Raw genomic sequence first — 105,107 nt, forward strand, 5'->3', positions numbered from 1 at the left:
TGGTAAAGAACCCACCTGCCAATACAGGAGACATAAGAGATGTGGTTTCGATCCCTGGGTTGGGAAGATGCCCTGGGGGAGGAAATGGCAACCCACTCCAATATTCTTGCCTGGAAAATCCCATGAACAGAGGAACCTGGCAGGCTACAGTCCTTAGGATCACAAAGAGTCAGACACAACTGAAGCAACTTAACATGCACAGCACAACGAATCCACAGCTAACATTATTCTCAATGCTGAAAAATTGAAAGCATTTCCTTTAAGAGCAGGAACAAGGCATGGGTGCCCACTCTTGCCACTATCATTCAACATAATTTTGGAAGTCTTAGCCACAGTAATCAGGGAAGAAAAAGAAATAAAAGTAATCCAGATTGGAAAAGAAGAAGTAAAACTCACACTGTTTGCACATGGCGTGTTTCTTTATATAGAAACCCTAAAGATTCCACCAGAAAATTAGTAGTGCTAACCAATGAAAATAGTAGTCACAGGATATAAAATTAATACACAGAACTCCTTTGTATTCCTATACACTATCAATGAAAAATCAGAAGAGAAATTAAGGAAACAATCCCATTCACCATTGCAGCGAAATGAATAAAATACTTAGGAGTAACACACCTAAAGAGACAAAAGACCTGTTTGCAGAAAACTGTAAGATGCTTATGAAAGAAATTAATTAACAGATGGAGAGATATACATTGTTCTTGGATTGGAAGAATCAATATTGTGAAAATGATTATACTACTCAAAGCAATCTATAGATTCAATGCAATCCCTATCAAACTACCAATGATATTTTTCACAGAAGTAGAACAAATAATTCCACAGTTTGTATGGAAACACAAAAGACCCCGAATAGCTAAAGCAATCTTGAGAAGGAAGAATGGAGCTGGAAGAATCAACCTCCCTGACTTCAGGCTTTACTGTAAAGCTACAGTCATCAAGGCAGCATGGTACTGGCACAAAAATAGAAACATAGAAAAATGGAACAAAATAGAAAGACTGGAGACAAATCCACCCACCTATGGGCAATTTATCTTTGACAAAGTAGGCAAAAATGTACAATGGAAAAAAAGACAGTCTCTTCAAGAAGTGGTGCTGGGAAAACTGGGCAGTTCCAGTTCCAGTTTAGTTGCTCAGTCATGTCCGACTCTTTGCAACCCTATGAATCGCAGCACGCCAGGCCTCCCTGTCCATCACCAACTCCTGGAATTTACTCAAACTCATGTCCAAGGAGTCGGTGATGCCATTTAGCCATCTCATCCTCTGTCGTCCCCTTCTCCTCCTGCCCCTAATCCCTCCTAGCATCAGGGTCTTTTCCAATGAGTCAACTCTTCACATGAGGTGGCCAAAGTAGTGGAGTTTCAGCTTTAGTGTCAGTCCTTCCAATGAACACCCAGGACTGATCTCCTTCAGAATGGACTGGTTGGATCTCCTTGCAGTCCAAGGGACTCTCAAGAGTCTTCTCCAACACCACAGTTCAAAAGCATCAATTCTTTGGCACTCAGCTTTTTTCACAGTCTAACTCTCACATCCATACATGACTACTGGAAAAACCATAGCCTTGACTAGACGGACCTTTGTTGGCAAAGTAATGTCTCTGCTTTTTAATATGCTATCTAGGTTGGTCATAACCTTCCTTTCAAGGAGTAAGCGTCTTTTAATTTCATGGCAGCAAACACCATATGCAGTGATTTTGGAGCCCAGAAAAATAAAGTCTGACCCTGTTTCCCCATCTATTTCCCATGAAGTGATGGGACCATATGCCATGATCTTCATTTTCTGAATGTTGAGCTTTAAGCCAACTTTTTCACTCTCCTCTTTCACTTTCATCAAGAGTCTCTTTAGTTCCTCTTCACTTTTCTGCCACAAAGGTGGTATCATCTGCATATCTGAGGTTATTGATATTTCTCCCAGCAATCTTGATTCCAGCTTGTGATTCATCCAGCCTAGCATTTTGCATGATGTACTCTGCATATAAGTTAAGTAAGCAGGGTGATGATATATAGCCTCGATGTACTCCTTTCCCAATTTGGAACCAGTCTGTTCCATATCCAGTTCTAAAAGTTGCTTCTTGACCTGCATAGATTTCTCAGGAGGTAGGTCAGGTGGTCTGGTATTCCCATTTGTTTTGATCCACACAGTCACAGTATTTGGCATAGTCAATGAAGAAGAACAGTCACAGTATTTGGCATAGTCAATAAAGAAGAAGTAGATGTTTTTCTGGAATTTTCTTGCCTTTTTTATGGTCCAATGGAAGTTGGCAGTTTGATCTCTGGTTCCTTTGCCTTTTCTAAATCCAACTTGAACATCTGGATGTTCATGGTTCACGTACTGTTGAAGCCTGGCTTGGAGAATTTTGAGCATTACTTTGCTAGCGTGTGAGATGAGTACTATTGTGCAGTAGTTTGACCTTTTTTTGGTATTGCCTTTCTTTGGGATTAGAATGAAAACTGATTTATTCTAGTCTTGTGGCCACTGCTGAGTTTTCCAAATTTGCTGGCATATTGAGTGCAGCACTTTCACAGCATCATCTTTAAGGATTTGAAATAGCTCAGGTGGAATTTCATCACCTCCAGTAGCTTTGTTCATAGGATTGCTTCCTAAGGCCCACTTGACTTCACATTCCAGGATGTCTGGCTCTAGGTGAGTGATCACACCATCGTGGTTTCTTGGGTCATTAAGATCTTTTTCGTATAGTTCTTCTGTGTATTCTTGCCACCTCTTCTTAATACCTTCTTTTCTGTTAGGGCCATACCATTTCTGTCCTTTATTGAGCCCATCTTTGCATGAAATGTTCCCTTGGTATCTCTAATTTTCTTGAAGAGATCTCTAGTTTTTCCCATTCTATTGTTTTCCTCTATTTCTTTGCACTGATCACTGAGGAAGGCTTTCTCATCTCTCCTTGCTATTCTCTGGTACTCTGCATTCAAATGGGTAATCTTTCATTTTCTTTTGCCTCAGCTATTTGTAAGTCCTCCTCAGAAAACCATTTTCCTTTTTGCATTTCTTTTTCTTGGGAATGGTTTTGATCACGGCCTCTAGTCCAGTGTTACAAACCTCTGCCCATAGTTCTTCAGGCACTTTATCAGATCTAATCCCTTGAATCTACTTGCCACTCCCACTGTATAATCATAAGGGATTTGATTTAGGTCATACCTGAATGATCTAGTGGTTTTCCCTATTTTATTCAATTTAAGTCTGAATTTTGCAATAATTAATGATCTGAGCCACAGTCAGCTCCCAGTCTTGTTTTTGCTGACTGTATAGCGCTTCTCCATCTTCAGCTTCAAAGAATATGATCAATCTGATTTTGGTATTGACCATCTGGTGATGTCCATATGTAGAGTTGTCTCTTGGGTTGTTGGAAGAGGGTGTTTGCTATAACCAGCATGTTCTCTTGGAAAAACTCTGTTAGCTTTTGCCCTGCTTCATTTTATACTCCATGCCAAACTTGCCTGTTACCCTAGATATCCCTAGACTCCTACTTTTGCATTTCAGTCCCCTAGGATGAAAATGACATACTAATACCATACTCAAAAAATCTCAAAATGGACTAAAGATGTAAATGTAAGACCAGGAGCTATAAATGTCTTAGAGGGAAACATAGACAGAACACTCTTTGGCGTAAACCACTAGATCCTCTCTGACCCACCTCCTAAAGTATTGGAAATAATAACAGAAATAAACAAATGGATCTAATTAAACTTAAAAGCTTTTGCACAGCAAAGGAAACAATAAATAAGAATAAAAGACAACCTTCAGGGAGAGGACATATGTATACCTATTGCTGATTCATGTTGATGTTTGGCAGAAACCAGCAAATACTGTAAAGCAATTATTCTTCAATTAAAAATGAATAAATAAAAAAAGATACAGCCCTCAGAATGGGAGAAAATAATAGCAAAAGAAACAACTGACAACCAATCCCCATAATATACAACCAGTTCGTTCAGGTCAATACCAGAAAAACAAACAACCCTATCAAAAAGTGGGCAGAAGATTTAAGCAGGCATTTCTCCAAGGATGAGACATTTCTCCATACAGATGGCTAATAAACATATGAAACGATACTCAACATCAATCATTATTAGAGAAATGCAAATCAAAACTACAATGAGGTATCATCTCACACTGGGTCAGAATGGCCATCATCAAAAAGTCTACAAACAATAAATGCTGAAGAGAATGTGGAAAAAAGGGAAACCTCTTCCACTGTTGGTGGGAATGCAAACTGATACACCCACTACGGAGAACAGTATGGAGATTCCTTATAAAAAACTAGGAATAAAGCTACCGTAAGAGCCAGAAATCCCACTACTGGGCAAATACTCTGAGGAAATCATAACTGAAAAAGACACATGTACCCTAGTGTTCATTGCAGAACTATTCACAATAGCCAGGACATGGAAGCAACTTAGATGTCCATCGACAGATGAATGGATAAAGAAGTTGTGGTACATATACACAATGGAATATTATTCAGCTATAAAAAGGAATTAAAAAAGGTTCTAACGAACTGGACAAATCTAAAGCCTGTTATACAAAATGAAGTAAGTCAGAAAGAGAAAGACAAATATCATATATTAATGCATATACACGGAACCTAGAAAGATGGTACTGATGAACCTATCTACAGGGCAGCAATAGAGATGCAGACATAGAGAACGGATTTTTGGACACAGTCGGGGAGAGAGAAGGTGGGATTGTTTGAAAGAGTAGCAATGAAACAAATATATTATCATATGTAAATTAGAAAGCCAATAGGAATTTGCTGTATGACACAGGGAACCTAAAACTGGTGCTCCAGGACAACCTAGAGGGGTGGGCTGGGGAGGGAGTTGTGAGGGAGGTACAACAATACAAACAACAGTGTAGCTGAATCTCAAGAACATTATGCCCAGCAAAAGAAGCCCAGATACAAAAAACTGTGTAATTTCATTTATGTGAAACTCTAAAACAGGTGAAGTTAATCTAGACTTCCCTGGTGGTCCAGTGGTCAAGAATTCACTTGCCAGTGCAGGGAACACAGGTTCGATCCCTGGTCTGGGAAGATTCCACATGCCTCGGGGTGACTAAGCCCACGTGCTGCAACTATTGAGCCCTTGCTCTAGAGCCCACATGACACAACTACTGAAGCCTGAGAGCTCTAGAGCCCATGCTCTGCTACAAGAGAAGCCATAGTAAAGAGGAGTCCGCACACCACAGCTAGAGAAAAGCCCACCTGCAGCAATGAACACCAGCACAGCCAAAAACCAAACAAAACACTTAAGACAATTGTTGAAGGAACACCCTGACCATCCAGTGGTTAAGATTACATGCTTTCACTGCCAAGGGATGGGATTCAATCCGTAGTTGGGGAACTAAAATCTCACAAGCCAGGCTTCCCTGGTGGCTCAGTAGTAAAGAATCTGCCTGTGAATGCAGGAGACATGGGTTCAATCTGGGAAGATCCCACATGCCGTGGAGCGACTAAGCCCCTGTGCCACAACAGCTGAGCCTGTGCTCTAGAGTCAGTTCAGTTCAGTTCAGTCGCTCAGTCGTGTCCGACTCTTTGCGACCCCATGAATTGCAGCACACCAGGCCTCCCTGTCCATCACCAACCCCCGGAGTTCACTCAGACTCACATCCATCGAGTCAGTGATGCCATCCAGCCATCTCATCCTCTGTCGTCCCCTTCTCCTCCTGCCCCCAATCCCTCCCAGCATCAGAGTCCCGCAACTACTGAAGCCCACATGCCCTAGAGCCCATGCTTCACAACAAGAGAAGTTACTGCAATGAGAAGCCAGCGCACCGCAACTCGAGAGTAGCTCATACAGCAACGAAGACGCAGGAAAGCCAAAAACAAATTTAAAAAGTAATGAAAAAAAAAAAAAGATTTCACAAGCCACACACCACGGCCAAACAAAAAACAAAACAGTAGAAGTTGGTCGAGTGTGTATGAAAGGTCGTCAAAATAGGGGAAAGCAGTCGGAGTGGAAGTCACGCCAGGAAGGAACAATAGGGCGTTGTCAGAGGGCTCCAGTGAAGTGCTGATAACTTCACTTCCTTCTCAAAGGATCACTTTAGCTCTTTTGTTGTTAATAGATCACCGGGAGAAGACGGCAGAAATCTAGGGGCTGGTTCAGAGACTGTCACAATAATCACCTGACACTGGGTGTACTGGAGGGAAGCACTGCAGGTGGTGAAGAGAGCTCAGAGTCTAGTAAATTTTGAAGGAAAAGCCTACGGATTTCCTGATGGGTTAGTTGTGGAGTGTGTGTGCGTGTGTTTGTGTGAGACAGAGATAGAATCATGAGTGATACCCATTCTTTCATAAATTTTAGGCCTTCACTTTAATCAGCGATAAGTATTTCTGTTGCATCGTACAACTAAACATGTATACCAGTGTCTGGTCAAATTGTGGTTGAGAATCTTGTGTATTATTTTAAAATTTTTACCATTTTTGCTCGGAGACACCTACATTACCACTAGATGGCACTATGGATTTAGTTGGTTGAGGATTTCACATCTCTGTGGGCCCACAATCTTTTTTTATAACAGACTGGTCTTAAAGGGCCAGATGTCAGGATTTTTAGGCAAGATTCAGTGACAGGTGTTCAACATTTGTCTAGAGATTGCCCTGGTGGTCCAGTGGTTAAGACTCTGTGCCCCTATTGCAAGGGGTATAGGTTTGATCCCTGATCAAGGAAATAAGATCTCATGCGCTGTGAGGTGCAGCCAAAAAAATAAAATTAAATAAATAAAAGCTTGCCAAGTGACGAACTGAAGACTGCAAATGCAGATAAGGAACTGAGAAAAGGAAGCCTAAAAAAGACATGGTGCTATAGACTTTTTGCAAGGGCAGTTTGAGGGAGAAAAGAGGAAGCCAAAGCTCTAGAAAATCCAAAACCTCAAACTTAATTTAAAGTCTGGCAAGAAACACATTCTGGGATGGCAGAGGCAAATCACACTTTCCTAAGTACAATTTATCTGTTGTTCATATCTCAAGGCTGATTGAAGTAAATATTTTATTAGAAATATATTTACAAGCATTTACCTGATGGTCCAGTGGTTAAGAATCTACCTGCCAATGCAGGGGACACAGGTTTGATCCCTGGTCAGGGAAGATCCCACGCTGGGGAGTAACTAAATACTGAGCCTGCACTCAAGAGCCTGTGCTCCGCAACAAGAGAAGCCACAGCAATGAGAAGTCCGTGCATTGCAAACCCCACCTCACAACTACTAGAGAAAGCCCACGCACGGCAACAAAGACCCAGTGCAGCCAACACTAAGTAAATACATAAAATAATTTTAAAATAGCTATATTTACAAATTTATTTAGAATCAGTATTTATAAACATCTGCCAATTGTGTTATATTTATAAATAAATTATCTGAAAAAGGTTATTTTTCTCTCATAATTCCAGATAATTCCACTAGCTTTATTGAACTATTCTTCCAGCACTGAGGAAAAACATAGATAAAAAAATGCCTATTTTAAATGTGCCCAAATTATGAAAGATCAGAAAAATAATGCAACAATTTGGATGCTGAGACACTGTTAGTCTTTGAGGAAATGCAAATTAAAACCATGATGAACTAGCACTTCATGCCTCCTAGGATGTCTATAATCAGAAAGAAAGAAGTGTAGATGAGGATGTGGAATGTGTTGAGAAGCCAGAGCTTGTGTACTGAGTTAAGTATATATAGAGGGCTTCCCTGTTGGCCCAGTAATAAAGAATCTGGTGCCAATATAGGAAACACAGGTTCTATCCCTGGTCCAGGAAGATTTCACATGCTACAGAGCAACTGGGTCTGTGCACCACAATTATTAAGTGTGTACACTGTTGCCTGGGAGCCACAACTACTGAGCCTGTTTGCCCTAGAGCCTGTGCTCTGCAATAAGAAAAGCCACCACTGTGAGAAGCCTGTGCACCAAAACTAGAGAATAGTGCCCACTTGCAGCAGATAGAGAAAAGTCCATACAGCAACAAAGACCAAGTGCAGCTAAAAGTAAATTATATGTATATATAAGAATGGGCTTCTATGGTGGCTCAGTCAGTAAAGAATCCACCTGCAATGCAGGAGACCTAGGCTTGATCCCTGGGTTGGGAAGATCCCCTGGAGGAGCGCATGGCAACCCACTGCAGTATTCTTGCCTGGAGAATCCCCATGGACAGAGGAGCCTGGTGGGCTGCAGTCCATTGGGTCACAAAGAGTTGGACATGACTGAGTGACTAAGCACACATGCACATATATAAGAATATGTAAATTATGACCTGAATAATGAAGAGGCAAAAGTCACTCAGGGTCAGTATGTAGCTCCCTCAGCAAATAAGCTCCCAGTTTGGGGAATTGAAGCCCATGGGTCATGTTAAGTGAAGATGCAGTTTCAGTATACCCACACAAAGGAAGTAGAATCACAAGATTTATTATTACTTCCAGATCCCAGAAGCAAGGAGGGTACGTTGAGCTGTGGAAAAGGAGAGCTAGGTAAGTAGGAAGTGGAGAGCAGGGTAGCAAGCACCTGTTACTCCAGGTGGTTGGGCAGAGGTTGCTAACTTTAATCAGGCTTTCCTCTAAGTTGTTATTTTAAAAGGTGCCCTGCAGAAAGCAAAGCAGGAACTTACTGTGGGTATCATCAACTCAAGTTTTTTCTAAATGTTCAGACTCTTGGTGTGAGTGGTGTTTTCATATTGTAAAACGAATAGGTAGCAACACTTTGGCCACCTGATGTGAAGAGTTGACTCATTTGAAAAGACCCCGATGCTTGGAAAGATTGAAGGCGAGAGGAGAAGGGGATGACAGAGGATGAGATGGTTGGATGGCATCACTGACTCAATGGACATGAGTTTGAGTAAACTCCGGGAATTGGTGATGGACAGGGAGGCCTGGAGTGCTGCAGTCATGGGGTTGCAAAGAGTTGGATATGACTGAGCAACTGAACTGAACTGAAGCAACCCAGAAAAATGAAATTATTTTTCTCATCTCTTTGAAAGACCGGGGTTTTCATTCGCTGATGATTGAAATGTAAAATGACAACCCTTTTGGAAGAGGTTTGCAGTTAATCACACCACCGTGTGACTTAGCCGTTTCACTCCTAAGTATTTGCCCAATGAAAAAAAGAGCATATGTCTATAAAAGACTTGGGGCTCTGAAGGTGATGCTAGTGGTAAAGAACCCAGCTGCCAGTGCAGGAGATATAAGAGACGCAAGTTTGATCCCTGGGTCAGGAAGATCCCCTGGAGAAGGAAATGGCAACCCACTCCAGTATTCTCGCCTGGAGAATCCCATGGATTCTATGGGGTTGCATGAAGTCAGACATGACTGAAGCGACTGAGCACATACAAAGACTAGTGCTCAAGAGTTTGCAGCAGTTTTGTTTGTAATAGTAAATAAACAAAATCCCCCAGATTGTTCATCAACAGATAAATGAATAAACACATATTATACATACATACTAGCTTTTCCAGTAGTCATGTAGGATGTAAGAGTTGGACCATAAAGAATGCTGAGCACTGAAGTATTGATGCTTTGAATTGTGCTGGAGAAGACTCTTGAGAATTCCTTGAACTCAGTCAATCCTAAAGGAAATCAACCCTGAATCTTCATCAGAAGGATGGATGCTGAAGCTGAATCTCCAATACTTTGGCCACCTGATGGGAATAACTGACTCATTGGAAAAGACCCTGATGCTGGGAAAGATTGAGGGCAGGAGAATAAGGGGGAGACAGAGGATGAGATGGTTGAATGGCATCACCAACTCAATGGACATGAGTCTGAGCAAACTCTGGGAGATAGTCAAGGACAGGGAAGCTCAGTGTGCTGTAGTCCGTGGGGCTGAAAAGAGTTGAATACAACTTAGCAACTGAACAACACAGCAACAACAATATATACATGCAATAGAAAATTACTTTGCAATGAAAAGGAATGAATAACTGATGCATGAAATAGCATAGATGAATCTCAAAATAATTATGATGAGTGAAAAAAAAAAGAAAAAAAAAAGAGTACATACTGTAAAACTGCATTTACATAAATATCTAGAAAATGCAAACTATACTGACAGAAAGCAGATCAGAGGCTACTGGGGATGGAGAGGATGTACGGAAGGGCAAGAGGGAGGGATAACAGAGGGCACTGAAGATGTTCAGTCTCTTGATTTTGGGGACAATTTCATAGCAAGACATTAAAGTGTACACTTGAAATTTGTGAAATTTATTGTATGTCAATTCTACCTCAAAAAAGCTGTTAAAAATAAAATTTGGAAATGAGATACTGATATGTAATATTTGCTAATTTCCTTCTTTATTTGGTTTTTCTTTCACTTAACTGAATTTATTGAATGTCTTAACTGTGGCAGAAGATAAAAGAGGAATGAAATGGTCTTCCTCTAAGTCCAGTAGAGGAGCCAGACAATGACAGTTTGCATGGTATTCTTGCTGGATATGCCCATAGGAAGCTAATGAAATGTCAAGATCAGTGTGTGTGTTGGGAATGGTTTCTGAGGGCTTTAACTCTGAGCTGCATTCTGAAAAATGAGGAGGTGGTTAGGGACAGTGAGGAGGGGATGTATGTGTGGTAGGCCCGGTAACTTTGTTGGAAGCAAGGCATGAAGTGAGAGGACAAGGGCTTGTTACAAGAAAACAAAGTGTAGGAGAGAAAGGGTTTTCTAAAGGCAAGATGGGTAAGCAGGGACTGATTACCAAGAGCTTAGGAAGCTGTGATCAGGAATTTGGCTCTGATATTGACTGCTTGGGAAGTCAGACAGGATTTCAAGCAGGGAAGAATGAGATCAAATAGCATGGTGATTAAGAGCCCAGGTCAAGCTGATAAAGAAAAAAATGACATCTTGCCCTTGTATTGTCTATCATTATGGTTAAGCATAGCTAGCTTAACCATGGTGGCTCTGACGGTAAAGAATCTGCCTGCAATGAGGGAGGCCTGGGTTCGATCCCTGGGTTGGGAATATCCCCTGGAGAAGGGAATGGCAACCCACTTTAGTATCTTTCCTGGAGAATCCCATGGACAGAGGAGCCTGGCGGGGTGCAGTCCATGGGGTCACAAAGTCGGACACCACTGAGTGACTAAGCACATGCACTCACATGGTTAAGCAAGCATATTTAATTGGTCTCCAAGTCCTGCCAATGGCTTTTGCTGAGTCACACTCAAATGTGTCCATTTCTTCCCATGCCTTCATTAATTCTTCTTTGGGTTACCACCAGGTTCTTCAACTGATGTCTCCTTCAGTCCAACCTCTCTCTTTGATACCCACAGTTTAAAACTGTTTTCTAAAACTCAAATCTGATCCCGTCGCTCTTCACTGAAAACCCGATCTTCATCTTCCAGTCTTGTTTCTTATTAATACCAACACTAACTCCATAGTTTCAACAATGATAATCACACTGTTCAGATATGTCAGCAACTGTGCCAAGCACTTTATTTTCTATCTCATTAAATCCTCTCAATACATTGTTATTATCATCATTATTTTACAGATGAGAAAACTGATACTTAGTGTAGGGGAGGTAAAGCTTTTCTTTACCTTCTTATGTTCACTGTCTGGGATTTGTAAGTTAAACTCACAAAAGACAGATTAACAGGAGAAAAAAAAAAACTCAAGTTTATATATGCAACACATACCATACACACAGGAGAATTCAGTGATGACTAGCTCATAGGGAGTGGTTAAATTTTTGTGTTTATATATCTAACTCAGTTGGTGTTGATGAAAAATTAATAGTAAATCTAAAGAAGAAATAGAGGGTTTTTTTTTTTTTCCCTAGCCAACCTGAAGGCTATAACACTAGAGACAGTCAGATAACTCTGCAGACTGTTCCCCTTGGTTAGAAGTCAAAAGCACATTTATATATTTTTAAGACAAAGGATCATTCATCAAACTGGTACACTGACATTTTACAGTTCAGCAGAGACATGAAGTCCAGACCTACATGTAGGAAGGGAGCAGCAGGTCACCATGACCCCTTACAGGATTAGGAAAGGAATGTTATCTTCTAAGGAGTCACATTGCTGGCGTCAGAAGAAGGGAAAAACGAACTTTATGGTTGAGCAGACATTTCTGTTTGAGGAGGTCTGGTTAATGTATAATGAAGAAGCACATTGCAGATTAGGGAGAGCCCTGTCCAGGAGGGCATGTGTTATGCTTAAATTTTCTTGTCCTGCCTTAAAAAACATACATTTTATTCCATCATAGGTGATAGGGAAAGAGAGCTTATAGGAATGACATTTTGGAAAGATAAGTGGTTTACTAGGAGAATAGATAAGAGATATGATAATCTTGAGACAATGTCTGTTTGGGTGTGGTGTCCACTTTTCAAGTCCAAGAAGATTAAGGGTGTTTTCAAGGAGGGCTTTTATGACAATTGAGTTCTTTGGGGAGAGTCTGCTTTAGGCAGATAAGAGATTTCAGAAACTCAAATCTCTTTCACTCAAAACAATTCCTGTGCTACAGTGGCATATCCTGATCCCCATTCATTAGGAAGGTTTAATAATGTGCCCAAGGTCACACAGCTAATAAGTATACTTAAATAACTTGTTCAAAAAAAACTTTAAAGACAAATTTGAGTATGAGATTTATTTTTTTTAACTTGCAAGAGTGTCCAGTTATTAGGGAATTGGAACGTGTACAGAGATGTAGGCAGATATTTAAAGGCAAAAATCACAAGGTCAGATAGATAGCTCAGTTGTTACCAAACAATTGACAGGTCTGCTTGGTTGCATTTGGGTCAGTTTTGATAAAAGAGAGACAATTCTTTCTCTCAATTAAAAAGAACAAAAGGGACTTCCCTGGCTGTCCTGTGGTTAAGACTCCAGGCTTCCACTGCAGGGAGCACAGGTTCAATCCCTTATCAAGGAACTAAGATTTTTGCCCTGTGACAAAAATAAATAAATAAAAATAAAAAATCAACAGCAAACAATAGAAAAGAATGTCCAGGTTTGCTTCTCAGGGCTTACAGTCTGTTTCTCTTGGCTTATCTGCTTAGCTTATCTTGTAGGAATCCTTTTTTTTTGGACTATGGAATGAAAGTTTCAGAAAAAAACATTTAAATTGCACAATAGTGAATGGGATATAAAAGGCAGGATTGCAGAGAAACCAGTTGCAGGAATTCAGGCAAGCAATCATAAGGCAGATCTAAGGGCAAGGCAAGAGGAATGGAAAGAAGATCAATTTGAAAACTGTCTCTATGATAGAATACATTAGCTGGTTAAACACTAAAATCCTGAGACAAACCGATCTGGATTTTTTTTTTTTTTTTGCCACACCGTGTGGCATGTGGGATCTTAGTTTTCAGACAACGGATCATGCCCCCTGCATTGGGATAATGAGAGTCTTAACCACTGGATTGCCAGGGAAGTCCCTAGATCTTGAATATCTATTAGGAATTATTACTAACAATAGAATCAGTGAGCGTTAATTGAAATGACAAGTTACAATTAAAGAAACAAAAAAGATTGTACGTGTATGAAAATTATTATAATCAGGACATATTATGATTTAATCTCAGCTGAATGTGTCATTAAGGATTTCTGCTGTGTCTATTTGGCTCACCACCCTATGCCCAGTACCTAGAAGTGTGATGGGCACAAAGCAGATGCTCCACGGCTTCAGAGCGTATTTTTTAGAAATCAGTATTTGACATTCCCTTATTTTCCAAGCGAGGTCAGGGCACCCTCTGGTTTCACACTTCTGTCCCTTTAAGAAGCCCGGGTGAAGGGAGAGAGCGCTGCCGGGAAGGAAGGCGGAGCAGGAGGTCGGGGCAGGGGCGGGGCCAGGGGTGCTGTAGCCGGCGACGCCGGGAATTCTGGATCCCGAGAGCAGTTGTAAAGAAAGCGCCAAAAGAGGCGCAAAGGCAAAGTGACTGACTTGCCCTATGCTTTGCTCCCCAGGGTGGTGTTAGCACAGACAGGTAAGGAGAAAAGGAAGACTGTGCCTGCCCCTTTAAGGCTGACTCCCTTCCTCCTCGGAGGAAAATAAGGTGCTAACGCTTTTGGAGCTTGCAAAAGCTCCAAACCTGTCTTGCTGCTACCTGGGGAGCTGGCCAAGCACGCCGCGTCCGAGGGCACTAAGGCTGTCACCAAGTATACCAGCTCCAAGTAAATATAATATGCCTAGCCGCTGTTAACGGAGAAGGCAATGGCACCCCACTCCAGTACTCTTGCCTGGAAAATCCCATGGACGGAGGGCCTGGTGGGATGTAGTCCATGGGGTCGCTAAGAGTCGGACACGACTGAGCGACTTCACTCACTTTCACTTTCTTACTAATTAATCCAAATACCCAGTGTTCCCCCCTTAATCACATATTCATAACAGATGCTTCATTGGTGCTTGGCGTGGGAGGGGGCGGCATCGGTTTGGATGACACTATGTCCAAAATAGTCTCCTATTTGCTCTGCTTTCTTTTTAAACCTTAGACTCAAGGGCTGACCCAATCCTTCCTACGCAATGAGTCCAATGAGGTCAGGCTGTTAAGAGAGCCTGTGATTACAAGGGCATAAATGTGGGCTGACACCCACTTAAAATCTATCCCGAGTTCACAGACTAGTGGCCTGACAGGCATTTTGACCCTCCTTCTGTGTTGACATTTTAATTAATTCCTGCGTTTAAAAGTGGGATTTTTTTTTTTTTTTTTCGGGTGGGGACTTGCAGCAGATGGGATCTTAATTCCAGGAGCAGGGATTGTGCTCCCTTTATTGGGAGTCTTAGCCACTGGACTGCCGGGGAAGTCTGTGGATTATTTTGAAAAATGAAAAGATCTGGCCATATGTCCCAGGACAGGCTGCAGCTTGCTGGCTCCGTTGGACTGTTTTGAAACACCTTCTAGTTTGCCACAGCCTCTCTGTTATCAGCAACCAGCCTGCATCACTCATTTATCACCAGTCTGGCCCCAGGTAGGCATTTGAGTTTGGGGCCCCTACCCTTGGACAGCAAGATCAAACCAGTCAATCCTGAAGGAAATCAAACCTGAATATTCATTGGAAGGACTCATGCTGATGCTGAAGCTGAAGTTTCAGTACTTTGGCCACCTGATGGGGAGAGCTGACTTACTGGAAAAAACCCTGATGTTGGGAAAGATTGAGGGCAGGAGGAGAAGGGGGTGACAGAGGATGAGATGGTTGGATGGCATCACTGACTCAAGGGTCATGAATTTGAGCAAACTCTGGAGGACAGGGAAGCCTGGAAGTGCTGCAGTTCATGGTGTTGCAAGAGTTGGACTTGACTTAGCAACTGAACAACTCTAAATATTTGGGTGAATTTAAGACTATTTAAAATATTTATGCAGAACAGGCCAAAGGTTCCAAACAACTTGGTGTATAATTTGTGTTTAAACTTCTCTTCCTCATTCCTACTTATTCTTAATCAAAATGTCTTTCTATTAAGTCCAGGTTTGGTGAAAATGACTCATCAGAGGTATTTACAGAAAGTGATTTGATATTCTTTTATTACGATTAAATCCATAGTATTTTTTGTTTGTTTTAGGAAAAAACAATCTTAATTACATTGATGTTTTATACTAGGGCTATTTTTTTTTTGGTTGGGCTGGGTCTTTGTTGCAGTGGGCAGGCTTCTCTAGCTGTGGTGCACGGACTGTACAGCATGAGGACTCAGTAGTTGTGACAAGCGGTCTTAGTCCCAGACCGGGGATTGAATCTGTTGCATTGAAAGGTGGATTCTTAACCACTGGACCACCAGGAAAGTCCCCATATGCTAGGCTTATCTTTATTGACCAGTCAGTATAATTTATATGTCTCTAACCATAGTTACAGTTTGATAATCTGCATAACTCTTGGCTAGACTCCATAAAAGCAAGAACTGTGTTTGCCCTGATGACCTGCTCTATTCCATCACTAGAATCTAAGTTTCCTGAAGATAGGGGCTTTTGTTTATTTTGTTCACGGTTATCAAGAACAGTGTCTGCTTAAAGGAAAATGATTTATTAAATGAATGAAAGAATGTTAAGGGTATACCTTATTTTATCTAACAGGAATGTTCCTGAGGATTCTATCAAAATCAAATGCTTATATATTTGGTTTTCTAAATTATTAAAAGGATTCTGTTGTTCACAAAGAATGAAAAGGCATGTTTTAGAAGATTGGATTTTCCTAAATTAACACAAAAAAACTTTCATCTAAAGTGACCTTGCACTTGTGCATCATCTGCTACAGAGGTACACTAATATTTTCTTACTATGTGATAGGATTTGGAAATGTTAGAGTTTTCATTATTATTATGTTTTTAGAGGTCTAGTGACTCCAGCTGAGATCAGTTTGGCAACCAAACTCTTTCCCCAGGAGAAGCAGCTCTTATCAAGAGCAACACCAGCATACCTGTGCTTTGGGACCAGACTGATGGCTTTGAGCCCAGGGTGGAGAGTGTTTGCATCATTTCCCATGAACCGCTATGTTGTCCTCTGGAAGGCTGTGAGAAGCAGTGGCTTCCCCTTGTTTCCCTGGGGTCACTGCCCCTGGAGAGGAACTGGAAGCCTTTTGGACCCTAAGATGAAAGCTTTCCTGGAAGAGAACACTGAAGTCACCAGCAATGGCAGCCTCACCCCTGAAATCCGGTTGCGGCTTTTGACCCCCAGATGCAAGTTCTGGTGGGAGAGAGCTGACTTGTGGCCCCTCAGGGATCCTTACTGGGCAATCTACTGGCCAGGGGGCCAAGCCCTGTCTAGGTATGTATGGCCTTAAGTGAAGCAGGAACCTTTACGGCTCCTCACCACCTCTCTCTTTTCTGTCCCTTCCAACTCCACATTCTCCCTGTTCCTCAAAAACAAAACAAAACAAAAAAACGAAACCATATTCTTTTATTAGAGTTTAGGAACAGTTCTGGGTTGCTTTGTTGCATGGTTTTCCCTTCTATTCCAAGCTTACCAAGGTGTTTCCCCATATATAGTTCTCTCCCCAAGAGAAATCCTAGGTTAGCTGTCAAGACCCTAGGTAACTGGTAATGATCCAGAAATCTCACACTGTTCTCAGGTTCATGGTTTGTGATGCCCATGAAGATCCTTGGTGGAACTTAAAGCCCCCCCACTCCTCCTGGTTTAATTCTGTAAATGTTGCTCCTCCACCACTGCCTTTTCCCAAGCACCCAAAGAATGAGGGATATGAGTGATTGGGACATCACTCTGGTGGACTTGAATCTGCATTTTTAAGTTTCCCCCTTTCAACTCCCCATACTGCAAAGGTCTTCTTTAGGACATTTTCTCACATATACACACAATGCTTTTTATTATAACAGTCGCTGAAACAAATGCAAGAACTTTCAGCATTTTAATCTAGTCTTTGCTCTTAGATTGGTAAATGATTTAATTTTTTAATGCCTTGATGTTTCAAGGAACATCAAGGAAATGTATAAGGAACTTCTCTTTCACAGGAATGGTATGGTCTAGCAGAACTCAGATTGTATTTAGTTTTTTAAATTTATTTATTTGCCCACGCTATGTGGCGTGTGGGGTCTTAGTTCCCTGACCAGGAATTGAACCTGCATCCCCTGTACTGGAAGCATGGAGTTTTAACCACTGGACTGCCAGGGAAGTCCAGTTTGTATATAGTTTTAAATGCAAAATGAATAAATGCAAACATAGAATTTTTTGGAAAATCCTGAGTTCTGGAAAACTTTCCAGGTGGTATCAATTCCAATTTTCTGGTTGTTGTGTTGCCAAATTTTCCTATATTTACTTGTATCATTTAAAAAAATAAGTGATATCTTTGCAAGTGATACCTATGCAAATTGTGTGTCAACTCCAAATATAAGGGCAATCAGATTCCTTAAGAGACTGAATCAGAGGTCACAAATTGGTGATCCACAGATGTGTTTTCTGTTTTAAAAAAATGGATATGTTTTTGTAAACTTGTTTTACTTATAAACTTTTAAACAATCAGTTGCTATCATTTAAAACTTGAAGCATGTAAAAATTTACTTCAATTGAAAAATAAGAATCTCTGGGGAGTTACTTGGCACTTTCACTGCCTGGTCCAACTTCAATCCCTATTCAGGGAACTAAGATCCTGCAAGCCAAAACACATGGCCAAAAAAAAAAAAAAAAAAAAAAAAAAGAAAAGATCTCTGCTAACATCAGATTCAAATCTCTGCTAACACCTAATTCCTGTTGTGGCAACTGTTACCTCCAGATGGGTAACAGCTGTCCCTTTAGATGGGGCACTACACCCCTGCCTTGCCATTGTTCCTTAGTCTTTTTTTGGATCGCAGGATCTCAGGGATAGGCCCTTGGCAGTGAAAATGTGGAGTCCTAACCACTGGACCACCAGGGAATTTCCTCTGCTCTTTATTTTTCCAGTAGTGAGGTCAGGTGTCAGTTGACATTTATCATTTCACTGTTTGCCCATTCGTCTTCACTTGTTTGGTAACTGCTTAGCCCAGGTCCACATTCTTTGGTTGAACTGGACTTTGATGGTACCTTTCCAGAGAGGTCATTTTTATATAGTTTAAGCTGTAGGTAAAACCACTTTCTGATGAACAATGAAAAGGAGACAGTGAATTTTGGATCTAGCTTACTGAGTCCTGATTATAACAGTATTTTGTCAGTCTGTATTTTTGGTGGTTGGTGGTTTCTGGTTCGTAGTAAATGCTCAATACTTTAAAAAGTTGACTTTAAAAGCATGATTAGTCAGTTGTATGGAACTGCTCTTCGCACTTGGTAAAGTAACAGACCAAAATGACTAGGTCCTCTCTCTGCCATCTCTGCCCAGCTCTTAAAACTGACATTTTTTTCTCACTCTATTCAGGCCAAACTTGCCAATGTTGGACTGAATTCTTCTGCTAAGGTTCACTATTTCCTTGTCTAATCAATCCAAAGAAAAAATATTGGACACCTCTTACTGGCCTCCCATCTGTCTTAGATTATATTTTCCCTTTTCTAATTTAGGTATCTTTTGGATAATCCTGATCTTGTCAGAGGAAAATCTGTGTTAGATATTGGGAGTGGATGTGGAGCTACAGCCATTGCTGCTAAGATGAGTGGAGCCTTAAGGATCTTGGCCAATGACATAGACCCTAGTAAGTGTCATATTTTTGAATATTTTGAGCTCATCTTTTTTTTTTTCCTCCAGGATAAATATCTACAGTTGCTCCAACACCATAAGCCATTTCCATGTTGTATTTCATAATCTAATATGGTGAACTCAGTGGGACATTGTCTGTGGGAACCCTGTAAGGCCTGAGTTAATGGTGCATTTTTGACAGGAGGACTTGTATTTGTGTCTGGCAGATATCCCAAAGTGATACCAACCTGGGAACAATTACTGTTGGTCATCTCTGGGCTAGGGATTTCCTGAAATATGTAGGTAGTGTTTATTTGACCAAAACCCAAGTGAAGATAGACCTGGGCATTTGAGGGAGATTTTATTCCATTCGAATCCAAGTTGAGACAGGTAAGTGTTAATTTTACCTGATTTTCTCTAGTCTTCCCTTTCATTGAGGATCTAGCCCTTGAGGAGCCTTATATATAGGACTCTCAGTTCCAAGTTGTCATCCTGCTCAAACATAAGCCTTGTTTTCCTGTCTCTTATACAGCCATGACAGACCAAAAGTCTTCATTGTTGTCCAACTCTTTGTGACCCAATGGACTGCAGCCCGCCAGGCTCCCCTGTCCTTCATTGTCTCCCAGACAATGAAGTTATGGCCGTTGAGTCGGTGATGCTGTCTAACCATCTCATCCTCTGCTGCCCCTTCTCCTTTTGCCTTCAATCTTTCCCAGCACCAGGGTCTTTTCCAATGAGTTGGCTCTTCCTATCAGGTGGCCAAAATATTGGGGCTTCACCATCAGTACTTCCAATGAATATTCAGGGTTGATTTCCTTTAGGATGGACTGGTTTGATCTCCTTGCAGTCCAAGGGACTCTCAAGATTCTTCTCCAACACCACAGTTCAAAATCATCAATTCTTCAGTGCTCAGCCTTCTTTAAAGTCCAACTCTCAAATCCATACATGACTACTGGAAAAACCATACCTTTGACTATATGGACCTTTGTTGCTTTGTGATGTCTCTGCTTTTTAATACACTGTCTAGGTTTGTTATAGCTTTCCTTCCAAGGAGTAAGCATTTTTAAAAAATTCATGGCTGCAGTCTCCATCAGCAGTGACCTTGGAGCCCAGGAAAATAAAACCTGTCACTGCTTCCACTTTTCACCCTCTGTTTGACATGAAGTGATGGGACCAGATGCTATGATCTTTTCTGAATGTTGAGTTTTAAGCCAGTATTTTTAACTGTCTTCTTTCATCCTTATCAGGAGGCTTTTCAGTTCTTCTTTACTTTCTGCCATTAGAGTGGTCAGTCAGTCAGTTCAGTTGCTCAGTCATGTCCAACTCTTTGCAACCCCATGAATCACAGCACGCCAGGCCTCCCTGTCCATCACCAACTCCCAGAGTTTAGTCAAACTCATGTCCATCGAGTTGGTGATGCCATCTAGCCATCTCATCCTGTCGTCACCTTCTCCTCCTGCCCCCAGTGCCTCCCAGCATCAGAGTCTTTTCCAGTGAGTCAACTCTTTGCATCAGGTGGCCAAAGTATTGGAGTTTCAGCTTTAGCATCAGTCCTTCCAATGAACACCCAGGACTGATCTCCTTTAGAATGGACTGGTTGGATCTCCTTGCAGTCCAAGGGACTCTTATGAGTCTTCTCCAACACCACAGTTTGAAAGCATCAATTCTGCGGTGCTCAGCTTTCTTCATGGTCCAACTCTCACATCCATACATGGAGAAGAACCATAGCCTTGACTAGACAGACCTTTGTTGGCAAAGTAATGTCTCTGCTTTTTAATATGCTATCTAGGTTGGTCATAACTTTCCTTCCAAAGAGTAAGCGTCTTTTAATTTCATGGCTGCAATCACCATCTGCAGTGATTCTGGAGCCCCAAAAATAAAGTCTGACCCTGTTTCCACTGTTTCCCCACCTATTTCCCATGAAATGATGGGACCAGATGCCATGATCTTCGTTTTCTGAATGTTGAGCTTTAAGCCAACTTTTTCACTCTCATCTTTCACTTTCATCAAGAGGCTTTTTAGTTCCTCTTCACTTTCTGCCATAAGGGTGGTGTCATCTGCATATCTGGTTATTGATATTTCTCCTGGCAATCTTGATTCCAGCTTGTGCTTCTTCCAGCCCAGCGTTTCTCATGATGTACTCTGCATATAAGTTAAATAAGCAGGGTGACAATATATAGCCTTGACTTATTCCTTTTCCTATTTGGAATCAGTCTGTTGTTCCGTGTCCAGTTCTAACTGTTGCTTCCTGGCCTGCATATAGGTTTCTTAAGAGGCAGGTCAGGTGGTCTGGTATTCCCATCTCTTGAAGAATTTTCCACAGTTTATTGTGATGCACACAGTCAAAGGCTTTGGCATAGTCAATAAAGCAGAAATAGATGTTTTTCTGGAACTCTCTTGCTTTTTCCATGATCCAGCAGATGTTGGAAATTGATCTCTGGTTCCTCTGCCTTTTCTAAAACCAGCTTGAACATCTGAAAGTTCATGGTTGACGTATTGCTGAAGCCTGGCTTGGAGAATTTTGAGCATTACTTTACTAGCATGTGAGATGAGTGCAATTGTGCGGTAATTTGAGCATTCTTTGGCATTGCTTTTCTTTGGGATTGGAATGAAAACTGACCTTTTCCAGTCCTGTGGCCACTGCTGAGTTTCCAAATTTGCTGGCATATTGAGTGCAGCACTTTAACAGCCTCATCTTTCAGGATTTTAAATAGCTCAACTGGAATTCCATCACCTCCACTAGCTTTGTTCTGAGGTTATTGATATTTCCCCCAGTAATCTTGATTCCAGCTTGTGCTTCATCCAGCCCAGCATTTCACAAGATGTACCCTGCATAGAAGTTACATAAGCAAGGTGATAATATACAGCTTTGGTGTACTCCTTTCCCAATTTTGAACCAGTCCATTGTTCCATGTCCAGTTGTAACTACTGCTTCTTGACCCACATACAGGTTTCTCAGGAGACAGGGAAGATGGTTTGGTATTCCCATTTCTTTAAGAATTTTCCATAGTTTGTTGTGATCCACAGAGTTTAAAGCTTTAGCATAGCCAATAAAGCAGAAGTAAATGTTCTGGAATTCCCTTGCTTTCTCTATGACCCAACGGATGTTGGAAATTTGATCTCTAATTCCCCTGCCTTTTGAAATCCAGCTTGTACATCTAGAAGTTTTCCATTCAGTGACTGCTGAAGCCTAGCTTGAAGGATTTTGAACATAATCTTATTAGCATGTGAAATGAGTGCAATTGTACAGTAGTTTGAATATTCTTTGACATTGCCCTTCTTTGGGATTGGAATGAAAACTGACCTTTTCCAGTCCTGAGACCACTGCTGAGTTTTTTAAATTTGCTGACACATTGAATGCAGCACTTTAACAGCATTATCTTTTAGGATTTGAAATAGCTCAGCTGGAATTCTATCACCTCCACTAGCTTTGTTCATAGTGATGTTTCCTAAGGCCCACTTGACTCACACTCTAAGATGTCTGGCTCTAGGTGAGTGACCACACCATTGTCATTATTCGAGTCATTTGGACCTTTATTGTATAGTTCTTTGGTGTATTCTTGCCACCTCTTCTTAATCTCTTCAGCTTTTGTTAGGTCCTTACCATTTCTGTCCTTTATCATGCCGATCCTTGCATGAAATGTTCCCTTAATGTCTCAAATTTTTTGGGATCTCCAGTCTTTCTATTCTGTTGTTTCCCTCTATTTGCATTGTTCATTTAAGAAGACTTTCCTATCTCTCTTGGCTATTCTCTGGAACTCTGTGTTCGGTTGGGTTTATCATTCCCTTTCTCCCTTGCCTTTTGCTTCTCTTCTTTCCTCAACCTTTTGTAACACCTTCTCAGACAACCACTTTGCTTTCTTGCATTTCTTTTGCTTTTGGTCACTTCCTCCTGTACAATGTTTCAAACTTCTGTCTGTAGTTCTTCAGGTACTCTGTCTACCAGATCTAATCTCTTGAATCTATTCATCACCTCCACTATATAATTATAAGGGATTTGACTTAGGTCATACCTGAATGACCCAGTGGTTTTCCCTACTTTTTCAATTTAAGCCTGAATTTTGCAATAAGGAGCTCATGGTCTGAGCCACAGTCAGATTCAGGTCTTGATTTTGCTGACTGTATAGAGCTTCTCAGTCTTCAGCTGCAAAGAATATAATCAATCTGATTTTGGTATTGGTGATGATGATGATGATCTGGTGATATCCATGTGTAGAGTTGTCTCTTGTGTTGTTGGAAAAGGGTGTTTGTTATGACCAGTGTGTTCTCTTGACAAAACTCTATTAGCCTCTGCCTTGCTTCATTTTGTACTCCAAGGCCATACTTGCCTGTTACTCCAGGTATTTCTTGACTTCTAGTTTTACATTTCACCCCACTAGGTTGACAAGGACATCTTTTTTTGATGTTAGTTCTAAATGGTCTTGTTGAGATAAGCAAATATTCCTTAAAACCTCTCCTTTTCCAGGTGTGTGGTATTGTTTGGTTTTCAGAATAGTCATATATTTGAGCATTGTAGGAAATAGCCTATAGTTTAGGCTTCTTTACCTAAAAAAACAGCTTTCAACAGAAAAGGGAAAAAAAACCTATTGGATATTCTCTAAAATTATTTAATCAGTAGGAAATGAAAATAACCTAGCATATACCAATTCACCATGTCCTTTTTTTTTAAAGTTGCAGGAATGGCTATTACACTAAATTGTGAGTTGAACCAACTGAATCCTTTTCCCATTTTAATCAAAAACATTTTGGATTTGGAACAAGATAAGTGGGACATTGTTGTCCTTGGAGATATGTTTTATGATGAAGACCTTGCAGACAGTCTGCTTCAATGGCTGAAGAACTGCTTTGAGACCCACAGAACTCAAGTACTGATTGGTGACCCTGGGCGACCCCAATTCACTGGACATAGCATTCAGCATCAACTGCACAAAGTAGCAGAATATTCACTTCCAGAGCCTACAAGGCAGGATAACAATGGACTGACAATAAGCACGGTGTGGCAGTTTCAGCCTTGAGCTGTTGAAGTTCCTCCAATAGGGGATATAGCTATGTTTGGGTTTAACCTGAAAAGACTGTCTGGTTCAATTTGTGTTAAATGGTAAATCTTGCTTCGAAATATGAGGTTAAAATTTTGTCAGCCTTTGCCATATAACTTGTTCTACAGTAAGCCAAATGCAAAAATCTCTATCTGTGTTTTTTTTTTTTCTAGTTTTACTGCTGTGCTTAGTTGTTCTGTCATGTTGAACTCTTTGCAATCCATGGACTGTAGCCCACCAGGCTCTTCTGTCCGTAGGGATTCTCCAGGCAAGAATACTGGAACGGGTTGCCATGCCCTCATCCTGCTATAGGAATATAATTATACAAGGCAGTCAGAAAACGAAGATCATAGCATCCGGTCCCATCACTTCATGGCAAACAGATGGGGAAACAGTGGAAACAGTGTCAGACTTTATTTTTCTGGGCTCCAAAATCACTGCAGATGGTGACTGCAGCCATGAAATTAAAAGACGCTTACTCCTTGGAAGGAAAGTTATGACCAACCTAGATAGCATATTCAAAAGCAGAGACACTACTTTGTCAACAAAGGTCCGTCGAGTCAAGGCTATGGTTTTTCCAGTGGTCATGTGTGGATGTGAGAGTTGGACTGTGAAGAAAGCTGAGCACCGAAGAATTGATGCTTTTGAACTGTGATGTTGGAGAAGACTCTTGGGAGTCCCTTGGACTGCAAGGAGATCCAATCAGTCCATTCTAAAGGAGATCAGTCCTGGGTGTTCATTGGAAGGACTGATGCTGAAGCTGAAACTCCAATACTTTGGCCACCTCATGCGAAGAGTTGACCCATTGGAAAAGACTCTGATGTTGGGAGGGATTGGGGGCAGGAGGAGAAGGGGACGACAGAGGATGAGATGGCTGGATGGCATTACCGACTCGATGGACATGAGTTTTGGTGAACTCCAGGAGCTGGTGATGGACAGGGAGGCCTGGCGTGCTGCAGTTCACAGGGTCGCAAAGAGTCGGACATGACTGAGGGACTGAACTGAACTGAGGCATCAATGGTATGTGAACCAAGACATTCCAGATATACAAGCTGTATTTAGAAAAGACAGAGGAACCAGAGATCAAATTGCCAACATCCACTGAATAATAGAAAAAGCAAGAGAATTCAAGAAAACCATCTGCTTCTGCTTTATTGACTATGCTAAAGCCTTTGTGTGTATCACAACAAACTGGAAAATTCTTCAAGAGATAGGAATACCAGATCACCTTACCTGCCTCCTGAGAAACCTGTATACAGGTCAAAAAAAGCAAGTTACAACCAGACATGGAGCAATGGACTGGTTAAAAATTGGGAAAGGAGTACCCCAAAGCTGTATATTATCACCTTGCTTATTTTAACTTCTATGCAGGGTACATCATGGGAAATGCTGGGCTGGAAGAATCAGAAGCTGGAATCAAGATTTCTGGGAGAAATATCAATAACCTCAGATATGCAGATGACACCACCCTAATGGCAGAAAGCAAAGAGGAAATAAAGAGCCTCTTGATGAAAGTGTAAGAGGAGAGTGAAAAAAACTGCCTTAAAACTCAACATTCAAAAATGAATATCATGGAATCTGGTCCCATCACGTCATGGCAAATAGATGGAGAAACAAAGGAAACAGTGACAGACTTTATTTTCTTGGGCTCCAAAATCACTGCGGATGATGACTGCAGCCATGAAGTTAAAAGACAGTTGCTCCTGGAAGAAAAGTTATGACCAACCTAGACAGCATATTCAAAAGCAGAGACATTACTCTGTCGACAAAGGTCCGTGTAGTCAAAGCTATGGCTTTTCCAGTAGTAATGTACAGATGTTTTGAGAGTTGGAGCATAAAGAAGGCTGAGCGCCGAAGAACTGATGCTTTCGAGTTGTGGTGTTGGAGAAGACACTTGAGAGCCTCTTGGACTGCAAGCAGATCAAACCAGTCAATCCTAAAGAAATCAACCCTGAATATTCATTGGAAGGGCTGATACTGAAGCTGAAGCTCCAATATTTTGGTCACCTGGTGGGAAGATGTGAGTCATTAGAAAAGACCATGATGCTGGGAAAGATTGAGGGCAGGAGGAGAAGGGGACGATAGAGAATAAGATGGTTGGATAGCATCACTGACTCAATGGATGTGAGCTTGAGCAAGCTCTGGGAATTGGGGAAGGACAGGGTAGGCTAATGTACTGCAGTTCATGGGGTCTCAAAAAGAGTCGGACAGGACTGAGTGACTCAACAACAACAACATACTCAGTACTGTGATACCTTATGATGCATTTTTATGGTTTATTAAGGTCATTTCCTGGAGAAGGAAATGGCAACCCATTCTAGTATTCTTGCCTGGAGAATCCCATGGACGGAGGAGCTTGGTGGGCTACAGTCCACGGGGTTGCAAAGAGTCGGACACGACTGAGCGACTTCATTTCAAGATCAGTAACAGTTTGTTATACCACAAATATCCCAAGTTGTCAGGATCTTATATATCAATAAGAATGTTGGGACATAAACGAGAAACAATGTGAAGGATTATATGTACAGTATACCACTATTTATGACAAAAAAAAAAAAAAGATGTGTATGTACCTACATATGAATGTATGTGTAAAGCATATATATTTATTTGCAGTAGACATATTATGCCTTCAGAAAGGTAAGTTAAGAAACTGGTCAGAGTGGTTGTGTTCTGAAAGGGTACCAGATGGCTGATGGATGAGGGTGGGAGGAAGACCTAGTTTTTACTTTTGGGTCTTGTAATTTTGTACTGATTTTATGTACTATATTTCCTGTTCTTCAATTTAAAACAAAACATGACCACAATACATATTACAAGTGAAGTATAAAATGCAACTTTGTATACATGTGGGGGTTAGGGTGCTGACAATCGCCAACCACCCTCTTAGAATTCAAAATCTACATATAACTTTACATTACAAATCCAAGTTTCTGCATCCGAGGATGGACTGCATAATACTGAAGTATTTATTGAAGACCAACCAAACAAAAACACATAAAGTGCAGTTCACACCCATGTTGTTCAAGGGTCAACTGTACTCTTGTTCTTACATACTACTTAGGAATTGGTTATGACACTTGCATTATATGCTTTCTAATAATACACACATGCCAATGGGATTAGGATACCAGGAGATGTGATCATAGTTACAGTTATTCAACAGAAATGTAGAGAAAGCAGTTAGGAGAAAGTTGTTGCTTAGATAGGAAAACAGGATCATTACATGGGAGTTTTGGAGCTGAGGTCAACAGAGGATCCTCTGATTTCTGAATTTAGAAGTCAGAGATTATTATAACCCAATAAATCAATTCTTGTATCCAATTTCCATTGATCTACTGGGGGTCAATTATAAACTCAAAAGTTTGATTCCGCATTGGTAAACATTAATGGAAATTATAGGCTACAGTGGTATTGGATGGTATTTGAGGAGAAAGAGTTTTGTTGACATATTCTTGGAAAATTCAGGATATTCTGCTGGGTAATGTCTTTCTCGGCAGGAAAAGAAGGAGAAAATTAAAGGGAATTATACTCTGGAGCACTGTTGGACATTGACTTGAAGAGGCCAAGAGTAGGTTTAATTTTAAATATCTACAACCCTGTTTCTGTTATCTTCTCTTAATTATTTATGAGGTGGGTACAAGAAGGTGTTTGAGATATTCAAATATTACTTAAAATATTTAAAATCTCCCATATATATATAACAGTGATCCTTGAAATGACTTAATAGCTAACAAACAGGTTGTATTAAGACTGTTCACATATGCACTTCCCTGGTGGTGCAGTTGTTGAGAATCTGAGAGTCAATTCCTAGGTAGGTTGATAAGAAGTCCAGGGTCCCCGAGAAGACGATAGGAGTCTGGAGTTGTCAAGGAGGATAAAGGACAAATGTTTTTTCTTTAAATCAAGACCTGATGATTGCACAACAAAACAACTCATCTTGCTCAAGGATATGTTTTTCCTTAAACTCTGTACCACGACTATATAACAACAATGTATCCTGCTCAAGGACATATTTCTCCTTCCTAAGAACCTTCTGAATAATCCTTAGAAGAAATGTAGTAGCCTCATAGTCAACAAAAGAGTCCGAAATGCAGTACTTAGTTGCAATCTAAAAAATGATAGAATTATCTCTGTTTGTTTCCAAGGCAAACCATTCAGTATCACGGTAATTAAAGTCTATGCCCTGACCAGTAATATTGAAGAAGCTGAAGTTGAACGGTTCTATGAAGACCTACAAGACCTTCTAGAACTAACACCCCCCAAAGATGTCCTTTTCATCATAGGGGACTGGAATGCAAAAGCAGGAAGTCAAGAAACACCTGGAGTAACAGGCAAATTTGGCCTTGGAGTACAGAATGAAGCAGGGCAAAGGCTAATAGAGTCTTGCCAAGAGAATGCACTGGTCATAGCAAACACCCTCTTCCAACAACACAAAAGAAGACTCTACACATGGACATCACCAGATGGTCAATACCAAAATCAGATTGATTATATTCTTTGCATCCAAAGATGGAGACGCTCCATATAGTCGGCAAGAACAAGACCAGGAGCTGACTGTGGCTCAGATCATGAACTCCTTATTGCCAAATTCAGACTTAAATTGAAGAAAGTGGGGAAAACCACTAGAACATTCAGGTATGACCTAAATCAAATCCCTTATGATTATACAGTGGAAGTGAGAAAATAGATTTAAGGGATTAGATTTGACTGTGCCTGATGAACTATGGATGGAGGTTCATGACATTGTACAGGAGACAGCGATCAAGATCATCCCCAAGAAAAAGAAATGCAAGAAAGCAAAATGGCTGTCTGAGGAAGCCTTATAAATAGCTGTGAAATAAAGAGAAGTGAAAAACAAAGGAGGAAAGGAAAGATATACCCATTTGAATGCAGAGTTCAAAAGAATAGCAAGGAGAGATAAGAAAGCCTTCCTCAGTGATCAGTGCAAAGAAATAGAGGAAAACAGTAGAATGGGAAAGACTGGAGATCTCTTCAAGAAAATTAGAGATACCAAGGGAACATTTCATGCAAAGATGGGCTCAATAAAGGACAGAAATGGTATGAACCTAACAGAACCAGACGGTATTAAGAATAGGTGGCAAGAATACACAGAAGAACTATACAAAAGAGATCTTCACAACCCAGATAATCACAATGGTATGATCACTCACCTAGAGCCAGATATCCTGGAATGTGAAGTCAAGTGGGCCTTAGGAAGCATCACTACAAAAAAAGCTAGTGGAGGTGATCCAGTTGAGCTATTTCAAATCCTAAAAGATGATGCTGTGAACATGCTGAACTCAACATGCCAGCAAATTTGGGAAACTCAGCAGTGGCCACAGGATGGGAAAAGGTCAGTTTTCATTCCAATCCTAAAGAAAGGCAATGCCAAAGAATGCTCAAACTACCACACAATTGTACTCATCTCACACGCTAGTCAAATAATGCCCAAAATTCTCCAAGCCAGGCTTCAACAGTATGTAAACCATGAACTTTCAGATGTTCAAGCTGGTTTTAGAAAAGGCAGAGGAACCAGAGATCAAATTGCCAACATCTGTTGGGTCATGGAAAAAGCAAGAGAGTTCTAGAAAAACATCTACTTCTGCTTTATTGACTATGCCAAAGCCTTTGACTGTGTGGATCACAATAAACTGTGGAAAATTCTTCAAGAGATGGGAATACTAGACCACCTGACCTGCCTCTTGAGAAACCTGTATGCAGGTCAGGAAGCAACAGTTAGAACTGGACATGGAACAACAGACTGGTTCCAAATAGGAAAAGGAGTACGTCAAGGCTGTATATTGTCACCCTGCTTATTTAACTTATATGCATCATGAGAAACACTGGGCTGGAAGAAGCACAAGCTGGAGTCAAGACTGCCGGGAGAAATATCAATAACCTCAGATATGCAGATGACACCACCCTTATGGCAGAAAGTGAAGAAGAACTAAAAAGCCTCTTGATGAAAGTGAAAGTGGAGAGTGAAAAAGTTGGCTTAAAGCTCAAAATTCAGAAAACTAAGATCATAGCATCCGTCCCATCACCTTATGGCAAATAGATGGGGAAACATTGGAAACAAATGGCTAACTTTATTTTTTTGGGCTCCAAAATCACTGCAGATGGTGATTGCAGCCATGAAATTAAAAGATGCTTACTCCTTGGAAGGAAAGTTATGACCAACCTAGACAGCATATTAAAAAACCGAGACATTACTTTGTCAACAAAGGTCCATCTAGTCAAGGCTGTGGTTTTTCCAGTAGTCCTGTATGGATGTGAGAGTTGGGACTATAAAGATAGCTGAGCGCCAAAGAATTGATGCTTTTGAACTGTGGTGTTGCAGAAGACTCTTGAGAGTCCCTTGGACTGCAAGGAGATCCAACCAATCTATCCTAAAGGAGATCAGTCCTGGGTATTCATTGGAAGGACTGATGTTGAAGCTGAAACTCCAGTAGTTCCACCACCTGATGCGAGAGCTGACTCATTTGAAAAGACCCTGATGCTGGGAAAGATTGAGGGCACTGACTCAATGGACATGAGTTTGGGTAAACTCAGGCACTGGTGATGGACAGGGAGGCCTGGTGTGCTGCAGTTCATGGGGTTGCAAAGAGTCGGACACGACTGAGCAACTGAACAGAAGTGTCATCTGAAAATGTAAATTATGGGACTGGATCTAGTAAGATCTTTGTAACCTTGAGACATTCTTTTGATTTATTGTTATACCCAATTAAAAAGTATATAGCTCCCTTGCTAAGACTAGCAAGTGGGGTGCTATCCGTTCCCCTTGTGATGTCTATGTTAGAAGATTTCTTTGTCCCCTCTTATACTTTAATAAAACTGTGCTACACAAAAGCTCTTGAGTGATCAAGCCTGGTCCCTGGTCCCGAAGCTAAATCTTCTTCAGAGTTCTTGCCAATGCAGGAGAAACTGTTTCGATCCCTGCTCTGGGAAGAACGCAGAGCAACTAAATTTGTGTGATGCAACAATAAGCCTGCGCTCTAGAGTGCACTTGCTGCAACTACTGAAGCTCAAGTGACTAGAGCCTGTGCTCTGCAACATAGTAGCCTGAACACCCTATCAGAGTCGCTGGCACTCATCACAACTAGAGAAAAGCCTGCATGCAGCAACAAAGGCCCACCCCAGCCAAAAGCTTAAATAAATAAATCTTTTAACAAATAGATTGTTCACATTTAAACATTTAAAGACATTATTGATATAGTTGGATTAATTTCTACCATCCTTATAGCTGTTTCCTATTCCTTGCCGTTGTTCTTTTTTGTGTTCTACTTTTTCTTCCTTATTTTATCTTTTTTTGTGGGGTTGGGGTGGGGGTGGGGCTGCATTGCAAGTCTTGTGGGATCTTAGTTCCTGGACCAGGAATAGAACCCAGGCTCCACTCCAGTACTCTTGCCTGGAAAATCCCATGGACGGAGGAGCCTGGTAGGCTGCAGTCCATGGGGTTGCTAGGAGTCGGACACGACTGAGTGACTTCACTTTCACTTTTCACTTTCATGCACTGGAGAAGGAAATGGCAACCCACTCCAGTGTTCTTGCCTGGAGAATCCCAGGAACGGGGGAGCCTGGTGGGCTGCCATCTCTGGGGTCGCACAGAGTCGGACACGACTGAAGCGACTTAGCAGCAGCAGCAGCTTGTCAGTGAAAGTGCAGGGTCTTTAGCCACTGGACCACTGGGGAATTCTCCTTTATCTTTTTTTGTTTTTTGGCTGTGCTGGGTCTTTGTTGCTGCTTAGGCTTTCTCTAGCTGTGGTGTGTGGGCTCCTCACTGCCGTGACTTCTCTTCTTGTGGAGCATGGGCTCAAGGGTGCATCAGCTTCCATAGTTGCGGCTCTTAGACTCCTGAGCACAGACTCAATAGTCGAGGCGCACTGACTTAGCTGCTCCACGGCATGTGAGATCTTCCCAGACCAGAGATCAAGCTCGTGTCTCCTGCATTGGCAGGCGGATTCTTTACCACTGAGCCAGCAGGGAAGCCCCCTTTTCTGGTAATTGAGCATTTTATATGGTTTCATCTCCCCTCCCTTAGGATGTCAATCATATTTATTAAAATTTATTTTACCGGTTGCCCTAGAGTTTGCAGTGTACATCTACAACTAACACAACTTTACTTTCAAACAATGCTGTACTGCTTCATGATTTTCAGTTTGTTCAGCTTTTATCTTGTGGGAGTGATGACTTCCAATCTCTGTACATGTCACAGACCAGAAACTTGAAGTATGGGTATTACTTTTATTTATTTTCTTGTCTATTTATTCAACAAATATTTGGGTGCTTATTAGATACCAGACACTGTTCTAGGTACTGGAGATACAGCAGTGAAAAAAGAGAAATAATGTCTGTCTTCATGAAGCTTATATACTAGGGTGGGCAGATAGATAATAAATAAAAAATAAGATGTCAGATGGTAAAAGATGGATAGGGGAAAAACAGAGTTCAGAATGACAGGTAAGGGTGAAGTTATAGGTAGGATAGGGATGGGAGACCAGACTTTTAAGCAGGGTGCTGAAAAATAGTTGATATAACCAGTAATATAAAAAAGATCAAGCCACAAGCTGCTTTAGGATGATAGTCCTTTATAGACCTTAAAAATCTCACACTTTAGATCTTGAAACTAGTTTCTTCAAAAGGGGAAAAAGGTAGTGACTTGGTTAGGTGTTCAATATTAAATCTTACTGAATTTGTCTTTAAAGAAATTTCACAGCTGGAACAGGCCTTACCCATTTTATACATACACGCATGTGTACCACCTTTGCAGTGGCAATACACTATATTGTACACTATACACTATAAACATAGCACATTTATAAAGTAGTTAATAGTAAGGAGAAGAAGTAGAGTTGAATATGTAAACCTGTCCCTCTACGTATGTCCAAGTAATCTACCATACCATACTTTCCCTGTTATTCACTGTATCACAGTTCAAATAGGAAGTCTTTAAGAAGGTCCCACTGACAAAGGCTTTTGGCATAGGGAATATGGTGAATTTGGGGGTAGTTTAAACATGGTATGTTTTAGAGAATTTTGTGATTATAGATAGTAATATATTGCATTTGAAAACTAAGATCTCTGCTGTTTATTTTACAATGTGAAACCAGTAGAGCTTCAGGATACAACCTCTGTGATGCTATTTCATATTGACTCATTCTTACACATTCTTGAATGCAGTTTTTAAGGAAGAAAGTTTGTAGATGAATAGCATGTATTGGGGGAAAGTAGCCATAAAAACCAATGTAATAAGTGGCCGGGCAAAGGCCTCAGTATCACTCATATGCTAAATGGCTAAGGTATGATATCTGAGATTATGATATTAAACTATTACATTTCTTTGTTTCATTGAAATAATAATTTTTGTGAAGAATATACAGGCATGATATTCAGCTTTGCTTTTTGGCCAGTGGACATTTAAATACTTTGGAAGGCAGTAGCCAGAAAACAGCTAGGAAGGTAACTATGCTTTTAGAAATAACTTAGAATTCTCCTGTTTATCCACAGTGATAAATATCTCTTATAGTAGCTCAAATATCTAGTTAGGAGAAGGAAATTCCCAGCGGAAATAGGTAACTAAAAACGTTCTTATTTAAGAAGAAAACAGTACCCTTCCCCAATATATCAGAGGGCATGCTATAACTGCCATTTCAAGAACACTCACTCATCAGCAAACTTATATATAGAAATAAAAGCACTATTAAAATGTTTAAAAGCCAGGTTAACTTCAAAGCATAAATCATACTATTGGAAAGCCAATCTCTGAGACCATTGTTTCCAGGGCAAGTAGTATGAAGATTATAGATCTGATAAGCTTCAGTGAGCATCAATACACAGTCCACGTCACTTGCTTTAGTTTGTTCGGGCCTACTAATTGCTCCAAGACTTCTCGTGAATGATCTACAAAAGAAAACAATAACAATATGTTAATACACAGTAATCAGCGATATTGAATGTATCCTCATGTATAAACTGGGGATGATGACTGTTATACATCATAGGGTTAAAAGACTGAGATGATATACAAAGCATAGTATAAACTAAAAATACGTTTAATTAATGGTAGCCATCACTATTATTGGACTTCCCTGCTGGTAGTTCAGATGGTAAAGAATATGGCTGCAATGTAGGAGACCTGGGTTTGATCCCTGGGCTGGGGAGATCTCCTAGAGGAGGGCATGGCAATCCACTCCAGTATTCTTGCCTGAAATATTCCATGGACAGAGAAGCCTGGTGGGTTATAGTCCGTGGGGTTGCAAAGAGTTGGACATGACTGAAAGACTAACACAGCTGCAGTAAACATAGTAATACTTTGAAAAAAAAAACAGGCATTTCTTGTTTTCTCAGTAATCTCATCTTTTTTTTTTTTTTTGGTTGTGCTGGGTCTTCATTGTTGCTCAGAGGCTTTCTCTCATTGTGGTGAATGGGGGGTACTCTTCTTTGCAGTGAGGGAGCTTCTCCTTGTGGCAGCTTCTCTTGTATAGCACGGGCTCTAGGCACAAGGCCTCACAGGGTCTCAAGCATGGGCTCAGTAGTTGTGGTACATGGGCTTAGTTGCTCTGCAGCATCTGGGATCTTCCCTAACCAGGATTTGAACCATGTCCCCTGCTTTGGCAGCTGGATTCCTATCCACTAGACCACCACGGAAGTCCTGTAATTTTATCTTAATTACATCAAACAGACAGTAACAGGGTTAAACTTTCTCAGGGTCCTGCCAGGAATTAGATGACACACTAAAGTAGCATGTTTGAACAGTGGTTAATGAAGTGACTGTTTACAAAGGAGTGATTAAAGAAAGCCAGCAGGTATGGTAAAACACCTTGGGAAGCTGCAACATGCTGAAAGAAGTCAGGGGAGAGAGTAGTTACTAGAACAGGACAACTTAACCAATTGTTGAACATGTTCCATGTCATATACTTACAAAACATGATTTTAAATAGATAACTATTACATGAATTCCTTGTAATTTAACCAATGTATATGACTAGACATTTAGATGGTTTTCAGTTATTCACAATATATAGGAGTGATTTTAATATGGTTTATGTTTACAAAGTCAGTTTTATAATATCTTCTAATGTAAAAATACTGCTAAAAGTTTATTACTTTAAAAATTATTTCAAGATAAATGCTGGAGAGGATGTGGAGAAAAGGGAACCCTCTTACACTGTTGGTGGGAATGCAAACTAGTACAGCCACTATGGAGAATAGTGTGGAGATTCCTTAAAAAACTGGAAATAGAACTGCCATACGACCCAGCAATCCCACAGCTGGGCGTACACAATGAGGAAATCAGAATTGAAAGAGACACGTTGGGATCTCCCCAAGAGAACATTGGGGTCAATGTTCATCACACTACTGTTTACAATAGCTAGGACATGGAGGCAATCTAGATGTCTACTGGCAGACGAATGGATAAGAAAGCTGTGGTATATATACACAATGGAATATTACTCAGCTATTAAAAATAATGCATTTGAATCAGTTCTAATGAGATGGATGAAACTGGAGCCTATTATACAATGAAGTAAGTCAGAAAGGAAAACACCAATATAGTATATTAACGCGTATATATGGACTTTAGAAAGATGGTAATGATGACCCTATAGGCGAGACAGCAAAAGATACACCAGTGTAAAGAACAAACTTTTGGACTCTGTGGGAGAAGGCAAGGGTGTGATAATTTGAGAGAATAGCATTGAAACATGTATATTACCATATGTGAAATAGATGACCAGTCCAAGTTCGATGCATGAAACAGGCCACTGAAAGCCAGTGCACTGGGACAACCTTGAGGGATGGGATGGGGAGGAAGGTGGGAGAGGGGTTCAGGATGGGGGACACAAGTACACCCATGGCTGATTTCATGTCAATGTATGGCAAAAACCACTATAATATTGTAAAGTAGTTAGCCTCCAATTAAATTAATTAATTTTAAAAAAATTCAGGAGTTTCAGCTATAAAAAGGAACGAATTTGGTCGGTTCTAGTGAGGTCGATGAACTTAGAGTCTGTAAGTAAGTCAGACAAATATCATGTATTATCACATATATATGGAATCTAGAAAAATGATACTGATGAACCTATTTGCAGGGGAGCAATAGAGACACAGACATAGAGAATAGACTTGTGGACACAGCGGGGGAAGGAGAAGGTGGGACAAATTGAGAGAGTAGCATTGAAACATACATTGCCATAGCCAGTGGGAATTTGCTGTATGACATAGGTAGCTCAAGCAGTGCTCTGTGACAACCCAGAGGAGTGGGATAGGGTGGGAGGTGTGAGGGAGGTTAAAGAGGGAGGGGACATATGTAAACCTATGGCTGGTTGACTGGATGTTTGGCAGAAACCAACAAAACATTGTAAAGCAATTAACAATCTATGTTGTATGTATAACATATCTCTAACCTAGTCTTAGTGGTTCTCAGACTTAAAGAGACTATGCTAAACCCTTTGACTGTGTGGATCACAGCAAGCTGTGGAAAATTCTTAAAGACATGGGAATACCAGACCACCTTACTTGCCTCCTGGGAAACCTGTATGTGGGTCAAGAAGCACCAGTTAGAACCAGACATGGACTGGTTCAAAATTGGTAAAGGAGTACGTCAAGGCTGTATACTGTCACCATGTTTATTTAATTTATATGCAGAGTACACCATGCGAAATGCTGGGCTGGATGAAGCACAAGCTGGAATCAAGACCGCAGAGAGAAGTATCAATAACCTCAGATATGCAGATGACACCACCCTAATGGCAGAAAGCGAAGAGGAACTAAAGAGCCTCTTGATGAAGGTGAAAGAGGAGAGTGAAAAAGCTGGTTTGAAACTTAACATTGAAAAAACTAAGACCATGGTATCTGGTCCCATAACTTCAGGGCAAACAGAAGGGGGAAAAATGTAAACAGTGGCTGACTTTATTTTTGGGGGGCTCCAAAATCACTGCAGAAAGTGACTACAGCCATGAAATGAAAAGACACTTGCTCCTTGAAAGAAAAGCTATGACAAACCTAGACAGCATATTAAAAAGCAGAGACATCACTTTGCCAACAAAGGTCCGTATAGTCAAAGCTATGGTTTTTCCAGTAGTCACATTTGGATCATAAAGAAGAAGGCTGAGTGCCAAAGAATTGATATTTTTGAACTATGGTGTTGGAGAAGACTCTTGAGAATCTCTTGGACTGCAAGGAGATCAAACCAGTCCATCCTAAAGGAAAGCAACCCTGAATACTCATTGGAAGGACACATGCTGAAGCTGAAGCTCCCAATACTTTGGTCATTTGATGCAAAGAGCCAACTCACTGGAAAAGACCTTGATGCAGGGAAAGATTGAGGGCAGGAGGAGAAGGGGGCAACAGAGGATGAGATGGTTAGATGGCATCACTGACACAATGGACATGAGTTTGAGTAAATTCTGGGAGATAGTGAAGGACAGGGAAGACTGGCGTGCTGCAGTCCATGGGGTCGCTGAATCAGACATGACTAACCAACAGCAATAAGAAAGAAAAAAAAGAGGGCCCAACATATGTTTACTAGATTTTATTTTAAGTAAAACAAAAATAAGTCAAACATTAAGATTTAGTATAAGAAAGAGAACCATAGAGTGTCTGGAAACAAGAAATTATAGTTGTGAAATCAAGGTTTACATTGGCAGCTAATTTTGTTAAGTGCCCAAAAATACAACAAATGGGGTTTTCATTGTTTTAAAAGTATCATTAATTATTACACAGGAAGTCTATTATTACAGGAAATTTAGATTAATGGCAGATTTCAAATAGGTTGAAAGTAAAAGGATGGATAAAGACAGCAACTATAACAAAACTATGTATAGAAGTTTATACCCCATCTATGAGAGGGAGGAACACTTTCTAGTTTATTTTATGAGGACAGTATTACCTTTACACAAAAGCCAGACAAAGACATTACACGCACAGGGAAAAAGAACAACAGGTCAATGTTTTTTATGAATATATATTCAAAGATCCTCAGTAAGACAAGAGCGAACCAAATCTAGCAACAGAGAAAAAGGATTTATCTTAGGAATGTAAGGTTAGCTTAACATTTGGGAATTAATTAATGTAGTACACTATTTTCCCCTTCATGGACAGTCTTGTTGTGGTGACAGGACACATTAATTGTCACATTAAAAAACTTATTATAATGGCAAATTCGTAAAGACAGAAGATAGAACAGACGTTGCCAGAGGCTGGGGGAAAGGATAATGGGGAGTTATTGTTTAAAGGGCAAAGAGTTTCTATTTCGGATGAGGAAAAATTTCTGGGGATAGTTAATGGTGATGGCTGCACAATGATGTGAATGTACTTAAATCCACTGAATTGTACCCTAATACTGGTTAAAATAGTAAGTTTTATGTATATTTGCCAATATCTATTTTTTTCAACAATTCTGAAAGTAAGATTCATCTTATTAATAATTGATATGTGAAGAGGAACTCAAAAGCCTCTTGATGAAAGTGAAAGTGGAGAGTGAAAAAGTTGGCTTAAAGCTCAACATTCAGAAAACGAAGATCATGGCATCCGGTCCCACCACTTCATGGGAAATATATGGGGAAACAGTGGAAACAGTGTCAGTCTTTATTTTTCTGGGCTCCAAAATCACTGCAGATGGTGACTGCAGCCATGAAATTAAAAGACGCTTACTCCTTGGAAGGAAAGTTATGACCAACCTAGTAATGTCAAAAGCAGAGACATTACTTTGCCAACAAAGGTCCGTCTAGTCAAGGCTATGGTTTTTCCCGTGGTCATGTATGGATGTGAGAGTTGGACTGTGAAGAAAGCTGAGCACCAAGATTGATGCTTTTGAACTGTGGTGTTGGAGAAGACTTGAGAGTCCCTTGGACTACAAGGAGATCCAATCAGTCCATTCTAAAGGAGATCAGCCCTGGGATTTCTTTGGAAGGTGTGATGCTAAAGCTGAAACTCCAATACTTTGGCCACCTCATGCGAAGAGTTGACTCATTGGAAAAGACTCTGATGCTGGGAGGGATTGGGGGCAGGAGGAGAAGGGGACGACAGAGGATGAGATGGCTGGATGGCATCACTGACTCGATGGACGTGAGTCTGAGTGAACTCCGGGGGTTGGTGATGGACAGGGAGGCCTGGTGTGCTGCAATTCATGGGGTCGCAAAGAGTCGGACATGACTGAGCGACTGAACTGAACTGAACTGAAACTGATGGCAGTAGTTTTCTTTTCTATTGAAAAGTTGATATTATGTTGGTGTACATATTATTATAATTAATAATATCTTAAAGGAAACTTGAATATATTGAAAATTAATGAAAACTGAGGTGAAAACATCATATATTTTACATTGGACAAGGCATTCTATCATATGAATTGGCAAAGTGACAGACAATGAACCCCTTCATGGATCACAGCCTTGTTGTGGGGCAGATCAGATCAGTCGCACAGTCGTGTCCGACTCTTTGTGACCCCATGAATCACAGCACACCAGGCCTTCCTGTCCATTACCAACTACCGGAGTTCACTCAGACTCACGTCCATCGAGTCGGTGATGCCATCCAGCCATCTCATCCTCTGTCGTCCCCTTCTCCTCCTGCCCTCAATCCCTCCCAGCATCAGAGTCTTTTCCAATGAGTCAACTCTTCGCATGAGGTGGCCAAAGTATTGGAGTTTCAGCTTTAGCATCATACCTTCCAAAGAAATCCCAGGGCTGATCTCCTTTAGAATGGACTGGTTGGATCTCCTTGTAGTCCAAGGGACTCTCAAGAGTCTTCTCCAACACCACAGTTCAAAAGCATCAATTCTTCGGTGCTCAGCTTTCTTCACAGTCCAACTCTCACATCCATACATGACCACGGGAAAAACCATAGCCTTGACTAGACGGACCTTTGTTGGCAAAGTAATGTCTCTGCTTTTGACATTACTAGGTTGGTCATAACTTTCCTTCCAAGGAGTAAGCGTCTTTTAATTTCATGGCTGCAGTCACCATCTGCAGTGATTTTGGAGCCCAGAAAAATAAAGACTGACACTGTTTCCACTGTTTCCCCATATATTTCCCATGAAGTGGTGGGACCGGATGCCATGATCTTCGTTTTCTGAATGTTGAGCTTTAAGCCAACTTTTTCACTCTCCACTTTCACTTTCATTTTCATCAAGAGGCTTTTGAGTTCCTCTTCACTTTCTGCCATAAGGGTGGTATCATCTGCATATCTGAGGTTACTGATATTTCTCCTGGCAATCTTGATTCCAGCTTGTGTTTCTTCCAGTCCAGCATTTCTCATGATGTACTCTGCATATAAGTTAAATAAACAGGGTGACAATATACAGCCTTGACATATTTATTTGGAACCAGTCTGTTGTTCCATGTCCAGTTCTAACTGTTGCTTCCTGACCTGCATACAGATTTCTCAAGAGGCAGATCACGTGGTCTGGTATTCCCATCTCTTTCAGAATTTTCCACAGTTTATTGTGATCCACACAGTCAAAGGCTTTGGTATAGTCAATAAAGCAGAAATAGATGTTTTTCTGGAACTCTCTTGCTTTTTCCATGATCCAGCGGATGTTGGCAATTTGATCTCTGGTTCCTCTGCCTTTTCTAAAACCAGCTTGAACATCTGAAAGTTCACGGTTCACATATTGCTGAAGCCTGGCTTGGAGAATTTTGAGCATTACTTTACTAGCGTGTGAGATGAGTCCAATTGTGCAGTAGTTTGAGCATTCTTTGGCATTGCCTTTCTTTGGGATTGGAATGAAAACTGACCTTTTCCAGTCCTGTGGCCACTGCTGAGTTTTCCAAATTTGCTGGCATATTGAGTGCAGCACTTTCACAAATCATCTTCCAGGATTTGGAATAGCTCAACTGGAATTCTATCACCTCCACTAGCTTTGTTCGTAGTGATGCTTTCTAAGGCCCACTTGACTTCACATTCCAGGATGTTTGGCTCTAGGTCAGTGATCACACCATCGTGATTATCTGGGTCATGAAGATCTTTTTTGTAGAGTTCTTCTGTGTATTCTTGCCATCTCTTCTTAATATCTTCTGCTTCTCTTAGGTCCATACCATTTCTGTCCTTTATCGAGCCCCTCTTTGCATGAAATGTTCCTTTGGTATCTCTGATTTTCTTGAAGAGATCTCTAGTCTTTCCCATTCTGTTGTTTCCCTCTATTTCTTTGCATTGATTGCTGAAGAAGGCTTTCTTATCTCTTCTTGCTATTCTTTGGAACTCTGCATTCAGATGTTTATATCTTTCCTTTTCTCCTTTGCTTTTCACTTCTCTTCTTTTCACAGCTATTTGTAAGGCCTCCCCAGACAGTCATTTTGCTTTTTTGCATTTCTTTTCCATGGGGATGGTCTTGATTCCTGTCTCCTGTACAATGTCACAAACCTCATTCCATAGTTCATCAGGCACTCTATCTATCAGATCTAGGCCCTTAAATCTGTTTCTCACTTCCACTGTATAATCATAAGGGTTTGATTTAGGTCATACCTGAATGCTTTAGTGGTTTTCCCTACTGTCTTCAATTTAAGTCTGAATTTGGCAATAAGGAGTTCATGATCTGAGCCACAGTCAGCTCCTGGTCTTGTTTTTGCTGACTGTATAGAGCTTCTTCATCTTTGGCTGCAAAGAATATAATCAGATTTTGGTATTGACCATCTGGTGATGTCCATGTATAGAGTCTCCTCTTTGTGTTTTTGGAAGAGGGTGTTTGTTATGACCAGTGCATTTTCTTGGCAAAACTCTATTAGTCTTTGCCCTGCTTCATTCCGTATTCCAAGGCCAAATTTGCCTGTTACTCCAGGTGTTTCTTGATTTCCTACTTTTGCATTCCAGTCCCCTATAATGAAAAGGACGTCTTTTTTGGGTGTTAGTTCTAAAAGGTCTTGTAGGTCTTCATAGAACCGTTCAACTTCAGCTTCTTCAGTGTTACTGTTTGGGGCATAGACTTGGATTACCATAATATTGAATGGTTTGCCTTGGAAACGAACAGAGGTCATTCTGTCGTTTTTGAGATTGCATCCAAGTACTGCATTTCAGAAACTTTTGTTGACTATGATGGCTATTCCATTTCTTCTGAGGGATTCCTGCCCGCAGTAGTAGATATAATGGTCATCTGAGTTAAATTCACCCATTCCAGTCCATTTGAGTTTGCTGATTCCTAGAATGTCGATATTCACTCTTGCCATCTCTTGTTTGACCACTTTCAATTTGCCTTGATTTATGGACCTAACATTCCAGGTTCCTATGCAATATTGCTCTTTACAGCATCGGACCTTGCTTCTATTACCAGACACATCCACAGCTGGGTATGCTTTTTGCTTTAGCTCCATCCCTTTATTCTTTCTGGAGTTATTTCTCCACTGATCTCCAGTAGCATATTGGGCACCTACTGACCTAGGGAGTTTGTCTTTCAGTATCCTATCATTTTGCCTTTTCATACTGTTCATGGCGTTCTCAAGGCAAGAATACTGAAGTGGTTTGCCATTCCCTTCTCCAGTGGACCACATTCTGTCAGATCTCTCCACCATGAGCCGCCCGTCTTGGGTTGCCCCACGGGCATGGCTTAGTTTCAATGAGTTAGACAAGTCTGTGGTCCTAGTGTGATTAGATTGACTAGTTTTCTCTGAGTATGGTTTCAGTGTGTCTGCCCTCTGATGCCCTCTTGCAACACCTACCATCTTACTTGGGCAGGGGCTTGCATAAGTCATTCAATCTGTGAGCCATGCCATGCAGGGCCAACCAACAGATGGGTCTAACTGAAGAGTTCTGACAAAATGTGGTCCACAGGAGGAGGAGTTGGCAACCCACTCCAATATTCTTGCCCGGAGAACCCAATGGACAGTATGAAAAGGCAAAAAGATATGACACCAGAAGATGAGCCCCCCCCCAGGTAGGAAGGTGTCCAATATGCTATTGGGGAAGAGTGGAGGGCAATTATGAATAGCTCCAGAAAGAATGAAGCGGCTGGGTCAAAGGGAGAACAACACTCACCTGTGGAGGTATCTGGTGGTGAAAGTAAAGTCTGACGATATAAAAAACAATGCTGCATAAGAACCTGGAATGTAAGGTCCATGAATCAAGGTAAATTAGATGTGGACAAGAAGGAGATGGCAAGAGTGAACATTGACATCTTAGGAATCAGTGAACTAAAATGGATGGGAATGGGCAAATTTAATTCAGATAACTATAATGTCTACTACTGTGGGCAAGACTCCCTTAGAAGAAGTGGAGTAGCTCTCACAGTCAATAAAAGAGTCCACAATGCAGTACCTGGGTGCATCCTCAAAAATGATAGAAAGATCCTGGTTCATTTCCAAGGCAAACCATTCAATATCAGAGTAATCCAAGTCTATGCCCAAACACTGATGCTGAAGAAACTGAAGTTGACCGGTTCTATGAAGACCTACAACACCTTCTAGAGCTAACACCAAAAAAGATGTCCTTTTCATCCTTGGGGATTGAAATACAAAAGTAGGAAGTCAAGAGATACCTGGAGTAACAGGCAAGTTTGGCTTTGGAGTACAAAATGAAGCAGGATAGAAGCTAACAGAGTTTGCCAAGAAAACACACTGATCATAGCAAACACCCTTTTCCAACAACACAAGAGATGACTCTATACATGGACATCACCAGGTGGTCAATACTGAAATTGATTACGTTCTTTGAAGCCACAGATGGAGAAGCTCTATATAGTCAGTAAAAACAAGACCTGGAGCTGATTGTGGCTCATATCATGAGCTCCTTATTGAAAACTTCATGCTTAAATTGAAGAAAGTAGGGAAAACCACTAGGCAATTCAGGTATGACCCAAATCAAATCCCTTATACAGTGATGTGACAGATAGATTCAAGGGGTTAGATCTGATAGACAGAGTGCCTGAAGAACTATGGACAGAAGTTTGTAACACTGAACTGGAGGCAGTGACCAAAACCATCTCAAAGGAAAAGAAATCCAAGAAAGCAAAGTGGTTGTTTGAGGAGGCTTTACAAATAGCTGAGGAAAGAAGAGAAGTGAAAGGTAAGGAAGAAAAGGGAAAATATACCCAACTGAATGCAGAATTCCAGAGAATAGCGAGGAAGAATTAAGAAGGCCTTCTTAAATGAATAATGCAAAGAAATAGAGGAAAATAATAGAACGAGAAAGACTAGAGATCTCTTCAAGAAAATTGGAGATATCAAGGGAATATTTCATGCAAGTATGGGCATGAAAAGGACAGAAATGGTAAGGACCTAACAGAAGAAGAAGAGATTAAGAAGAGGTGGCAAGAATACACAGAAGAACTGTATAAGAAAGGTCTTAAAGACCCAGATAACCACAATGGTGTGGGCACCCAGCTAGAGCCAGACATTCTGGAGTGTGAAATCAAGTGGGCATTAGGAAGCATTGGAAGTCTCACCCATGGAGCAGATGTGCTGCCTGGGACCCTTTCCCAGTTGGGACTCCAGATGTGCTGTGGCACGGGACTTTCCAGTTTAAGTCCGGATGTTGGTCAAAACCCAATTTGGTGATGTACTCTCTGCTCTTTTTATTTCTCTTTTATTTTAATGTTATTATATTGAAAGTAAGGTAGATAGTTCTCTAATAAATATCTATTATTTATCTGTATATAATAAGTGGCTTATTTTGTTAACAAATCCTTTGAACCTCAGATGAAAGTGAAAACTTTCCACAAAACATTAATTGGTGCTGTGAGCAGGATCTGTGAGACAAAATGCCACTCAGAAAAGAAAGAGATTAAGGTTGATGAAGTTGATGAAGTTTTTATTCCTAGATGGGAAGATTCACCCTATTGCTCGTTAGCTAGTGAATGGAATGTATTCACTGGATTATGTGAGAATTGGAACCTTAAATTAAAGCAGGCAAAACCTTTAGAGGGCTTCTCTGGTAGCTCAACTGGTAAAGAATCCACCTGCAATGCAGGAAACCCTGGTTTGATTCCTGGGTTGGGACAATTGGCCAGAGAAGGGATAGGCTACCCACTCCAGTATTCTTGGGCTTCCCTGTGGCTCAGCTGATAAAAAAATCCACCTGCAATGCAGGAAACCTGCCTTCAATCCCTGGGTTGGGAAGATTCCCCAGAGAAGGGAAAGGCTGCCCACTCCAGTATTCTGGCCTGGAGAATCCCATGGACTGTATAGTCCACGGGGTTGCAAAGAGTTAGACACAACTGAGCAACTTTCACTAGGAATCATTACTGTTAATATGAACAAAGATAGTGAAAGTGATGGAATTCCAGCTGAACTATTTAAAATCCTAAAAGATGATGCTGTTAAAGCACTGCACTCAATATGTCAGCAAGTTTGGAAAAATCAGCAGGGGCCAGAGAAATTGGAACAGGTCAGTTTTCATTCCAATATCAAAGAAGGGCAATGCCAAAGAATGTTCAAACTACCACACAATTGCACTCATTTCACATCCTAGCAAGGTTATGCTCAAAATCTGTCAAGCTAGGCTTCAGTAGTACATGAACTGAGAATTGTTAGATATACAAGCTGGGTTTAGAAAAGGCAGAGGAACCAGAGATCAAATTGGCAACATTCGTTGGATCATGGAGAAAACAAGGGAATTCCAGAAAAGACATCTACTTCTGCTTCATTGACTATGCTAAAGTCTTTGGTTGTGTGGATCACAACAAACTGTGGAAAATTCTCAAAGACACTGGAATACCAACTCACCTTACCTGCCTCCTGTGAAACCTGTATGAGTCAAGAAGCCACAGTTAGAACTAACATCGAATAATTGACTGGTTAAAAATTGGGAAAGTGGTATGCCAAAGTTGTATATTGTCTCCTTGCTTATTTAACTTCTATGCAAAGTACCTCATGTAAAATGCTGGAATCAAGCTTGCTGGGGGAAATATCAATAACCTCAGATATGCAGATGATACCACTTTAATGTCAGAAAATGAAGAATAACTATGGTGCCTCTTGGACATGAAAGAGAAGAGTGAAAAAGCTGGCTTGAAACTCAACATTGAAAAAAACTAAGATCATGGCATCACTTCATAGCAAATAGAAGGGGAAAAGTGGAAGCAGTGGCAGATTTTACTTTCTCAGGCTCCAAAATCATTGTGGACGGTGACTGCAGCCATGACATTAAAAGACACTTGCTCCATGGAAGGAAAGCGATGACAAACCTAGACAGCACATGAAAAACCAGAGACATCACTGCCAACAAAGGTCCATATAGTCAAAGCTATGGTTTTTCCAGGAGTCATGTATGGATGTGAGAGGTGGACTATAAAGAAGGCTGATCACCAAAGAATTGATGCTTTCAAACTGTGGTGCTGGAGAAGACTCTTGAGAGTCTCTTGGACTGCAAGGAGATCAAACCAGTCATTCTTGAAGAAAATCAACCTTGAATTGGAAGGACTGATGCTGAAGCTAAAGCTCCAGTACTTTGGCCACCTGATGGGAAGAGTCAACTCACTAGAAAAGACCCTGATTCTGGGAAAGACTGAGGGCAGGAGAAGAAGAGGACGACAGAGGATGAGATGGTTGGATGGCATCACCAACTCAATGGACATGAATCTGAGCAAACTCTGGGAGACAGTGAAAGACAGGGAGGCCTGACATGCTATAGTCCATGGGGTTGCAAAGAGTTGGATATGACTGAGTGACTGAAAAACAACATGTATGGTTGTGAGAGTTGGACCATAAAGAGAGCTGATTGCCGAAGATTCGTTGCTTTCAAATTGTGGTGCTAGAAAAGACTCCTGAGAGTCCCTTGGACAGCAAGAGAGATCAAACCAGTCAATCCTATAGGAAATCAATCCTGAATATTCATTGGAAGGATTGAGGCTGAAGCCAAAGCTCCAATACTCTGGCCACATGATAGGAGGAGCTGACCCATTGGGAAAGATCCTGATGCTGGGAAAGATTGAGGGCGGGAGGAAAAGGGGATGACAGAGGACCAGATGGTTTGATGGCATCACCAACTCAATGGACATGAATTTGAGTAAACTCCGGGAGATAGTGAAGGACAGGGAATTTGGTGTGCTGCAGTCCATGGCATGGCAAAGAGTTGGACATGACTTAGCAACTGAAGAACAATGACTGTATTGGGCTGACCTGGATAACTCAGGATCATCTTCCTATTGTAAGGTCAGTATATTTGTAGGTTCTAACCATTATAACATGGATGTATTTGAGTGGGGGCATTATTTTGCTTATGGCTATACCATGTTAATAGAATAAAGGATAAAAATGACATAATCATTTCAAAAGACACAGAAAAGACATTTGATAAAGTCCAACATTCATGATAAAAACATTTAGCATACTAGAAACAGAAAGGAACTTCTTCAACCTGATAAAGGGCATCTATGAAAAAGCTGCCACTAACGTCATCCTTCCTGGTGAGAGACTAACTACTTTCCCCCTAAGATCAGGGAACAAATACAAGGATTTCTGCTTTTGCCATTTCTATACTACGGTACACTGGAGGTTCTAACTATGGAAATTAGGGAAGAAAAAGAAAAATCATTCATGTTGGAAAGGAAAAAGTAAAACTTTTTAAAATTGTAGTTAAATAATACAGTTTATAGAATTTTCTAAGGAATCTACTAAAAATTAGAATAAATCAGTTCAGAAACATTGCAGTGCATAAGATCAATATACAAAAATAAATTTATTTCTAAACAATGAGCAATCCAAAAATTGCAAGTAGTTCTTTGTCCCTTTCATGTTTGCCCATTTCTTCTCCCCTCTAATCATAAAAGAACTAATTGAAATGAAATCAGTAAGCAATTGAAATGAATACCTGACTTATGCTCTCCTGAGTGCACATTGTGCCTTATCTAACCTGTTGATTCTTTTCCTGGATAAAAAAGAAGTCAGAGTAAAGAATTAAGTAGTTTAAAAAATGACTGGTTCTTTAACCCCAGAAGTCCCCTTAGCAATCCTGCAGGCAGATCATGCTGGCAAGGTTTTCTTCTCTCTGAAGAAAGAGTCAGCCAGTCTGCACTCTATGGAGAATGATGTAAAACCCATCCCCCTACCTTGATGTGTCACTAAGATTCTTTCTCCCATCTTTCCCTTTAAAAACTATCATTGCTGAGCAGAATCCTTGGAGTTGGTCTCTGGACATGAGTCCACCATCTTCCTCGATTGCCACCTTTTGCTTTCTTTCTTCTTCTCCTTCATTCAGTTCAGTTGCTCAGTCTTGTCCAACTCTGCAATCCCATGAACTGCAGCACGCCAGGCCTCCCTGTCCATCACCAACTCCCAGAGTCCACTCAAACCTATGTCCATTGAGTCGGTGATGTCATCCAACCATCTCATCCTCTGTTGTCCCCTTCTCTTCCTGCCCTCAATCTTTCCCAGCATCAGGTTCTTTTCAAATGAGTCGGCTCTTCGCATCAGGTGGCCAAAGTATTGGAGTTTGAGCTTCAACATCAGTCCTTCCAATGAAAACCCAGGACTGATCTCCTTTAGGATGGACTGGTTGGATCTCCTTGCACTCCAAGGGACTCTCAAGAGTCTTCTCTAACACCACAGTGCAAAAGCATCAATTTTTCGGCACTCAGCTTTCTTTATAGTCCAACTCTCACATCCATACATGACCACTGGAAAAACCATAGCCTTGACTAGACGGGCCTTTTGCAAAGTAATATCTCTGCTTTTTAATATGCCATCTAGGTTGGTCATAACTTTTCTTCCAAGGAGTAAGCGTCTTTTAGTTTCATGGCTGAAACCACCATCTGCAGTGATTTTGGAGCCCAGAAAAATAAAGTCAGCCATTGTTTCCACTGTTTCCCCATCTATTTGTCATGAAGTGATGGGACCAGATGCCATGATCTTCGTTTTCTGAATGTTGAGCTTTAAGCCAACTTTTTCACTCTCCTCTTTTCACTCTCATCAAGAGACTCTTTAGTTCTTCTTCACATGTGGTCCACTGGAGAAGGGAATGACAAACCACTTCAGTATTCTTGCCTTGAGAACCCCATCAACAGTATGAAAAGGCAAAAAGATAGGATACTGAAAGATGAACTCCTCAGGTCGGTAGGTGCCCAATATGCTACTGGAGATCAGTGGAGAAATAACTTCAGAAAGAATAAAGGGATGAAGTGAAAGCAAAAAACAACACCCAGTTGTGGATGGGACTGGTGATAGAAGTAAGGTTCGATGCTGTAAAGAGCAGTATTGCATAGGAACCTGGAATGTTAGGTCCATGAATCAAGGCAAACTGGAAGTGGTCAAACAGGAGATGACAAGAGTGAACATCAACATTCTAGGAATCAGTGAACTAAGATGGACTGGAATGGGTGAATTTAACTCAGATGACGAAGCGTTTACTTTGAAAAAATTAGAGTGTTCAAAGCAGGCCCGAGCCGCCTGGATACCGCAGCTAGGAATAATGGAATAGGACCGCGGTTCTATTTTGTTGGTTTTCGGAACTGAGGCCATGATTAAGAGGGACGGCCGGGGGCATTCGTATTGCGCCGCTAGAGGTGAAATTCTTGGACCGGCGCAAGACGGACCAGAGCGAAAGCATTTGCCAAGAATGTTTTCATTAATCAAGAACGAAAGTCGGAGGTTCGAAGACGATCAGATACCGTCGTAGTTCCGACCATAAACGATGCCGACTGGCGATGTGGCGGCGTTATTCCCATAGTAGGAAAAAAGATGCTTCTGATGATCTAGATGATTTGAATTTCTTTTATCAGAAGAAAAAGAAGAAAAAATCAAAAAAGATATTTGATATTGATGAAGCTGAAGAAGGTATAAAGGACCTTAAGATTGAAAGTGATGTTCAGGAACCAGCTGAACCAGAGGAAGATCTTGACATTATGCTTGGCAATAAAAAGAAGAAAAAGAAGGTTGTCAAGTTCCCTGATGAGGATGAAGTACTAGAGAAAGATGAAGCTTTAGAAGATGAAGACAGCAAAAAAGATGATGGTATCTCATTCAGTAACCAGACAGGCCCTGCTTGGGCAGGCTCAGAAAGAGACTACACATATGAAGAGCTACTGAATCGAGTGTTCAACATCATGAGGGAAAAGAATCCAGATATGGTAGCTGGAGAGAAGAGGAAATTTGTCATGAAACCACCACAGGTTGTTCGAGTAGGAACCAAGAAAACTTCTTTTGTCAACTTTACAGACATCTGTAAACTATTACATCGTCAGCCTAAACATCTCCTTGCATTTTTATTGGCTGAATTGGGTACAAGTGGTTCTATAGATGGTAATAATCAACTTGTAATTAAAGGAAGATTCCAACAGAAACAGATAGAAAATGTTTTGAGAAGATATATCAAGGAATACGTCACCTGTCACACGTGCCGATCACCAGACACAATCCTGCAAAAGGACACCCGACTCTATTTCTTACAGTGCGAAACTTGTCATTCTCGATGCTCTGTTGCCAGCATCAAAACTGGCTTCCAGGCTGTCACAGGCAAGCGAGCACAGCTCCGTGCCAAAGCTAACTAATTTGCTAATCACCACTGATTTTGCAAAGTGTGTTGTGGAGATTTGGCTGGACAGGTTTACCATCAGAGTGGATATACCACTGTATTAAAAACAAGATAGAAAAGCTGCCAAGTTCTTTGGCGTGTGGCTGGTTGGTCTGAAATTCTTGCAAGATGCCGTTGCTGAAGCTGTTGACATACTCATTGCCTACTTTAACAACTGTCAGAGAAACATGATGGGGTAAGGTGGTGCTTTTTTAAAATCGTTCATAGACTTCTGTAAAATGCAAGATAAATTAAAGTTATTATAACAGTGAAAAAAAAAAAATAACTCAGATGACCATTTTATCTACTACTGTGGGCATGAATCCCTTAGAAGAAATGGAGTAGCCATCACAGTCAACTAAAGAGTCTGAAATGCAGTACTTGGATGCAATCTCAAAAACGACAGAATGATCTCTGTTCGTTTCTAAGGCAAACCATTCAATATTATGGTAATCCAAGTCTATGCCCCGACCAGTAACTCTGAAGAAGCTGAAGTTGAACAGTTCTATGAAGACCTTCAAGACCTTCTAGAACTAACACCCCCAAAAGACGTCCTTTTCATTATAGGGGACTGGAATGCAAAAGTAGGAAGTTAAGAAACACCTGGAATAACAGGCAAATTTGGTCTTAGAGTACAGAATGAAGCAGGGCAAAGGCTAATAGAGTTCTGCCAAGAGAACGCACTGGTCGTAGCAAACACCCTCTTCCAACAACAAAAGAGAAGACTCTCCTTCATTATTATTATATTATTTTGGCCATACCAGGCGGCTTGCAGGATCTTAGTTATCCCACCAGGGATCAAACCCAGGCCCTTGGCAGTGAAAGCATGGAGTCCTAACCTCTGGAATGCCAGGGAATTCCTCCAAGCTTTCTGATTAAAGCACTTTCTTTTCTAATGACACTTGCCTCCTGAGTTACTGGCATGTGAGAGGCAAGCAGCCAAACCTGGGTTTGGTTACAAAATGAAATTAAGAAAATAATTTCATTTATATTACCATCAAAAAGAATACTTAGGAATAAGTTTAACAAAATAAGTGAAAACTTATACTTAGCTCAGCGCCAAAGAATTGATGCTTTTGAACTGTGGTGTTGGAGAAGACTCTTGAGAGTCCCTTGGACTGCAAGGAGATCCAACCAGTCCATTTTAAAGGAGATCAGTCCTGGGTGTTCTTTGGAAGGACTGATGCTAAAGCTGAAACTCCAATACTTTGGCCACCTCATGCCAAGAGCTGACTCATTGGAAAAGACTCTGATGCTGGGAGGGATTGGGGGCAGGAGGAGAAGGGGACGACAGAGGATGAGATGGCTGGATGGCATCACTGACTCGAAGGACATGAGTTTGAGTGAACTCTGGGAGTTGGTGATGGACAGGGAGGCCTGGCATGCTCCAATTCATGGGGTTGCAAAGAGTCGGACATGACTAAGTGACTGAACTGAGCTGATATTCTGAAAACTACAAAAGACTGTTGAAAGAAATGAAAGTAGGTCTAATAAATGTGAAGATGTCCATTTATTCAAAGATCAGAATAAATGATTCATGTATCATTATCCATTTTTTCATAGATCAGAAGAGTTTTCGTTAAGATGGCAGTACTCCCCAAACTGATCTACAGATTCAATGCCATCCTTAGCAAAATGCCACCTAATTTTTAAAAAAGAAATTGACAAAACAATCCTAGTATTTACACAGGAATTTAAAGGAATCAGAACAGTCAATACGGTTTTGAAAAAGAACAAAATGGGAAACATATACTTCCTGATATACTTTAGTTGGTGTTTCTAAGACTATTTTGGCATATTTACTAATTATGAATTTATTATCAAATATATGTAAATATTTAACTTCTGATTATATATTTCTGTCATTCTTCTGTAGGAATCTACTATTACACATATATATATATAGAAAAACACTTTTCCCTCTAGCTCTGAGTATACAGTGTATATTAATGTAATTACAAATTTTGATGCTAGAGGGCAGTTGCCTAATTGTGTCTGACTCTTTGCAACCCCATGGACTATAGCATGCCAGGCCTCCCTGTCCCTCACCATCTCTTGGAGTCTGCCTAAGTTCATGTCCATTGCATTGCTTATGCCATCCAGCCATCTCATCCTCTGATGCCCTCATCTCTTTCTGCCCTTAATCTTTTCCAGTGTTACATTACTCAGTCTATTCAGGCAGCTTTTCCTCATAAATATATAGAGTACTCAGGGCAGTGAGTTAATAGTAGGAATATTTGATGCCTGTAAGTTTCTTATGCTATAGGGAGAAACTGTGGCGTCTCTAAGTATTTCATGGTCTCTTGCCAGAGTATTTTGTAGAAACTGTGGAAGAGGAAAAAAAATTCTTTACCCTTCTGAGCTCTTGGCTGAGATCCCCTTGTAACCAAAGATGAATTAACAAAAGAAAAACAAACAGAAGTTTATCAACAAGAATACTTCATGTATATATGGGAGATAAATCAGGAAAAATGAGTAAACTCCTTGAGATGGCCCAAGTTACCACCATTTTCAGCAAAAGACAATTGAGAGATGTTGGGATTGTTGGGAAACTGGTTATGGAAAGTTACCAGTAAAAGTACAATTAACAGGGTAATGAAACCAAACTCTGCCAGGCCCTCCTAGGTACAAGTCCCTCCTTGTCTCCCACTTCTTATTTATAGAAAAACTTTGTGTCTATTAGGCCTTCCTTGAGTTCCAAAGAATAGACTTAAACAGTTAATGATTAGAGAAATAGAAAATGCAGAAACAAAGAAAGCAATCAAGCAAGAAAAGTAATAATAGCTTGAACAATAGAGTCACAGGACTCCTAGTTCCTCCTGAAGGGATACAGATAACAATCTGATGCATATCTTTGAGTTTTTCTGCAGAAACTAACACCCCTTTCACCAAGTGGAAGATGTTGACTACATGATGACCACCAGCATTCTGGCTGATCCCAGACTGGCTGAAACCAGGAGATTGATGATTGAGATTCCCAAAACATCAACCTGCTATTTCACCACCAACCAATCAGAAAAACATGCATGAGTTGATCATGCACCCTGTGACCCTCATCACTTATGTTGCCTTTAATAACCCTTGGCTGAAAGCTATCAGGGAGTTCCTGCCTTTTGAGAATCAGCTGTCCATGCTTCTTGCTTGGCACCCTGCACCTTCCCTCACTACAACCTGGTGTCAGGATTGGCTTTGCAGCACATGGGGTGAAGAGACCCGATTTCAGTTTGGTAACAGTAAGATTCACTATGAAGATTTAAAGTGCCTTATCCACTGAATATGATTCTGATTTAGAGTCACCCCTCTCTTCTCACTTTTACTCTCCTCTTGGTACAGAGAGGGAGACAAGGAGGGAGACATTTTACAAATGAAGATTTTCTTTAAAAATGTAAACTCTCTTCACAAAAGGATAACTTCTCTTTTCAGAGCTCCTCCAGTGTCTGCTGATTCTCAGGGAAAATGGCTTAAAATAATCCTTATGCCAAAGAGGCATATTTGGGGTGGCTTATTCTGCTACTTGGGCTTCTCTGGTGGCTCAGTGTAAAGAACACACCTGCCAATGCAGGAGACCTGGGTTCGATCCCAGGGTCTGAAAGATCCCCCAGAGAAGAAAATGGCAACCCACTGCAGCATTCTTGCTGGGAAATCCCATGGATAGAGGAGCCTGGCAGTCAGACTTGACTAAGCAACTAAATAACAACAATTCTGCTACTCAACAAAACCAGACTCAGGACTGAAAAAGACTCTAAAGGTCATTTATACCAAATCACATTACTGATGCTTGATGTCACTCTCCTACTTCCTTCCCTCTCTACTAGTAGTTAAGCCACTTGACACCAAAGGCTTAGGAAATTGCTCTATTGGAAAAAGAAGTAGAGATTGTGGATTAGGTGATTTAGGTTTTTTACTTCCAGTTCTATTAGTACCTATTTCTAATATTTGGGACAAGCCACCTAAATTCACTAAACTGTGTAGATGACTTCTGAGGAATCTTTTACTTTACCATCTTTTAAAAAACCTATGACTAATGTAGATGGAGACCACTTTTTGAAAGAGATTCACTATGGTAGCTGTTGAAGCCCCAAGAAAAAGAAGAAACTATGGGAATATAAATTAACAAACTAAGTTTTTCAAATTATCAAGGGAATGTAATTAACACATTTTAATAAAATACACAGGTAAATAAGTGAGGCTGTGCACATTTTTTCTAATATGCCATTACAGTGTGTGGCATAAAGAAGTTCTGTCATGCTGGATTAGTAATAGATGACTAAAGAATGATGAAGAAACAGAATAATATAGGATATAGAAAATGAAATACATGAAATTTAAAAAGTGTCCTTGAAGCAAGGAATCAGCTTTAATTATAGGAAACTCTGAAACAAACCACTTGGCTCAATGTGGTAAATCTTGACATATTTATTATCCAGAAATCTAAAGAACTTGCTTGTAAAGTAATCAAGCTGAAACAAATCCTCAGATATCACTAAAATTTGAGTCAAGTCAACCAAAAGTGGCAGATTTCCTGTTGGGTTTTCCTGCCTTTCAATATAAACATAGGATGTTTGTGCTAATTGCTTTATTGCCCTTCTAAAATCTAAGCCTAGGTGGCTGTGAATACTGTGAAACATGTTTAGACAAGGTTAGAAATAGAAATGCATGTCCAATTAAGGAGATTAACAAAACTGTATGAGTTGATATTACTGAAAATCATAGCAGACATAACTGAATTTAAAATAATACATTTTAAAATTATTTTCCTGTTTTCCATAATGTCTATGATTTACAGTATTTTAAACAGCAGCTTTTTTGTCTTTTCTGCAGATATAAAATCAGAATGCTTCTAATAGTTTCAATACCTAATTTATAATGTATAGTTTTCCTTACAGTCTGATTGTAATGTTAAGAAATTTTATAAAAACTTAGAAACACGGAGGAGAAGATAAACTTATTAATTCAGGGAATCAGATGAGTAACTGCCAATTTGGGGTTCAGGTTGCTTTGAGGATAACGTAATACTAGAATTGCACAAACATATGTATATACATACATTCTTTTTTTAAAGTGGACAATTTTTAAAGTCTTTATTGAATTTGTTACAATATTACTTCTGTTGCATGTTTTAGTTTTTTGTCCTAGAAGCATGTGGGATCTTAGCTCCCTGAGGAGGAAGAGGAGGTTTAGTTCCTAGTTCAGTTCAGTTCAGTTCAGTCGCTCAGTCGTGTCCGACTCTTTGCGACCCCATGAATCGCAGCAGGCCAGGGCTCCCTATCCATCACCAACTCCCGGAGTTCACCCAAACTCATGTGAATCGAGTCAGTGATGCTATCCAGCCATCTCATCCTCTGTCGTCCCCTTCTCCTCCTGCCCCCCAATCCCTCCCAGCATCAGAGTCTTTTCCAATGAGTCAACTCTTTGCATGAGGTGGCCGAAGTACTGGAGTTTCAGCTTTAGCATCATTCCTTCCAAAGAAATCCCAGGGCTGATCTCCTTCAGAATGGACTGGATGGATCTCCTTGCAGTCCAAGGGACTCTCAAGAGTCTTCTCCAACACCACAATTGTGTCCAACTCTTGCGACCCCATGGACCGTAGCCTGCCAGGCTCCTCTGTCTATGGGATTCTCCAGGCAAGAATACTGGAGTGTGTTGCCATTTCCTTGTCCAGGGGATCTTCCTGACCCAGAAATTGAACCTAGGTCTCTTGCATTGCAGGCAGATTCTTTACCAACTGAGCTACAAGGAAACCCCCACCAGGGATCAAACCCACACCCCTCTGCATTGGAAGGTGAAGTCTTAACCACTGGACTGCCAGGGAAGTCCCGTACATACCTTCTTTTTACAGAATATAAATCATATTGTTTTATCTACTCATATGTGACAAATCACATGAATATAAAAGACGATGCACATACAGTGTTAGGATAGGAAAGAAGAAAGAACTTTCATTTATCAGGTTAAAAATAAAGCATTTGTCTTCTTTGGAGAAAAAAGAAATTAATAAACATAAGGTGAATATATTAACTCATTTTATTTTTATTGAACTATGGTGTTGGAGAAGACTCTTGAGAGTCCCTTGGACTGCAAGGAGATCCAACCAGTCCATCCTAAAGGAAATCTGTCCTGAATATTCATTGGAAAGACTGATGCTGAAGCTGAAACTCCAATATTTTGGCCACATAATGCGAAGAACTGACTCACTAGAAAAGACCCTGATGCTGGGAAAGGTTGAAGGAGGGAGAAGAAGGGGATGACAGAGGATGAGATGGTTGGATGGCATCACCAACTTAATGGACATGAGTTTGAGTCAACTCTGGGTGTTGGTTATGGACAGGGAGGCCTGGTGTGCTGCAGTCCATGGGGTCAAAAAGAGTTGGACACAATGAGTGACTGAACTGATTTATTTTTATCAATGATGGTAGCAAATTTCTAGGAATCAGCGAACTAAAATGGACTGGAAAGGGTGAATTTAACTCAGATGACCATTATATCTACTACTGCGGGCAGGAATCCCTCAGAAGAAATGGAATAGCCATCATGGTCAACAAAAGAGTCCAAAATGCAGTACTTGGATGCAATCTCAAAAACGACAGAGTGATCTCTGTTCGTTTCCAAGGCAAACCACTCGATATCACAGTAATCCAAGTCTATGCCCCAACCAGTAACACTGAAGAAGCTGAAGTTGAACGGTTCTATGAAGACCTACAAGACTTTTTAGAATTAACACCCCAAAAAGACGTCCTTTTCATTATAGGGGACTGGAATGCAAAAGTAGGAAGTCAAGAAACACCTGGAGTAACAAGCAAATTTGGCCTTGGAATATGGAATGAAGCAGGGCAAAGACTAATAGAGTTTTGCCAAGAAAATGCACTGGTCATAGCAAACACCCTCTTCCAACAACACAAGAGAAGACTCTACACATGGACATCACCAGATGGTCAACACTGAAATCAGACTGATTATATTCTTTGCAGCCAAAGATGGAGAAGCTCTATACAGTCAGCAAAAACAAGACCAGGAGCTGACTGTGGCTCAGACCATGAACTCCTTATTGCCAAATTCAGACTTAAATTGAAGAAAGTAGGGAAAACCACTAGACCATTCAGCTATGACCTAAATCAAATCCCTTATGATTATACAGTGGAAGTGAGAAATAGATTTAAGGGCCTAGATCTGATAGAGTGCCTGATGAACTATGGAGGGAGGTTTGTGACATTGTACGGGAGACAGGGATCAAGACCATCCCCATGGAAAAGAAATGCAAAAAAGCAAAATGGCTGTCTGAGGAGGCCTTACAAATAGCTGTGAAAAGAAGAGAAGTGAAAAGCAAAGGAGAAAAGGAAAGATATAAACATCTGAATGCAGAGTTCCAAAGTCTAGCAAGAATAAATAAGAAAGCCTTCCTCAGCGATCAATGCAAAGAAATAGAGGAAAACAACAGAATGGGAAAGACTAGAGATTTCTTCAAGAAAATTAGAGATACCAAAGGAACATTTCATACAAAGATGGGCTCGATAAAGGACAGAAATGGTATGGACCTAACAGAAGCAGAGATATTAAGAAGAGGTGGAAGGAATACACAGAAGAACTGTACAAAAAAGACCTTCACAACCCAGATAATCACGATGGTGTGATCACTGACCTAGAGCCAGACATCCTGGAATGTGAAGTCAAGTGGGCCTTAGAAAGCATCACTACGAACAAAGCTAGTGGAGGTGATGGAATTCCAGTGGAGCTATTTCAAATCCTGAAAGATGATGCTGTGAAAGTGCTGCACTCAATATGCCAGCACATTTGGAAAACTCATTAGTGGCCACAGGATGGAAAAAGGTCAGTTTTCATTCCAATCCTAAAGAAAGGCAATGCCAAAGAATGCTCAAACTACCACATAAGTGCACTCATCTCACACGCTAGTAAAGTATTGCTCAAAACTCTCCAAGCCAGGCTTCAGCAATACGTGAACCGTGAACTTCCAGATGTTCAAGCTGGTTTTAGAAAAGGAAGAGGAACCAGAGATCAAATTGCCAACATTCGCTGGATCATGGAAAAAGCAAGAGAGTTCCAGAAAAGCATCTATTTCTGCTTTATTGACTATGCCAAAGCCTTTGACTGTGTGGATCACAACAAACTGTGGAAAATTCTGAAAGAGATGGGAATAGCAGACCACCTGACCTGCCTCCTGAGAAATCTGTATGCAGGTCAGGAAGCAACAGTTAGAACTGGACTTGGAACAGCAGACTTGTTCCAAATAGGAAAAGGAGTACATGAAGGCTGTATATTGTCACCCTGTTTATTTAACTTATATGCAGAGTACCTCATGAGAAATGCTAGGGTGGAAGAATCACAAGCTGGGATCAAGATTGCCAGGAGAAATACCAATAATCTCAGATATGCAGATGACACCACCCTTATGGCAGAAAGTGAAGAGGAACTAAAAAGCCTCTTGATGAAAGTGAAAGTAGAGAATGAAAAAGTTGGCTTAAAGCTCAACATTCAGAAAATGAAGATCATGGCATCTGGTCCATCACTTCATGGCAAATAGATGGGGAAACAGTGAAAACAGTGTCAGACTTTATTTTTCTGGGCTCCAAAATCACTGCAGATGGTGACTGCAGCCATGAAATTAAAAGATGCTTACTCCTAGGAAGGAAAGTTATGACCAACCTAGATAGCATATTGAAAAGCAGACATTACTTTTCCAACAAAGATCCATCTAGTCAAGGCTATGGTTTTCCAGTGGTCATGTATGGATGTGAGAGTTGGACTGTGAAGAAGGCTGAGCACCGAAGAATTGATGCTTTTGAACTGTGGTATTGGAGAAGACTCTTCAGAGTCTCTTGGACTGCAAGCAGATCCAACCAATCCATCCCAAAGGAAATCAGTTATGACTATTCATTGGAAGGAGTGATGTTTAAGCTGAAATTCCAATACTTTGGCCACCTTATGTGAAGAACTTATTCATTGGAAAAGACCGTGATGCTGGGAAAGATTGAGGGCAGAAGGAGAAGCGGACAACAGAGGATGAGATGGTTGGATGGCATCACCGACTCAATGGACATGAGTTTGAGTCAACTCCAGGAGTCGGTGATGGACAGGGAGGCCTGGCGTGCTGCAGTCCATGGGGTCGCAATGAGTTGGGACACGACTGAGCGACTGAACTGAACTGAGGAGACCAATGCTGACTTAAAAAAAAATGCATAATGTGAGAGTTATGAGATAAATTTTATTTGGGGGCAAAATGAGGACTGCAGCCCAGGAGACACTACCTCAGAGAAACTGCTCCAAAGATGTAGCGGGAAAGGTCAGGATATATGTGATTTTGGGGAAGGGAGAGTATATGCAGTCAAGCATACATTTTCCCAGAAAGTTGCCTCAAGCCTCGTGAAGCTTTCTGCTAGTCACAAGAAACAATTGTCTCCATGAAAGATTTTAGTGCTTTTCTACAGATGAGGAGATACAAGAATTGGGTGTATAAAATCGGCTCCTGAAAATATCTAACTATCTGAAGACCTGACCTACCAGTTTCCCCCTCCCCACCAGCACAGAGTGCCTCCTTTCTCCACCCTGAACTCCTTTCAGCGGGTGTTGAAGGTCAGCAGCTACAGCAGCACAAGATTGAATCCTTGTAGAGGTAGATGGCAGGCTCCCATGGCAAGTGCCTATGTGTGGCTGACACTGAGGATTGGTGCTCATTTCACTTCATATTAGCACTATTATTAAAAACTCTGTCACAAGGGGCAAGTACTGTTTCAGTTTCTCACTTTCCTATTTTGGGAAAGCAGGGATAAAACACATACACACACGCACACACACACAAATTATCCTGTGTTAAAAAAATTTGACAAATGCTTGTTTGGGGAGCAAAACTTTGTAGCCATCCCAAAGTGTCTGGCATCAGGATTATTTCAAGCTGAAAACAATCAAGGCCCAAAAGACTCAAGAAGAAACTTTGCTCTTTCCCCTTACTGCCTAAAGGAAGTATAGGTAAGTCCTCCTACCCCTATCAGAGATTATCTGCAAAGAATGTGGGCTAGGTATGGCGGGGGAAACTCAGTGAGGGGCCTAGAGTTCAGAGAACCTTTATGTTCCATTGTCTCTGCATGGCCCAACAAATACTTGTCTACCAAGCATTTGCTTTTTTTATCTCCATGTGAATTGCCTTCATTTCTTTTGAAGTTCCAAACCCCTACCCCTGCATGTCCTCTTTAGCTGCTGAAGATGTTTCAGACACTTTGGCTAGTTACTCAGTTCTCTTGGGTCTCTCCCATGTATGTAAATTCGGATTTTCTCCTCTTTACCTGCCTCCTGTCAATTTAATTCTTAGATAAGCCAGAAGAATCTAAAAGGGTAGGGGAAGATTTCTAACTCCTTGACACTCGGATAAAAAAAGTTTCTTAGCATAGTATTTCTTAGAGCCTTTGAAAAATGAATATTCATTATAGTGATATATTTTCTAAACTTTTTGAACATATAAACATATTTTATGTTGCATACCTTGAGCAAGGGATTGTGTGGCAGAACAAGAAAAAAGATCTGACCACAAGGTCGCAGTAGCATACAAGGAGATTTATTTGGGCAGGGCTTTGCTAGGTTTGCAGGGAAGGGGGTTCCCATACAACAGAACTTCCAAAGGAGTGTGTGTATGAGTCTCAAAAAGGAAGTAAGGTAAGGGAACTCCCAGGAGACTGAGGAGGGAGGTTATTTGTCATCCCTTTCTAGGCCACATTAGAGTTGGTAAATTCAGTGTTTGAGTCATTATATGGATAGGAAAAGTGTGGGATTAAGCTTTCCTTGTGTCTATAGTCAGGGGCTTCCCCGGTGGTGTAGCAGTAAAGAATCTGCCTACAATTCAGGAGAACTGGGTTTGATCCCTGGGTCAAGAAGATCTCCTGGAGAAGGAAACAGCAACTCACTCCAGTAATCTATATCCAGTATCATATAATCATACCAGATAGGCATTTCTCTTTAATTTACCAGCTGATAATATATCTTTGGTTTCCAGTGATCTCAGTAATTATATAATTTATCTCAAAACTGTCTTTTTGCTTTAAAAATCAGACTAATCACTGCAACATATTTTCAATTCATATTCATTAGTCATTTCTATATTAATACAGGCACATTTAAGCATTTTAATATTGGTCTTGTACTCAAATTTTCAGTTTTTGGTTGTACCTTCTAAATATTTCATTACCTATAAGGTCTTTGATAATTGTTTTAAGCAGTTTGCCTAGGAGAAGCTTTTCTGGTTGACTGTGTATAGTCTGTTTTCACTTCTATTAAAAGTAGAGACAAAATGCCAAATTAACTATTTCCAAATTGTAACCAGAAAGATGATCAAGGTAAAGTTAACAAAAGTTGAGTTTATAATGTGTTAGGTAGTCAAGCTGATCTGAGACAAATACAACAGAACATTAAACCAGAATTATTCCAGTAAGGTTCTAGGGGACACTGTGGCTGCATGGGCGGAGGTATCAGCTACTTTCTCATTCCAAAATGAGATACCAGACCACTTGTACATGACTTGTAAATGCTTGGCTGAAAACTGATTTTGGAATCTTTGGTGCCTTATCCATTCAAAGATATAAAAGTGTAAAAATGGGAAGTGATGGAAAATTGGAAATTAAAGAAAGGATTTCTTTGAAGACAGTTGTGATTTGAGTTCTAGAAAGAGGGCTGCAGGTGCTTGCTCTTCCCTTCAAGCCTAGTGAGAGAGGGCTCCAAGGGGATCAGTTGGAGAATCTGATATGTCCCTTGGAGCTTGGGGAACACAATACACATCACAAACAGTACACATCAGACCTAAGAAAACTAAAAAGCAGGCTCTGTTAAGAGTCCATGTGGCCAAAGAGAGGACTGAAGCGGGGAAATATCTGCACTCTCACCATCTAAAGTATTGTGTTCCCTGTGGACAGATGTGGGCTAGCATGGGTTGCCTTGTATTTTGCTCATGAAAGGCAACCTAGATGGTCGAGGCAACCTCAACAGAAAGAAAATGAAGGTACGTTGCTAAAGGAATGAGGGCAGAGGAAGAAAACGCTTGCTACTAGCCAGGAGACACATTTGCTTGAATCAAGAGAACTGTAGATAGGAGATATACGCAGTGAGGAGGGGAGTGGCAGAAAGTGGACTCTGAGAAGCTCAACAGTGCCCCGCTTTTGTGAGAGTATGGATCAGGATCGGCTCACCCACTGAGCCCATGGTGCTGCCACTAGATCACAGCGGTAGTGCTCAAGGAAGACTTTTCTTTCCCTTACCTGCCCTCCTGCTCATTGCAGTCCGACCCTGCACTAACACTGCTGAGATCAGAAACCATGGTGGGTGAGTTAGGAAAGGAAGAGGAGAATCAGGAGGGAAAACAGGGAAACTAACAATGTTCCCTTAACACAGCAGCCTTTCCACCTACAGCAAACCTGAGCTAACTGGAGAAGTAAAAAGCTTTAATTTGAACTCGTTTGGAGTATTACATGAGAATGATAAGAAAAGTCAGTGGCACATGTTTGAGATTTTCACTTGGGTTTGGGAAAAATTAACTCCTGTAGAGCAAATTTGTAATTAATATAGTGAGAGGAAAATGGAGTCACTTTATGAATACCACTTTCTTGTTCAGTGTATTGATTAAACATACACATACCTCACTGAGTAGATTTACACACTTTTAGTTGGTATTCTGAGAAGACCTATTACCAAAAATGGCTGCAATTACATTTCACATATTGTGGCTCTTCCACCTTACAATAATGGCCTTCTTGTTAAAATATAATTTTCTGCTTTGTTTGATGATTAGAGAGCTTCTGCCTGCCTTCTCACAACCCTCAGAATAGTGTTCACATTAACTGATTCCCTGTACTCAGTCACATGAATTTTTCTGATTCTAAATTATTTTCTTAAAATTATGATTATTAATTTTTAATAGGTAAAATCATTCACATGGTACAAAATTCAAAAGGACAAAAGGATATATGGTGAAGGCTTTTTCCCACTCTTGTCTCTCCACAACCTTCCCCAGAGGTACCCACTGGTAATAGTTTCCAACTAAAGTTTTGGCGTTAGTGTTCTGAAAAATGTCTACCTAAAATAAGATTTTAGTCTTCATTACAGATGTCTTTGATAACCAAATATAACCCATTACAGGCTTAGTTTAGATTGGCAGTTCAAACAGAAAACGTGGAAGTTGTCAAAAGGACAGTAACTATTAAACTATAATTAGGAAAATAAGCTGGAAGGGCAGGGCATTAAGTACTGACTTACAAATGAGAACCAGGTTATATTGTGGTAGGGGACCCATGTGTAGGAATAATGTGAAAGAGGTGTCATGGCTCTTACACAAGCCAAAGGCTGTGACTAATTAAGTGAAGTACCACATCAGCCAAATGATTCTGAATCTCAATGGCTACATCTTGGTGTGATTACAGTTAACAGGTCATTTAGCATACTTGATAGATGTAATATTATAAACGACTACACAAAGCATCATGTTTAATATCATGACTACTACTACTGCCACCATCGTCCTTATCATCACAGTTAGCATTTATTGGGCCTTGGCCATCACCACCATCACCATCATTATCATGATTAACATTTACTGAGCCCTCAGTATGTGCTAGGCACCAAAAAATGTGTTGTTGTGATCAAGTTTATAAGGTAGGTACTGTCATTATACTCACCTTCAGATGAGGAAACTGAATAATGAAATGGGTTAAGTAATTTACTCAAGGTTACACAGTTATTAAAAGATGAAACCAAGATTTGAACCCAAGCAGCCTCATACTTACCCTGGTGGATCAGATGGTATAAAGAATCTGCCTGCAATGTAGGGCACCTGGGTTCAATCCCTGGGTTGGGAAGATCCCCTGAAGAAGGAGGGGCTTCCCTGGTGGCTCAGTAGTTAAGAATTCACCTGCAATGCACGGACTTCAGGAGACATGGGTTCGATCCCTGGGTTGGGAAGATCCCCTGGGGGAGGACATGGCAACCCACTCCAGTATTCTTGCCTGGAGAATTCCACAGACAGAGGAGCCTGGCGGGCTACAGTCCATGGGGTCGCAAAGAGTCAGACATGATTGCTCAACTAACACACACACACACAGCCTTATACTAACCTGTTATTAGAGGGCATCCATGGAAGAGTAATATACATATCTGAGGACAGCAAGTAAGGACAGCTTCTACAGCCTCGTCAGTCAGATTCACACAATGCCCCATATGAATCTCCTGTTTAAAAATAAAGAAAGTATAATCAAAAGAAAAAACGGGACAATAAGAACAGTGTGAAATGCTTGGGAAATACTGTACTCTGATAACAAAACCCCCAATACCTACTTGCAAGAAAAACTCTATAGGAAGGACCAGTGAAAGACTATAGTAATTTGGAAGGTATAGCAGCTTTAAAAGTTAAATGCCCAACCACTTTATAAGGCAATTTGGCAGTATCAGTATCCTCCAGAAGCCAGCAATTAATTCCAACTGCTATATAGACACCCACTATATAGAGAGAAATGCTTGTACATGTGTGTAAGGAAACAACTTATAAATATGTCAACTGAAATACTACTTGTAATAGTAAATAAATGGAGATTGGGTAAGTAAATGGTGGTTCATTAATATATTGTAATAAGATAAAACAGTTACAAACAAAAATATTTACTTGTATTAATAGACATAAATCTTAAACATAATGTTAGTTCAGACACTTTAGAAAACAGTGTTGTAGCATTTTATAAAGCTAAACATGTGCTTACTGTATGACACAGCAATTCCATTCTAGTTATTACCCCCCAAAATGAAACCATATGTCTACATAAAGACATATGCAAATGTCCACAGCAGTATTTATAATAGTCTAAAATTGGAACAACCTGAAAGGTGAATATATGAGCAAGCTGTGTTATACCCAGACTATGGAATACTACTCAGCCAAAAAAAGGGATGAAATATTAACATGTTTAACAACATGGATGAATATCAAAAATATTATGTCAAATGAAAGAAGTAAAGAAAACAGTAAAAAAACAAAAGATGATATACTGCATGATTTCATTCATATAAAATATTATAGAAAAAGCAAAACTATATTGATAAATGAGTGGTTGCTTGGGGGAAGGCCACAGCAGAGCACTGACTGAAAAGACATGAGAGAAAACCTCTTGGGGTGATGGAAATATTCTATACTTAATTGTAGTGGTTATAAGATTGTAAAACAATTACCAACATTCATCAAATTGTATGCTTAAAATAGGTGAATTTTATTGTATGTAAATAAAACTCCAATAAAGCTTGAAAAAAATTTTAAAACATGATTTTGAATAAAAAAATCAAATTGTAAAACAACACATATGATATGAAACTATTATGCACTATTTAAAAACACATGACTCATTTGAAAAGACCCTGATGCTGGAAAAGATTGAAGGCAGGAGGAGAAGGGGATGAGATGGTTGGATGGCATCACTGACTCAATGGACATGAGTTTAACTCCGGGAGTTGGTGATGGACAGGGAGGCCTAGCGTGCTGCAGTCCATGGGGTCGCAAAAAGTCAGACATGACTGAGTGACTGAACTGAACTGAAAAACACATAATATAATATCTTGTTTATGAACATATCACAATGAAGGCAGTGGAGAAGGGGACGACAGAGAATGAGATGGTTGGATGGTATCACCGACTCAATGGACACGAGTTTGAGTAAACTCCAGGAGTTAGTGATGACAGGGAGGCCTGGCATGCTGCAGTCCATGGGGTCGCAAAGAGCTGGACACGACTGGGCGACTGAACTGATCACAAATGATGAAGCACAAGCTGAAATCAAGATTGCCGGGAGAAATATCAATAACCTCAGATATGCAGATGACACCACCTTTAGGGCAGAAAACAAAGAGGAACTAAAAAGCCTCATGATGAAGGTAAAAGAGGAGAGTTAAAAAGCTGGCTTAAAACTCAACATTCAAAAAAGAAGATCATGGCATCTGGTTCCATCACTTCATGGCAAGTAGATGGAGAAACAATGGAAAAAGTGAGAGACTTTATTTTCTTGGGCTCCCAAATCACTGCAGATGGTGACTGCAGCCACAAAATTAAAGGACACTTGCTCTTTGGAAGAAAAACTATGCCAAAACAGTATATTAAAGACCAGATACATTACCTTGCCAACAAAGGTCTGTATAGTCAAAGCTATGGTTTTTCCAGGAGTCACGTATGGATGTGAGAGTTGGAGCATAAAGAAGGCTGAATGCCAAAGAACTGATGCTTTTGAACTATGGTGTTGGAGAAGACTCTTGAGAGTCCCTTGGACTGCAAGGAGATCAAACCAGTTGATTCTAAAAGTAATCAGTCCTGAATATTCATTAGAAGGACTGATGTTGAAGCTGAAGCTCCAATAGTTTGGCCACCAGATGTGACGAGATGACTCATTCTAGGTAAGACCCTGATGCTGGGAAAGATTGAGGGCAGGAGGAGAAGGGGACAATAGAGGATGAGATAGTTGGATGGCATCACTGACTCAATGGACATGAGTTTGATCAAGCTCTGGGAGATGGTGAAGGACAGGGAAGCCTGGCATGCTGCAGTCCATGTCTGCAGAGTCAGACATAACTGAGTGACTGAACAACAGTCACAGATACACACACACATACGTAGAAAGACAGATGAAATAGTCAAACATGGAAGGAAAGATACACAGGCATCTTCAGAAGAGCAGTTACCTCTGACAGAAGAAGGGGAATAAATGAGGGGAGGGAGCTTTAGATATCACATTTAATAATTTAAAAAAAATAACTCGCTGGAATAAATGCAGGCAATGTTAAAATTCACATTGTGGTTGGCTCAAAGGTCTCTGTTATAAAGATTTCTATACATTTTCATATATTTGAAATATTTTCTATCTTTTGTTTAATGTTCTAATTTGAAATACTTTCTCATTGCTAGTGAGAATGTACAAGGGTACAGTTGCTATGGAAACAGTATGGCAGTTCCTCAAAAAATTATATATAGAATTAGAATATTATCTAGCTATTTCACTTCTAGGATATACTCCAAAGAACTGCATGCAGGGATGTAAATAGATGTCTATACAGCTATGTTCATAGTAGAGATATTCACAGAAGGCAAAAGGTAGAACCATATCAGTGGATGAATGGTTTTTAAAAATGTCACTATAATGGTAAATTCATAAAGACAGAAGATAGAACAGAGGTTGTCAGAGGTTGGGGGAAAGGATAATGGGGAGTTATGGTTTAAAGGGTAAAGAGTTTCTATTTGGGATGAGGAAAACATTCTGGAGATAGTTAATGGTGATGGCTGCACAATGATGTGAATGTACTTAAATCCACTGAATTATACCCTAAAAATGGTTAAAATAGTAAATTTTATGTATATTTGCCAACATCAAAAACTTTTTAACAATTCTGAAAGTAAGATTCAGCTAATAATTGATATGTATACTTATGGTAGTAGTTTTTCTTTTCTATTGAAAAGTTGGTATTATGTTGGTGTATATATTATTATAATTAATCATGTCTTAAAGGAAACTTGAATATATTGAAAATTCTTGAACACTGAGGAGAAAGCATCATATTCTACATGGAAAAGGCATCCTATGATATGAATTGGCAAGGTGACAGACAATGAACCCTTTCATGGATCACAGCCTTGTTGTGGGGCAGGGGCTTGCATAACTCATTGAATCTATGAGCCATGCCATGCAGGGCCACCCAAGACAGACGGGTCATACTGAAGAGTTCTGACAAAATGTGGTCCACAGGAGGAGGGGTTGGCAACCCACTCCAATATTCTTGCCTGGAACCTGATGGACAGTATGAAAAGGCAAAAAGACATGACACCAGAAGATGAGCCCCGCCAGGTAGAAAGGTGTCCAATATGCTACTGGGGAAGAGTGGAGGGCAATTATGAATAGCTCCAGAAAGAATGAAGCAGCTGGGTCAAAGGGAGAACAACACTCACCTGTGGATGTATCTGGTGGTGAAAGTAAAGTCTGATGATGTAAAAAACAATGTTGCATAAGAACCTGGAATCATAAGGTCCATGAATCAAGGTAAATTAGATGTGGACAAGAAGGAGATGGCAAGAGTGAACATTGACATCTTAGGAATCAGTGAACTAAAATGGATGGGAATGGGCAAATTTAATTCAGATAACTATAATGTCTACTACTGTGGGCAAGACTTCCTTAGAAGAAGTGGAGTAGCTCTCACAGTCAATAAAAGAGTCCACAATGCAGTACCTGGGTGCATCCTCAAAAATGACAAAAAGATCCTGGTTCATTTCCAAGGCAAACCATTCAACATCAGAGTAAGCCAAGTCTATGCCCAAACACTGATGCTGAAGAAACTGAAGCTGATCGATTTTATGAAGACCTACAACACCTTCTAGAACTAACACCAAAAAAAGATGTCCTTTTCATCCTTGGGGATTGGAATACAAAAGTAGATAAGTCAAGAGATTCCAGGAATAACAGGCAAGTTTGGCCTTGGTGTACCAAATAAAGCAGGGCAAAGGTTAGCAGAGTTTTGTCAAGAGAACACACTGGTCATAGCAAACACCCTTTTCCAAAAACACAAGAGATGAGTCTACACATGGACATAACCAGATGGTCAATACCAAAGTTAGATTGATTATATTCTTTAAGCCGAGGATGGAGAACCTCTATACCTAGAGCCAGAGCTGAGTGTGGCTCATATCGTGAGCTCCTTCTTGCAAAATTCAGGCTTAAATTGAAGGAAATAGAGAAATCCACTAAGCCATTCAGGTATGACCTAAATAAAATCCCTTATGGTTATACAGTAGAGGTGATGAATAGATTCAAGAGATTAGATCTGATAGAGTGCCTCAAGAACTATGGACATTTATATGAGATTACTATTAAATGAGGTTTATAACATTGTACAGGAGGCAGTGACCAAAATCCATGCCAAAGAAAAAGAAATGCAAGAAGGCAAAGTGGTTATTTGAAGAAGCTTTACAAATAGCTGAGGATAGAAGAGAAACAAAAGGCAAGGGAAAAGGGGAAAGAAAGATACACGCACTGGATGCAGAGTTCCAGAGAATAGCAAAGAGAGATAAGAAAGCTTTCTTAAATGAACAATGCAAAGAAACAGAGGAAAACAATAGAATGAGAAAGACTAGAGATCTCTTCAAGAAAATGGGAGATATCAAGGGAACATTTCATGCAAGGATGGGCATGATAAAGGACAGAAATGGTAAGGACCTAACAGAAGCAGAAGGTATTAAGAAGAGGTGCAAAAATACACAGAACTATACAAGAAAGGCCTTAATGACCCAGATAACAATGATGGTGTGGTCACTCACCTAGTGTTGGACATCCTGGAGTGAGAAGTCAAGTGGGCCTTAGGAAGCATATTATGAACAAAGCAAGTTGAAGTGATGGAATTCTAGCTGAGTTATTTCAAATTCTAAAAGATGATGCTGTGAAAGTGCTGCACTCAATATGCCAGCAAATTTGGAAAACTCAGTAGTGACCACAGGCCTGGAAAAGTTCAGTTTTCATTTCAATCCCACAGAAGGGCAATGCTAAAGAATATTCCAACTACCATACAATTGCACTCATTTCACATACTATCAAGGTAGTGTTCAAAATTCTTCAAGCTAGGCTTCAGCAGTATGTGAACAAAGAAACTTTAGATGTACAGGCTGGGTTTAGAAAAGGCAGTGGAACCAGAGATCAAATTGGCAACATTCTTTGGATCATGGAGAAAGCAAGGGAGTTCCAAAAAACATCTGCTTCTGCCTCATCAACTATGCTAAAGCCTTTGACTGTGTGGATCACAACAAACTGTGGAAAATTATTAAAGAGATGAGAGTAGCAGATCGCCTTACCTGTCTCCTGAGAAACCTATATGCAGGTCAGAAACAACAATTAGAAATGGACATGGAATAATGGGTTGGTTCAAAATTAGGAAAGGAGTACAACAAGGCTGTATATTTGTCACCTTGTTTATTTTACTTATATGCAGAGTACATCATGCAAAGTGCCAGGCTGGATGAAGCACAAGCTGGAATACAAGACTGCTGGAGAAATATCAACAACCTCAGATATGTAGATGATACCACTCTAACGGCAGAAAATGAAGAGGAACTGAAGAGCCTCTTGATGAAGGTGAAAGAGGAGAGTGAAAAAGCTGCCTTGAAACTCAACATTCAAAAAACACAAGATCATGGCGTCTGGTGCCATCACTTAATGGCAAAAAGTGGAGGCAGTGACAGGAGGCAAAAAGTGGAAGAAGTGACAGGTTATATTTTCTTGGGCTCCAAAATCACTGTGAATGGTGACTGCACCCATGTAATGAAAAGATGCTTGCTGCTTGGAAGGAAAGTGATGACAAACCTAGATAGTGTATTAAAAAGCAGAGACTTCACTTTGCTGACAAAGATTCTTACAGTCAAAGCTATGGTTTTTCCAGTAGTCATGTACAGATGTGAGAGTTTTTTAAAAGGTCCTAAATTCACATTTGGAGAAGGCAATGGCACCCCACTCCAGTACTCTTGCCTGGAAAATCCCATGGACAGAGGAGCCTGGTAGGCTTCAGTCCATGGGGTCACTAAGAGTCGGACACGACTGAGTGACTTCACTTTCACTTTTCACTTTCATGTGCTGGAGAAGGAAATGGCAACCCACTCCAGTGTTCTTGCCTGGAGAATCCCAGGGACAGAGGAGCCTGGTGGGCTGCCATTTATGGCAGCCTACATCTATGTGCAACTCTATGCCGTTGCACAGAGTTGGACGTGACTGAAGCGACTTAGCAGCAGCAAATTCACATTGCTATGTTGTTTCCCATGAAGTTTATGTTGTGAATTTGAAATTTTTGCTAGGACCTGTATTTGCCAGAATTGAATATTTTCTTTTTTTAAATGCCTTAATATACTTTAAATGAAACCTGAGCTGAACACTGTTCCTTCCATCTGTTGTTCTCATTGTATGTTATTGTTGTTCAGTCGCTAAGTCGTGTCCAACACTTTTCAACCCCATTCTGTAGCACCCCAGGCTTCTCTGTCCTCACAACAAAGGCTGAGTGCTGAAGAATTGATGCTTTCAAACTGTGGTGTTGGAGAAGACTCATGACAGTCCCTTGAACTGCAAGATCAAACCAGTCCTTCCTAGAGGAAATCAACCCTGAATATTCTTTGGAAGGACAAATGCTGAAGCTGAAGCTCCAATACTTTGGCCACCTGATATGAAGAGTTGACTCATTGCAAAAGACTCTGGTTCTGGGGAAGATTGAAGGCAAAAGGAGAAGGGGGTAGCAGAGGACAAGATGGTTAGATAGTATCACCAACCCAATGGACATGAATTTGAACAAACTGTAGGGGATGGTGGAGGACAGAGGAGCCTGCTGTGCTATGGTATGGGGTCACAAAGAGTGGGACATGACTTAAGAGACTGAAGAACAACAATAGGCAATGACATAGAATTGATCCACTTGTGTTGTTTTAGGGACTTAATTACAGTAAAAGAAGAAAAGGTGATATGTCCCAACATATGATTATTTCCAATAGATAAAAGCTGTAAATAAGCTGAAGTACCAACATCAGAAAATCAATTCAGGAAAAGTGATACATAACATGGACAGATTTTGTTCTCTGATATGACAGTGCCTAGAACTTAGCAGATACCCAATAAATATTTGTTTAGTAAATGAATAATTCTTTCACAGCAAATTAAATTTTAACCATGAAGACTGTGGAAAACTATTAAAATGACTGTGATATAAAGTTTAAAATATGACAACATTTATTGAGGTACTACTGTGTGACTGGAACTGTAGTTAAACCTAGGTATAGAATGATGACCGAGTGAAGAACAAAATGATCCGCTCTCACTGAGAACTCAGACCAATAAAGATTTCAGAGTCAATACTGACATTCAATTAATGCTGTGTGTATGTGAAAGGCGCTCAGTCATGTCCAACTGTTTGCGACCCCATGGGCTGTAGACTGCCAGGTTCCTCTGTCCGTGGAATTCTCCAGGAAAGAATACTGGACTGGGTAGCCGTTTCCTTCGCCAGGGGATCTTCCCAACCCAGGGATCAAACCCAGGTCTCCCACATTGCAGGCAGATTCTTTACCATCTGAGCCACCAGGGAAGCCCATAAATGCTGTAACATATGTTTTTACTAAATGGCAATCTTTAAGAGAGGTTCTTAGACTTTTAATCAAATTTATTTTCAAATTATAAACTATTTAGCAACCTTGATATTTAACTTGCCAGAAAATGAAAGTGAAAGTCACTCAGTTGTGTTCAACTCTTTGAGACCCCACGGACTATGCGGTCTATGGAATTCTCCAGGCCAGAATGCTGGAGTGGGTAACCTTTTCCTTCTCCAAGGGATCTTCCTAACCCAGGGATCGAACCCAGGTCTCCCGCATTGCAGGTGGATTCTTAACCAGCTGAGCCACAAGAGAAGCCCAAGAATACTGGAGTGGGTAGCCTATCGCTTCTCCAGCGGATCTTCCTGATCCAGGAATTGAATCTAGGTCTCCTACATTGCAGGTGGATTCTTTACCAACTGAGCTATGAGGGAAGCCCCTAATTTCCAGGAACTGAACAAATTAAAAGCAACAGGTTAAAAATGGGGTATCTGAAAAATGTAGGTATATATATTACCCAAAAGAGAAGAATCAGTTAAAAAAAATGAAGATGTTTGCATTTCAATTTGTCAGAAATTGTGGTCACAAAGATGCAATGAGTCAAATGTTAAAATATGTTCCTTTGTTTAAGGAAGGAATTAAGTTCTAACAAATTTTAGAAAGATTTTCATTAAAATATTTTGATACTTACAGAAATAAGCTTTGGAAAACTGAAAAAATGACAAATTCAATAACATTACAATGACCAATGCACTGGTTATTGGATTTTTTCCTCAGTCTGCCTAGGTACTCTTTATTTTATAAAGCTGAAGTAAATATGTAGGTATATTCCCTACCACTGCACAACAACTAATTTCCTGGTGGTTTTATTAGGATGTGATAAACTAGGTTAAATGTTTGAGAGCTTTGATAAAATTGATGGTGATTATAGGATAATGTTGTAAAAATAAAATAATCTAATGAGGATAATTAGCATGGAGGATAGTATATTAAATACTCAACAAATGTTTCTATTTAAAACAGTAAAAGTCTTGGCAGTTTATTGCCCCTACAGTTAGAATGCAATTTGGAATTTGGAACTTCATTAAAAAAAAAAAAAAAATTTCTTAATGAAAAGATTCATTAAAATATATATGCTATTTTTATATATACACACATATATATATATATATATACATATAAGCAGGATGAAGATATATAAACATCACAAAAAAAATTCTTTGGGCAATAAATCAAGCAGAAATATTTTGGCAAAAACATGGCACCACCATTCTAATAGTGGTTACTAACATGTATAATTCATTTATAGGCTGCTTACTTCCAAAAAGGATTTGATGTGACTTTTTGTTGAAAAGGGCTTCCCTGGTGGCTCAGAGGTTAAAGCATCTGCCTGCAATGCGGGAGACCTGGGTTTGATCCCTGGGTTGGGAAGATCCCCTGGAGAAGGAAATGGCAACCCACTCCAATATTCTTGCCTAGAAAATCCCATGGACAGAGGAGCCTGGTGGGCTATACTCCACAGGGTAGCAAAGAGTCGGACACGACTGAGCGACTTCACTTCACTTTTGTTGAAAAGCACAGCTTTTAATTAAGAGTAAAAACAAACTAAAACACTGTAAACTGGGAAAGGAAAAAAAATCAAAATCTTGGGACAAAAGACTTCTTAATATTTAGAAACAGGTTATAGCTGCCACATCTATCATTGAATACAAAGCAGGAACACTAATTTAAGATCTTTTTAAACAGCTGCACAATGTGGCTTCTGGGGGAGGAAAAACCTTTTCTCTATCCGCTTATATTTGTCTTTGGAAGCCTTTAAATTAAACTGACAATAAGATTAACAAGAGGAAAGGCAAAATTTATTCACAAGCTCACAAAGGTCGTGGTTCAAAGAAATGGCTAGAATTTAGTTTATATATCATCTTAACAGGGGAAGAGGAGGGGGAGAAAGGATACTTAACAGTCATACAAATGACTTTTAGGGAAGGCAAAATGGACCTTTAGGAAAATAGATGGGAGTTATGATAATCTTGTGACAATGCCTGTTTAATGCAGTTTCTCATCTGAAAATCTTTCTTAAAAAGAATTTGAGGCATTTTAATTATTTTCGAAGTGTCTGCTTTTAGGCAAAGAGTGGGGATGGGAGGCGGTTCAGACGAAGTCTTTTTTTTTTAACCTCTGTTGTTTCTTAGACATCTTCAGTGCAAAATAATCTTTATGCCACAGTGGTATATTCTGGATACCTTCATAGATTTAGAAAAAGATGATCAAGAGAGAATAAATATGATGTCAAGAAAAATACACTGGCAAGAGCATAAGTAGTCCTGGTAAAAATATCAGTCAGACATGAAAATTCTAAAGGATGTCATTTTACATTGATAAATTTTCATTATCTTTATCCATAATAAGACTATCCTTAAATGTATTAGAAGTTAAAACCTCTGGAAAATAAGAATATTTATTGGAAGTAAAATGGGTTTTTTATAGAGCATACTTCATCTCCTAACTTTACCAGTTTTTTTTCACTCTGGAATAAAGAGGCGGAAGGGAAAAAAGTCCTTGGAAATACCTAACTGAGAATAAGGCACTGGTTGTCTTCTAGGTTTAATAAAGAATTTCTGAGGATAATATAAATTCAATTATCATCATCTTTATAGATATTTTTAAATTACCTCTAATTTCTTGGCACAAGGTCCACTAACAAGCGCAACCACACCATGGTCAGATACCTAAGCAAAGGGAAAAAGAACACAGCACATAAATGGAGATGATGGAAGCATATTTTTCTAAAAATTATTATTTAGATATTGTTTTATTTCCTCCCATTTAGCAAACATGTGTTTTAGCCACCACATACCTTCCACCCTTACTTAAAACAATTGAGGGGAGGGTGCCAAATTATATTGCAATTATTTAACTATCAAAATATGAAGTCAATAATTTCAGCAACAACAAAAAAATTGTGTTCTGATGAGTTATGGAAATATACTGGGCAAATAAATACATACAGTCTCTACATTTCAAGTTTTATTTCATTTACCTGAGTAGCTGAAAAATCAACACACTGCAAAAATGCGCAGTTTTCTCCTAATGCCTGCAAGGACACATCAGTAATACCTAAGCAGCCTCCTAAATCAATGATCTTTAACAGCCGGCAATTGAGTGCAAGAGCAAGGACTCCTTCATCAGTGAGATTGCAGCATCTTTTCAAAGAAGCTTCATGCAGGTAAGAACAAGATGAAGCCACAGCTTTTATTCCTGAGGGAAGATATAATTCCATATCAATGAGCTATAGATGTTTATCTATGAGAAATGTGACTGATTTTTATTTTAGTAATCACCAGTACTGATACATCCAATTAGCCTTTTCCAAAGCAGTTCATATGGGGAATATACTATTTTTCTAGTGATGCTGTCATTATTTAAAACTCTTTTAGAATGTTTCAAGAATTCTCTATACAATCTGTAGTATAGTCTTCAGAATAGCTGCAATTAATGACATGCCTTTTTATGATTAGATTTGCTTTTAAGAAATGACCAAATATCATTCAGAACCAAATTAGGTAATTAAATAGTAATGATTCTCCTTTTTGTTAAAAGTTTTAAAGTAATAAAGTTAATTTTCTTGTAGACTCTGAAAAAAAAATCAAAAGTTAAATGCCACAAATGTCTTAAGTAATAGCTTTCATGCTTATCCTTAGAAATCATACCCATGTTTCTGTGTTTTCCCCTCCCTCTTTGATTCTACCCTTTCCTACCACCATGCTCCTTCTCTGTTAGCCTGGACGAATCTTAAATTTTACCGAGGGTCAAGAAAAGAGAGGCCCTTAAATCCAATTAAACTGATGTAAAAGCACTTTGGTGACAGGTATGTGATGATGTGCCATATAAATAAAAAGAGTACTGAAGGAATCCTGGGCCCTTCAGCCATGGACAAACATTATAGCACTGTTAAAAGACACCTTTACGGGCAAAATACACAAAATGGAAGATGGTAAATTCGTGTGTAGGTCATTTTTATTGTTTACTATGTCTTAAGAAAGAACTCTTACTTTATTCATTAGTGTTCAGCATGAAAGTTCTTTTTAGAGAGTCAGTATTTGTGTAAACATTTTAAAACTTATGCTTCCTTGCAGTATTATGAATATCCTAACTTGCTAACCAAGCTAATTGTAAAATAGAGCCAACTACCTACAAAATTTTCCAGAAACCTAGGTAGCCAAATAACTCCCTCTTTCTTATATTGAAAAGAGTAAAAATTTTATATTTTTAAAAAATGGTAAAAATCCATTAATTCATGTAACAGTCACACTGATACATGCAGTCTGCCTGGTTATAAAACACTGTAACTGGACAAGGTCAGTACCAAACCCAGTTTCAGCTTCCTGCCACTCAGAAGGTCAAATCTCAAGAGACAAGTGTTGGTGGAAAACTTCAAGTTGCTTTAGTCAGGAAGGGGGCAAACTGGGGAGATGGTAGACTGACATCCTCAAGAGCATCTCCAAGTTGCCAGTTGGGAGATAAAGCTTCTAAAGCTTATGTGAGGGAGGGGGCTGCAAGGTACACAAGCAGTTCATACACAGTTCTCAGATTGGTTGGCATCAAGGTAAAGTTTCAAACATCACCAGTCTTCTGGTTTCAACTGGTCTGGGAGTTACATGCTTGCAGTCAGCAGTTTTCATCTGGTCTGCTTCCTGTGAAAACAACTTAGGAGTGTGTGTTAGACCTTTATATCTTTCAGAGAACTTGGTGATTTTGCTATGTGACTGGTTTATAGTCTAAATTGTTTCAGCTTCCCTGCCAATGTCCTTGAAGTTGGTATCTGGAATTAAGCAAGCAAGATTAGTTCTTTCTTAGTCAATTAGTCATTGTCTAAAACAGTTTTGAGGCATGCTTAGGTCAGCAGGAGTGGAAAATAAATGTTTCAAGTTTTGTGCAGCTCAAAATGGGGCAGTTCTGGCTACAAAACTATGTGTTATACAGGCTGATAGGAGAGAACCTAGTAAATATTTGCTTATGATTTAACTTTCTGTTGTAATATTACAACAAAAAAGTCTTAACAAAGTTATGAACTGGTCATTTCTTGTTTCACTATACTAGGCAAAATATTTAAAATATTTATCTAGCCATGTTTATTTTAAATATGTTTAAAATTTAAATAGTGACAATGTATTTCCTAACTTTCAGCACTGATTATAAGCAAGAATTCTAATTAGGATTCTCTAGCTTATTTTGAATATTTTTATTGATAAATATAGTTTCTATTTCTTTGACACCTTCATACTGTTCATGGGGTTCTTAGAACTGACTCATTGGAAAAGACCCTGATGCTGGGAAAGATTGAAGGCGGGAAGAGAAGGGGATGACAGAGGATGAGATGGTTGGATAGCATCACCAACTCAATGGACATGAGTTTGAGCAAGCTCTGGGAGTTGGTGATGGACAGAGAAGCCTGGCGTGCTGTAGTCCATGGGGTAGCAAAGAGCTGGACACAACTGAGCGACTGAACTGACTGACTGACATCTTCATACTATCTTTTAATATATCTTCCCCCTTCTCTGCTTCAAAACTATGGTGAATAGTTTCTACCAATTCATTCAGTGTTAATAAACATACCTTTTGAAGTTATGGAAATTCTGTTTTCTTTTGAGGAATTTAAATTTAATTTCTTCAGTTTTCTGCAGTTACATAGGTGCAGGAGAGCAGTATCTGAAATATCACAGCTTCGTAGATCTAGAGTTTGGACTTCAGGATGTAAAATCTATAATACATACATTATTTTGAAAAATTAAAATTTCCTATAAACATAAATATTTATTCCATATTTAGTGTTTTGATGGCCATAACAGAGAAATGGCTATAGCAAAGAATACAGAAATGCATTTGTGTGAAGACAGATACAAAAAGTAGAAAAAACCAAGTCTAATTCCAACTGAGGGTGCAGCTTATAGTGTCCCCAAAGTCTTGCTGGGACACAGAGCTCTACTGAGACAGCTGGTACAGAATAAGAACCCATTAGATATGGAAGCAGAACCAAGGTAGTGGGGTGCTTATCCTCTTCCAGTAGTTTCTGACTATCATGAGAGATTCTAACTATGTGCCTCTTTGTTCAGCAGGTACAAGTCTTTAATCTCTGTAGGCAGTGAGTGATGATAGTTGCAAACCCATTTTACAATTAAGAGAACTGAGGTTCAGTGTCAGAAAGAGTGGCAAAGCTGGTATTTTTATTCAGGCCAGAAGCTTTACTATACATTCTCCCTTACAGAATTGTTAATTTTAGCTTAATTAGGGAAAGGGCTTCCTGGGAAGCTCAGTTGGTAAAGAATCTGCCTATAATGTGGGAGACCTGGGTTCAATTCCTGGATATGAAAGATCGCCTGGAGAAGGGCATGGCAACCCACTCAGTATTCTTGCCTGGAGAATCCCACGGACAGAGGAGTCTAGTGGGCTACAGTCCATGGGGTCGCAAAGAGTCAGACACGACTGAGCAACTAACATATATATAGGGAAAGGGAGTAAGTATAAGTTAGATGGAGTGAGGTAGCCAGAAGAAGAATGAAAAGAGTTTAGAAGAATGATTTTTAACTGATTGTTATCCTTGAATGGATAAAATCAATCTAGTAGGCTATGAACAACATTTTTTAATTGAAATAAGACACACTAGAATAAAATAGAAAATATCCAAGTGTACTATACACTGTACTGTTACACGTAGGTGTGGTTTGTGTCCTAGAGTCACAATGTAACATTCATATTTCTTCTTGTGGGTCTTTTTTTTTTTTGCCATTTGTTTTTTCACTCTGCATTTTAATTTTTTCTAGATTTACTAAGGTATACTTAACCCAAAAGTTTAACATTTCTTGAAAATATGCAGTTCATGGATGTTGGTACCATGAAGACAAGGGGAATAACTGAAGGAACAGTGGGAGAAGATTTTTAATTTTTATTTTATTTGTTTTTTGGCTGCTCAGCATGTGGGATCTTAGTTCCCCAACCAGGAATGAAATCTGCACCCCCTGCATCGGAAGCGTTGAGTCTTAACCTCTGGACCCCCAGGGAAGTCAATGGGAGATTATTTTAGAAGCTATTACACAGGACATTATGGTTATCTGGAGAAAAAAATAACTTTAGTATATTCTAAAATTACTCATCCTAATATAAAACATTGTTCCAAAAATCTGAAACCATAGCTGACCAGTAAAATATAATAAGCTTGCTTTACAGTTGTATATTTTCTTACCTCACTTATGTTTGAATCTGTTATCTGCCCCTGCACGCTCATAATTTTGATGAGTCTATCTTTTATGTTGGGTGGCAAAGGCTTAATGTCTGTGATATATCTAGAAATATTCTTCATGAAGCACCAAAGGCATCTGAAATACAAATACAATACAGTAAATTACACTATACAGGTATTGACTTCTAACATTTGTTTAATGCATTTGTTAGCACTTAGTTCTTTCATAAGTAAGAAAGAAAAAATGGGTGCACATTTTATATGAATATTTACAACTTAAGCTTGGTAAGATTCAAAAGCCTCAGTTATGAACAAGTTGCCCTTTTCCTCTACAACTTTTTCTCAGCATCCATCACTTACTAAAATGCATTCTGAATGACAAAGAATTTTTCTTAAGTCAGTCTCTCCAATTCCTAAGACATACAGTTACTACCAAGCTTTTAGTCACATACATTCCTAAGTAAACATTAAACTAGGGCCTATTAATTGACAAATTTTATGTGTTAATCCAACAAACTCGCTTTCACTATTTTTCTTAAAAATTGTACAGGTATAAGAACCAAGAAAGAACTGTAACCACAAAGATTCCACAAATAGTACAAATCACAGAGATAATAAACTTAGTGCCAGTATTATATATTACAGAGTTATCAAGGCAGGCAACAACCAAGACCCATACAACCAACATATTTCATATTGATATGTGGCCTGAAATCCCAACTATCTGAGATACTTGTATGTTAAATAAATACAAATCTTTCTTAGTTTCTGCCTACAAATACTTTCACATATACACACTTGAATTTTTTTTAGTGCAGTCTTTTTCTTTCTCTTTTCTTCTTTTGGTTGCCTCTGCCTTTCTTTCTCCTATCTTTCCCCCTTCCATTAGTTTAGTTCCTCATGCTATTCCTTGTATATTCTTATTTTTCCTGTGCTTATACACACACACACATTCACTCACACATGTATCTATGTTCTCACACATACTTTTACAAGTTAGGGTGGGGGTGGGGAGAGATCACTGTTTCTTAGAATGGCATCAGTGTATACTCACTTTTCTACAAGCTCTTTCATTTAATAATAATTCTTTAAAGCATCAAGTATAGTTTTAATTCTCCTTTAGTGGCTAAATATTGTATTTCATAGTGTGGATGACTTAGTCATCCCCTATTGAGGAGCATTCCACTGTTTCTAGGATATAACATATGTTGTCAGATTATTTTCTTCATATTTCCATCGGAAGTGTTGGAGAGTTCCCTTTCCTCTACATCGCTAAGCAACAGATGTTATTGTTCATTTTATTTATTTTTCCATTTATTTTCATTATGTCCATTTCCCAATCTCATCCCCCAGCTCTAGGAAATCATTCTAATGTCTAATGTATATCCTTTTGTTGTATGTATCCTTTTAACATGATTGTTCTATGGATGTATTTCTAATTTATGCGTGAGGTATTTGTCATAGATTTGTTTGGTTTTTCACTGAGCACGATTTTTACCATCTGCTTACTCTTAAATGTTGACAGATCTCATGGGTGAAAACTAGTATCTCATTACTAATTTAATTCTTATTTCTCTAATTTCTAGTAAATTTAAAATCTTTTCATAAAGTTGCTGGCTATCTAGTCTTTCCTCAAAATAATCTATTCATATCTTCTATCTATTTTGCTTTTTACTTAAATCTATGAGCTATTTTTGTGGTCAAATACATAACTAATTTTGTATGTGCTCTATAAATATTCAGAAAATGTATATTTTCTATCTGAGAGTTGTAATGTTCTCTTTCTGTGTTTTATATATGTGTGTCTAAATATCTCTCTCTGTGTATGTACATGTATGTGCATATAAATATATTATGTGTGTTAGTGTTAATCTCTCAGTCATGTCCAACACTTTGCAACCCCATGGACCGTAGCCTACCAGACTCTTATGTCCATGGGATTTTTCAGGCAAGAATACATTTCCTTCTCCAAGGGATCTTCCCAATCCATGGATTGAACCCAGGCCTCTAGCATTGCAGACAGGTTCTTTACCATCTGAGCCACTGTGTATGTGATTATTCATTGATTAGTATCTTTTAATTCTTCTATGTTCTTATTCTTTCTACTAAATCTGTAGAATTCTTAGTTTGCAATACTTGTATTTTTAAAAAAATAGTTATTTATTTGGCTGTGCTGGGTCTTAGTTGCATCATGTGGGATCTTAGTTCCTTGACCAGGGATGGAAGCCATGCTGCTTGCAGTGAGAACGTGGAGTCTTAACCACTGGACCACAGGGAAGTCCCTTACCTTTCATTTTTTACTTAAAAACTCTCTTGTAATAGATTTTTGTAACTGTCAAGAGTCGCGCAGAATCTGAGAGTTGATCCTACTTACCAGTTTATGAGTTAGCTTTATTATCATTTTATGAATGCTGGCAGAAGAATGCTGGGTCAGTGAAAAATGACTTTATTACTCAGGATAAGAGCAGTAGCCAGGGATCTTCCCTGGTGGTCCAGTGGTTAAGAATCTGCCTGCCAATGCAGGGGACTGGGGTTCGAACCCTGGTCCAGGAATTAAGAACTGACATGCTGCTGAGCAACTTAACCCCATACTTCACAACCACGAGCCTGTGCATCCTAGAGCCTGTGCTCTGTAACAAGAGAAGCCACAGCAATGAGCAGAGTAGCCCCTGGTCGCTGCTACTAGCCCATGGGCAGCAACAAAGACCCAGCTCAGTCAAAAATAAATAAATTAAAAAAAAGAAAAAGAGTAGTAGCTGGAGCTTCATGTTTGTGTTGGTTATCCATGTCCCAGGTCCTACAGTATAATGTAGGAAGGTCGGTCCAGATAGATGTTTACTCATGTAGTGGGTTGTACAAGACAGAAACACTGAGCTTGAGGGGGTTCACCATTTTTATAGCAACCAGAAGCAAGACTGCTCTTTTTGGAAGGAGAAAAATACTTCATCTCTCAAGGCTGTTTACTACAAATGCAACCTTGAGAAATGGCCTAGGTAATCAAGGCCCTGCATTCTTGGTATACCCAGCAAGAATGTGCAGGTCCATGGTATTGCCTCTTCCAACAATCCACCCCAATAAGTTCTTGGCTTAATTCAAATATTCATGGAAGTATGCCACTCTTATCAGCTACTTTAATTTGACCAACAGAGGCTAAAACCTAACCTGTTCAATTTGTCTCTTAAAGCACTTAATTAAAGCTACTATCAATAGCCAACTCATTGGAAAAGACCCTGATCCAAGGAAATATTGAAAGCAAAGGAGAAAGGGGTGGCAGAGGATGAGGTAGTTAGATAGCATCACTGACTCAATGGACATGAAACTGAGCAAACTGTCGGAGACAGTGGAGGACAGAGGAGCCTGGTGTGCTACAGACCATAGGGTCACAAAGAGTTGGATATATGACTTAGTGAGTGAACAACTATCAATGTCGTGGTCTTTATAGACTGGGACCTGGGGACTGGAGACGACGAAAAGAGGGACGCAGGGGACCCAAGTCTCGAGTGAAACAAGGGTGCTTTATTTGTGGCAGAGTGTGCTTATATATCCCCATACAAGGAAGCTTTAGGCAGCAAAAATAAAGTTGAGTAAAAACAGAACCAGGTGAATAACAATCGTCACAGGGCCAAAAGACAATCCATATCTGAGTAACAGGGACATGACTGAATAGTTTACATTAAAGTAAAAGGTCACTGAAGGGAATCCATGTATGTGCTCTGCCTCATGACCTCAGACCTAAGAACTGTGTGCAGCTCTGTTCATTCCTGTTTTCCAGGAACTCATAAGGAACAGAGGGCCCTTGAGAAACAGCACACAAAGGAAGAAAACAACATGTTGGATTCCTTAAAGTTGAATGTCCCCTGACATATCAGTAGTACTCCAAGTAGCAGGATAAGGTCGACCTGCAGTAACGACCTCAAAAGTAAGGTCGTTTTGAGGCTGGGCCTCAGATTCAGCTAACTGTGAAAAAGTGTGGAGTGGGGGAAGGGAACCAGTAGGTGTTAATTTCAACACACAGGATGTGGTCAAAGTCCAGTCTATCACCTCTTACGAAAGATACAAGGGAATTTAGGTGGTTATTTCAATGACTACATTTTTCTTTCTTAGGGCTTTTAATTTTTTAAAATTTATCTGTTATTTTATCTATATTCATCTGTTAAGAATAACTGTTCCTTTGTTTTTGAACATTTCCAATATATTTGTTTTAAAATATCTTTCAAGTTATTCTACTGTCCAAAGTTAATAAAGTGTCAATTGTCCTATTTTCTGTTGAGTCTCTCTCATGCTATTTTGTTCTTTAGGTACTTTGTAAATTTTGACTGTTAACACTTCTTTGGCAGAAGTAGTTTTGCGTGAGAATCCTGTGTTCTTTGTGTTGTGAAAGCAAACCTCATGGTGAAAGTCTGAGTTTTCCTCCTCTTTAAGGACACTGTCTTTGTCTGGTTGAATTGCAATAACAAAATGCCATAGATTGGATAGATTTGCTAAACAAAAGAACTTTAATTTTCACAGTTCTGGATGCTAGAAGTCTAAGATCAAAGTGCCAGCATGGTTGAGTTAGGGCTCTCTTCCTGATCCACAGCTGGCACCTTCTCTATGTGTCCTCTTATGGTAGAAGGGGCTAGGGATTTCTCTGGAGCTTCTTTGTAAAGACACTAATCCAATTTGTAAGATTTTTGAAATGGAGCAGGACCCTATTGTCCTTATCCCTACCCCATGTCCTGTCTGCCTTTTGTCTGTGGAAAACTATAGTCAAAGAGAAAGTTTAATCAGAGAAGTGAGAAATGTGGAAAACAAAGAAAAACAGTCAAAAGAGACCAAATAATAATGTAGGCATTAAGCATAGTCAAGGACTTTTAGTTCTTTCTCAAGGGCTACAGATAATATTCTGAGCCATATCCTGTGAACTGTCTTATAGATATTAAAACATGGGGGTGAATAAGTTAACTACATAGTGACCAGACTGTACCCATGACATGAGCTGTCACAATTCCTAGAACTGGCCTCAAAGAAATGGTAACAAATGGATTTTGGAACTGAAGATTAACTGTACCTAAAACAACCAATTAAAACCAATTAAAAGACGCTTGCTCCCTGGAAGAAAAGCTATGACAAACCTGCTGCTGCTGCTGCTAAGTCGCTTCAGTCGTGTCCGACTCTGTGCAACCCCATAGACGGCAGCCCACCAGGCTCCCCCGTCCCTGGGATTCTCCAGGCAAGAACACTGGAGTGGGGTGCCATTTCCTTCTCCAATGCATGAAAGTGAAAAGTGAAAGTGAAGTCGCTCAGTTGTGTCCGACTCTTAGCGACCCCATGGACTGCAGCCTACCAGGCTCCTCGGTCCATGGGATTTTCCAGGCAAGAGTACTGGAGTGGGGTGCCATTGCCTTCTCTGATGACAAACCTAGACAACATATTAAAAAACAGAGATATTACTTTGCCAACTAAGGTCCATATAGTCAAAGCTATGGTTTTTTCAGGAGTCATGTATGGATGTGAGAATTGGACCATAAAGAAAGCTGAGTGCCAAAGAATTGACGCTTTTGAACTATGGTATTGGAGAAGACTCTTGAGAGTCCCTTGGACTATAAGGAGATCCAACCAGTTTATCCAAAAGGAAACTAGTCCTGAATATTCATTGGAAGGACTGATGCTGAGGCTGAAACTCCAGTACTTTGACCACCTGATGTAAAGAATTGACTCACCGGATAAGACCCTGATGCTGGGAAAGATTGAAGGCAGGAGGAGAAGGGGACCACAGAGGATGAGATGATTAGATGGCATCACCAACTCAATGGACATGAATTTGAACAAGCTTCGGGAGTTGGTGATCGACAGAGAAGCCTGGCATGCTGCAGTCCATGGGGTCACAAAGAGTCAGACGTGACTGAGCAACTGGACTGACTGAACTGAACTGAAAACAACCAAGATGACACTGGTCAGACCACTAATGACCAATTTGAGGATGACTGTCAGAGATTACTTCAGTTTCTCCATGTAGCAACCCCCACTCCCGACTCTCTGCTTGTTGGGATGGGGAGTTGGCCTTTGGGCATATGTTCACCCTCCCTACCAGTTGCTGGCATCTGAAATAAAGCAAACATTCCTTTCCACCAACCCGGCCTGTTTACTGGATTTTGGGCGGTGAGCAGCCAGACCCCACACTTTTCAGTAACAGCTCCACCCTCATGATTTAAACACCTCCCAAAGGCTCCAGTTACTAAAGGCATCACCTTTAGGGGTAGGATTGCAACATATGATACAAAAACATTTAGACCATAATAGGGCCTTATGAATATTCACAAATTCCAAAGCATAGTTAAATGGTATTTTTTCATCTGAGGAAAAAATACACTTGTACATAATAAAGGCATGAGACCCTAGGTTTTAAACAGGAATTCTAGTTTTGACTGGGATTTTATATCCTTGCCATCGATGTGGGCTGCTCCTGGAAGAGTGTGACTTGAAGTAAGGTGACTGCAGAGTCAGCAGAGGTAGATCCTGAAGGTGGGTAGAAAGTCCTTCCTTGAAGGGTGATCCGGGTAGCACATCTCCATGGATATTACTCTCATTTTTTAAGTGATTCATATTTAATAGACTGCAAGTAATAAGACTTATTGGAAAAGACTGATGCTGGGAGGGATTGGGGGCAGGAGGAGAAGGGGACAACAGAGGATGAGATGGCTGGATGGCATCACTGACTTGATAGACGTGAGTTTGAGTGAACTCCAGGAGTTGGTGATGGACAGGGAGGCCTGGCATGCTGCGATTCATGGGGTCGCAAAGAGTCGGACACGACTGAGCGACTGAACTGAACTGAACTGAAGGAATAAGAAGGGTGACAAGTTTAGACACTCTCAGCTCTCATTCTCTTCAACTCTGTTATGATGTTGAAATCAGATGCTCTACCATTAACAGAAATTTATGTCATTTATTCTAAAAGTTAAATGCTTAGCAAAAAAGGATCATTTGGGGAGTAACTGCTTTATTAAGATATAACTGACATAACAGTGGTTTTTAGTGAATCTACAGAGTTGTGCATCCATCATCAGTATCTAATTCCAGAAGATTTTCAATACACTAAAAATAATTTTATACCCATTAGCAGTCACGTCTCTATCCCCGCCACGTTCTATAGCCCAGGGAACTATCAGACGCTCCAGAGAAATCTCAAGCCCTTCTACATGTGAGGACACATAGAGACAGGGTGCCATATTCTGTCTCTCTGCTGCTGCTGCTCCTGCTAAGTCGCTTCAGTCATGTCCGACTCTGTGCAACCCCATATGGCAGCCCACCAGGCTCCCCCTTCCCTGGGATTCTCCAGGCAAGAACACTGGAGTAGGTTGCCATTTCCTTCTCCAATGCATGAAAGTGAAAAGGGAAAGTGAAGCCACTCAGTCGTGTCTGACTCTTTGCGACCCTAAGGACTGCAGCCTACCAGGCTCCTCCATCCATGGGATTTTCCAGGCAAGCGTACTGGAGTGGGGTGCCATCGCCTTCTCCGATATATTACTTGCTAGTGTTAAAATAAAATGGAAATTAAGCTTCAAAATCCTCCAAGAAAACAAAACCAGTTAGGCTATATAAGTGAAACTCCAGATTATTTCATGAACTTAAGCAAAAGTTAACTTAGACTATTTCTTATATATGCTTCTGATAACAATAGGCAAAACTTAAATCATCTTCCAAAATAGTATAAGATAAACATTTTTAACCAAATTCCTGTCATCCGTAAACTTCCACTGTAATAGACCATCATTGTAAATGTTAAATGACTTCCTCATTCTCACTTTATAAATCATCCTTTAACTACATAACTCTGAACGTCTAACCACTTTCAGTTTGAAGTCTCTGTTCATGAGTAGCTTCTTCCTCATTCAAAAAAATATTCATAACAAGCAAATCTCTCTTTATTTCCTTTTGACAGTTTTTGGTGTCAGAAGTGGGACCTATAGACAACCCCGATTAGTCAAGAGCCTGGTGAGTAAACAAGTGCCAGTACTAATAGAGTTCATTGTGCTGACTATTTTCTCACTGACCATGGAGTTTCATGGTAAATCTTTCTTGGATCCAAGCATCACTCCCTTTTGTGTTGAGCTCTCCAATTTTACTAAGAACTGTTACTGAAACTTTTTGGTAAGTACCCAACTCTATTCAAAAAGTAGGGGGTTGGGAGGAGTAATCCCCTGGTTTCATAACAGCTGTTCAAAACAGGACCCCTCAGAGTTAAGATGTCCTAGAGAATCTACGGTGAAGATGGGTTCTACCTGCTCCAAATCACAGGCCAAGATCTTGAGACTTTTTGAAAAAATGGGTGAACTTTATGAAGGATAACTGGATTTGCAGTAGCCACTTTGGGGAATCTTTAATTTAGATATGATAGTCCACCTTAGTGACACCCTTAAAAAAAGAATATCCCAAACTTCTCAGAGACAATGGTAGGCAAAAACTTCTAAAAGACAAAATGACACCAAAAATATCTTCCCTAAAAGAATTCTTATAGCACACAGACAGAAAAATTTTGGTAAAACAAACTCTGGCCATAAGCAGGTAACCTTAATTTATTCCATCTGTCAGAAACAATTTGGATTCAGCTATTTTATTTTTTTTTAAGCTTTATATTATTGTACCTGACGCATGGCTAAATTTTTAAAATGAAAGTTATATGATCTCTGTGTCTATTTATGCATATAGATACATGTATACACAAATTCATGTATGTTATGTGAAAATTTTTAAAGAGCTCTATTTAATCTACTTAAAGGAAAATAAGCATTTACATAAATTATAGAGACTGACCCACATGTTTTTCAAGTTTGTATTATCTGGAATAAACTTTTCTAAATAAAAGCCAACTTAAATGTGTCAGTTTAATAAAACAGGTTTGTCCTCAGGGTTGTCAATATTAAATATAATGTAAATACACAACCATTTCTACCCAGGTTTAATAGTCAAAGAAGTTTGTGCTATTTCTATGCTACAAAATTTGTCAGCAAGAAAAACAATATAAGATGATTATTAGCTGTTTAATGTTTAAGGCCAAGCATATTTATTAAAAACAAGTAGATTAAATAGATGTAAGATAAAAGTTTATACTAAGTTAAATTAAATGATGGATATTCATTACCTATCATAGCTTTTCTAGACTGCTTCTAAATATGATAATATACTGAAACATTAATTTTTACCTACTTTTGGCTTTTTAATTTTTACAATTGTTTATTTTTAAAAAATATTTATTATTATTATTTTTAGTTATGTTGGATCTTAGTTGCAATACTTGGGATCTTGCTTGTGGCACAACGGCTCTTCATTGCAGTGTGAGGGCTTCTCTCTAGTTGTGGTGTGCGGGCTCAATAGTTGTGGCGTGCAGGATTAATTGCCCTGCAGCATGTGGAATCTTAGTTTTCCAACCAGGGATTGAACTCGAGTCCCCTGAATTGGGAGGCAGATTCTTAACCACTGGACAACTGGAGAAGTCCCTACTGAGATTGAGTAATAAGCACGCCTCTTGCAGATTAAAAAAATTACACTATAGAAAATATGAACAGGCCAGTTATGAATTTGAATTAAACTGAATCAGTAATTTAAAAATCTCCCAACAAACAAAACTTCAGGACCAGATGGCTTTATAAGTGAATTCTACCAAAAATTTAGGAAAAAAGTTAACACCTGTTCCAAATAAATCCAAAAAAATTGCAGACCAAGGAACACTTCCAAACTCATTCTGTGAGTGAATATCATCAATCTGATACCCAAACCAGACAAAAATATCACAAAAAAGAAAATTACAGGCCAACATCACTGATGAACATAAATGTGAAAATCTTCATCAAACTATTAGCAAGCTGAATTCAATAGTACATTAAAAGAGTCATCAGGGATGGGATGAATCAGTCTCATCCTTGAATAGTTCAATATCCACAAAGAAATCAATGTGTTATACCACATTAACATATTGTAGAAAAATATCGTCTCAATAAATGTAGAAAAACTTTTGACAAAATTTAACATCTAGTTATGGTAAAAACTCTCAACAAAGTTGGTATAGAAGTAATGTACCATAACATAATAAAGGCCATATATGACAAGCCCACATCTAACATCATATTCAACAGTGAAAAGTTGAAGGCATTTCTTTTAAGATAAGGAACAAGACAAGGATACCACTCTTACCAAGTCTATTCAACGTAGTATTGTAAGTCTGAGCCACAGCAGTCAGAAAAGAAAAAGAAATAAAAGGAATCGATATAAGAAAGGAAGAATTAAAACCATCACTGTTTGCAGATGACATGATACTACACATAGAAAATCCCAAAGCCACCAATCTAAAAAACCATATTTGATCAGTGAATTCAGTAAACTTGCAAGATACAATGTACAGAAATCTGTTGCATTTCTGTATATTAACAATGAACTATCAGACAGAGGAATTAAAAAAAAAACACTCCCATGTTCAACTACATCAAAAAGAATAAAATACCTAGGAATAAATATAACTAAGGAGGTAAAAGATCTGTACTTAGAAAACTATAAAGCACTGATGAAAGAAATTGAGGATGATACAAATAGATGAAAAGATACACTGTGTTCATGAACTGAAAGAATTAATATTGTTGCAATGATCATACTACTCAAGGCCATCTACAGATTCTATGCAATTCCTATCAAAACACCACTGGCATTTTTCAGAGAACTAGAAAAAATAATCTGATAATCTGTATGGAAACACAAAAGACCCCTCAACAGCCAAAACAATCTTGAGTAAGAAGGACACAGATGGAAGTATCATGCTTCCTGATTTCACACTGTACTACAAAGCTACAGAAATCAAAACAGTATTGTACTGGCACAAAAACAGACACATTAGGTTAAATGAAGCAGAACAGAAAGTCCAGAAATACACATTTTGGTCAGTTAAACTATGACACAGGGTCAAGAATATACAATGAGGAAAAGACTGTCTCTTCAATAAGCATTGCTGGGAAAATTGAACAGTTACATTTAAAGAAATAAAAGTAGAACATTTTCTCATACCATATATAAAAATAAACTCAAACTGGGTTAAAGACTTCAACAAAAGGCCTGAAACCATTAAAAATCCTAGAATAAAACATAGGTAGTTAAGCTCTCTGACATTGGTCCTACCAATACTTGTAGGGTTATTTCTCCTCAGGCAAGGGAAACAAAAGCAAACATAAACAAATGAGACTAAATTAAACTAAAAAGGTTTTGCAGAGTGAAGGAAATTATCAACAAAACAAAAGGCCACCTAGTGAATTTAAAGATATTTGCAAATAATATTTCTGATAAGGGTTTAATATCCAAAATATACAAAGAATTCATACATCTCAACATTAAAAAACAAACAACTTAAAAAATGAGCAGAGGACTGGAATAGATACATTTCCAAAGAAGACTCACAGATGGCCAAGAGGCACCTGAAGAGATGATCATTTCACTCATCATCAAGGAAATATGAATCAAAACCACGAGATATCAACTCACACCTGTTAGAATGGACATTATCAAAAAAAGAAGTAACAAGTGCTGATAAGGATGTGAAGAAAAGGGAAGCCATGTGCACTGCTGGTGAGAATGTAAATTGGTGCAGCCACTATAGAAAACAGTACGGAGATTCCTCAAAATAGAACCACCATATGATCCAGCAATTCCACTCCTAAGTATTTATCTTTAGAAAACAAAAACTAATTTAAAAAGATAAATACTACACTACGTTCAATGCAGCATTACTTATAATAAAGATATGGATGCAACCTAAGCACCCACCAAGAGCTGAATGGATAAAAATGTGATATATATTGCAAAATGGAATATTACTCAGCCATTAAAAAGAATGAAATATAGCCATTTTCGACAATATGAATGGGCCTAGAAGGCATGATGGTTAAGTAAGATAAGTCAGACAAAGACAAATACTATGTAATTTCACTTATATGTGAAATCTAAAAAACAAAACTGAACATAACAAAACAGATATAGCTATAGATTTAGAGAACAAATAGATGGCTGCCAGAGGGGAGGGGATGAGGTGAGGAAAAAATAGATGAGGGGGATTAAGAGGTACAAACTTCTGGTTGAAAAATAAATGAGTCATGGGTATGAAATACACAGTGTATAGAATATAATCAATAACTATAAAATATCTTTATATGGTGAGATATTATAACTAGATTTATTGCAGTTATTACTTTGAAATGTGTAGAAATACTGAGTCACTATTTTGTGTAACAGGAACTAATATAGTGTTGTAGGACAATTATGGAGAAGGCAATGGCACCCCACTCCAGTACTTCTGCCTGGAAAATCCCATGAATGGAGGAGCCTGGTGGGCTGCAGCTCATGGGGTCGCTAAGAGTCGGATACGACTGAGTGACTTCACTTTCACTTTCCACTTTCACGCCTTGGAGAAGGAAATGGCAACCCACTCCAGTGTTCTTGCCTGGAGAATCCCAGGGACGGAGGAGCCTGGTGGGCTGCCATCTATGGGGTCGCACAGAGTCAGACACGACTGAAGTGACTTAGCAGCAGCAGCAGCAGGACAATTATACTTTTAAAACAAAAAACAAATTTATAGAAAGATATCAGATTTGTAATTACCAGAAGCAGGGGGAATTGGATGAAGGCATTAATCTTTAAGTTATAGGACTTATAGTTATAGTACAAATAGGTGCTAGGGATGGAATGCACAACACAGCAAATACAATTAACACTGTATGTCACATATAAAAGTTGTTATGAGAATAATTCCTAAGAGTTCTCATCATGAGAAAAATCTTTTTTCTCTGTTCTATTTTGTATCTATATAAGATGACAGATGTTCACTGAACTTACTGTATATGTCAGTCAAGTCATTATGCAATATATTTCAAACTTACACAGTGCTGCATGTCAATTATTTCTCAATGAAACTGTGAGAAAAAGTTGTACTGTAAAAAAAATGTCTCTAAAAATATGTTTTGTAATTATGTATTCATGAATTTGCTAATCTACTATAGGATGCTGCTATATGACAGATAGTTCAACAACTGCATGCTTCTGAGTTTCCACTGGAAAATAAATGTTAATAAAAGTTAAATTTAATAATCAATATATAAAAATAAACACTAGAAACAAAAATGAAAGAAAACAACTTTGTATACAAGGTATGAGAAATGGGATGTATTTCTATATGAAAGTGAAAGTCTATCAGTTGTGTCCAATTCTTTGAGACCCCACTGGTGGTGGCCTGCCAGGCTCCTCTGTCCATGGAATTCTCCAGGCCAGAAAACTGGAGTGGGTAGCTGCTTCCTTCTCCAGGGGATCTTCCTGACCAAGGAATCAAACTCAGGTCACCTGCCCTGCAGGCGGAATCTTTACCAATGGAGCCACCAGGGAAGCCCCAAAATACTGGAGTGGGTAGCCTATCCCTTCTCCAGGGGATCTTTCTGACCCAGGAATTGAACTGGGGTCTCCCCATCACAGGTGGATTCTTTACCAACTGAGCTATCTGGGAAGAATAGGCAGGAATATAGGTTGTGTTTCTGTTATGGAAAGAAAGGGAGTAATTTTATACAGTAACTTTGTAAAGTAAAATTACTGATTACTCCAAAATCAGAAAAAGGACTAATACAAAGTCTAAATGAATATAGAAAGTTGCTTGTTTATAAATTTCATGTTGAAAGGTGAAATTTAGCTAAACTTAAATAGATTTATTTATAAGAGTTTAAAAAATGAGCTCAGTAATAAACTGATACAAATTGGAGGTTCCCCGTCCCCCGTGTTAAAAAGTTTCTTAGATTACTGATCTGTTCTTAATGTTATAAAAGGTTTTACTTTACCTTTTGTGTAATCTATCTAGAAACTAAAGATTCTGTGTCTTAGCAAAATAATTTCCTATGCTTCATATTATCTTTATCAGGTCTGTAATTAGTTAGGAAAACTGAACCTTTGCGACAAGAGGTAAGGCTTTTTGGTTTTATAAAAAAAAATTATTTATTTACACTAATTTTTGTCTGAATTTTCATACTGTTCATGGGGTTCATGGGGTTCTCTAAAGAACCTCTTGATGAAAATAAAAGAGGAGAGTGAAAAACTTGGCTTAAAACTCAACATTCAAAAAACTAAGATCATGGCATCTGGTCCCATCACTTCATGGCAAGTAGATGGGGAAACACTGGAAACAGTGACAGATTTTATTTTCTTGGGTTCCAAAATCACTGCAGATGATGACTGCAGCCATAAAATTAAAAGACACTTGCTCCTTGGAAGAAAAGCTATGACCAACCTAGACAGCACAATCAAAAGCAGAGACATTACTTTGCCGCCGACAAAGGTCTGTCTATTCAAGCTATGGTTTTTCCAGTAGTCATGTATGGGATGTGAGAGTTGGACCATGAAGAAGGCTGAGCACAGAAGAATTGATGCTTTTGAACTGTGGTGTTGGAGAAGACTCTTGAGAATCCCTTGGACTGCAAGGAGATCAAACAAGTCAATCCTAAAGGAAACCAATACTGATTATTCATTTTAAGGACTGATGCTGAAGCTGAAGCTCCAATACTTTGGCCACCTGATGCAAAGAGCCAACTCATTGGAAAAGACCCTGATGCTGGGAAAGATTGAAGGTGGGAGGAGAAGGGGACAACAGAGGATGAGATGGTTGGATGGCATCACCGACTCGATGGACAAGAGTTTGAGCAAGTTCCGGGAATTGCTGATGGACAGGGAAGCCTGGTGTGCTACAGTCCATGGGTTGCAAACAGTCGGACACAACTGAGTGATTGAACAACAGCAAAATGTTATTAATATGTGTTCCAGAAATTACATGAAATTCTTAGAAATCTGACACATCCTAGTATAATGTTATCAGTCATCTTAAAATATTGTATGTCATAGAAATAACTGAATTTATCTGACAATTTTATCATTTTTTTAAATAGGGAACTCTCATCAGATCTTTAACCATGGCTATTTTTAACTCTTTTGTCATTCACAGAGGGTTATTGTTCTACTCTAATTCTTCTCATAAAGCATTTACAATCAACTATAGGCTGGAACAACAGAATGGTTCCAAATGGGAAAAGGAGTATGTCAAGGCTGTATATTGTCACCCTGCTTATTTAACTTATATGCAGAGTACATCATGAGAAACGCTGGGCTGGATGAAGCACAAGCTGGAATCAAGATTGCCAGGAAAAATATCAATAACCTCAGATATGCAGATGACACCACCCTTATGGCAGAAAGTGAAGAGGAACTAAAAAGCCTCTTGATGAAGGTGAAAGAGGAGAGTGAAAAAGTTGGCTTAAAGCTCAACATTCAGTAAACTAAGATCATGGCATCTGGTCCCATCACTTCATGGCAGATAGATGGGGAAACAGTGGAAACAGTGTCAGACTTTATCTTTTTGGGCTCCAAAATCACTGCAGATGGTGACTGCAGCCATGAAATTAAAAGACGCTTACTCCTTGGAAGGAAAGTTATGACCAACCTAGATAGTATATTCAAAAGCAGAGACACTTCTTTGCCAACAAAAGTTCGTCTAGTCAAGGCTATGGTTTTTCCTGTGGTCATGTATGGATATGAGGGTTGGACTGTGAAGAAAGCTTAGCGCTGAAGCTGAAGCTCCAATACTTTGGCCACCTGATGCAAAGAGCCAACTCATTGGAAAAGACCCTGATGCTGGGAAAGATTGAAGGTGGGAGGAGAAGGGGACGACAGAGAATGAGATGGCTGGATGGCATCACTGACTCGATGGACATGAGTTTGGGTAAACTGTGGGAGTTGGTGGTGGACGGGGAGGCCTGGCGTGCTGCAGTTCATGGGGTCGCAAAGAGTCGGATGCGAATGAACTGAACTGATACGCCAGAATGCTTTGTCTTTGTATAGATTCACAGAAAGGACCCTGACAAGTACTCTAGAATATAGCTTTCTGATAATTTTAAGATCACACCAGTAAACTAAGAATTTCTAGAACTCTAATGGAGAAACTGCTTAATTCATAAAACTGGTAACCCAAGATTAGGGAAAATAAAGATTAATTCCAAGAGCCCAAATGAACTGATGAAAATAACTAACTTTTATGACTTTTCTTGAAACATTGTTGGTTCTTTAATGCTTGTTTTCCAGATTTAAAATCTTTTTTTCCCTCTCCTTCTAAGTTATCTAAATCTACAACAATTTGGTATATTTGTAAACAAAAATGAAACATTTTTTTCTCCTTATCTGATTCCTTCAGAATTAAAACAAATTTTAAAAACCATGTTATTGACTATTCCTATTTTCATGGCAATAGATATTTGCATAAATTCAATTAGAATTTGTTTTCCCTGTAATAGGACATAACTGTAATAGGACATAACTGCTAAGTACTTGGCTTGGCTTCTTAGCATAAAGAGGCTTTTAAAGATGTAACCTGAGTTTCCTTGTTAAGTCAGTTTTAAGTATCTAAAGTTGACTTAAAAAAATATATATATATATATTTGTTTGTTTGTTTGTTTTTGGCTGTGATGGGTCTTAGTTGTCGCACAAGGGATCTTTTGTTGGCACGAGGGATCTTTTGTTGCCACACAGGCTCCAGAGATAGCGGGCTCCAAAGTTGTGGTACATAGGGGCTTATTTGCCCTAGGGCCTGTGGGATCTTAGTTCCTGACCAGGGATCGGATTTGGGTCCACAGTATTGGAAGGTGGATTCTTAACCACTGGACCACCAGAGAAATCCCTAAAGTTGACTCTATAGAGTCAATAAAGGACCTTGAATATTACCAAAGCTTTGATTGGAATATCATATTCGAGAATGCACATAAAATCTATTCTTGCTGTACTTATGTAAATAACAAGTCAAGTTTAAAGAGACTAGACTTATTTTACAAATTACTTACTATGATTATCTTTGGTAAAAATGACTATAGAGAGAAAAATTATGTTTAAACAGAAAACTTTGACATACCCATAATCAAATTCTAGTCCTGCTTATTTTCTTGGGTTTTTGTTTCTAACTGTAAACTGGACTGGATCCTGAACTCTTATGGTTTTCTCTAACATCTGGCTACAACTCTTCAAACTAATATTTTCAATTTTCTCCCACCCTTCTGACTTGAAATTAAAACTAAAACTGTTCTTTTCCTCAAACACTACAAGATAAAGCTATAGGTCTTGATATAGACTTCAGAGAATTCACCACAATGGATCATGTATAGACAAAAAATCAACCTTCATACTTACTTCTTCTATGTAGGCCACTCAGACCTCAGCAGAACACCTGATGACATCATCACTGACATTCAAACTGCAAACCAGGAAAATCTATCAGTTTAAAACTGCCATCTTCATTCCACCATCTAAAAATCTAAGCTCAGCTCCAAAAATTTTCTTGACTGGCTGCTCTCTAGACTCAGTAACTGCATTTATACTTTGTTCCAACTAATCTTTAATCTTTGCCTTTCTTTTGTTTCCATAGTAATACTTATTAAATAACTGATTGCTTATACCATATAGAAGATTACTTACATGGAAGCTTACCTATCACACCACCTCCTAAAATAAGGCATCTTCATGTTAATCCCATCCAAAGTAACCATGACATAGTTCAGTACTATAAGACACTAATACTGAAAGGCTTATTTCCACCAGGTCCATAAAGCTTTCTGTGGTCTGCTTCTAAAACAAGACAATGCCTCATATATTAAAACCTAGAGACTCAGTTTATTGGAAAAGACACCAACAAAAAACTGCACTTAAATCTCACTAGGAGAGACTTTATCCTCTGAAAAACTATAATCACAGTAAGAATCTAGAAATTCTTTAGCCAGAGTTATTTTAGACAACTGCATAGCCTTAGACACCCTAACTACCCAAGATGGAGGTGCATGTACTATTGTAAGAGAGCAAGATGAGCACAGCCCTTAGCAGGCAGCCATTGCTGTGCCTCACTACTCTGTACTCTGTTACTAGGCAACAGGTCTTGCTCAGTCATTGCTCAGTGCCCCAATAGGCCCTGCCCACAAGTAACTGTCAATGAAGGGCCGTTAGGGAAGTGATTTACCCAAGGGTCATTGGTGTGGTGGTCATTAGGTGGAAAGTGAAGTAAGAGGCAGATTTAGGTCTTCTCCTGAAGGCCCTCCAGCTCACTCAGCCTTGGGCCAGCAGGTGAGCTGGAGCGCCCAGGTAACACACTAAGAACTGTGTTAGAGCCCTTACTAAGGCCCTCCACTAGCCTTGGCCCAGGCCGTGAACCTGGTCTCCCCATCTGGGTGGTTTGAGGAGACTGAGGGCCAGTTGGGTTGAGTGCCTGGCTCCCTCAGAGATGACATCTGGGCAGGATGTGGGAACCTGGCCCTGAGAGATCTGCCAACTGAGATCTGCCTCCTATTAGCCAGAACTGGGCTCTTGGAGGGTGAAAGTTGTGCTTTGGGACCTTGCCCTTTCTTGTCAAGACACAGAATAACATTCATTTGGTAGAGATTTACAGGAATGTTGTTACCTGATCACGACCTGACCTCAAGAGCAAAGGATCTTACACAAGAAGTTTGTAACAACTAACCACGCCACTCCCTCACCTTTTACTTTTAAAGGAGCTTGCTGAAAGCTTTCAGTAACTTTGGGGTTCTTAGAGCATGAACCACCCATCTCCTTGTATGAATCTGTAATAAATCTCTGTTTCAAACTCTAATGTTTTATTATTGATGCGCCTCACTGGGCACACGGACTTGTGATTCGTTAACAGCATAACTGGTTAAAAAAAAAGTTTCTATGCTAATATACCAAAAAGATCTGAAAGACTAGATGCCAATCTTTCATCAAATAGGCAACACTTCTGAAATATGGGTTCAATCCCTGGATCAGGAAGATCTCCTGAAAAAGGATATGCCAACCCACTCCAGTATTCTTGTCTGGAGAATCCCATGTACAGTGGACCCTGGCAGGCTATAGTCCATAGGGTCGCAAAGAGTCAGACATGACTTAGGTGACTTAACACACACACACTTCTCTTGATTATTTAGTTGGAAATCTCTGCTCTGGAGAATCCTTTTCAATACTTGGCTGTTATTCTCCTGATAGTCATCATCTTAGCCTCCTTAATGCATTGGATCCTCTCTAGAGTTCTAAATGTCTTCAGCGGCTACTCACACATCAAATGTTACCCATTAGTGTTAGACAACTGGAAGAACACAAAGACCCTACTGCCAGTACCCACGGTGACTGTGCAACTACCAGTAAGGGCCATTACAAAACCATCCATCCCAACGCCTACACTGAAGGAGCAGTGAGAGTAACACTATATTGGTTCACTCTCAGCTTGCTGAGAGAATGACTGAAAGTTGGGGATTTTTTTAAATAAAATAAATAGAGACCAGGCTTGAAAAATCCCTCAGAGTGACCAAACCAGTTAAGTCACATAAGCAAAACCAAATCTAGTTTATATCATGAACATAAGTGAAACTTATTTCTTATAAATGCCTCTGACAATCAACTTAAATCATCTTCTTAAAATAGCCTAATCACTTTTAACCAATCTCCTACCATCTGTAAACTCCTAATGTCATAAACCATTGCAAAGGTTAAAGAACTTCCTTATGCTCACTTTATAAGCCATCCTACAATGACATGCTTATAAAATATTCATATCAAGTTAAGCTCTCTGAAATTTCTTTTAATACTAGGCAGTTACAGGCCATAGCGTTACAGGGAGGAGTAAATTTAACATACTTAGAAGACTGCCTAGTATTAAAAGAAATTTCAGAGAGCTTAACTTGATACGAATATTTTACAGGCATAGAAAATCCCCACGGACAGAGGAGCCTGGCTGGCTACAGTCCATGTGGTCGTAGAGTCAGACACGACTGAGCGACTAAGCACAGAACGCCATGAGATAGGTAACTGTTATTATACTAACTTTGTAAGGTTAAGCTACTCTCCATAGTCATACAGCTGGAGAATGGTAGACCTGGGAGCTGAACCCAGCAAGCGCAATCAGGGATTTAAGCGCTGTGTCAAAGAATCAATAATTATCCCCATTACAGTAACTGGGTGTAACTCTGCTGAAGGCTTTTGAGAGCCCCGTCCAGTGTTTTGTTTTATTTTACTAAGGCTTTTAGCTCCTGCCAGAGACAGGCCATTGCCAGGAATCGCCTGGGCGAGGAGCTGTCAAGGCTGAGTTCGGACACCTATCGGGGGACAGAGGGGCAAGCCTGCCGGGCAGCCCACTTGGCACGATTTTTCTCAGCCAGGATAGGAAAAATCACGGACCCAGGAGCAGAAACAGCCTGTGGACCTCCTCGATGGGAGGCAGGAAGGGGGCGGGGATGGGGTGCCGTGATGGGTGGCGGGCGCGGGCTGTGCCGGGGCGGGGCGAGAGGAAGGCGGGCCGGGGCGAACTCACAGATCCAGCAGCTGACTGACCCGCTGGGGGCTGGGCATCGCGGCCGCCCTTCGGAGCTTCTTCCGCGGTCCCGAGGCCGCGGAGATTCAGCCAGAGACCGTCTGTCAACTCCCGCCTCCAGCGCAACGCGTAGTCCCTCGTGACGTCACCCGCCTCTTCCGGTGACCAGGCGCCGGCGCTCTCGCCACTACAGAGGGAGAGCGTAGCCCCCTCGGGGCGGATCCCTGGATGCTGAGTCCGAGAGACAGTGTGATAAACTAGAGGGAAATCTTGGGCTCTGAGAAGGACTGCGTGAGCTGTCATTCTGCAGTCCCGCCGGCGCGGCTTGGGCGGTTTCCCTCGTGGGCTAGCCAGGTGCCGGACCTCTTCTAGTACCTCCTGGAACCTCGCGGCTCTGCGCGTGGCCGCTGTTACTACAGGGGTGCATTTCATGCTGGGCCCAGCGTTAGTGGATGCACACCGGAGACCCTCTTAGATACAGAAACCATGACCGTCAAAGGGCGTGTTTTAGAGGACTGGAGAGTGACGTTTATCGAGCACTTCCTGTAAGAAAGTGAGCACTAAACTACCTGTTTTCAATAAGTAACCATATTTTGGTCTTCCCTGATGGTACCGTGGATAAGAATCAGCCTGCCAATGCAGAGGGCATGGGTTTAATCCTTGGTCGGGGAGGATTCCACAGGCGTCAGAGTAACTAAGCCCGTGAGCCGCAACTACTGAAGCCTATTTTACTAGAGCCTGTGCTCCAGAAGAAGAGAAGCCACTACAAGGAAGAGTAGCCTCCTACCCGCTACTGCAACTAGTGAAAGCCTGCGTGCAGCAACAAAGACCCAGCATAACCAAAAATAATAAAAAGTTAACCATATTCTTTTAATCCTGTGAAATCGGAATTTGTTGTTGTTAGTCAAGTTGTGTCCAACTCTTTGCGACCCCATGGACTGCAGCTTGCCAGGCTTTCCTGTCCTTCATCTCCCAGAGCTTGCTCAAACTCATGTCCGTTGAATCGGTGATGCCATCCAATCATCTCATCCTCTCTCGCCCCCTTCTTCTCCTGCCTTTTATCTTTCCCAGCATCAAGGTCTTTTCCAATGAGTTGGCTCTTTGCATGAGGCGGCCAAAGTATTGGAGCTTCAGCTCAGCATCAGTCCTTCCAATGAATAATCAGGATTGATTTCCTTTAGGATTGACTGGTTTGATCTGCTGCTGTCCAAAGGACTCTCAAGAGTCTTTCCCAACACCACAGGTCGAAAGCATCAGCCTCGGTACTCAGCCTTCTTTATGGTCCAACTCTCACATCCATACATGACTACTGGAAAAACCATAGCTTTGACTGTATGGACACTTGTGGGCAAAGTGATGTCTTTGCTTATTAATACATTGTCTAGGTACGTCATTAGAGAAGGAAATAGCAACCCACTCCAGTGTTCTTGCCTGGAGAATCCCATGGATGGAGAAGCCTGGTAGGCTGCAGTCTATGGGGTCGCACAGAGCCAGACACGACTGAAGCGACTTAGCAGCAGCAGCAGCAGCAGGTATGTCATAACTTTTCTTCCAAGGAGCAAGTGTCTTTTCATTTCATGGCTGCCGTCACCATCCACAGTGATTTTGGAGCCCAAGAGAAATTAAACCAGTCAATCCTAAAGGAAATCAGTCCTGAACATTCATTGGAAGGACTGATGCTGAAGCTGAAACTCTAATATTTTGGCCACCTGAAGCAAAGAGCCAACTCATTGGAAAAGGCCTTGATGCTGGGAAAGATAAAAGGCAGGAGGAGAAGTGTGCAACAGAGGATGAGATGGTTGGAAGGCATCACCAACTTGATGGACATGAATTTGAGCAAGCTCTGGGAGTTGGTGATGGACAGGGAAGCCTGGCGTGCTGCAGTCCATGGGGTCGCAAAGAGTCAGATGTGACTGAGCCACTGAACTGAACTGAACTGAACTGTTTTCATTTTTTTCCCCATCTATTTGCCATAAAGTGATGGGGCCGGATGCCATGATCTTAGTTTTTTGAATGCTGAGTTTAAGCCAGCTTTTTCACTCTCCACTTTCACCTTCATCAAGAGTCTCTTTAGTTCCTCTTCCTTTTCTTCCATAAGGGTGGTGTCATTTCCATATCTGAGATTGTTGATATTTCTCCATGCAATTTTGATTCCAGCTTGTGGTTCACCCAGCCAGGCATTTCGCATGGTGTACTCTGCGTATAAGTTAAATAAGCAGGATGACAATATACAGCTTTGACATACTTCTTTCCCAATTTTGAACCAGTTGTTGTTCCATGTCCAGTTCTATCTGTTGATTCTTGACCTGCATACAGCTTTCTCAGGAGACAGGTAAGGTGGTCTGATATTCCCATCTCTTTAAGAGTTTTCCACAGTTTGTTGTGATCCACAGAGTTAAAGGCTTTAGCATAGTCAGTGAAGCAGAAGGGGATGTTTTCTTGGAAATCTCTTGCTTTTTCTATGATCCAACAGATGTTGGCAATTTGATCTCTGATTCCTCTGCCTTTTCTCAATCTAACTTGTACATCTGGAAGTTCTTGGTTCACATACTGTTGAAGCCTGGCTTGAAGGATTTTGAGCATGATCTTGCTAGCATTTGAAATGAGTGCAATTGTATAGTAGTTTGTACATTTTTGGCATTGCCCTTCTTTGGGATTGAAATGAAAACTGACCTTTTCCAGTCCTGTGGCCATTGCTCAGTTTTCCAAATTTGCTGGCATATTGAATGAAGCACTTTCACAGCATCATATTTTAGGATTTGAAATAGCTCAACTGGAATTCTATCACCTCTACTAGCTTTGTTTGTAGTGATGCTTCTTAAGGCCCACTTGACTTTGAACCCCAGGATGTCTGGCTCTAGCTGAGTCATCACACCATCATGGTTATCTGCATCACTAAGATCTTTTTTGTATAGTTCTTTGTATTCTTGCCATCTCTTCTTAATATGTTCTGCTTCTGTTAGCGTTTCTGTCCTTTATTGTGCCCATCTTTGTGGAAATGTTCCCTTGGTAATTGGAATTATTTAGCTTTATTTTACAGATGAGAACACTACATGACTACAAAAAGCTCAGTAAGAATTTCATCATAGAGGGGGCTTGTATTCAAATCAGAAAGAATTCTAAAGAAGGGGAAACTTTCACCTGGTGGAATTCTCTCTACTTGGTTATACTGCAGAGTACTTGCTACTTTTCAATTCTTTGTAAATTAATTTGTCATTTATATGTCTTCCTTTTGCAGACTTTTGAAAGTTGGAAGACAGTATTGTTCATTTCTTCAAGATGCTGCTTATTCAATCACCACACTTTTACCAGTGCTGAAGGAGGGCAAGAATTGTGCTGGGTGCTGAGGATTCAGTGGTGAACACTTGAACCAGACAAATAAAGGGCAATCGAAATAACTGTTAAATGCTAAAATGGAGTTAGTTCTATTGAAACACCATGGAGGGGTGGAGAGGAGAGCAGATCAGAGAGAAAAACATAGTCTGTTAGGGACTGCAAATAGTTTGGGGTTGCTACAATGGAGAGTGGTGAGAGGCAAGTATAAAAGAAGAAATAGGCAAATTTTTTGTATGAAGAGTAACATACTAATAGTATACATATTTTCGTTTTTGTGGGACATTCTTTGTCACTGAATTGAACTGGGCTCTTGCTCATCTTACCTGAAGCCAAGCCAATCTACCCACAGTGGACTGTGGTGAGAGAAAGTACAAGGCTCCAAGCAAGGGAAACAGGCAACTGATTTGCCAAACATCAGAATTTCCCTCATGGCTTTCAGGCAAGAGTTCTTAAAGACAACCCTGAGGGTGAGGGTGGGCTTCCCGGGTGGCTCAGTGATAAAGAATCTGCCGGCCAATGCCAAAGACATGAATTTGATCCCTGGGTTGAGGAGATCCCCTAGAGAAGGAAATGGCAACCCATCCCATTATTCTTGCCTGGGAAATCCCATGGACAGAGTAGCCTAGTGGGCTACAGTTCATGGGGTCGCAAAGAGTCAGACACAACTTGGCAACTAAACAACAATAAAGGATGAGGGCAGCAGGTGTGTAATCAGCTTGAGGACATTTTTTCTCATTGGTCAGTGGTGAGGTAACAGCATGACTGATGTTTGCTGCTGCTGCTGCTAAGTCGCTTCAGTCATGTCCGACTCTGTGCAACCCCAGAGACAGCAGCCCACCAGGCTCCCCCGTCCCTGGGATTCTCAAGGCAAGAATACTGGAGTGGGTTGCCATTTCCTTCTCCAATGCATGAAAGTGAAAAGTGAAAGTGAAAGTGAAGTTGCTCAGTCATGCCCGACTCTTCGAGACCCCATGGACTGCAGCCTACCAGGCTCCTCCATCCATGGGATTTGCCAGGCAAGAGTACTGGAATGGGTTGCCATTGCCTTCTCCAGACTGATGTTTGGGGAATCTTAATTATCAGCCTTCTGGCTTCTGCCCATTGTAGGGGAGGGATTGATTTTACTTTATTTAAACGACATTATAGGACTCTGTGGGAGAGGGAGAGGATGGGAAGATTTGGGAGGATGACATTGAACCATGTAAAATATCACGTAAGAAACGAGTTGCCAGTCCAGGTTCGATGCACGATACTGGATGCTTGGGGCTAGTGCACTGGGACGACCCAGAGGGATGGTATGGGGAGGGAGGAGAGAGGAGGGTTCAGGATGGGGAACACATGTATACCTGTGGCGGATTCATTTTGATATTTGGCAAAACTAATACAATTATGTAAAGTTTAAAAATAAAATAAAATTAAAAAAATAAATAAACAACATTATAATGTTATTTATTTGACCTTGTGAGTTATAAAACTTCTTAGACCCCGTGGCGTTGGCCAGACCTCCAGGGACTCAAGAGTTCCCAGACTCCTCCCTTTCTTATGTAAAATGCCTTCTGA

At 40.0% G+C, this 105,107-nt stretch overlaps 2 protein-coding genes and 1 pseudogene across 14 annotated transcripts; 2 read left to right on the plus strand and 1 right to left on the minus strand.

Annotated features, from left to right (window-relative positions):
- Nucleotides 1-8,354: 8,354 nt before the first annotated feature.
- On the plus strand, nt 8,355-38,539 carry ETFBKMT (electron transfer flavoprotein subunit beta lysine methyltransferase). 10 transcript variants are annotated; one of them, XM_070371299.1, is made up of 5 exons: nt 8,355-8,475; nt 15,987-16,169; nt 16,294-16,676; nt 18,891-19,021; nt 28,190-32,451. In XM_070371299.1, the coding sequence occupies exons 3-5, from the start codon at nt 16,351-16,353 to the stop codon at nt 28,570-28,572; spliced, it is 840 nt and encodes a 279-aa protein (XP_070227400.1). In that variant the 5' UTR covers nt 8,355-8,475; nt 15,987-16,169; nt 16,294-16,350; the 3' UTR covers nt 28,573-32,451. The 10 variants fall into 10 exon arrangements, with proteins under 10 accessions (XP_070227400.1, XP_070227404.1, XP_070227402.1 ...); XM_070371297.1 differs by lacking the exon at nt 8,355-8,475 and adding an exon at nt 13,777-13,910; XM_070371298.1 differs by lacking the exon at nt 8,355-8,475 and adding an exon at nt 13,793-13,910 and having other exon boundaries at nt 14,775-16,169.
- AMN1 (antagonist of mitotic exit network 1 homolog) lies at nt 32,462-100,363 on the minus strand. Of its 4 annotated transcripts, XM_070371307.1 has the most exons (8): nt 100,212-100,355; nt 97,055-97,118; nt 79,838-79,970; nt 78,214-78,358; nt 75,638-75,855; nt 75,270-75,326; nt 64,580-64,691; nt 32,462-33,944 (listed from the first exon to the last, which is right to left on the minus strand). In XM_070371307.1, the coding sequence occupies exons 3-8, from the start codon at nt 79,952-79,954 to the stop codon at nt 33,871-33,873; spliced, it is 723 nt and encodes a 240-aa protein (XP_070227408.1). In that variant the 5' UTR covers nt 79,955-79,970; nt 97,055-97,118; nt 100,212-100,355; the 3' UTR covers nt 32,462-33,870. The 4 variants fall into 4 exon arrangements, with proteins under 4 accessions (XP_070227408.1, XP_005898305.2, XP_070227406.1 ...); XM_005898243.3 differs by lacking the exon at nt 97,055-97,118 and having other exon boundaries at nt 100,232-100,352; XM_070371305.1 differs by lacking the exon at nt 97,055-97,118 and having other exon boundaries at nt 32,463-33,944; nt 100,212-100,363.
- LOC138987969 (eukaryotic translation initiation factor 2 subunit 2 pseudogene) lies at nt 49,305-50,563 on the plus strand (annotated as a pseudogene).
- Nucleotides 100,364-105,107: the final 4,744 nt, after the last annotated feature.

This window comes from Bos mutus, chromosome 5 (assembly GCF_027580195.1).
Source record: "Bos mutus isolate GX-2022 chromosome 5, NWIPB_WYAK_1.1, whole genome shotgun sequence".
Lineage (NCBI taxonomy): Eukaryota > Metazoa > Chordata > Mammalia > Artiodactyla > Bovidae > Bos > Bos mutus.

Bases quoted from the DNA above. Each gene is read 5' to 3' on its own strand.
- ETFBKMT (XM_070371299.1), top strand. From the start codon at position 16,351: ATGGCTTTGAGCCCAGGGTGGAGAGTGTTTGCATCATTTCCCATGAAC. The intron at 16,677-18,890 runs GTATGTATGGCC...TTTCTAATTTAG, and splicing joins GGGGGCCAAGCCCTGTCTAG to GTATCTTTTGGATAATCCTG. The intron at 19,022-28,189 runs GTAAGTGTCATA...TTTGTTTCCAAG, and splicing joins GGCCAATGACATAGACCCTA to GCAAACCATTCAGTATCACG.
- AMN1 (XM_070371305.1), bottom strand. From the start codon at position 100,249: ATGCCCAGCCCCCAGCGGGTCAGTCAGCTGCTGGATCT. The intron at 78,359-79,837 runs GTAAGAAAATAT...TATGTATTATAG, and splicing joins CAGATTCAAACATAAGTGAG to ATTTTACATCCTGAAGTCCA. The intron at 75,327-75,637 runs GTAAATGAAATA...CCCTTTGCTTAG, and splicing joins TTGATTTTTCAGCTACTCAG to GTATCTGACCATGGTGTGGT.